The 144,179-nt window shown below is 37.0% G+C and overlaps 8 protein-coding genes and 1 non-coding gene across 13 annotated transcripts; 6 read left to right on the top strand and 3 right to left on the bottom strand.

The window, feature by feature from the left end:
* The first annotated feature begins 69,481 nt into the window (after positions 1-69,481).
* On the top strand, positions 69,482-72,886 carry LOC111914858 (probable protein phosphatase 2C 60). Of its 3 annotated transcripts, none has more exons than XM_042902382.2 (11): positions 69,482-69,712; positions 70,234-70,377; positions 70,588-70,651; positions 70,741-70,849; positions 70,940-71,093; positions 71,180-71,305; positions 71,403-71,526; positions 71,602-71,678; positions 71,840-71,892; positions 72,017-72,071; positions 72,410-72,886. In XM_042902382.2, the coding sequence occupies exons 2-11, from the start codon at positions 70,261-70,263 to the stop codon at positions 72,611-72,613; spliced, it is 1,083 nt and encodes a 360-aa protein (XP_042758316.2). In that variant the 5' UTR covers positions 69,482-69,712; positions 70,234-70,260; the 3' UTR covers positions 72,614-72,886. The 3 variants fall into 3 exon arrangements, with proteins under 3 accessions (XP_042758316.2, XP_023766337.2, XP_023766338.2); XM_023910569.3 differs by having other exon boundaries at positions 69,490-69,734; XM_023910570.3 differs by lacking the exon at positions 69,482-69,712 and adding an exon at positions 69,747-69,894.
* Positions 72,887-76,507: 3,621 nt separating this feature from the next.
* LOC111914860 (magnesium transporter MRS2-1) lies at positions 76,508-79,656 on the top strand. Of its 3 annotated transcripts, none has more exons than XM_052764136.1 (7): positions 76,508-76,655; positions 76,724-76,803; positions 77,495-78,089; positions 78,213-78,341; positions 78,485-78,838; positions 79,087-79,134; positions 79,215-79,656. In XM_052764136.1, exons 3-7 carry the CDS (start codon positions 77,508-77,510, stop codon positions 79,443-79,445), a joined length of 1,344 nt encoding a protein of 447 aa, XP_052620096.1. In that variant the 5' UTR covers positions 76,508-76,655; positions 76,724-76,803; positions 77,495-77,507; the 3' UTR covers positions 79,446-79,656. The 3 variants fall into 3 exon arrangements, with proteins under 3 accessions (XP_052620096.1, XP_052620097.1, XP_052620098.1); XM_052764137.1 differs by having other exon boundaries at positions 76,514-76,589; XM_052764138.1 differs by having other exon boundaries at positions 76,517-76,631.
* Positions 79,657-79,869: 213 nt separating this feature from the next.
* Positions 79,870-81,340, bottom strand: LOC111914859 (uncharacterized). The gene is made up of 2 exons (XM_023910571.3): positions 81,104-81,340; positions 79,870-80,111 (listed from the first exon to the last, which is right to left on the bottom strand). The coding sequence occupies exons 1-2, from the start codon at positions 81,240-81,242 to the stop codon at positions 80,026-80,028; spliced, it is 225 nt and encodes a 74-aa protein (XP_023766339.1). The 5' UTR covers positions 81,243-81,340; the 3' UTR covers positions 79,870-80,025.
* Positions 81,341-84,729: 3,389 nt separating this feature from the next.
* LOC111914861 (phosphatidyl-N-methylethanolamine N-methyltransferase) lies at positions 84,730-85,851 on the top strand. Its single transcript, XM_023910573.3, has 2 exons — positions 84,730-85,033; positions 85,405-85,851. The coding sequence occupies exons 1-2, from the start codon at positions 84,789-84,791 to the stop codon at positions 85,652-85,654; spliced, it is 495 nt and encodes a 164-aa protein (XP_023766341.1). The 5' UTR covers positions 84,730-84,788; the 3' UTR covers positions 85,655-85,851.
* Positions 85,852-86,238: 387 nt separating this feature from the next.
* Positions 86,239-88,870, bottom strand: LOC111914863 (photosynthetic NDH subunit of subcomplex B 1, chloroplastic). The gene is made up of 6 exons (XM_023910574.3): positions 88,126-88,870; positions 87,863-88,053; positions 87,496-87,753; positions 87,294-87,399; positions 86,787-86,872; positions 86,239-86,683 (listed from the first exon to the last, which is right to left on the bottom strand). The coding sequence occupies exons 1-6, from the start codon at positions 88,714-88,716 to the stop codon at positions 86,518-86,520; spliced, it is 1,398 nt and encodes a 465-aa protein (XP_023766342.1). The 5' UTR covers positions 88,717-88,870; the 3' UTR covers positions 86,239-86,517.
* An 8,520-nt stretch (positions 88,871-97,390) lies between these two features.
* Positions 97,391-100,911, top strand: LOC111914864 (uncharacterized). The gene is made up of 5 exons (XM_023910575.3): positions 97,391-98,292; positions 99,723-99,780; positions 99,878-99,961; positions 100,102-100,243; positions 100,374-100,911. The coding sequence occupies exons 1-5, from the start codon at positions 97,713-97,715 to the stop codon at positions 100,719-100,721; spliced, it is 1,212 nt and encodes a 403-aa protein (XP_023766343.1). The 5' UTR covers positions 97,391-97,712; the 3' UTR covers positions 100,722-100,911.
* A 3,487-nt stretch (positions 100,912-104,398) lies between these two features.
* On the top strand, positions 104,399-106,608 carry LOC111914865 (stromal cell-derived factor 2-like protein). The gene is made up of 6 exons (XM_023910576.2): positions 104,399-104,854; positions 105,503-105,643; positions 105,736-105,876; positions 105,958-106,007; positions 106,079-106,208; positions 106,314-106,608. The coding sequence occupies exons 1-6, from the start codon at positions 104,753-104,755 to the stop codon at positions 106,404-106,406; spliced, it is 657 nt and encodes a 218-aa protein (XP_023766344.1). The 5' UTR covers positions 104,399-104,752; the 3' UTR covers positions 106,407-106,608.
* Positions 106,609-107,807: 1,199 nt separating this feature from the next.
* LOC111914867 (40S ribosomal protein S12) lies at positions 107,808-109,469 on the bottom strand. Its single transcript, XM_023910577.3, has 5 exons — positions 109,354-109,469; positions 108,704-108,742; positions 108,271-108,571; positions 108,120-108,185; positions 107,808-108,013 (listed from the first exon to the last, which is right to left on the bottom strand). The coding sequence occupies exons 2-5, from the start codon at positions 108,709-108,711 to the stop codon at positions 107,954-107,956; spliced, it is 435 nt and encodes a 144-aa protein (XP_023766345.1). The 5' UTR covers positions 108,712-108,742; positions 109,354-109,469; the 3' UTR covers positions 107,808-107,953.
* Positions 109,470-117,900: 8,431 nt separating this feature from the next.
* On the top strand, positions 117,901-117,974 carry TRNAT-AGU (transfer RNA threonine (anticodon AGU)). The gene has a single exon. It is a non-coding gene; the product is annotated as a tRNA-Thr (tRNA).
* Positions 117,975-144,179: the final 26,205 nt, after the last annotated feature.

Genomic DNA, 144,179 nt, shown 5'->3' with positions numbered 1-144,179 from the left:
TCATTTTGCACAATTAAACGGCCCTCGCCCACAGGTCTCACCCAATCAAGTGTTGTACAGGCCTATCCTCGCCTTGGATCCAATGATCCTCATCCCAAACAAAGAGTAAGCCTCCGACAATATTGTCCGCCTCGACCCAAGCATATTGTTAAACACGCTGTCGCGCACGTATTAAACAAATAAATTTTTCACTGCTGGTTGCACTAAAAATATAGCAAAGGGAAGCAGGGTCGAATCCTCAGGGACACAGCCTAATGGTCAATGCCTTTTTGCATCAGGCACATCTAGTCAAGAAACAGAAAGTATAAAAGGGGATTTTAAATTTAACTAAAAATGTAGTGATATTAAACTAAATGAAAATCAATAATAAAAATGATTCAAGTTCTGCTGTGACTTTCCTATTCATGTAACTGATCCATATCTGATTATTAGAGATGCGTTCTATCTAAGCTGGTACTGAGAAATACTAACAAGCTCTAGTAATTTCTCTTTTACCTAATTAGTTAATCAAAACAAGCTCTTCAATTAACCCTAACTTTTTACTGTTCAATTAAACAAGCTCTTAATTAAATAAGAAAAATTGCTTTAAGTTCTTTGTAAAATTCCCAGCAATACCCAATACTTCTCACAAGCTCGGAAGCGTAAAGATATGATTTGTTAGTTTATACCAGAGTTAAATCCCAAAACAGAACCAATCTGATACTTGTTGCTTTTACCAATTTATTAGAACAATTACGGATTCTATTAACTGATTAACTAGAATGATAAAACCCTAGCTAGGTGATCAGACTAACAAGAATTCAAATCAAACATTCATTTAGCTCAAAACTGAAGAATCTAGACAGAAACACAAATCAAAAACCAGATCTAATGATCAATCACATGAAAAGTACTTGTCTTTTGCAGAACTGAAAACTAGGGTTTAGCCAGACATGATCAAAATCTGATGAAAACAGATGAAAAGAGACATCAAACAACTAATCTTACTAATATACTTGAAGGAGATGATCCACAGTCTTCAGATCTTCAGAAATTGATGAAATTGGAGAAGAAACACCTCCAAAATTATATTTTCGTCGTCTGGTACCTCTGGAATCGCCAACTTAGGTTACAGGAATGCTATCAGGGTCTATTTATACGTCTAACAGTAAAAATAGCGCACCTGTGATCGCATGAAAAGTACTTGTCTTTTGTAGAACTGAAAACTAGGGTTTAGCCAGATATGGCCAAAATCTGATGAAAACTGATGAAAAGAGACATCAAACAACTAATCTTACTAATATACTTGAAGGAGATGATTGTCACACCCCAAAACCATGAACGGCGGAAACATTCTGGGGCAGAGGACGTCATGTACAGTATCATAACAATAAATATTAGTAAACAAGCAACAACTTCATCCATTGCATTAATGATATAATTTTATACAAGTGTGTTCTATCAAGTTAAATAGAAACCAAAAATACATATCAAAATAAAATACGAGTCTTGAACGAACTCCATCTTCTCAAAAACCTGGCACCTGTACCTGTCTACTGGTGACCTGAGAATACAAGTTATTTTGAAAACGAGTATCAACTTTAAATCTGATGAGATCATAAGTATATTAGTGTCTGTATTTGTATGAAAGTATTTGTAAGATGTTTGTAATGTATAAGTTTTGTAAAGTTTGCATTTGTCTGAACTCTCCTAGAAAACCCTATGTTTCCTACTAATTGTAGCCTTCTACCAAGGCATCTAGTATCTGTGTGTGTGTCTCTTATAAGAATGTGTATTTTTCCCAAATCCGACTATCATTAACCAAAAATATAGTTTTTACATTACCGTGCATCATATGAATATTCACGAAGTGAATGTAATGGGAAAATATCATAGTACTGTAGTATTGTAATAAGTAACTACTGTTGTACTAACTACCTTAAACCGATTGTAATTTAAAGTAACATGTTATCGGCCTGTATCCTGCTACCGAATCTAGTAAAACGACGATGTAAGACGCCATAAGAAATGACATTTGGCACCCGTAGACTTGCAAGTCCCACTATAGCGAGCGGCAAGGTGTAGGATAGTCAATCCAATATAGATCTATACACAAACTCATACGCTCCCCAATTAGGAGATTCTGGATACAAAAACGGTCATGGCAGGTAGTTCCATGCCTCGTTTAATGGCTCACATAACTGCATGAATGTATATGTAATGTATGTGCTAGCTGTATTGCGTGTTTCTTTCTCTGTCGAGCCTGTATGTACTGTTATGTTCTGGATGTACTAGCTGTAATGGGTGTTCTCTCTCTATCTAGCATGTATTGACTCATGAATGAACTAACTCATTGTATATTTCATTGTTCTAGTAATAGTATTTGTAACTTCATAAACTACGCCTATCGTAGTTTACTAGTAATTTGACTTGTATGTATAATCATGAATGTATGCCCTTGCTACCCAAGGGTACTGAATTGGCTGATAGAACTTTTATGTTTATATATGTATACATAATATATAACTAATATTTAGACGACCTTCGGACGGATACCTGATGTCCGAAAGCCACATCCCAACGAGGAAAAGGAGATAAGGCGAGCTAGCCTTCCTAAGCCCTTTAAACATTTCTTATATAACTGTACATACATAGGCATGCATTTGACAATATAAAAGTATTTAAAAGAGTTTAAGTAAAAGTATTTGACAACAGAAGAGTTTGTAAAACAGTTTGAGGTAAAATAGTTTGGTAAACAGTTTGAACAGTAAGAAAACTACTGGTTTGGTAGTTATTAATCACATGTGATTGATATAATAACTATAAGTATTCAACTTGTATTCCCCCCCCCCCCCATAAAAGCATTTAAAAACATTAAAAGGTTAATTTAAGGGGTATGAACTCACCTGTAGTGAGTGATTTGGATGAACTGAAGATATAGGATTGCTAGGTGTCAAGTGAAGACTTGTACACACACAATGATCCTAGTTAACATATAATACATGTATATGTATCCAATTAGAATTTAAACAACTAATTTACAAAGATAAAATATCCTAAGACAAGTTAAACACTTTATATAAGTGTTATAAGTCCCAAGGATTGCATCTAAGTGTTGTAGGACAAAGCTATTGGGTTTAGGGTTCAAAGAAGCCCTTTCTTGAGTTTACGGTTTTATGACCTCAACTCATTGAGTTTACGGTCGTAAACCCATGATTTTACGGCCGTAAGCTCATACTCCTTTGACCATTTGTTGATTTGAAGGTTTATAAGTCCCTAGAAGCATTTCTACTTGATGTATAAGCCTAAGGAAGAAGTTAGGGCACCATTTCCCTCCTTTGAGTAGTTTACGGCCATAAGACCATTTCCCTTTGGATTTACGGTTGTAAACCCTCATGGATCATGGTATTTTGATGTTTTCAAGTCCTTAACATATCAATGAAGGGATCCATGATAGTTACCAAGGCATAGGAAGGGACTAGGGTAACTTTTTCCCCTTAAGAAAGGTTTACGGTTCAAGGAGTTCTTGGACCATAAACACCTTTGATCTTGGTGTTTCTTTGTGTTTTCTTGATGTAGGGAAGTATAATAAGCTCTATGATACTCTAGGATAGAAGTACTTACAATATAGAAGCTTGAAATGAGTCAAAAGTCCAAGAACACTAGTGTGTGTTCTTGGTGAAAGTTGAAGAATCAACCTTTTGGAACATTTTCACGGATGGATGTGTGATAAAACACTAGATTAGGTGATATACTAACTTGAAAGGGCTAGAAACACTTACTAGATTGAAGATCTTGAAGAAAACTTGGATGATACTTGAGAGAGTTCGAGGTTTGTTCTTGAAAAGGTGAAAAAATGATATAAATGACTAAGTGTCACTTATATACCCCCTTCCATGGGGTTTACGGCCGTAAACACCATTATTTAGGTCGTAAACTCCTATATTTTGATGTGGCGAGACATTATTGTTGCACAATAAACCCTAGGGCATCCTCTCTCCTGATATCTCCTAAAGTGTTAAATCCTAAAATACTCACAAACTTATTCTAAAAAGTCTGAAAATTAACAGTAACTATTTTGACTTCTATTGACTTGATATGTTGTACAGAATAGAAATTTCGGGTTGTCACAATGATCCACAATCTTCAAATCTTCAGAAATTGATGAAATTGGAGAAGAAATACCTCCAAAATCGTATTTTCGTCGTCTAGTACCTCTGGAATCGCCAACTTAGGTTATAGGAATGCTATCAGGGTCTATTTATACGTCCAACAGTAAAAACGGCGCACCTGTGATCGCATGTACACAACCTGCGATCGCAGGTTTTGAAATGAATGCGTCTCGGGCCTTTTTTTAATGAAGTAGGATGCTATTCTAACACTTTTTGGCCAACCTGCAATCGCATGTACATAACCTGCGATCGCAGGTTTTGAGTTTTCACTCCCGGATGAATTTTGGACACAAAAGAACCTCGAAGGCAACCTGCGACCAAACCTGCGATCGCAAAAAGGGTCACCTGCGATCAAAAGGATACAACCTACGATCACAAGGAGACAACCTGCGATCGCAGGTTAAGCCTATGACGTCCTAAATTTCGTCTACTTTTCAGATCATTTTGAATCGCGTCAATCGGAGTTACGATTCTCGAGATATGATCAAAATACTGACAGGGGGTCAAAGCTGCCAGCAACATCCTTTAACTTTTGATTGTGTATTCTATCTTCATGTGATCAATTCAATCGAATGTTTCTTGACCAAGGAATCTTCCAAACATTCCTCAACATACTCCATAAGTCCCAAGCTCCAAACACGCATCCAACTACTCCCAAAGCATTGCTCCACTCGAACTATTTGAAATTGACATAAAAACATAAGCAGTACGGGAATTCTAACGATAGACATGAGCTGAACATTATTTAAATAAATGACATGCAAATGTACGGAATATTATCATAAATGCTAATGAAAACTACCCTATAAGATGCATAAAATGGCATCTAACTAATCTCCCCAAGCTTGAACCTTAATTGCCCTCAAGTAAGAAAAAGGATTAAGACATTATAAACAAATGGAAAGATGTAGATAACCTAAAAAGGAACTTAGAATAAAAACTATAGAAAGATTAAGGAAACTAAAAATTTAAAATTTATCAAAACACTACACTCTTTTTTTTGTCACATGATCAGATTTCACAACGAGGAAGCTCCAATGAAATCACAACCTAGACAACAGTCTCAATACTTTATATTAACGATTCATAATTATATTTAATGAGTTAAACCAAACTTGAGCAAATAATTTTTACGCCAAATTAAATTTGTGAAAACAATGTATTTTTAAAAATAATTTCACGAAAAATTGTTTATAAAAACTTAGCTTGACCAACCCCTCCTTTTTTTCCGAACTCGTCCAGTAAACGCGGTAAGCTCCATTATGGACAGAAAATCCAAGCTTACCCCTATGATCCCGCTATCGAGGGATCAATCTCATTATAGCACACATCTTCTTTGTCTTGATCAACTCTTTAGATTTAACTTGCTTGCTTCTTGATTTCGACTTGAACGTGACTTGGATTTGACTTTGACTTGCAGATTTCTTCAAGTTGCTTGATGTACCATTTCTAACATATATATATTGACTGGGCGCGAATTTTACTTTGAGGCCCACCATATCTTCAATGCTTCAAAAATGATAGCTATTTTGTGGGTATAACGAGAGTTCCCTCCCAACCTCAAAAGGCGCAGAAACTATAGGGTTCAGTACTTCAAGGAATGATAAAGGTTATCCAATCTAGGTTCTTTTTAAGGCATTCAAGGAAATTATTTTCAAAACACTGTTCGTTTTTCCATCCTACACTTTCATTGTAAAAATTATCTGGCTCATATATTGGTTCATATTGAAAACATTTAAAGCACTTGAAAAGATAATTCTTATTATTGATTGTAATGAGACCGTCATTTTCGGTAACTATCACACTTCATCTTAACAGACCTATCAAATTTAAAAAGATATCCTCATTTCATGTAATATATTTCAAAAAAAAATTATATGCAAAAAATAAAAAAAGTAACCAGAAATAAAAATCTTTTTGGACTTTTTTTTGTTGTCTTATTTACGAATGCAGAAAAATAAAAAAAAATCTTTTTTATTTTTTTTTTTGAATTTTTTATATGCAAATGCAATGAAGAAAATAAAATGCAAAAAGAAAATTTTGAAAAATTTAACCTAACAAAAATGAAACTTTACACTAATCCCCTCCCCAACCTTAAAATGATGCATTGTCCTCAATGCTTAAAGGGGAATGAACAGCTCAATAAAGAATATAAGGGAAAAAAGGTGCAGCTAGGAATGAATGTACCTGATAAGTTTGTTGAAATCTGATTTTGACAACAATGTGGCGAAAAATCTGAATTTCAGCGACTTTGAAGATCCTCTGATTTCCCCAAGCTTGATTGGAACTCCGACCATCTCTTTATTGAAAGCATAAAATTAAAAACTACTCATCGGGTTGCCTCCCGGAAAGCCGCACATTTTTAAGGTCGTTGGCTCGACCAAGCCTAAAGACTAGATTACCTGAACGTAAAGATTTTGGCACAAAACAATTAGCAGTACCGTGTCCCCGGCAACGGCGCCAATTTGTTAACACGCTGCCGCGCACGTATTAAACAAATAAAATTTTCACTGCTGGTTGCACTAAAAATATAGCACAGGGAAGCAGGGTCGAATCCTCAGGGACACAGCCTAATGGTCAATGCCTTTTTGCATCAGGCACATATAGTCAAGAAACAGAAAGTATAAAAGGGGGATTTTAAATTTAACTAAAAACTAAAAATGCAGTGATATTAAACTAAATGAAAATCAATAATAAAAACGATTCAAGTTCTGCTGTGACTTTCCTAATCATGTAACTGATCCATATATGATTATTAGAGATGCGTTCTATCTAAGCTGGTACTGAGAAAAACTAACAAGCTCTAGTAATTTCTCTTTTACCTAAATTAGTTAATCAAAACAAGCTCTTCAATTAACCCTAAATTTTTATTGTTCAATTAAACAAGCTCTTAATTAAATCAGAAAAATTGCTTTAAGTTCTTTGTAAAATTCCCAGCAATACCCAATACTTCTCACAAGCTTGGAAGCGTAAAGATATGATTTGTTAGTTTATACCAGAGTTAAATCCCAAAACGGAACCAATCTGATACTTGTTGCTTTTACCAATTTATTAGAACAATTACGGATTCTATTAACTGATTAACTAGAATGATAAAACCCTAGCTAGGTGATCAGACTAACAAGAATTCAAACCAAACATTCATTAAGCTTAAAACTGAAGAATCTAGAAAGAAACACAAATCAAAAACCAGATCTAATGATCAATCACATGAAAAGTACTTGTCTTTTGCAGAACTGAAAACTAGGGTTTAGCCAGACATGGCCAAAATCTGATTGAAAACAGATGAAAAGAGACATCAAACAACTAATCTTACTAATATACTTGAAGGAGATGATCCACGGTCTTCAGATCTTCAGAAATTGATGAAATTGGAGAAGAAACACCTCCAAAATTGTATTTTCGTCGTCTGGTACCTCTGGAATCGCCAACTTAGGTTACAGGAATGCTATCAGGGTCTACTTATACGTCCAGTAGTAAAAACGGCGCACCTGTGACCCTGGGACCAAAGACCCAATCTTGGGACCAAAAAGTCTTTGGTGACTCTAAGGGAGGCAACCCTGGTCTTAGAAATGTGCTTGAGTCTCAAAGACCCAATCTTGGGACCAAAAAGTCCATAAACTTGAACTAAAGGAGATCTAAGAGATTAATCATCAAGCTCAAAATTTTTTACCTTGAAGAGGTCCGAAATGAAGCACTTAACCCAGATCTACAAGCTCTAGCTTCCACGGTCAAGATCTCACAAAATGAGGGTAGGGACGTTCTAGGGTCTCTTCTGAGGTTGGGGAGGCTAAAATGGGGCTAGGGTTGAAGCCAACATGTCCTTTATATAGTGCTCAACCCAAAATTAGGGTTTCATGACTTTTAGCGTATGCTGGGCGTACGCCTTGAACATCTGTGACCAAGTTGCCCCATTACGCTGGGCGTAACCCAGATTACGCTGGGTGTACCCACGCGTGTTCCAAACATGCATGCATGGCCTTTAATGCGAATCTTTCTCCATAAGGGCCATTATTGCCAAATCTTCAAAGTGTCATAATTCCATCATTCTAAATCCGTTACTGATGAACTTTATATCCACAGAAAGGTGGAGAGAAGCCCTACACTTCTAACAACACGCCGTGGCTCAGAACCTTCTCAAATAATACCTCTAAATTTCATAAAGGACTAAAACGCCTCTGTCCTTGGCCTCCGAACTCCATAAATGAATATTCTAGAACAGAGCGTTACAACTCTCCCCCACTTAAACTAGACTTTGTCCTCGAAGTCTACTACGGTTAACTATTTTGTACTCTGCTCACCACATGCCTTCTTGATGCAACTTTCTATAACCAACCACCTCCTTTATTTCCATGAAGGACATACCCCTCACGATATCCATTACTTCAGTCACTTCCCGTGCTGGTCACTACTGTCGGTACTCACTGAATACTTCATACTACTATAACTGAGTGCCGAGCACCCATCCTAGAGAATGGATCAGATAATCCTTTGAGTAAAAGATTCACCCCTGCAACAGATTAGACTTAGACGAGAGCTGCGCAACAGGGTCAAATCCTTCCCTCTGAAATTATCCAACCTGCTGCGATGTGCATAGCATCCCTCGATCAACTAACTGTATCCCACCATAGTTTGCTTACCATCACTGCCACTGACCGAAAATTTTTCCCGTCCCTTATCCGCCTTCTGGATGAACCGAGACCACCCTGGTCCCTACGGATCTATCAATATCTAGATTACCGGCTCCACCGGTCGCTAGCCCCAACACAAACTTGTAGTCGCACCCAACGACTTTCGAGGAAACTTAGGCTACCTAATATTGCCCCCTCTACTCTGCCAACCTGGCGCTACAAATCCTGGGATCCTCGATCCCCTAACTTGACCCTAAGGTCCTTACCAGGTCCCACCTATGCTACTAAAACTCACGGGCCACGCCCACGGGTCTCACCCGACTATACTACTGAGCAACCCTGCTTTCAGGTCTCACCTACTGAAATGATATGATCTTGCTGTGAGAGGCTTCCCATTTCCCAATCAACCAACTATTCTGCCTGCACTCGCAACCCAACTCAAATACTAATAACGACCATAACACTGAAACTATCTAAAACACTGAACTGCCTGGAGCACTGAACTGCCTGAAACATTGAACTGCTATATGGCTGCTTCCCAAAATATCTCGAGACCTTCCTGGTCTTCAATCATTCGTTGGTTATCTGCAGCACTGAGTTCCAACTCAATTGTGGAGTCCAAGGACTCCTTACTTAGTCGTTCCCACGATTTCCGAATGAAATCCTCCACTGGAACTAGTTGCCACCGGTTATCTTGTCACTGCGGCTTCTAACAACCTCCCGACCCAACCGATCGGGTCCATACATCGAATCCTGACAACATCAATTCCAAGACTAAAAGTGATGGCTCCCAGACTAACGGTAACCCTTAACATACACGAACCCAAGCGGTCCACTGCTTCCCTGGTCTCATGACTGTGGAGACGATCCGAATGTCGAATCGTCGGCTCAACTATAACTGAACCAATTGGGAGATCTGAAGTCTAACCCGTGGATTCCCATATCCTCACTGTTGCACCCGAACTGGTGGGTACTACTGCTTCCCCCGCGTCCAAACAACGCGCTCATGCTGCCTACCAACCCGATAAATGCTACAGCTAAACTCGCAGACTTACAACTCTCTAATACTATCTGGCTGCTAGTGAATGCTACGGCTACCCCTGCGGACCTTACAACACTCTACTACTATCTGACTGCTAGTGAATGCTATGGCTACACCCGCAGACTTACAACACTCTAATACTATCTGGCTGCTGCTGGAAAAATGTTGCGGCCTTCCCGCCGCTCTACCATGCTCTGCAGGTTGTCTCTGCCACTGACTACTAACACGAAAGCATCTCTTGCTAACCATTCTCAAAATCCTTATTCCGACTCACTAGAGTCCTACAAGCGGGCTTCCAACCCTAGATTCCCAACCAGCTACTAACCATCTCGATTACATGAACTAACTGTTAGGAAGTTCCTCAAACTCCCAATCCTGAACTCCTCAATCTATCAATCGATGTGCTACAATCTTTTCTTCTCAGAGGTCGCGTACTCATTCTGGATCTGCATGCTCTTACCCTTGTATACTCGGAGGATTCTCCCCCACTTGGATCCGGCTAACTCCTTACTGCTCGCTGGTCGAAAGGATTCCCCAACCTTCCTTCCATGAAAAGGGGCGATCCGCTGCCCGCCCACGTTTACCTCTGTTGGCGCTCCAACTAACCCTTACCAGATCCCAACCATTCCTGTTAACTAACCGAGCACTCTTCAATCCTTCACTGAATTTGCTATAGTGACTGCATCCCGAGAACTTGCATTCAGGGTAAACATCTCCAACTCACTTCCCTACTGTCCGCTAGCTACTTCACTAGAAGCTTTAAATCGTCACTACTGAGGATATAACTGATCAATACCCGAATGACACCTTCCGAAAGTAGTGAGGCACTACTAAATTTTACACATACATGCTACAGTCACCGCATCTGAAGTAACCTGATCTAGAGGGGACAACCTCCAATTTACCATTCTAATTCCAAGGTATGCAAATGGCATAAAACTCAGTCACAAGCAGGTAATATAATACCCCAGCACATATGCTTATTGATATCAATGCAGCAACATAACAATAATATCATGAATAATAATTGACAAGAAGGTAAAAGATACGTACCCCAACCTCCAGTGTTGCTCGAATCCTTGTTGAAATCAACCGGAATACTCTACTCCAAGCCGTGGGCGCCCTTGCCCGAACCTGATATCTGCTGGTGGCTCTCGAAGTCCCAGGGGCAGGAGCTGGCACCTGCCCTGCTGTATACAAACTCGGACAGTGGGCCTTCTTGTGGCCCCTCTGACTACAACATAAACATATCGGTTCAATCCCCTGAGCGATAGTAGTAGTGCAATCTCTGCTAAAATGACCAGTCTGGCCGCACTTGAAATAGCCAGGATCAACACCTCTACTACTCTTACATTCACCCATGTGCGTCTTGCCACACTTCCCGCATCGGCTATGGCCCTGGAAGTCTCTCGATCTCGAACTCGGCCCTTTGGTTCTTTTACCCGAACCTGTAGGCCACTGAACCTCATCTAGTTTCCTCTTCCTTTCTGACTCCCGGTAATTCTCTCTCTCTCTCCTGCGCTACCCTGTCGACCCCATCAATCTTCTGAACAACCGCTGTCTGATCATCAAGCTTCTCGGTCAACCTATCAGTGACCCTCTTGACGATGTCAGATAGCTCCTTGCGAATGACTCGTGAAACCTACGCAACGACCAAATCACACAGGGGACTCTCCTGGGGACAGGATGCCCCACTCACTCCCGACCGCTAATGACAAGAGCTAAAAATAGGATCCCCCTTCCTGACGGATTCCTGGGATCCATAAAAATCGGGCTCTAGACGAGCCCCAAACTGCCCTGAAACCAAGGTTCTAAAAGCCATGAGGCGTGGCGTGGCGGAAAGGCCAAGCCTCAAGCTTAACGAGTTATGGCGATCCATGTCGTTTTTCAAGGCGTGATGTAAGGCGACGATTTTGTATTAATATATAATTATATTACCGCATAAATATAAATTTATATAAAATATACCTAGTTTTTAGAAGTGTTATATCAACAACTAATACCAGAAAGTTAATAAAAAACACAATACTTGTATGTCCGATTAGAAAAGGTATAAAAAAGAGCAAAAAAACGTGTCTCAAACGAAAAAACACGCAACATAACATGCCATAACGCGCCATGGCACGCCATATCACGCCTTGCCACGCGCCACGCCTAACAGCAACGATATGAAGCTTTTTGTAACGGTGACGCCGCGCCTCACGCCATGGCGCGCCTTTTAGAACACTGCCTGAAACTATCCCGGCCCTAACGGCCTCACGACGACTGCCCAAAAGCCCCATGATGGCCTCCCTAACTGAACCAAATATCACAGGAGTCTGGTCAATGATGTTCCGCATAATCTCTGCGGAAATGACATCTCTCATCTGATCATCAATTTGTTCGGCTCTAGAGTCTGAGCCAGATCCCTCCCCGGCACATGAACTGCCAACTAATATCTCGCACAACATCACCATGCTGAAAACATATCACAATAACCATCAAAATACACAACACATCTGAGGGATCACACACACACTACAAGTTTTCCTGGTTTTATCTCGGCCCCTCTTGAATCGAATACGGATCCTCTACTTTCAGTAGTACGGGCCCATACTACCTTCCACATCTATCCGTACTTTCCTCAAGAAGTGCTTCGACTCCACCAGGTCCCTTTTTCTACTACTACTGCTCCCAGCATTATCTCATCCTAGGCTTACCCTAGGGAACCTCTAACTCCACCCAAACCGGTCCTCAGCTGCTGAAGCCCTCTTTGCGATGACAATTAGCCATCACCTGAATACCATCACATGTGACGAGGCTCAAATAATCCTTCGAGTAAAAGACTCGTCCCTACAACGGTTAGACTCAAACGAGAGCTGCGCAATAGGGCCAAATCCAACACTTTGAGATTATTCAACCCTGATCACATGTGACGTGATGTATTCACCTAATGGCTAACTCCCATCACTCAGAATCCCACAATGCACAAAGCAAGCAACATTCAGACAAGGGAAAGATCTAACCATAACATACTCAACAATCATAATTTCATATCAAAAATTTGCACTAGCATACAACATAAGCTCATAAACTCCGGCATAACCTAAACAGGCTATCCTACTACTGTCTAATTAGCACTAACATGCAGCTCAAAGCACATATAACAGGTACATAAGGCATCCTCCCTAGATCCTTAGTCCAAATCTAGCATGTTGTTCTACTAACTGATAATCATAACATAAACTTGTATGGGTATTTTGGGGTACTTACTTGAGCTCGACTGATTGCATGCACCACACCCTTTTCTCTTATCAAAGTTCTTTTTCTTTCTGAATTCCTTTTGCTTTTCTAAAACTGTTTCATTTCTAAAAACTCTTTTTACAAAACTGTCTTTTCATTTTGAAAACTGAGTTCAGACACACCCGAGAGTATGTCTGAATCCCTCAAACCAAGGCTCTGATACCAACTTGTAACGACCCAAAAATCATGACTAAAAATTTCCTTTTGAAACATTACTAAAATCATATTTATACAAACATATCATCGGTCATAACATAAATTCAGAGTATTAATTCAAACATATTCTTTTTATCAGAGTAAACAATCCCAGACTAACTGACTATGGTGTGTGCACTACAATCTCTCCGAGCTCCTCTTTCGAAAACTGAGTACCTGAAACCAAGAACTGAAACCGTAAGCACGAAGCTTAGTGAGCTCCCCCAAACTACCACATACCATACAATAACATATAAAGCACATACTGGGCCTTTCCCACTGCATCAGATCAAGGTCCGGACTAACTGGGGCCTTGCCCCCTACATCGGACCGAAGTTCGGAACTGGCTGGGACCTTGTCCCCTGCATCAGACCGAAGTCTGGACTAACTGGGGCCTTGCCCCCTGCATCGGACCGAAGTCCGGAACTAACTGGGACCTTGTCCCCTGCATCGGACCGAAGTCCGGACTAACTGCATCGGACTGAAGTCCGGAATTGACTGAACATAGCATAGCATAACATATCAACTAGAATGAACACATATACTGCATACTGCATCGGGTCGTAGCCCGAAACACATAACACATAAATCCTATTTGAGCTACAAAGGCATCAAACATACTAACTATTGCATTGGACCGAAGTCCGGAAACTACCGCTAACTTAAACGGGCCGACATTGTGGCCTTAGACCCGTTCCTACTGGAAGGAAACTCACCTCGGAATGCTGACTGCTGAAAACTCGAGTGAAAGATCCCTGACTGCTGTCCCGGCTGCTCTCCGGCTATCATGACAAGTCAAATACTAAATCAAAGGGGAATCTTTCGATGGGTAAAATGACTATTTTACCCCTACTATGGTGTGGGTCATAATCATTGCCCAAACCCTTTAATTCTTTCTAAGTGCTCCACTGGCCCATTAAAGGCCCACCAATAGCCCAGTTATACTAAATTGGGCCTACTTCACATATGGCCCTTCCTAAGCCCAAACTGCCCTTGGCCCATAATCTGACTCTTGTTGGCCCACTAAGGCCCTAGGTCCAAAATACAGCCCACACCGAGGCCCAATTCTCAAGGTCCAAACTGACTGTGTTACGCGGGACGTACTCCAGAGTACGCTTAGCGTACAGGCTTGACGATGTGTACGTTGGGCGTACTTGCATGTACGCTCAGCGTAATACCCTGATAAGCCAACTTTCTATTAAGTGCTTAATACCTCGATTCAGAAGCTACAAACTCAGATCCAAACCTCATTCCATGTCTTAATCCATAAAAGTCACTGACTTGGTGAGTTTATATGGCCCAAACCAACTCAAACTCCCAAAATAATCTTTTACTTCCATAAAGGGGACTAGATCTCGTGCATGGACTTAATAGGACTGTAAGTCCCTAATTTGCCTGTGTATCAATCAGATCTATTTGATGGTGCGGAATCCCAATCAAACGGATGATGTCAGATCAAATAGAAGAGAATAAGAAGAAGAATATGATGAATCTCAATGTATTGATTAATAGAATAATGATCCGGATACAAGAGATTCACACACACACACACACACACTAACACACAATAGTTCTTCTGTCTCTCTGGCCGTAAACTCCCTAGGGTTCATCAATCTGTTCCTCACACCCGAACACCTATATTTATACTTAGGAGTATGGGCTAACTGAACTTGGGCCGTAAACTCCAAAAATATTACAGAAAAATAAATTTGCCCAGAAAAGCAAAGTATAAACCATATTTTGACCCAACAATCTCCCCCTTGGTTTATAGCTTTCTTTTCTTAATGACCCAACAAGATCTCCCTAAAAAGTAGCTGGCTCTTCTTGTCAATCTTCAATGGGAGCTTGGCTTCAGCTTTAATCTTCGATGACTTCACAGCTTCAAGATGAACTTGATGAATCTTCAATAAATGACTTCATCTTGAGCAGTTGGGCTTTTCTTTAGAGTTTGGCTTTGAACGTACGTCGGGTGAGGAGGCTTGACGTACTGATTCTTGAAAGATAGCGCTTTCAGCTTGAAAATCTTTAGAGAGAACATCAGAGAGAAATAATCTTCTGGATCGCTTCAGCAGGTTCATAGATAGCAGCAGACTGATTGAGGAGGCTTCAATGCAATCTATCACATAATCTTCAATTTCTGCTTCACCTTGCTTCTGGGGTTGAAATATTGAATGTTGAAAGAATAATCTTCATTTCTTGCTCCTTCGAATGAGAATTCTTCGATGCTCACGGACGAAGCCTTTGGCTCAGAAATCTTCAACATAAACTCCATGAGTTTCATCTTCACCTGAAATCACTTTTCAAGTCAAAACAAAACTAAAAGAAAACTTAGAAGAAAAAGTAAAACAGAAATAACACATTTTTGATTTTGAATTTTTTTGATTTTTGTTTTTTTTGAATTTTATTTTTAGTTCTCCCCCTTATATTTAAATTAGAAGAACACTATGAACAAACTTAACAAAAACAAAAATAATAGCTAACTTTAAGAGTGATTTGAGATCAAAGTTGTTGGACAGCCTTATTCCACTTTTCGGTACCCTTATCTTCACATCTTCGTCTGATCGATCGACAGTATTGTGGTCCACTTAAACACGAAAAATTTGTGACAATTTTGGACAATTTACCAATGACATGATATATGCATATACCTAATTGTAACTTCATCATCATGATTGTCCCTAATTCTTAAATAACTTTTTCTTAAGACCATTTAACTGACTACAACCAGGGATATTGATGTCCACCTAAATCGAACAGCGAGATCTACAGACAATCTGTATGTGTTCAATTTTAAGTGTACTAGAACGTGTTTCCCGCTTCCTGATATGCCCCAGCCATCAAGAACTTCCAGAGTACTCCTTACACCGGGTGAGTAGACAACCATTCAGAGAGAGGATAGATTCAAAATTCTATTACTTATTGTTTCAGAGGGGGTTGAGAAGTAGAAGGTTGCATATGTTGTGTACCAGGTCGGATTGGAAGTCACGCAAAAGGAGACAACATATGGCTAACAGATAAGAGGAATTTCATATATATAACATGCAGAGAAATAGAGTTGCATATGTTGTGTACCAGGTCGGATTGAAAGTCACGCAAAGGAGACAACATATGACTAACAGACAGAAAGAAAGAAAACGATATTCTACAGACCTAATTTATCGGAATTTACCAGTCGCCCCATCCAACCGGAATTAAGGACAGAATCCGCACATCGAGGAAAAGTGAATCCACAGTTCTAGATACGGGTTATTTAATGTGACCGATAGATTCCCATGTATATCTCCCTGCTCAACCTATCCGAGCGTCGTGACATCAGGTTAAACGGATCTAACTAGGTCAAAATTTGTCAAGTCCTTAAATTCATTAGGTTCAACTATCCCTAGTCAAGTCCATTTAAAATCTTTCGTGCCTACCAGCGCATCGAGCACAGATCGTAGACGATTCAACTTAGGTACGTTACGCCGATTCAAATTGCCCGTTATCACTTGCTAATTTCATTTCCCAAAACATCTCCTGCAAACACATTCCATTAACACCATATTTTTGATTTTATGATTTTCTAATGTTTTTGAATTTTTTAAAATTTTCTAATTTTTGTTTTGTTTTTATTTCTCCCCCTAAATTTGTGCATAGGAGAGAAACGAAAGTAAATGCGCAAATTTAAACTATCCTAAAACAAAAATTAGTTTTTAAAGCGAATCAGCTTAAGAAAAATTCAGGAGTATAGAGAAGAAAATGCAAACCGTAATTCACCGATTGAATCTGCATTCAGAAGGTCTGAGAACAGCATGCGTAATCTCAGAACATATCCAAAAATTCTTTATGTCATTAAGCACTAACCCCATGAGTGATCCCTTCCTTTCTTCCCTTTCCCGCAAAGGACACATACTCCCAAACAATGTTCTGAGTCTTGTACAGTTGAGAGATGTCTCCTATCATGCGCCTAGAACAACCATTATCAACAAACTGAAATCTGATGATATGCCTCCATAGCTGCTCCGACATAGAGCAGGATCAGTTGGTCTTTGGAACCCAGTCCATTTTGAAACTGGGTCGACCTTTGTCATCAACGCACGATACTCTCTCCCATGACATATCCTGCTTATCACAAACAGAAGATGTAGAAACGTTAGAAGCATTAGGAGATTTGGGAGTTTTCACCTTCAGTACCTATCTATATTCGGGTTTAACCTATTTCTTGTTCGATCCGATGGGTGCCTCGACACTTGCTTTGGAACTTGAAGTCGATCTTTGAGATGAATTTGACTTAGTCGGTCTTTGTTTCACTGGAGCATCTCTTGGATTGGGCTTCTTGGCCGACACTCCCTTTTTGCCCTTGGCATTCGGATTCTTGGCCTTGTGGTTTTGATTCTTTGCCTTCTGTGCGTTCCAGTCAACATTGTCTGAACGTGAACTGGAAGGATTTCTTTTGAAGTATCTCCCACTTGGTGCGTTTTGCCATCTTTGTGCATAGTAGGGAACGTATGCACGATTAGGACAATTTCTGGCAATGTGTCCAGGTGTTCCACAGTGAAAACAAGTCCTTTTCTTCACTGTGAAGTTATTTATTTTTGCCCCTGGTGGCGTATCCTTGCCTTGTCTCTTGTTGTTCCCACATGCACACTTGCAACAAGAACTCTGTTGCGTTGGAATTGGTGGCCTGTAATTCTCAACGGCAGGTTGATTAGAAGCAGTTGAGTTCGAAGCAACAGATTCTGAGTTCAAAGAGTCATTGGTTTGTTTGGTAGTGTTCTCCTTGTTCTCATCTTCTGCCACTTTACCTGCACATGAAGTAGAAACATTAGTATTTTCTACCTGAATACCTCCTGACACAAACCCAGCTGGTTTGCCATATCGAAGACGTGCCTCCCTTTCAATTTCTTCCTGTGTCATAGGGATGGATGTGTAGTTATGATTGAAAGGTGGAGGAACACTATCAATCCCTAGACCCTTGTTTTGATTATCTTTGAATTTTAATTGGGTTTTAAACAAGGACTCGACTGTCTGACTTGATGCAGTATAATTTTTAAAACTAACGTCTGTTTTTCCACACTTAATTTTCAAAGAGTCAAGTTCTTCAGTTACACCAGCAAGTTGTCTCTTAATATAGTCATAATTTTCACACTTGTTGCTATACTCTTCCTGAAGTTTCCTAAAGTCCTTGGTTTTTGCTTCTAACTCAGCCTTCAGGGGTTTCTGTCCTTTCCTGAGTTGATATCCTTCATATCTCAGGTCCTCAACTTCTCTTTTTAATAAATCAATTTGTTCCCGAAGAAATTTAATCGTGGCTTCACAAGCTGGAGTACATGTAACTTCAGTGACCAGAATGTTTTCAGAACTCATTGTTTCTCTACACTTCAAAGCATCAAGTTCTTGAATTACATCAGCAAGACTAAGATGATTGAGATCTTTTGTCTTCTTGATGATAGCCACGTTCATATCCCACGATTTCGGAAGTGAATTCAATAGCTTTTTGTTTATCTCAGATTTGGACAAGAAGTTCCCAGCTATATTCATCTCAGTAGTAAGTGTAGTAAATCGCTGTAACTGAGTTTCGAGGGTTTCTCCAGGGATATAATCGAAAATGTTGAAATTTTGTCTTAACATATCCTGACGACTCTCTTTCTTGTTTTCAACTCCCTCGATGACCTTAAAATCAATTAAAAAGCACAACTAGAAACCAAAATCAAACTTAAAAGTCAAACCGAAAAGCTAAATTTGAAAATTTAAAAGTTAAACGAAAAAGTCAAAGCTTAAAGTCAAAGGTCAAACTTGAAAGTCAAAGTCAAAACTTAAGGTCAAAAGTTAAAAAATAAAGTCAAAAATAAATAATTTTATTATTATTATTATTATTATTTATTATTTTATTTTAATTTTTTTTATGTTGGATGAAAAAGGAATTTAAAATTAAAACGGAATTGAATTTTGGGTTAAAAGTGTCAAAATAGGAAAACTTGTTGCAAGAAAGATGGATTATAGTTTAAATTTCGAAGGAAAGGAACAAGATGCAAGCTGGTTCAAGTGGTAAGGCGTTGAAGAACGAGGAATGGGAGACCCGGGTTTGATCCCAGGCGTCGACAATTCGCTCCTCCCCTTCCCTTTTTTTAATGAAGCGCCGCTATCCCACCAAGCCGTGATTTCCTTAGCCGATCACCGAGCCTATCCCACCAAGTCGAACCGCAAGTCGCCGAACCTTAAACGCCGGCCGCAAACCTCCGGCGACCGTGAACAGTTTCTGGCCGCAAACTCCGGCCATGAACTCTGAAACCCTAGCCGCCGGCCGCAAACTCCTCGCTGATTACGACAAAAAAAAAACAACAATTTTTTCGACTTTGAAGCTCCAAAACTCGATCAAAAAGTTTTTTTATGAAAAACACAAAGAACAAACCCCCTTTATTTTTCAGAGATCTATCCAAAAACGCAAGAATATTTCGAAAATAAGATCAAATTATGCCCCAAATCTGACAAAAATGACTGATACAACTTGGCTCTAATACCAATTGTAAGTCCCTAATTTGCCTGTGTATCAATCAGATCCGTTTGATGGTGCGTAATCCTAATGTGTTGCATTAGGTAAAATCCTAATGTAACATGACTCTTCATTTCTCAATCCATGGGTTAACTCCATGGAGCATCCATGGAGCATCCTATGGGTGGAACCCAACTTGATAATCCATGGAGCCTCTAAGCCCACTATATAAGATATGGAATATTTACATAATCTACCCATATATTTAATTAGTTATCTTTTTGATCACTTAATTAATTCTAAATTAATTCTTGATTAAAACTAACTAAATAATATTATTAATATATTAGAACTTATAATATATTAATAAACCATATGTGTTATTTCTCTCATTTAGTTTATCCAATTGCATGGTGCCATGCAACCCAAATGGACCATGCCGGGTCGGGTCAAGTACATACCAGAAATAGTTATGGACTTAGACACCTTATACAACAGTCTCCCACTTGGATAAGTCTAATAACTATAACTGCAATACTTCAGGAACCGATCGGCAATCGTAGCTCTTTCAAGGTCTCTTGGAATTGAGAAGATGTTGATACGCCATTTAAGATAAGTGACCATATAATCCTCTGTTCTAGATATCAGCCGGACAATTACATGGAACAATGTCTTACTTATCGTCCAGCAGTTTGTTTCCCGATTTCTGATTTGTTTGACAAAGAACTAAATTGAACACATCAATTAGGTTCTGACCGGGCCCGGTACATAGGTCAAAAAAAATCATCGAGGGGCCCATATATCAGCTTCTAATCCAAGAAGGAACAGATAAACTTCGTCTCATATTTTTGTTCTACTACTAGTTGAATCATACACAAAAACACGTTTTATAACATCGAGTTACCAATGCGTTTTCGTACAATCAATGCATAACCAATTCATAGGCAACAAATCATATCTCTAGGTTTGAAGACTTATATGATATTACCATCTCACGATCACTCGAGATAAAATTCCATGAAGTGATTCCAGTGAGCGTGGGTTGACTCCAATACTCAGAACTTATGAGCACTCATGAAGTGTTGTCTTATATCTTGACACCTACAACCAACTTCATGACAGTCTTACTTCATATCAACTTCCAACATATGACTGACTGTGGAAAATTTGAATAAAATGTAAAACTGAACATAATATTCTAGAAGTCAAAACATGCAAAAGAAATTATAGTAAACGATTGACAAGAGATAGCAACACTTTACTCATAAATAAAAACAACTTTTATTCATCATCAAATGTCAATTACACTTTACAAATTTCATAATTATCTAACTACTAAAACTAATATCATCCTTCAGCCCTATGCTACGAGCATGCTGGAGATGCTTAACCCTACTCAGTCCCTTCGTGAGGGAATCTGTTGGGTTCTTATCTGATGATACCCTCTTTGCCACGAGGATTCCTTCTTCTCTGCGATGTCTGATAAAGTGATATTTTCTGTCGATGTGTCTGGATCTCCCGTGATCCCTTGGTTCCTTGGCTAAGGCAACAACACTTTCACTAACACATAAAATTTCCATAGGCTCCTTTATAGTTGGTACTACTCCAAGGTCTCCTATGAAGTTCTTCAACCAAATAGCCTCCTTTGTTGCCTCGCTTGCTGCTATATACTCTGATTCACAAGTAGAATCAGCCACTGCTCCTGCTTGGAACTCTTCCAAGTGATTGCTCCTCCGTTTAGGGTGAAGACCCAGCCCAAATGAGAGCGGAAATTATCCCTGTCAGTCTGGAAGCCAGCATCACAATACCCTTCAACTCTCAAGTCATCACTCCCACCGAGGATAAGGACCCAGTCCTTAGTCCTCTGTAGGTACTTGAGGATATTCTTTACCGCAGTCCAGTGAGCCTTGCCAGGGTTCCCCTGATACCTGCTAACCATGCTCAAGGCAAAGGCTACATTAGGTCGAGTACAAGTCATAACATACATGATCGAGCCTACTGCCGAAGCATAAGGTACTCGACTCATTTCTGCTATCTCAACCTCAGTACTAGGGCTTTGTGTCTTACTCAGTCTGGCGTTACTCTGGATAGGTAACTCTCCTTTCTTGGAGTTCTGCATGCTGAATCTCTTCAACACCTTGTCCAAGTAGGTCTTTGACTAAGTCCAATTAGTCTCTTACTCCGGTCTCTCAAGATCCTTATCCCTAGAATATAGGCAGCTTGTCCTAGGTCCTTCATAGAGAAACACTTCCCAAGCCAGGACTTAACTTCCTGCAGAGTTGGGATGTCATTTCCTATAAGTAGTATGTCATCCACATACAATACCAAAAAGCTAACTATACTCCCACTAGCCTTGACATAAACACAAGATTCATCTTCACTCCTAGAAAAGCCAAATTCCTTGACCTTTTCATCAAAGAAAAGATTCCATCTGCGAGGTGCTTGCTTTAATCCATAAATGGATTTCTCAAGCTTACACACTCTATTAGGGTACTCGTTGCTGACAAAACCTTCTGGCTGACTCATGTAAACATCTTCAGTCAACTTTCCATTAAGGAAAGCGGTTTTGACATCCATTTGCCAAATTTCATAGTCATGAAATGCATCTATGGCTAACATAACCCTAATAGACTTAATCTTGGCTACTAGAGAAAAGGTCTCATCATAATCCACTCCAGGAATTTGAGAGAAACCCTTTGCAACCAGTCGAGCCTGATAAGTGTGTACATTACCATCCATGTCGGTCTTCTTCTTGAAGATCCATTTGCACCCTACAGTCTTACGACCTGGTACATTCTCAACCAAGTTCCAAACTTGATTGTCATACATGGATTGTATCTCGCTATCCATAGCCTCTTTCCATTTCGCAGACTCGGGGCCTGCCATGGCTTCCGCGTAACTGTTAGGTTCATCCACACCTACTAGTGTCTCATCACTAATAAGTGTCTCACCTTCCGCAGTAATATGAAAACCATAGTAGTGCTTAGGTGCATTCCTAACTCTCGTGGAACGCCTCAAAGGTATAGACTCGTCAATTGGCTCAACAGGAGTTTCCTCCTCAAGTTGAGGGCTAGGGCTTGAAGTTCCTTCACCACTTGACTCTTGAAGTTTTTCAAGTTCAATTTGCCTCCCACTGTCTCCTTGGCTTATGAATTATCTCTTACAAAAGACTCATCTTCTTGCTACAAAGACCACATTATCACTAGGTCTGTAGAAGAGGTAACCAAAGGATCTTTGTGGGTAGCCGATGAAAATACACCTCTCACTTCGGGGTTCAAGCTTATCATGAGTCTCACGTCTCATGAAAGCTTCACAACCCCAAATCTTGATGTGGTCTAGTTTGGGTACTTTACCAGTCCACATCTCGTGAGGAGTTTTGGCAACTTTCTTTGTAGGGACTAGGTTAAGGATATGGGCGGCAGTCTCTAATGCATACCCCCAAAATGAGATTGGTAGCGAAGTTCGACTCATCATGGAACGAACCATATCCAACAAGGTTCGATTACGCCTCTCAACTACACCATTCAACTGTGGTGTCCTGGGAGGTGTCAACTGTGAGACAATCCCACTTCCCTAAGATAGTCGAGGAACTCTGAACTAAGATACTCACTACCTCGATCGGATCGAAGCATCTTAATGTTCCTGCCCAATTGATTCTCGACTTCCTGTTTAAATTCCTTAAACCTTTCGAAAGTCTCTGACTTATGCTTGATTACGTAGACATATCCATATCTACTGTAATCATCAGTAAAAGTCAAATAATAACGATTAGCATCCCTTGTGGCATGTTTGAATGGTCCATACACATCCGTGTGTACAAGGTCCAAAAAACCTTCACCCCTCTCACAAGAACCTGTGAAGGGTGACTTTGTCATTTTTCCAAGTAAGCATGATTCGCAACTATCATCTGACTTTAGGTCAAATGACTCCAAGACTCCATCCTTTTGGAGCTGGCATATGCGTTTCTTGCTTATATGTCCAAGATGACAATGCCATAATGATGCTTTATCCAGGTTATTATTATTATTAATAGAATCAATACACATCACATTATTTCCTAAGTTATCTACAACAGACACAACTTCATACACACCATCACAAGGTAATGCTTTAAAATAAAGAACATTATTAAAGAAAGCATCAATAGAACCAACTTCATTATTAAATGAAAAGGTAAAACCTTGTTTATACAATGCATGAAAGGAAATAATATTTCTTGCCATTCCTGGCGAGTAACAACATTTATTCAAATCTAAATTAAACCCACTACTTAGCGATAAAGTATAAACTCCAATCTTGGTGACAGGTGTAACTTTCCTATTCCCCATGATTAAGTTTATTCTTCCTTGCTCCACATTCTCACTTCTTCTTAGTCCCTGCAAATCACAACAAATATGAATACCACAACCAGTATCAAGGACCCATGAGTTAGAATGGGTGAGTTATTAGATAAGATAGTGTAAATACCTGCATGGTTGGGTTTAACTTTCCCATCCTTCACATCTTGCTGGTACTTTGGGCAGTTCCGCTTCCAATGTGCCTTTTCATGACAATAGAAGCATTCAGCCTCTTTTGGGTCAAAAGAAGGAGTGATGAAACCTTTCTTGGTTCCACTTGAAGAAGATCCATCAAGGGTCCTAGCCTTGGTACCCTTCGAAGAACTCTTTCTCTTCTTCCCTCTTCCTTTCCCGATTGCCAAGACAGAGGCGGAGTTGGTAGGAGTATGAGTAGTGACAACCGCCTTACCCTTAAGACTACTTTCCGCGGTCTTTAGGAGTCCTTGAAGTTTGCTGAGAGTGACCTCTTCCTTGTTCATGTGGTATGTCATCATAACATGAAGGTAAGGAGTGCAAAATGATATCTATTGCAAGCTCCTCAGGGACGTTCACATTAAGCTTCAGCAAACGGTCCACAAATCTTTGCATTTTCTGCATGTGGCCCGTGATGGGTTCACCATCCTTCATTCGGGTTGTTATCATGGAGGAGATGATTTCATACCTCTCTTGACGAGCACTTTGATGGTATCTTTCCATCAAGTCTTGGTGCATCTCAAAGGGGTAGAAATCTTCATAGGATTTTTGGAGATCGGCTGTCATAGTGGCCATCATGATGCATGCCACTTTGGTGGCATCCCTTTCATGTGCCCTAAAGTCAGCGATCTCTTGAGGAGTAGCAACTGTCTCATCAATCTCCTTAAGCTCCTTATCGAGGAAATATTCCTTGTCCTTGTAGCGAGTAATCATTCTGATGTTTCTGATCCATTCATTAAAGTTGGATCCATCAAAAGTGACTTTCCCACACAAATTCATAAGAGAAAAGGAGCCACTAGGATTAGAGCCAGAAGCAACGGTGTTGGCAGACATCTGAAAAGAGAAGAAAGAAAGGATTAGTTTAGATATAGAGATAGTCCTTAATAAAACACCCAAATGTAGTATTAAGGCTAGGACCCAATCACAATATATTATACTTAGAAGAGGTATGCCGTAATCTAAGTAATAACATATTTGAAAGGTAGGTGAATGACGATTCACCAATTTCCACCAAAGACGAAATATTAAAATATTTAATTTGGTTCTTAGAAACTCCTAGATTCTTTTGAGATTCAATGAACTTTTCAAAGGCATGTTTCAATCTCGAGTGTGCCCTCCAAGTTTTGTGACTGGGATGCCAAGGATCACAAAACGAGGTGTGAAGTAACCATGCAAATCACTTGGTACCCTTAATGTTTACCCCTCAATCGATGTGCCGGTTAATCACACACGCTCCATCGATACTATGATAAACATTAAGTCACCCTTTACCTACCTTGTAAAGATCAAGTTAGTGTTCCGGTTAACCACACACGCTCCACTAATGACTTAGACAAAGTGTAAAGTGTAATTTCATGGATTAGCACCTTATTCACATTTTTCCTAAAGTAACTAAGATTGGGAATTTAATAAAAGCATTTAGTTACTTTAATATATTCATCATACTTTTAATGAGAATTTATAAGTGCTTGTCCTACTCGTTCGGCTAACGACCCTCCACCAGTCAAGCAAGCGGTGGGTGAGAGTGGACACCCATTAAGTTGTCATTTTATAGACAACAACCTTATACCCACCTTATAGACCGGCTTCGTGAATGAGGCGTACTAGCGGTAAAACGACTTTGATCTTATACATATATATATATATATATATATATATATATATATATATATATATATATATATATATATATATATATATATTATTTTTTAACTTATAATATTATAAGTATAAGGGTTGAATTTTAACTTTTAAAATTCTAAGGGTTGGAACTAAAGTTTTAATGTGACTTTACTTGTTCCAAAACTTGAGGGAAAGTTTTGTAAACTTTCAAAACTTTTCATTTCTTGTAACTTATGAGTTAATTAGAGTATTAAAAATGAAGACTCTTCATTTTTATAACTCATGTGTTCTTTTAATGGTTTTTTAAACAAAGTGACTTTTGGCTTTCCATAACTTGAGGACAAGTTATGGACTCCATTAAAACACATAATGATCATGAATTAATCTACCACATAGGTTACAAATAATTCCTATGATCATCTAAATATCATAAGATCAATAACATGAATATGAACACTTACATGAATCAAAAATTACACTTAAAAACTTGTAATTTTGATAACTTGTTGTTGTAAATGGATTAGCATGAACATTACACCCACTAAAATAAGTTTTCAAGTACCAAAACAGTTTAGGGTAATGTTCCTAGTCCATTTCCAGCAACTAAAGTCGAAAAACTGCATTCTGAGCCTCCTACTCGCCGAGTGCATGAACCTACTCGGCGAGTAGGTTGAAGATTCACATGAACTCGGCGATTCCCCCCATGGACTCGGCGAGTTCATCAAGCAGATTGCACAAAATCGACTTTTTCCAACTATTTAGCACAAATAGCAAACACACAAGCCTAAGCTCCGATACCACTGATGGGTTTTGAGCATTCTAACACTTCCTAAGTGTACATGAAACCCTAATAACCTTGGATCTATGTTTGTCTAATAATCATGCAAAGTTGTTTTTCCAAGGTTATGAACCGATCTAGCATACATGGGGAACAATTTTTTTTGTATAAAAGATAGAACTACATACCTTGTTGATGAAAGTGTTTCTTGAAACCTTGTGAGCCTAGCACCTCAAGTGTGATGCCTCAAATGCTTCACACAACACCAAATGCAAAGTATAAAATTGAGAGAATACTCTAACACACTCAAAATCGGCCAAGCCCTCTTGTTTCACTTAGTGTGGCCATTTTTGGGGAGAGACATGGTCCTTATATAGTGTGTTGCATTAGGTAAAACCCTAATGTAACATTACTCTTCATTTCTCAATCCATGGGTTAACTCCATGGAGCATCCTATGGGTGGAACCCAACTTGATAATCCATGGAGCCTCTAAGCCCACTATATAAGATATGGAAGATTTGTTGGATTAGTGTCTAAGTCCATAACTATTTTGGTATGTACTTGACCCGATGGTGCATGGTCCTTTTGGGTTGCCTTCACCAAAGCAACTTGATAGGATGAATTATGGAGAGAAAGGATTAAATATGATTTATTAATATATTATGGGAATAATATATTAAAGGAGAAATCATATTGTTTAATTAATATTAGTCAATAATTAATTGGTAATTAGTTTTGTGACTAAAAGAGATTAGTTAAACTTAAGGGACTGGAATTGTAATTATAAGATAATTGCAATTTGGGCCATGGATTGCCTTTTATTATAAGGTGGACGAATTCTATGGGGGAAGCCCATATGAAATCGTCCAAGGCCTTGAGAAAAGGGCTCCATGGGTTACTTAGACTTAAGCATCCAAATTAGGGTTTCCTTGTTAGATAACCCTAATTGTCTCACTATATATAGATCCCTTAAGGACTAAAAACGTGGACAAGCTTCTTGCTAGGGTTTTCACATGGTTTTGGCAGCCTCCATCCTCTCTCCTCTTCATCCTCTTGCTTATGGTGTTTGTAAGCCATTAGAGGAGTGCACTTGTGACTCTAAGCCTTCCAAAGTCAATTCAAGGAGAAATTGGGATTGTTATTACTACATAACAATCAAGGTAACATCTTAAACCTAATTATATGTTAATATCGATTTCCATATGCTAGAATTAGGGTTTATAGTCTTGGATTCAAAGCATGTACAATAGAAAAACCTAGATCCAAGCATTAGGGTTTGTATGAGCACATAGGATGTTCTTAGGACTAAAACCCATCAGTGGTATCAGAGCCTAGACTGGTTTCTATTGTATTGATGCTTAATATGTTTGAAAAATTCGATTTTTTGGATTCTGGAGGCTGGACTCGCCGAGTCCATGCAGACTTGACGAGTCCAAGCTTGACTCGACAAGTCAACTCGTCAGATGGAGGGTATTTCGCGATTTCTTGCTGTTTTTGCTTATGGATAGTTACCTTATCACATTAGATCAAGATAAATCCAATTTTTTGATATACTTGACTATATTCTTGATCTAATTGAAGATATTTATCAATTAATAAGATAATTGTTTCCTTGTGTGATAATTGTTTAATTATTTTGACTAAATTGATAAATTGTTTTGCAAGAAATCATTAAATAAATCAAATATGGATAATTATGTGATTAATTGCTAATTTAGATTATTTGTTATTTGATCCTTATGTTATGAAATGTTTCATATTTTTCCCTTAGGTTTTATAGTTTAAATTTGAACCCAAAAGTTTTGTTGTTTTGAAATTTAAATGGTTAAAACCCTAATGTTTTGAAAAAAGGTTTCAAAACTTGCCCTCAAGTTTTGGAATTTAAATTTTGATTAAATGGTTTAATATTGATGTACATTTAAATTCTAAAACCTAATGTGTTGAAATGTTTCAAAACTTGCCCTCAAGTTTTGGAATTTAAAAGTTGATTAAAAGTTTAATTAGGAATGTTAAATTCAAAAACTCTAGTATTGTTTTGAAAAAGTTCAAATCACACCCTTATGGTTTTATTAATTAATTAAGGTGTATAATTAAAAGAGGTTTAATAAATCCATAAAAGTTTAGGTTTACAATTTAATTGAATTAAAAGTATAATTGTTAAATTTAACTACTTAATATTTTAAAAGTGTAAAATACACCCTATACTATATATAACATTAAAAGTCTAACATTATATATATGTATGAGTAAAAGTCAGTTTTACCGTTAGTAGGTCTCATTCACGAAGCTGGTCTATAAGGGATGTTTAAGGAAATTGCCTATAAAATGGCGATTGAATGGGTATCCACTCTTACCCACCGCACTCTTGACTAGTGGAGGGTCGTTAGCCGAACGAGTAGGATAGGACAAATCCTTCCATTATAAGTATAATGAAGTACAAAAGTAACTAAATGTTTTCATAAAATTCTCAATCTTAGTTACTTAGGCAAAAGTGAATTGATGCAATTCCATGAAATTACACTTTGTGCCCTTGCGAAGACGTTAGTGGAGCGTGTGTGGTTTACCGGCACACTAAATGGTTCTAAGCAAAGGTAGCAAAGGGTGACTCAATGTTTGTCATAGTTCGGTGGAGCGTGTATGGTTTACCGGCACATCGAATAGGTCACTGTAACATGTGAGGGAACCATGTAAGTTTGCATGGTTATTCACACCCGCTTTGTGATCCTCGGCATCCCAGTCACAAACAAGAGGGGCATATCAAGATTTAAACATGCCATTGAAATGTTCAATGAATCTCTAAGGATCTAGGAGTTTTCATAGAATTAAAACTTCAATTTCTTTTTAGTTTTTCGTGGTGGAAATTAGTGAATCGTCATTCACTTACCTTCAAATATTCTACAATTAGGGTTATGGCATCCCTCTCCCGAGTTGTAGAATATTGTGTTGGGTCCTAGCGTTAGTGTATCATTTGGGTGATTTACTAAGGACTCAATCAATCAACTAACTTGAATTCGTTTTCTCCCGTTTTGTAGATGTCAAAGTTCGACAACTATGGTCTTCCCGAATCCCGTGGAACAAGCTTTCCACATGAAGATGATATTCCACGATTCGATCAAGGAACAAGAAATCATGCTTCACTTCCTCCACCTCCTCCAATTATTCTCCCTAACCCACAAGTTCAAAGGCTTGAAAGGTCCAATATCACTCAAGCCCTTTTGGCAAGTAAACATAAAGAAGGAAAGCCGGTGTGTGCACACGTCCTAGGGATGAAGTCACACATTGATAGGTTAAGAATGTTGGGATCCGTTGTCTGTGAGGAAATAGCTGTTGATTGGGTTCTTCAGTCACTTCCTAACTCGTATAGTGAGTTCGTAAGAGAGTACTATACGATGAACCGCGATGTGACCCTTATAGATCTCACCTATATGCTTATTGCTGCTGAATCATAAATGGTTTAGCGCAATAGAAAAGCAATGTTGATTGGTGAATCTGCCTTCGAGAGCTCTATGGATGTAGACAATGGCAACGAAAGACATTCAATGATTGAAAAGTTTGATCATAAGAGAAAGGCGATGTCTGAAGTAGTTCCATGTCCTGTTCCGATAGAGTCAATTTGCTTTTATTGCCAATAGAAGGGGCATTAGAGACAAAGTTGCCCTATTTACCTAAGAGATCTAAGAGATGGGAGAGTCAAAACGTATGGCTTTGCTTTAGGTAAAATCCATTAACTAACTCTTTTAAGCTTCATTTTAGATTCCAAATACATAATGTGATCAGATTGCAATTGATGTTTTGTAGGATCGAAGAAAAGAAAGGAAGCTTAAGTGAAGAAGTGAGCAGAATCTAACCGTGAAGGAATGGATTTCGATCGCATTTCTCGAAGATTAGATTCTTGAGCTACTACTTAGAGTTAGAATTAGATTGCTAAGAAAGATGTATTAGCAAAGTTTTTCAATGAGTTGCATTGCAAAGACAAATTTTTCCGCAATAAAATAAATTTTGATTTTAAATTTTATTTATTTATCCTTACAATGGCGTGTATGAAAAATTGATGTTAAAATGTTTCTATTATTAGCAATAATGGATTTGGTTCTTATTATGTTATTTATGGAAAGTCGAGAATTTACCAAATAGGGAGAGTTTCTCATCGCCCAAGTTTCAATTGGACAGAAATTTGGAATCATGCAACTTGGTTGCACGATGAATGAGAAATTTCATATTTGGAAATTAGACTAATTCGTTGACAAGGTGTCAAGTGAAGGACTAGGAGATCGAGTACAAAAAGTTGCGTGTTGATCAAGTTCACCATAAGATTAACAAAGATATTCGTCATGATTTACTAAAGGTTTAGTAAATATGATTATACTCACAAGATTAAGTGTAATTCTGAATTGATTGAAAAAGTTTAAATCAATAGCAGAACGAATAAGAAGAATCAAGTAGGCAGAAAGATAAAAGTTTCTCCATTCTAAGAAGAAGGGAGAGTACCTTTTATGCTTTATGATAGGTCTTAATGATTAAGAACCATATCTCAATTGATCCTCTAAGTGAGTCTTAGTACAATTGTTTGTATAAGAAGAGAAATCAAGAGTTGAAGAAATGGTTAAATCAAGAAGTCAATCATACTTCATTCCAAAACAAGTCTTAGAGCTAAGATTGTGACATTGAGTGGAAAAGTATTAAGAAGGTTTATAACATTCATCAAATGTGGAAAGTTGTGATGTCTTGGATAAGACAAAGACCAACTAGGACCAATTTATGAAGTGTTTTGATAAAAACTACACTAAATCTTGAATATTTGTTTGTCAGTGGGAGTCTTAATGGTCTTGAAAGGTTTCAAGAACAAATCAAATAAACCTAATCGATCATCACTAGCACACGAGTTAAGGTTTACAACCTATCGTTCTGACATTATTTTGTTTCTGTGCCAATCCAATCGAGTTAATTATGCATGTGAGTTCTATAAGTTCTCATTTTGAACGCATAAAAGGCAAAGCACCTTAATCAATTAAAGGTACATTGACAGGAAAGGGTGAGCTGCTTAACTACTTGGAAGACATGGTGGGCAGCTGTGCTACCATAAGGCAAGAAAACAAGATTAAGAAAGTTCGGTCCATATGAGTTTGAATTTGTCGTAAACTTTGGTTTTAACAAATTCACATGGATAGGAACACATACACCGTTTAAATCTAAGTGTCATAAGATTTCCACCTTCATGAAAATGATTGTGAGGAAATGCTTTCACTAAGAAAGATTTTAAGAAGATAGTGATTGTAAAATTGCATTCTCGAATTCGATTATGGTTACGGTATCCCTTTCCATAATTTGAATTGTGAGGTTTGGCAACTAGTCTTAATTGTTTAGACACACATATGAACTATCGAAGGCAAAGCTGTATAAGTTCAAGAAGCCTTGATAAAAGATTATCAAAGCACTAAGTATTAGAAACATGAACTTAAGAAATTCAATAAGCATTGTTTTTCTGAAAGTTAAGATGTTTATGAATACATGTCGAAGCTAGTGGGAGCATAAGTGTTATGTTTTATAATAATCATCATGATAGTGGGAGCATAAATGTTATGATTGTATGATTATTAAGGCACGTATTGCAAGTTGGCAATACTAATTATAGAAAACAAGAGTCATACTTTGCAAAGTTGTAAGAGTTGAAAAGATGTTTTGCTATAATTAAGGGAGAGAATATTATGCTTCATTTCAAATCTAAAGGCTTGGGTTGAGAAATGTTAATAAATTTAGTCAAAGGTACATAGTGTGTTCTTAAAATTTCGATTATGATTACGGCATTCCTCTTCACAATTCGAATTTTGAGAACATAGCAAATAAAACATTATGCGTCGTGTCCCATACGCTTCGGGTATAGGATCGATTGCAAATGCTTTAATGTTTGACCATTCTAAAATTTTCCAAATGTCTAGCGCATTTAGAGGGAAAAAGGACTAGAATCGGTTTTGACTAAAATAATTAAACAACTATCAAAGGACAATCCAAAGTTCGACGAGGATTGGTCGCTTGTGAGTAGTTGGAAGTATAGTATTGGAAAATATGGAAATGTTTCCATAATGGATGGACCATATCAACATTATTATGAACAGATAAGATTCTATTAAGAATGAGTTGTCATATGGAAAATATGGAAGCGTGTCCATATTGGGAATTAAATATTGAAAATCTATGTCTAGATTAGAAACTTTTATGCAAAAGAATGTTCAAAGGAATGTACTTTGAGTGAGAGACATCATATCTAAGGAATTGTATTGTAACAATTTCCGATAGAGGACTTTGTAATATCAGTGGCAATAGTCTTTGTGACTTTGGTGCAGTGACATTACGAAAGGATATTTGCATAGAATGTTAGAATCTAGCATATTCTATAAGTAGAAAGAATTTGATATTCTTTAACTTATGGAAAAAGGATTTAGAGTTGTGAAATGAGAATGATGGGAAATGTGTTCAATGTGATCTATTTCACAAATTAAGAACCATAGGTAAACATTGTGTGCATGCTAGGAGCATGGGACAAGTGTTGTAATTCAAGTAAGAAGTTGATTACCCGAAACGACAAATAATGAGTAATCGATATGGTGATAAATAAAAGGTGTTTTATTTATGCTCAAGGGTTTGAGGCCATATGGGATTAGTATTATTCTTGTGTTTCACATTTGCATGTTTTGACTTCCTGAATAATTTAATTGGTTAAGAACAGTCAAATTATTCGAACGGGCCACAGTCGTTCATATGTTGGAAGTAAGTATGAATGAAGACTGTCGTGAATTGGTGTGTGGATTGTCTAAAAGAGTATTAGACATAAGCAAATGTTTGCTGCAACGTTCATGAGTGCTTATGAATATGATTTGAGCATTGGAATAAACCCACGCTCACTTGGATCGCTCCATGAATTGTATCACGAGTGATTAGTGAGACGATAACATCTTATATTCTTGAAACCGAGATGTGTGAGTTGTATCTTGTAAATCGGTTGCACGTTGATAATATGTAAACACACTAGTAACTTGGTGTTATAAAACATTTTGTTGTGTGTGATTCGGTGAGTGAGTGCAAGCAAGCATTGTATCAAATTTTATCCGTTCCTTTTATCCAAAGTAGGATAAAAGCGATATCTTTGGGCTCCTCGATGATTTAGTGATAACAAACGTAAATGTTCGGTCGGGCTAGGGCTAATTTGATTTGTTCAATTAGTCAGTCGTCATAAATCGGGAATCGAGATATAGTACAAAGAAAATGATTTGAAATTATATCTCATATGATATCTAGAATGGAGGAATATATGATCCCTTATCTAAGGACACGCGTATCTGATAGGATCAGAGTTGACAGCGGCTTTGGAAAGCTATGATTGCAGATGAGGATCTGAAGTCATACGCATAATAGTTATTAGACTTATCCAAGTGGGAGACTGTTGGATTAGTGTCTAAGTCCATAACTATGTACTTGACCCGATGGTGCATGGTCCTTTTGGGTTGCCTTCACCAAAGCAACTTGATAGGATGAATTATGGAGAGAAAGGATTAAATATGATTTATTAATATATTATGGGAATAATATATTAAAGGAGAAATCATATTGTTTAATTAATATTAGTCAATAATTAATTGGTAATTAGTTTTGTGACTAAAAGAGATTAATTAAACTTAAGGGACTGGAATTGTAATTATAAGATAATTGCAATTTGGGCCATGGATTGCCTTTTATTATAAGGTGGACGAATTCTATGGGGGAAGCCCATATGAAATCGTCCAAGGCCTTGAGAAAAGGGCTCCATGGGTTTCTTAGGGCTTAAGCATCCAAATTAGGGTTTCCTTGTTAGATAACCCTAATTGCCTCACTATATATAGATCCCTTAAGGACTAAAAACGTGGACAAGCTTCTTGCTAGGGTTTTCACGCGGTTTTGGCAGCCTCCATCCTCTCTCCTCTTCATCCTCTTGCTTATGGTGTTTGTAAGCCATTAGAGGAGTGCACTTGTGACTCTAAGCCTTCCAAAGTCAATTCAAGGAGAAATTGGGATTGTTATTACTACATAACAATCAAGGTAACATCTTAAACCTAATTATATGTTAATATCGATTTCCATATGCTAGAATTAGGGTTTATAGTCTTGGATTCAAAGCATGTACAATAGAGAAACCTAGATCCAAGCATTAGGGTTTGTATGAGCACATAGGATGTTCTTAGGACTAAAACCCATCAAGATTTACATAATCTACCCATATATTTAATTAGTTATCTTTTTGATCACTTAATTAATTCTAAATTAATTCTTGATCAAAACTAACTAAATAATATTATTAATATATTAGAACTTATAATATATTAATAAACCATATGTGTTATTTCTCTCATTTAGTTTATCCAATTGCATGGTGCCATTCAACCCAAATGGACCATGTCGGGTCAGGTCAAGTACATACCATAAATAGTTATGGACTTAGACACCTTCTCCAACACATCAATATGTTCCTCACACCCTAACACCTATATTTATACTTGGGAGTATGGGCTAACTGAACTTGGGCTGTAAATGGGTTTACGGCCGTAAACTCAACCGTGAACATGACCGTAAACTCCAAAAATATTACAGAAAAATACATTTTCCTAGAAAAGCAAAGTATAAACCATATTTTGACCCAACAAGGACCATAAAGGTTGGAACTTTACTGCTTATGGGACTCATATGACTCTAAGGGAGGCAACCCTGGTCTTAGAAACGTGCTTGAGTCTCAAAGACCCAATCTTGGGACCAAAAAGTCCATAAACTTGAACTAAAGGAGATCTAAGAGATTAATCATCAAGCTCAAAACTTTTTACCTTGAAGAGGTCCGATATGAAGCACTTAACCCAGATCTACAAGCTCTAGCTTCCAAGGTTTCTCCTTGTCAACCTTCTTCTTTTCTCTTCCAAGCTTTAAACCACCAAAAATGGGTTCTCCAAGGTCAAGATCTCACAAAATGAGGGTACGGACGTTCTAGGGTCTCTTATGAGGTTGGGGAGGCTAAAATAGGGCTAGGGTTGAAGCCAACATGTCGTTTATATAGTGCTCAACCCAAAATTAGAGTTTCATGACTTTTAGCGTATGCTGGGCGTACGCCTTGAAAATCCACGACCAAGTTGCCCCATTACGATGGGCGTAACCCAGATTACGTTGGGCGTACCCACGCGTGTTCCAAACATGCATGCATGGCCTTTCATGCGAACCTTTATATCCACGGGAAGGTGGAGAACTTTTTTCTCCATAAGGGCTATTATTGCCAAATCTTCAAAGTGTCATAACTCCATCATTCTAAATCTGTTACTGATGAACTTTATATCCACGGGAAGGTGGAGAGAAGCCCTACGCTTCTAACAACACGCCCCGACTCGGAACCTTCTCAAATAATACCTCTAAATTTCATAAAGGACTAAAACGCCTCTGGCCTTGGCCTCCGAACTCCATAAATGAATATTCTAGAACAAGGCGTTACAGTGAAACTTTTGTTTTTCTATAATTAATATTGCCAAGTTGCAATACTTAAACAATAATCATGCTCCCACTAACATGATGATTATATCCATTCCAGCATAACATTTATGCTCTCACTAGCTTTGACACGTATTTAGAAACCAGCTAAACTTCTAGAAAACAATACTTATTGACTTCTAAAGTTCATTGTTTCTAATACGATATGTTTTGATAAGCCTTTATCTAAGCTACTAAACCATATACACCTTCCCTTAGACTGCTCACATGTGTGTCTAAACCAATTCAGAACTTATATTACTAAGTCCCAAATGTTTAGACTAATTGCCAAATCTCACAATTCGAACTATGAAGAGGGATGTCGTAACCATAATCGAATTTGAGAATGCAATTTACATAATCGCTATCTCCTTAAAATCTCTCTTAGTGAAAGCGTTTCCTCACAATCATTTTCATGAAGGAGAATAACCTTATGACACTTAGATTTTATGGTGTATGTGTTCCTATCCATGTGAATTTGCCATAACCATAATCAAAAAATAATGTTTGTGACAAATTCAAACTCTTATGGACAGAACTTGTTCATTCTTAATTTCTTGCCATCAAGGGTCACATCATTGCTTCCAAGTTATCTACCGGGTCACCTATTCCAGTCAATGTACTTTCATTGAATAAGGTGCTTACCTTATGCATTCTATTGAGAACTCGTAGAACTCATATGCATAATCGCTCAACTGGATTGACATATAAATAGAATTTTGTCAAAACGATAGGTTACAATCCTCAAGTCGTGTGCTAGTGTTTAATAATAGGTTTACTCTTGATTAGTTCTTGAAACTTTTCAAGATCATTTAGACTCCCACTGACCTCTTTACATATAAGATTCTCTTATCAAGAAACATTTCTTGATAAACAAATATTCAAGAGTTAGTGCGGATTCTCATCAAGACAAATGTTACACACCAATTTCAAACGTGCAAGAGTAAGAATAACAAATTTTCTACTTCACATTTGATGAGTGTGTGTCACTCAATTCACAATCTTGGAGTACGATTCTAAGACTTTATTTTGGAACAAAGTATGACTCATCCTTTTGATTTGACCATTTCAACAATTTCCAATTCCTCTTCTTAGCCATACTAGTGCACTAAGATGTCCTTAGAAGATCAATTGTGATATGTTTCTTAATCATTAAGACGATCATAAAATTTTCTTAGGTTGGAGAAACTTTTATCTTTCTGCCTCATTGATTCTTCTTATTCATTCTGCCATTCATTGAAACTTTTCAATGATTCAGAATTCCACTTAATCTTGTAAGCATAACCACATTTACTAGACTTTTAGTAAATTGTGACGAATAGTCTTATTGTTATTTGTGATGGACTTCACTAGTGCACAACATTGTGTTCTATTCCTTTAGTCCTTCACTTGACTCACATACTTGTTTGATCAAGGAATTAGTCTTAATTTCCTAAGTACCAAGATTTCCATACATCACATGATTCAATTCATATGATTCCAAGTTTCTGTCCAATTGAAACATGGGCGATGGGAATCTTTCTTTATTTAGAAAATTCTGACACTACCATAAATAACAAAACTATGAATCAACATCCACTCAATATTGCTTATAATAGAAACATACAAACATCAATTTTTTTTTTACAATTGCCATTGCAAGGAGATATAAATAAGTCAAAATCAAAATTTATTGTATTACGGAAAAATATATCCTTACAATGCAAATGAAAACTATGTTGTTACATATTCCTAAGCAATCTATCATGACTCTAAGCAGCAGCTCAAAATCCGATCATCGAATCCATGCGATCGTAATCTATTTCTTCACGATCAGACTTAGCTTGCTTCTTCCTTTAAGCTTCCTGTCTTTTCATTGATCCTTCAAAAACACCAAATGTAATCTTATCACATTATGTTATTTAGAATCAATGAATAGGAACCTAATGGAGTTAGATAGTGGATTTTACCTAAATTAGATCCATACTTCTTGACTCTCCCATCTCTTAGATCTCTTAGGTAGTCATGGCAGCTTTGTCTCCAATGCCCTTTCTCTTGGCAATAAAAGCAAATTGACTCTTTTGGAACAGCACACGGAACTACTTCAGACTTTTCCCTTTTCTTATGATCAAACTTTTCGACCATGGGATGCCTTTCGTTTCCATTGCCTATGTCCATAGAGGTTTGGAAGGCAGATTCACCAATCAACTTTGCTTTTCCAGTATGCCAAATCATCGTTGATTCAACAGCAATAAGCAAATAGGTGAGATCGATGAGGGTCACGTCGTGGTCCTTCATATAGTACTCTCTTACGAACTCACTATATGAGTCAAGAAGAGACTGAAGAACCCAATCAACATCCAGTTCCTCACAGACAACGGATCCCAACATTCTTAACCTATCAATGTGTGACTTCATTTCTAGGACATGTGCACACACCGACTTTCCTTCTTCATGTTTACTTGCCAAAAGGGCTTGAGTGAGTTTGATTTTTTCAAGTCTTTGAACTTGTGGGTTAGGGAGAACAATAGGAGGAGGTGGAGGAAGTGAAGCATGATCTCGTGCTCCTCGATCGAATTGTGGAATATCATCTTCATGTGGAAAGCTTGTTCCACGACATTTGGGAAGACCATAGTTGTCATACTTTGACATTTACAAAACGGGAGAAAATTCAAGTTAGTTGATTGATTGAGTCCTTAATAAATCACTCAAATGAGATATTAAGGCTAGGACCCAACACAATATTCCACAACTTGGGAGAGGGATGTCGTAACCCAAATTACTGAATATTTCAAGGTAAGTGAATGACGATTCACTAATTTTCCACCATGAAAAACGAAAAGGAGATTAGGTTTTAAATGTATTGAAAAACTCCTAGATCCTTTGAGATTCATTGAACTTTTCAATGGCATGTTTAAATCTCGATATGCCCCTCGATTTGTGACTAGGATGCCGAGGATCACAAAACAAGGTGTGAATAACCATGCAAACTTACATGGTGCCCCCAATGTTACAGTCACCTATTCGATGTGCCGGTTAACCACACACGCTCCATCGAACTACGACAAACATGGAGTCACCCTTTTCTACCTTTACTTAAAACCATTTAGTGTGCCGGTTAACCACACACGCTCCACTAACGTCTTCGCAAGGGCATAAAGTGTAATTTTATGGAATTGCATCAATTCAGTTTTGCCTAAAGTAACTAAGATTGATAATTTTGTATAAAACATTTAGTTACTTTATACTTCATTATACTTTTAATGGAAAGGGTTTGCCCTATCCTACCCGTTCGGCTAATGACCCTCCACCAATCAAGGAAGCGGTGGGTGAGAGTGGACACCCAATAAACGACCATTTTATAGGCCTTAACCTTATACCCCCCTTATAGATCAGCTTCGTGAATGAGGCCTACTAACGGTAAGACTAGTAGTTTAAGTTATACATATATAATATTAGACTTTTAATGTTATATATAGTATAAGGGTGTATTTTACACTTTTAAAATACTAGGTGGTCTAATTTAATAAATTATACTTTTAATTTGATTAAATATAAACCATATCACTATGGATTTATTAACTCTCTTTTAATTATATACTTTATTAATTTAATAAAACCATAAGGGTGCAATTTGAACTTTTTCAAAACTTAGGGTTTTAGAATTTAACATTTTAAAAATTAAACTTTTTAATTAAATTTTAAATTCCAAAACTTGAGGGCAAGTTTTGAAACATTTCAAATCATTAGGGTTTAGAATTTAAATATTTCAAAATTAAACTTTTTAATCAAAAATTTAAATTCCAAAACTTGAGGACAAATTTTGAAACCTTTCAAAATATTAGGGTTTAACTATTTAAATTTCAAAAACTAAAACTTTTAAGTTCAAATTTAAACTATAAAACCTAAAGGGTGTAAATTGAAACTTTTCAATCTTATAGGTCAAAATTTTGACAAATAATAATCCTATATTATCCATATTTAACCAAATCCATTAATTTTGATAAGGATAATCATTCCAAACATTGAAAATCGATATTAGGCAATGAAAACGAGTTTTGGTAATTATCCTTGACAAAATCTGCTCAAAAAATCGAAAATCCCATCAACAGCACCCTGGACTCGCCGAGTTCAGCCTGCTCGCCGAGTCCACTAATGGACTCACCGAGTCGGGGCTACTCGCCGAGTCCACTGATGGACTCGCCGATTCGGCGGCGCAGACAACAAAAATTCAACTTTTTGATCCTTTGGCAGTTCACTTTTGCATCTATTCAACTAGAAAAACAACCTAGGCTCTGATACCACTGATGGGTTATGAGCATAACATCATTCTTATGGTGTTCATGCAACCCTAATTGCTTTGATCTAGGTTTTTCTAATTAAACATACAACATTGTGTACCAAAGCAATAAACCTTAATTGACTAGAATACAAATCTGAAATTGACATGTGATTAGTGTTAGAATCATTACCTTGATTGTTATGTAGCAATAGCAATCTCAAATCCTCCTTGTAATGGCTTTAGAAAGCTTAGAGTCACAAGTGTCACTCCTCTAATGGCTCACAAACACCAAGAGCAAGAGGATGAAGAAGGAGAAGAAGAGAGACACCCAAAAACGGCTGGAAACCCTAAGGAAACTCTTAGCCACGTTTTTGGTGTCATAGGGATCCTTAAATAGTGAGGCTATTAGGGTTATCTAACAAGGAAACCCTAAATTGACTGCTTAGGCCCTAAGCAGCCCATGGACTCCCTCCTTAGAGGCCTTGGACAATTTCTAATAGCTTTCCCCATAGAATTCGTCCACTCCATCCACTATGGAGTCCATTAGCCCAATATACAACTATCACACAATTGACAATTCTAGTCCCTTAAGTTTAATTAATATCTTTTAGCCACAAAATTAATTCTTAATTAATTATTGACTAATATTAAATAAACAATATGATTTCTCCTTTAATATATTATTCTCATAATATATTAATAAATCATAATTAATCCTCTCTCTCCATAATTCATCCTATCAAGTTGCTTTGGTAAAGGCAACCCAAAATGACCATGCACCATCGGGTCAAGTACATACCAAAATAGTTATGGACTTAGACACTAATCCAACACATCCCACTTACCAAAGGATCGATGCAATCCTAACCATCTTCAACCAATACAATTTCCAAATTTCTTGACACTTCCAATGTTTGAACAAGCCCACGTGCATGCCATCATCATCCACTTGCTACCGCTCCTTCCCTAGCAACGATACCGATCGGATCCAAAAGTCTTTCTATAGACGATCGTCATCCCTGCTGAGGGATGCAACACTTTTGAACTTTAACTTCGTTGTTGAATTAATCACGTTAATCTAACTACTGATCTTCCAAGAGATACCCCTGAATTGTTTCTACCAATGGCCCACAACAAACTGACTAACCATCTAAATCCAGCTCGACAAGATGTGCCCCACTCATAACTCTCAGCATGCAAAAATGGAATATATCAATCCTTGATAATATAGACCAAACAATAACAGAGAACTAAGCCAAAGATTATGCTTACACATACCAACACATGATTCTAAAGCGCATATATATATATATATATATATATATATATATATATATATATATATATATATATATATATATATATAAGGCATGAAGAAAATAAAGGATAACATACTCGCGATAACATCTGAGAAACTCTGGCCTCCCCCGACTGACACTATAATACTCGACTCCTTACTGTTGGGGCTCTTTCCCTACCCCCACGACCGTCACTGATCCTCAAAGTAACTGGAGCAGGTGCACTCACTGCTCCAACCCTCAACATCGTACCATCAGCCTTCTTGTGGCCCACCTGGTTGCAATGAAAACACATCGGAACCGACCCACAGGGGAAATCCCTAAGAAAATTACCCATCAGACCACAACTAAAACACCCATTCCTGTCTCCCGACAGCCACCCTTATGGGTCCTCCCACACTTGGCATAACGGCCCTGACCCTGATAGCCTCCGAAACACGAGTGTTGAGTCTTGGGCCTCTTTTACAAGCCTACTGCAATCTGAATTTGCTCTGGCTTCCTCTTCCCGTGGTGATTCAAATCAATCTCCCGCTCTCGAGCTCTAACTCTCATGTCCTCCAAGGTCTGACAAGCTGAAAAGCTAACAAACTCTTGGATATCGTCTCACAACATATCTGTTGGATTAGGTGTCTAAGCCCATAACTATAATTGGTATGTACTTGACCCGAGAGTAGCATGGTCCATTTGGGTTGCATATCACCAGGACAATTTGATAGGATGGACTTTTGAGAAAAGGTTATTTATGATTTGTTAATATATTAGAAATTCTAATATATTAATATGAAATCATATTATTTAACTAGTATTGATCAAGAATTAATTTGGAATTAATTTTGTGATCAAAAGAGACTAATTAAATATATGGGTATTGATTTGGTAAATTGTTCATTCTTAGGGTGTGGGTCATTGATCCATGATTCTTTAGGTTGGGCTAAACCAAGTGTGCATGCTTGGAGCATGGGACAACTATTGTTTTAATTCAAGTATTAAGTTGATTATTCGAAACATTATACAATGAATAAATGAGTACTCAATATGGCTCTCAAAAGTTTTGGGGCCATATAGGATTAGTATTATTCTTGTGTTTCACTTTGCATGTTTTGACTTCCCAAATAACTAGGTTATTCAAACCATCCACAGTCAATCATACTTTGGAAGTAGGTATTGAGGCAAGACTGTCATGAGTGGGTCTGTAGTTTGTCTAGGTGTTTTAGACATAGCTGCAGTGTTCATGAGTACTCCTGGAATAAGATTCGAGTACTGGATTTAACCCGCTCTCATCTGAATCACTTCATGGATTTTATCACGAGTGATTGTGAGATGATAATATCTTATATTCTTGAAACAGATACATTTGAGTTGTAGTTGCGAGTCGGTTGCACATTGACATATGTAAACGCACCAGTAACTTGGTGTTATAAAATATATTGTTGTGTGTAATTTGATGAGTAATTACAAGCAAGCATTTTGGGTCGAATTTTATCCATTCCTTTTACCCCATGTGGATAAAAGCGATATCTGTGGGCCCCTCGATGATTTAGTCGGTCGTCATAAATTGGAAATCGGGAAACAACAGATGGACAGAGAGAATGATTAGAATCCATGTATCATGTCCATATGATATCTATAATGGAGTAATGTATGACCCCTTATCTAATGGACATGTTATTGACTAGGTCAGAGTTCGACAACGGCTTTTAAGAGCTATGATTGCTAGTCGGGTTTTGGAGTCGTACTTGCAATAATAGTTATTAGACTTATCCAAGTGGGAGACTGTTGGATTAGGTGTCTAAGAGTATAACTATAATTGGTATGTACTTGACCTGAGAGTAACATGGTCCATTTGGGTTGCATATCACCAGGACAAGTTGATAGGATGGACTTTTGAGAAAATGTTATTTATGATTTGTTAATATATTATAAGTTCTATTATATTAATATGAAATCATATTATTTAATTAGTATTGATCAATAATTAATATGGAATTAATTTTGTGATCAAAAGAGACTAATTAAATATATAGGGATTGATTTGGTACATCGTTCATTCTTATGGTGTGGGCCAATGATCCATGATTCTTTAGGTTGGGCTAAACCAATGTTACAACCCATGGATGATCCATGGGAGTTTAAACCCATGGAGCCTAAGCAATATGGAAGGTCATGCACATTAGGGTTTACATGGTGTAACCCTAATCTTGCCACACTATATAAGAAGGCCCTTAGCATCCAAAATTGGTTACTACATACACTAGTGTTCTTGAAGAGCATGGAGCCGATTTTGGTGCAAGTATATTATCTCAAAAGTCGCCCTTTGTCCAAAGGTGTGTTGTGATTCCATTTGAGTCATTCATACTATTGGTGCTAAGTTCTTAAAAGGCCAAAACTACAAGCTACAACAAAGAGGTAATTCTACAACTCATTTATATGATGTTTATGCTAGTTGTAGGCTTAAAGCTTTGGAAACAATATTGCATGTATAATTACATAAAACATAGATCCAAAGCTTTTAGGATTGTATGTGAACCATAGGATGTTGTAGGATACTAAAACTCATCAATATCATGGTACCTTGTCTTCTTAATCTCCTCGTCTATGACATACTGCTGGACTAAAAGCGTCCTCTCCCAAAATTTGGCGGTGATCTCCTCCACAGTCTCAATCGTCTGGCGAATGTCCCGAAACTCCCCCACCAACTGCTTAACTGCAATGGTTGGGGAAAACTCCACCCTAAACCGGGTGACAAAATCATCCCAAGTCATCGTCTCAATGACTTCACTTCCTAAAGTGAAATCCACCTCCTCCCACCAATTTTGAGCCTTGCCTTTCCGAAGACAAGAAGCAAATATGGTCGTCGACCCCTCGGGGCAGAAATTCGTCCGGAATGCGTTCACCATATCCTCTAACCACCTCCTACTATAAATCGGGTCCTTCTCCTCAAAGAACTTGGGAGCCCCACAAGCATGAAACTCGTGGAAGGAAAGAGTGAGAGCTCCCGCAATGGCCATAATCTCAATGTGGCATGTGCCTAGATGCTCATCCAGAATGTCCATAATCCCCTCCTTAATTGTCTTGAAGATCACAAGAGTCTGCTCTAAAATACCGTGGGTGATCTCCGACGAGATGAAATCTCGCATCCGCTCATCAATCGGCTTAGTGTCAGCACCTGATCCCGAACCAGCTCCTCCGCCACAAGTGCTCATCACCCTACTAAAGACCAACCATACAATAATCAGAACATATCCAAGAATCCTCATCCACAGGCTTCCTAGACTCTCCATGACTCCCCTTGATTCGAGTATGGAGCATGTGCTTTTAGTAGTACGAGCCCAATACTACCTTCCACAATTATCTATACTTTCCTCAAGTGCTATCCTGAATCTTCTAAGTCACCTTCTCCATCCGGTACTCCAAGTACCTGTTAATCAGTGCAACCAAACCCACTAAATCACTTCTTAGGATCTCCTAGGTTCCAACCTCACCCTGCCATCAACTGCTGAAGAACTCCCACTCATATCAACTAACTACTTCATGAATATAATCACATGCCATAATGTAACATCCCAAAAAATATGACCCAAAAATTTCATTTTAAAATTAATAAAACGGTATTCCAAAACATTGTCATACAATCAAGAAAGACCAAAGTGTATCACTACATCATAAAATATCATAGTAAATCTCAAAACGCAGAATAAAGTGGTGTGTGCTCTGCAATCATCCCCGACTTTTCCACTTCAAACCAAAAGTACTTGAAACATAAATTGAAAACTGTAAGCACAACGCTTAGTGAGTTCCCCAAAATACCACATACCATACATAATAAACACATATTGGGCCCCCACCCGGCATCGATTCCCACCCGGCCTCGGGCCCCGCCCGACATTGAGCCTCACTCGGTTTACAAATCTGTCAATCACCAGGCCCCGCCTGACATCGGGCCCCACCCAATATACATATAATCATATAAACATGTAATCACACTAACACATGCGATAATCACAAAGATAACATCATACAATACAGTCATCGGGCCTCCCATCCACAAGTCTTACATTGTAAGGACCAAAATGCAATAAATCTCAATATAAGGGTCAAAAATAAAAGTACCTCAAAACACGATGTTACAATTGGGATTAGTGAAAGATATAGCTTTCATTACCATATTGTCATAAAGATTAATAAATTATAATATTATACCTTAATACTTGATAGAAACGTTACATGTCAGTTGCATCGCCAGTAGGATCGCCGAAATAACTGTCAGTCTTCTGAATAACTGTCCAAGTGAGTTATCTCGCTATACTATGTATTACAAGATATGTGACATCCCCGTTTTCATAGCCAGAAAAGACCGATTTTGTTTATGCTTTGTTTGAAAATCAGAGTAACATTTTAAATAAAAGTGTTGTGGAATTTATCCCAAAACAAAATATGATAAAGATTTATCAAAAGCATTTCCATAGAAATGTTTTTTGTTAAAAACACTCAGGATGTCATGTTCGATACAGATCATAAGCATAAACAATACAACATAGGCCTTACTACATTATTCCGTATTTACAGGCCTAAAATCCCTTAATCTCTCATCCCAAGACATCACATCTATGCTCATGTGCCACTACCTGTAATACAAGAAACTGGGTGGGTCAGGCTTGGGAGTCTGGTGAGCACATAAGGTTTTCAACCCACAATAAATAAGTTTATTAATTTCATCAACCAACAATAACCCGATTACCCGTTCCCGTTCCCGTTATCCTCACATTACGTCCCTAAAACACCTATCATAAGGGTCCTAGACTAAGGATCAACTTCGGGATGGACACTAATGCTAAGGGGATTCCTCAGCAATAAATGTCCTTAAGGCAACCATGAGGGGGATGGAGTACACCCGGTGAGCACACAGTTCAAATAAACACCTACAGGTTGCGAGCCTGCTAGCGTTCCACTGGACTGTCTAGAATAGTCCGTGGTCGTCATCTATACTCCGCTAGATGACTGGATCATCAATAACATCTATAACTAGGCCTCTCATCATTTTATTTTTTCACACAGCAACTATTACATCTACCCATGTTTTACCCAACACATTTTGTAGATATAAAATACATATAAATTTTAAATCATTTAAAACATGTACAAAATCGTTCATCCAGCATAAATAGCAAGTATACACATAATATGCACACACGACACGTAATTTATATAAAATACTTCATATCTATGTGTAAGCTGAAAGTAACTATGCACTCACCTAATTAGGTGGTGACTCTGCACTTGAACAACGCTTCGTTATCTCAAAACAATTAACCCTCGACAAAACCTAGTATCAATACCACTAGGGTTTATTCTAACGTTAACCGCGACTAATTAATAGTCTAGCCATTATTATGATTATATAAGCGTTAAACAACACTCTATATAACTCATAATAATAGCCCAAATAATTATTTTAAGGACCTAATAACATTACTATAATTATTTAAAAGCTATATTAAAAATCGCGTAGGCGTAGCTCACTTACAGCGGATTTTAAAGAAAATCGGGCTTCGCTTGGAGCAGCGTTTCCGAAACCGAAAGACCCTTTTTTCTCAGGACTCCAGGAGTCTCGGGGCTTCCCTCGGGTGCTAGGGGTTGACCTAGACTTTAGGGAGGGTTTAAAACCCTAGAGAGAGAAAGATTGTGGAGAGAGAAACAGATTTGGTGTGAAAAATCCGGAAAAGTTCGCATCTATTTATAGGGGGCGAAGCCTCTCGGAATGCTGGACGTTCAGCAGCTACGCGCCGCGTAGCTTGGGATAACGTTGTCACGTGGATCCAACTGGCTCGCACTCGGAAGGGGATAAGGACCGAAGGAACGTTGGGCGTTCCCACTTCGGACACAGGGCGCAGGGCGAAGCGAGGCGATGTGGCGCGATTCGATGGGTGCTCTGCGATCAACGATGGACGGCTGAGATGAGGCCACGTCATCCCTCTCGCAATAGACTTCGTGATTTCGATTCCAAACTTCAAAAATTTGTATATTCCTCATACGAGCTCCGTTTTTTACGTTCTTTATATCCATGCAAATGCAGGAACGTACTCTACAACTTTCGTTTAGACTCCGACGGCTAATTTTGAATATATTTTAAAAGTTATATTATTAACAGGCCGGGACAGGATTGGTCCGTTAAAATTTCATAACTTCTTCATCCGACACCCATTTTCATCCATCTTTTTATCGTTACGCTACTATTAACGAGATCTTCGATTCTCGTTTAGGTTGTGTCGGCTAAAAACCGCTCGATCTAATATTCTAATTTTAGGTTGTACACCGCTAAGCCGAAACTTCGAAAAATCATAACTTTCTCATACGAAGTCAGATTTGGGCGTTCTTTTTATGGACGCTCTTGGTTTAATGTATTCTAAGACTTTCATTTAGATCGCTAAGGATTAAACTCGCTCTATCGTAAATTCACTATTTACGCTTCCTGGTATCATGTCGTTTCCGTCGCGAAACTCTGACGGGTCATAACTTCTTCGTTATAACTCGGATTTCGGCGTTCTTTATATCTCTGGAATCCTTATTTCGACCACTACAACTTTATGTAGAGATATCGGGCTTATCTCACACTTTAATTTTGATGCTTATTTTTATTATTTACTTATTATACATTTATAAATAAGTAATAAGCACATAAATACACTGATGCGACATCGACCTCCGGCGAGTCTGGTCTTCTGTTGCGGCGGAGATCTGCTAGTCACAATCAGAGAGATGAGTTAGAGCCGTCCCAGGGACTGTGCCCCGGGAGCGGACTCCGACGGTCAAGTTAGATCAGCTGATAGATCTGAGATGGTCCTCCATTGCTGGAGAAAACCATCTTGGTGCTGGTGGTGGTGGCTGACGGAGGCGGGTGGCGGCGGAGCCACCCGGCCGGAGTATAGGGCGGCGGCTAAGCCAAGGGGAAGATCCCTATCCATGGAGGAGATAATGTTCATTATATAGGGGACAATTAGGTCAAGGGGAATTAGGTCAGGCCTTGGGCCAGCCCAATTCAGGCCCAGCTAGCAAGGAGTTGGGTGAGGCCACCCGGAGGCGTCGGGCGAGGCTGGCGGGCGCGCACCAGGCAAGGCTGGTGGGCACGCACCAGGAAAGGCTGGAAAGGGAGCGCCAAGCTAGGGAGCACCAGGCTAGGCCGGCAGGAGAGTCCCCATCAGGGCTAGCAAGGGAGATCTAGGCCGGGCCGGCGGGAGAGTCCCCAGCAAGGCTGGCAAGGGAGTCCCCAGCAAGGCTGGCAAGGGAGCGCCAGGCGAGGCTGGTGCACCGGAGCTGTCTAGGCCATGCCAATGGACCATATATCATCAAATCCCCCAGTCTGGTGTTATTGGTATGCGGCCAATGACATATGACTAGAACTAGTCATATAAACTAACAAGAGAGTCACCAACGAGGCTGGCAAGGGAGTCCCCGACAAGCTTGGTAAGGAAGCGCCAAGCAAGGCTGGCGCGCCAGAGCTGTCTAGGCCATGTTAGTGGATCATATATCATCAAGTCCCCCCATTCTAATGTTATTGGTACGCGGCCAATGACATCGGACTGGACTTAGTCATATAAACTGTGCGTTGTCAAGTCCCCCTAATCTGATGCGATTGGGTTGCTGGCAATCGAATCGGACTAGATAAAGCACCAATACATTAAATAATAGAGAGAATGACCGAACCTCGCCCACGATAGTCATGGGGTTGTGTGATGGACCAAACATTGCTTATGCAACTTGAGCTGGCTTGGTACTCCTTCACTGAGAGGAGTGTGATCCGTCGGTGAGATTCGGCAGAATTGTTGCTGGCAATGTTATGCACAGCGGGGCTGCTAAAGAGTGTTGTGTGACACTGATTTCGATAAAATGTCGAACCGGGGTAGCTAAGAAGCGTAACCTCGCCATTCAGTCTTTGAGACTGTTATTCGACACGATTGTTGTGTTAGTCATGCGCAGATGGAATGTCACCGATAACCATCTACATAGTTTGCATTAATAACCGTCTTGGAGGTATTTCTTGCTTGGGCTACACCTAGCTGGATTCCCCCCAGTCTGATGTGGGTAGCGTAGGTAGCCGCATCAGACTATGTTGTCAAACTAATAAACCGTAACGTTGCTGACCATAATATAAGTGGTAGAGATCATGAGAGTTGGGCGATTAGGTTGCTAGCGAGGGTCATGTAGTGAGACTATTTTCGATAGCCAGACAGCAGAATTCTTGAGGAACAGGCAATGAGCCTATAGGTAGGAAATATGCAGTAAGACTATTATCGAGAGCCAGACAGCAGAGGTGCTAAGGCATAAGTGGTGAGGCCAGAGGTATGGGTTGCACAACAAGACCGTTTCTGAGGGCCAGGCAACAGTGATGTTGAGGAATACGCAGCGACGCTACTACTTGGTTTACATGGCAAGACCGTTTCCAAGAGCCAGGAAACAGAGATGTTGTGGGAAACGCAGCGAGGCTAGGGGTAAGGTTTCATAGCAAGACCGTTTCCGAGAGCCAGGAAACAAAGATGCTGAAAGGTAGTAGGTAGCAGGGCCGCTGTCGGGATTACGTTCTTGCTGTAGAGTAACCTCACTATAGCAGGTTGTAGTGTGGATAACACTTCATCGATCATCCGAGCACAAGAGAACCATGATGATTGTGAGAGAGGAAGCACCAAGATCATGGTGTTAGTCATGGAATAAGCTTGTGATGCACGACTTACAGTGCGCGGCGATGCGCGACGTATGTTGCGCAACTTAGGAGAATAGCTTGGGCTTAGCAGCCAACGACCATGGAGATGTTACGTGGGAGAGCATCGTGCGGAATGGATCGGGCTTGGCTGCCAGTGATCGTAGATACATCACATAGGAAAGCATCGAGTGGAATGGATCGAGCTTGGCTGCCAACGATCGTAAGTACATCACGCGAGAAAGCATCGCGTGGAATGGATCGGGCTTGGCTGCCAACGATCGTAAGTACATCATGTGGGAAGGCATCGCGTGGAATGGATCGGGCCTAGCTGCCAGTGATCGTAGATACTGATGGGTTTTAGCCAAAAGACATCCTATGTGCTCATGCAAACCCTAAAGCTTGGATCTAGGTTTCTCTATTGTACATGCAAGTTATCCAAGACTTAAAACCCTAGATCTAATCAATATAACATATGAATAAGGGTTTAGATCATACCTTGATTGTTATATAGCAATAACAATCACAATTCCTTCTTGTAATGACTTTAGAAAGCTTAGAGTCACAAATGTCACTCCTCTAATGGTTCACAAACACCAAGAGCAAGAGGATGAAGAGGAGAAGAGAAGGAGGCTGCCCAAAACGTGTGGAAACCCTAGAAGAAGTCTTGTCCACGTTTTTAGGGCATAAGGGTTCCTTAAATAGTGAGGCTATTAGGGTTATCTAACAAGGAAACCCTAATTTGGATGCTTAAGCCCTAAGCAACCCATGGGCTCCTCCCTTAAAGGCCTAGGGACGATTTCTAATGGGTTTCCCCATAGAATTCGTCCACTCCTTTAATATGGAGTCCATTAGCTCAATATGCAACTATCATACAATTGACAGTTCTAGTCCCTTAAGTTTAATTAATCTCTTTTAGTCACAAAACTAATTTCTAATTAATTCTTGATTAATATTAATTAAACAATATGATTTCTCCTTTAATATATTATTCTCATAATATATTAATAAATCATATTAAATCCTTTCTCTCCATTATTCATCCTATCAAGTTGCTTTGGTGAAGGCAACCCAAAAGGACCATGCACCATCGGGTCAAGTACATACCAAAATAGTTATGGACCTAGACACTAATCCAACAGTCTCCCACTTGGATAAGTCTAATAACTATTCTACGTATGACTTCAGATCCTCATCTGCAATCGTAGCTTTCCAAAGCCGCTGTCAACTCTGATCCTATCAGATACGCGTGTCCTTAAGATAAGGGATCATATATTCCTCCATTCTAGATATCGTATAGACTGAGACATGGATCTAAATCATTCTCTCTGTCTATGTGCTGTTTCCCGAATTCAGATTTATGACGACTGACAACAGAATACAATTTGAACATATCAAATTAGTCCCGGCTTGGCCAAGCTCTTAGGTGCCATCACTAAATCATCGAGGGGCCCACAGATATCGCTTTTATCCTACTTTGAATAAAAGGAACGGATAAACTTTGATTCAATGCTCGCTTGCACTTACTCACCATATCACACACAACAATATGTTTTATAACACCAAGTTACTGGTGCGCTTACATATTATCAATGTGTAACCGACTCGCAAGATACAACTCACACATCTCGGTTTTAAGAATATAAGATGTTATCATCTCACCAATCACTCGTGATACAAATCCATGAAGTGATCCAAGTGAGTGTGGGTTTAATCCAATGCTCAAATCATATTCATAAGCACTCATGAACGTTGTAGCAAACATTTGCTTATGTCTAATGCCATTTAGACAATCCACACACCAATTCATGACAGTCTTCATTCATATCTACTTCCAACATATGAATGACTGCGGTCCATTCAAATAATTTGATTGTTCTGAACCAATTAAATTATTCAGGAAGTCAAAACATGCAAGGTGAAACACAAGGATAATACTAATCCCATATGGCCTCAAACCTTTGAGTATAAATAAAACACCTTTTATTTATCACCATATCGATTACTCATGATTTGTTCTTTCGGGTCATCAACTTCTTACTTGAATTACAACACTTGTCCCATACTCTTAGCATGCACACAATGTTTACCTACGGTTCTTACTTTGTGAAATAGATCAAATGAACACATTTCCAATCATACTCATTTCACAACTCCTAATCCATTCCACAAGTGAAAGAATATCAAATTCTTGCTACTTATAGAATATGTTAGATTCTAACATTTTATGCATTGACCCTTTTGTAATGTCACTGCACTAAGGTCACGAGGACTATTGCCAATGAAATTACAAAACTCTCTATCGGAAATTGTTACAAGACAATTCCATAGATGTGATGTCTCTCACTCAAAGTACATTTCTTTGAACATCCTTTTGCATAAAAGTTTCTAATCTTAGACATAAATTCTCAATATCTAACTCCCACTATGGAAACCTCCATACTTACCATATGACTATTCATTCTTAATAGAATCTTATCTATTCATAATAATGTCGATATGCTCCATTCGATATCATACTTCCAACTACTCACAAGCGACCAATCCTTAGCAAGCTTTGGATCGTTCTTTGATAGTTGTTTAATTATCTTAGTCAAAACCAATTCTAGTCCTTTTTCCCTCTAAATGCGCTAGACATTTGGAAAATTTTAGAATGGTCAAATATTACAGAATTCGCAATCGATCCTATACCCGAAGCGTATTGGACACGATGCATAATGTCTTACATGAAGATTTAATACTTTATCAATCTTCTGCCATAATATTTTATGTGCTACGTTCTTATAATTCGAAATATGAAGAGGAATGTCGTAATCATAATCGAGATTTAAGAACGCACTATGTATCCTTTGACTATATTTATTAAAATTTCTCAATCTAAGCTTTAGATTTTGAAACGAAGTACAATATTCTCTCCCTTAATTATAGCAAAACAACTTTACACCCTTACTACTTTGCAAAGTATAACTCTTGTTTTCTATAATTAATATTGCTAACTTGCAATACTTGCCTTAATAATCATACAATCATAACATTTATGCTCCCACTATCATGATGATTATTATAAACATAACATTTATGCTCCCACTAGCTTTGACATGTATTTAGAAAACAACTCAACTTACAGAAAAAGAATACTTATTGAATTTCTTAAGTTCATGTTTCTAATACCTAATGCTTTGATAATCCTTTATCAAGGCTTCTTAATCTCATACACCTTTATCCAAGATAACTCATATGTGTGTCTTAAACAATTCAGACTAATTGTCAAATCTCACAATTTGAATTATGGAAAGGGATACCGTAACCATAATCGAATTTGAGAATACAATTTTACAATCGCTATCTTCTTAAAATCTTCCTTAGTGAAAGCATTTTCTCACAATCATTTTCATGAAGGAGAAAATCTTATGACACTTAGATTTTAATGGTGTATGTGTTCCTATCCATGCGAATTTGTCAAAAACAAGTTTACGACAAATTCAAACTCTTATGGACCAATCTTTCTCAATCTTGATCTCTTGCCTTATGGTAACACGGCTGCCCACCATGTCTTCCAAGTAGTTAAACAACTCACCCTATCTTATAAATGTACTTTTCATTGATTAAGGTGCTTGCCTTTTATGCATTCAATGAGAACTCATAGGACTCATATGCATAATACTCGATTGGAAACGCATAGAAACAAGATAATGTCAACACGATAGGTTGTAAACCTCAATTCGTGTGCTAGTGATGTTATATAAGGTTTATTCTTGGTAAGTTCTTGAAACCTTTCAAGACCATTAAGACTCCCACTGACTCTTTGACATATAAGATTCTCTTGTCAATAAAACATTTCTTCACAACCCAATATTCAAGAGTTAGTGTAGCTTTTACCAAGACAAAACACTTCATAAAATTTGGTCCTAGTTGGTCTTTGTCTTATCCAAAACATCACAACTTGCCAATTTCAAATGTGCAAGAATAAGAATACCTTTTTCCAAATTCTACATTTGATGAGTGTTATAAACCTTCTTAAGACTTGTCACTCAATGTCACAATCTTAACTTTAAGACTTGTTTTGGAACGGATTTTGATTTGCTTCTTGATTTAACCATTTCTTCAATTCTCGATTCCTCTTCTTAGACATACAATTGCACTAAGACTCACTTAGAGGATCAATTGAGATATGGTTCTTAATCATTAAGACATATCATAAAGTATAAAAGGTACTCTCCCTTCTTCTTAGAACAGAGAAACTTTTATTTTTCTGCCTACTTGATTCTTTTATTCGTTCTGCTATCGATTTAAACCCTTTTCAATCAATTCAGAATTACAATTAATCTTATAAGTATAATCATATTTACTAAACCTTTAGTAAATCATGACGAATATCTTTGTTACTCTTGTGGTGGATTTTATCAACACACAACTTTGTGTACTCGATCTCCTAGTCTTTCACTTGACACTTTGTCAATGAATCAGTCTAATTTCCAAATATGAAATTTCTCATTCATCATTCAACCAAGTTGCATGATTCCAAGTTTCTGTCCAATTGAAACTTGGGTGATGAGAAACTTTCCCTATTTGGTAAATTCTTGACATTTCCACTATTAACATAATTAAGAATCACATCCATTTGTTGTAGAAATATGCAAACATCAATTTTTTCATAACGATTTCATTGCAAGGAAATAAATAAATAAATAAATGAGTCAAATCAAAATTTTATTTTATTCATAAAATCAGCGGAAAACATTTGTCCTTACAATGCAAAATCAACTGAAAACTATGTAGTAAAATATTCCTAACAATTCTATCATAACTTTCTAAGCTCAAAATCTAATCTTCAAATCCATGCGATCGAGATCCATTTCTTCGTGATTAGATTCATCTTGCTCTCTCATCAAGCTTCCTCTCCTTTCACTGATCCTGCAAAATATTCAAATGCAATCTTATCACATCATGTATTAAGAATCAACTAATAGGAACTTAATGGAAATAGATAGTGGATTTTACCTGAAGCACAGCCATACTCTTTGACTCTCCCATCTTCTGGACTCTTCAGGCTCTTACGGCAGACTTGTATCCAACGCCCTTTCTCTTAGCAGCAAACGCAGGTGGCTTCTCCTAGAACTTCCTCGGAAGCATGGTTGGTTGACTTTCTCAACACATATGCTCCATTGCTTTTCCGAATCATTTCTGATTCAGCAGCAATGAGCATGTAAGTTAGGTCAATGAGGTTTGCGTCATGATCCATCATATAATACTTTCTTTTGAACTCATTATATGATTCTGGGAGTGACTGTAGAACCCAGCCTATAGCCAACTCATCAGGGAATGATGCACCCAACATTATCAACCTATCGATGTGTGATTTCATTCCTAGAAGGTGGTCACACACGGGTTTACCATCTTCGTGTTTCATTTCTAATAGGGCTTTAGTGACATTGAACCTTTCAATTATTCGATCTTGTGGGTTAGGGAGAATACTTGGAGGAGGAGGAGGAAGTGAAGCATGATCTCTTGTTCCTCGATCGAATCGTGGAATATCATCTTCGTGTGGAATGCTTGTTCCACGGGATTTAGGAAGACCATAGTTGTCGAACTTTGACATCTACAAAACGGGAGAAAAATAAATTCAAGTTAGTTGATTGATTGAGTCCTTAATAAATCACCCAAATGAGATATTAAGGCTAGGACCCAACACAATACGCTACAACCTAGAAAAGGGATGTCGTAATCTAGTTGCAGAATATTTGAAGGTAAGTGAATGACGATTCACTAATTTCCACCATGAAAAACGAAAAAGAAATTTAAGTTTTAAATCTATGAAAACTCCTAGATCCTTTGAGATTCATTGAACATTTCAACGGCATGTTTAAATCTCGATATGCCCCTCTAGTTTGTGACTGGGATGCCGAGGATCACAAAGCGGGTGTGAATAACCATGCAAATCTACATGGTGCCCCCACATGTTACAGTCACCTATTCGATATGCCGGTAAACCACACACGCTCCACCGAACTATGACAAACATTGAGTCACCCTTTGCTACCTTTGCTTAGAACCATTTAGTGTGCCGGTTAACCACACGCGCTCCACTAACGTCTTCACAAGGGCACAAAGTGTAATTTCATGGAATTGCATCAATTCACTTTTGCCTAATGTAACTAAGATTGGGAATTTGTAAAACATTTAGTTACTTTTGTATTTCATTATACTTATAATGGAAAGTTCTGTCCTATCCTACCCGTTCGGCTAACGACCCTCCACTAGTCAAGAGTGCGGTGGGTAAGAGTGGATACCCATTCAATCACCATTTTATAGGCAGTTTCCTTAAACACCCCTTATAGACTAGTTTCGTGAATGAGGCCTACTAACGGTAAGACTGACTTTTACTCATACATATATATAATGTTATACTTCTAATGTTATATATAGTATAGGGTGTATTTTATACTTTTAAAATACTAGGTGGTCAAATTTAACAATTATACTATTAATTCAATTAAATTGTAAACCAAGACTTTATGGATTTATTAAACCTCTTTTAATTATACACCTTAATTAATTAATAAAACCATAAGGGTGTGATTTGAACTTTTCAAAACAATACTAGGGTTTTAGAATTTAACATTCCTAAATTAAACTTTTAATCAACTTTTAAATTCCAAAACTTGAGGGCAAGTTTTGAAACATTTCAAAACATTAGAGTTTAGAATTTAAATATACATCAAAATTAAACTTTTAATCAAAATTTAAATTCCAAAACTTGAGGGCAAGTTTTGAAACCTTTTTCAAAACATTAGGGTTTAGAATTTAAATATTTCAAAATCAAACTTTTCAATCAAAATTTTAAATTCCAAGACTTGAGGGCAAGTTTTGAAACTATTCAAAACATTAGGGTTTTAACTATTTAAATTTCAAAACAAAACTATTAAGTTCAAATTTAAACTATAAAACCTAAAGGGTAAAAATTGAAACCTTTCACAAGATAATTCAAATCTAAATTACAAATAATCAAATTTTATCTAATAAAACAAGTGATTATCTAAATTTTGACAATTATCTTCTATTTAGGTAAGGATATTCACCAAATATTGATAAAATTCGGATTTTATAACAAAAACATATTTAAGGTAGTTATCCAAACCCAAAACAGGAACAAAATCGCGAAAATTAGTTGTCAGACGTTTCGACTCGTCGAGTCTGGACTTGGACTCGTCGAGTACACCTGACTCGGCGAGTCAAACCCTCAGAACCCAAAAAAAATCGATTTTCAGTGCTAATTTCGATCAAATATGCATCAATACAATAGAAACCAATCTAGGCTTTGATACCACTGATGGGTTTTAGCCAAAAGACATCCTATGTGCTCATGCAAACCCTAAAGCTTGGATCTAGGTTTCTCTATTGTACATGCAAGTTATCCAAGACTTAAAACCCTAGATCTAATCAATATAGCATATGAATAAGGGTTTAGATCATACCTTGATTGTTATATAGCAATAACAATCACAATTTCCTTCTTGTAATGACTTTAGAAAGCTTAGAGTCACAAATGTCACTCCTCTAATGGTTCACAAACACCAAGAGCAAGAGGATGAAGAGGAGAAGAGAAGGAGGCTGCCCAAAACGTGTGGAAACCCTAGAAGAAGTCTTGTCCACATTTTTGGGGCATAAGGGTTCCTTAAATAGTGAGGCTATTAGGGTTATCTAACAAGGAAACCCTAATTTGGATTCTTAAGCCCTAAGCAACCCATGGGCTCCTCCCTTAAAGGCCTAGGGAGGATTTCTAATGGGTTTCCCCATAGAATTCGTCCACTCCTTTAATATGGAGTCCATTAGCTCAATATTCAACTATCATACAATTGACAGTTCTAGTCCCTTAAGTTTAATTAATCTCTTTTAGTCACAAAACTAATTTCTAATTAATTCTTGACTAATATTAATTAAACAATATGATTTCTCCTTTAATATATTATTCTCATAATATATTAATAAATCATATTTAATCCTTTCTCTCCATTATTCATCCTATCAAGTTGCTTTGGTGAAGGCAACCCAAAAGGACCATGCACCATCGGGTCAAGTGCATACCAAAATAGTTATGGACTTAGACACTAATCCAACAGATACATCACGCAGGAGAGCATCGCATGGAATCATATAGGCTAAGATTGCAAGCCTTTGAGCCTCGTTGGCGTAGCATGCCGCTGATGGATTCGGGTTGAGACGCCAAGCGACTCAAGGCAAGGGTACTGAACCTCGCATGCGGAGCTTGCCGCTATAATGGAGTCGGGTTGAGAAGCCAGGCGAATCGAGGCAAAGGTACTGAACTTTGCCGGCGGAGCTTGCCGCTATAATGGAGTCAGGCTGAGATGCTAGGCAACTCGAGGCGAGGGTACTGAACCTCACATGCGGAGCTTGCCGCTATAATGGAGTCGGGATAAGAAGCCAGGCAACTCGAGGCGAGGGTACTGAACCTCGCATGCGGAGCTTGCCACTATAATGGAGTCGGGCTGAGAAGCCAGGCGACTCGAGCTGAGGGTGTTGAACCTCGCATGTGGAGCTTGCCGCTATAATGGAGTCGGGCTGAGAAGCCAGGCGACTCAAGCCGAGGGTGCTGAACCTTGCATGCAGAGCTTGCCGCAATAATGGAGTTGGGTTGAGAAGCCAGGCAACTCGAGGCGAGGCTACTAAACCTCGCATGCGGAGCTTGCTGCTATAATGGAGTCGGGCTGAGAAGCCAGGTGACTCGAGGAGAGGGTGTTGAACCTCGCATGCGGAGCTTGCCGCTATAACGGAGTCGGGCTGAGAAGCCAGGCGACTCGAGATGAGGGTGCTAAACCTCGCATGCGGAGCTTGCCACTATAATGGAGTCGGGTTGAGAAGCAAGGCGACTCGAGGCGAGGGTGCTGAACCTCTCATGCGGAGCTTGCCGCTATAATGGATTCGGGCTGAGAAGCCAGGCGACTCGATGCGAGGGTACCGAACCTCACATGATTGGGCGTAGCACCCCACAATCTATGCGTCTAGCTCTTGTGATGAGTCTGGGTTAAAATGGAATGGTACCTGATGCTTTGTTGCATCGATAGTTGTACTAATAATTGATGCCTCGGTGTCTTGACTGTTTGTCGAGGGCTATGCGTGGATGCTACTTAGAGGTGGATAATGTAGCTACTGTCAAGTGGTGCGTAGCGATTCCGCCATTGAGAGTTGGTCATCAGGGCCGTTGAGAACTGAGCATCGAGCTGCTAGCGATAGATGAGCAGTGATATGTGTATTTATATATATATATACATTATATCTTAATATTTTGGCCTTTATTATTCTCTTTTAGAACTAAAAAGTGCTCATAATGCTTTGAATTATGATTTACAGCTATTCGTTGACGATAAAGCACAAAAGAAAAGACTGAAGCGGAAATCGGGCTTAGAAGCTAAAAGAAAGGAAAATGTTGGAGGAGCCATTTACGCCCCGTGTAAGTTGCAAGTACGCTAAGCGTAATGGCTATAGTCGAGTTACGCCTAGCGTAAATATGATTACGCCCCGCATAATGGTTGGCATCAGATAACTCCAATCGCGTATAAATCTTTACTACGCCCAGCGTAATCCGACTTACGCCCAGCATACATAAGTCGGTTACAAGGGTTATAAAAGTCGATTATCAGCTAACCAAAAAGGGGGATTCGACTTCCAACCTAATTTAGTCGATATTAAACTTCTGTTAAGCCGTTTTGAGGGTCTAGAAGGAGGCCGGAAGGCCGTTAAGCTAACGGGAGCGGAGATCAGAAGGATTGGAGAGCGGATACATGTTGGTAATCATATGGGTTGTTAGCGTGACCATGTTTAGCATTCCATTGTGTTACTATTCTGTATTTAGTTTCTGATTTAGGTGTAAAAACCTTTTACTTTGCGTTTATGATTGAATGAAACTTTGATTATTAGACTAATTGCTATATTGAATTGTTTGCTTATGTTTAATTTATCTTGCCAAGCTTGTTAAAAGATCCTTACGTGTTAATGATAATTATTTGCTGTTAATTATTAAGTAAATTGAGTTGTATGAACATCTGCTTGATTGCTTGTCGTTTATGATTTTGATGACCATCGAGATTATAAGTCTAGGAATAACGAATGTGAAACTAGGATTAACTTGGGAATAAGTAAGTTAATGTGTGAGCCTTGTTTGATGACCATCAACAAGAGGTTAATTGAACGACCAATTTTATTAACTATATTTACAAGTCTTGCTTGATACGAGCTGAACACTAGAAAGCATGTTAGTTTAATCAATTGATCACTGTTTGAATTGACTTGGTTGCTAAAGGATTAGTTATAGTGAACGCGAATCTAATCATTTTAGGAATCGGTGAACATGAATAAATGAATTTGTGTATGCAATTGTCTATGTTTTTAAGGTGTAATTTATCTAAACCAAAGTACCTGAAGAGATTTGCTTTCCTGTTAGTTTATCGAAAGTTGTTAATTGAGATTTATTAAACTATTTCCTTATTCTTTTCGTGTGACCTGTAACCTATAATCAAACATTCTAAATTAATTCACCACCATTCCCTATGATCGACACCCGACTTACCTAAGCTATACTGTAATCTGACTAGGTACACAGCCTATAAGTGCATAGTTAGTCTAAGTTTGTTAGGTTATAAATATTAAAATTAGTGGGTACTTTTGTGCACATCAAGCAGCACGACCACTGAGAGCTGGGCAACGAGACTACCGAGGGTTGAACGACAGGGCTGATCTTCTGACTCGGAATATTAATGTCACGTCGGGAGTGCACTATCATGTATAGCATCAACTCTTCATCTACTTTAACTCTGCCTCTTCAGGATATTGTCGTACCAACCCTCCCCCCCCCCCTTTTTTTCTTAGAGGATGCGAGGAATGGAAAACGATGGGTGTATAGTTGCAAGAAATTGGGCGACACAGCTACTAAGAAAGGCTAAGCGACCCAAGTACTAACAAAACTGGGTGGCGTGGCTGGTGAGAGCTGGGCATCGTGACTGCTGAGAGTTGAGCAGCGAGACTAGCAGGATTCAGTCAACATGAATGGTGAAGGCTGGATAGCGAGACTGCATGGACCTGATCAACGCGACTTCTAATAGTCGGGTAGCACAGTTGCTGAAGGTTATTTTGAAATGTGTCACGAGCAGTAGTCGCGCACTACGCTTCTCCCTCTCCCCTTCCTCTTTTTTTTTTGAGATGTCGAGTGTTCTTGAATGCAACTCGTCTTCTGAAGTCGAGTTTTCTTCCGGGATTGTAGCAAGTGAACCTTGAGCGGCTGTCTAAATTTGATTAAAGGAATAGTCCATTTTAATTAATGTTGATGTAGCCCAATGTAATGTAGAAGCTCAACATAAGGAGCCCACTTGCACCATGAGCCCAATTTCCTTTTCCCTTTTCTTTTATGGGTCGTGTACCAGGTTGTGGACCACACGTCTCTCATTTTCTTTGAGTCCCATTCCGGGTATCCTACGATTTCATGATGTCCAAAGAGGGAAATACCGAAAATCGTTGATTGTAGCAAGATCGTCGATTGACTTAGAGCCATTGGAAGTCGTTGGAGGAGTTCGTTGGTGCCGGCTGTGATGATTTTGGTGGTTCCCTGCCGGAGTCTAAAGGAATACCAGGGTGTGATCTTTGTTGGTGAAGACAGGAGTTGCAGTTGACGCTATTTCTTCGGCACTGGAGGCAATCAGCTATGGTTGGCTGGCGATTCGAGATCGTTCGGTGATTAGAGCTCCTGGTGATTACTTGCCAGGGTTCGACGAGTGCAGAAGATTAATCAAACACAGGGGCTGGCGATCGAACTGGTTAGGGTAGCGGTGGTCGACTGGATATGGCGGAGCGATTGGAAATCGCCTGGTGGGTTTGGTTCCTCACAGGGACTCGTGACTTGTAGGTAGAGGCTAGAGCAACGACAAATAAGGGAACTGTGGTGAAGGAGCAGTGGTGCTGGGTTGCACCGGTTGTCGCCGGACCAATAAAGAAGAAGAGTCACGTGAGGCTCGGCTCCCCCCTTGCTGATATATCGGTCGACAGTGGCAGAGTAGTGATGGAGCCGTCTACTATGCTTGTGGTCGTTGGTGATGGAGTAACGACAGTCGACCGGTGATGGACTGATTAAAATCATCAGCTGGGTGTTCCATGGAAGGGATGGATGAGGTGGGCTCCACCTCTTGACTTTCTACCAGCTTTCTTGACCGTGTGGGGTCCGCACGCCTTTTTATATTTGGAGAATAGCAACAAATGTCGGGCAAAGCTATAGTTTTGACTTTGTGTGTATCAAGAATTGGACCTGGGTCCTGACACTTTTGTTTTTTTTACATAGGATATTAGACCAGATGGATCCAACTTTGTTTTTTACTATTGACAGCTCTGTCATTTGTAGGGATGAGCATATGACCCGTTGGACCGGACCGGACCGGAAAAAAACCGGGACCGGACCCGGACCGGACCAGATATACATATTAATGGGCCGGTTTTTGGGTTTTGTTTTTACCACTAATCGGGTTTCGGGTTTGGACCGGACCGTACCCAGAATACGGGATTTAACCCGGACCGGACCGAATATTTTTTTCTCCTTAAAATATATAGATAAGGATATTGAATTATTAGTTAATGTTATATATAACATTATGTATAAAACTTGATGTTTTTATTGTAACATTATTTATAAATCTTGATCAACGTTTGTTCCTTTCACTTTACAAGAAAGAGAGTATTTAGCATGCTATTTTTTGTTCAAACATGTAAATTTTTTATATAAAATCATGCAGTTTTTTTATAAATAATTCTGTTTTTTGTTGTTTTTTATACAAAAAAGCTGTTAAAATGCAGTTTTTTATTAACAATGTTGTTTCTTTTTTGTTAAAACATGCATTTTTTTATAAAAAGTGTAGTTTTTGTGCTAAATAGTGTAATTTTTATTTGTTCCAAATGTTAATAAAGTTTGTATTTTTTTTTGTAGACACCTCATTTGCACGTGATCTAACTAAAGTCCCACATTGTACCAATTTCAAAGCCTAGTTCGGTCCAAAACCCGAAACCCGGTTTAGTACCCGAGACCGGACCGGACCGAACCCGAACCCGATACATCCAAAAACGGTCCGGTTTTCGGGTAAGAAAATTCACGATTTTCGGTCTTCGGGTTTTCGGTCTTCGGGCCGGTCTGGTCCGGGTTTGGCCCGTTGCTCATCCCTAGTCATTTGTTCGGTGCACTATGCACCCTTTCCCCTTTCTCTTTTTTCATTATATTTCGAGACGGTGACAACAAGTAGTGTAAAAGAGAGCTGTAAAAATTTTACATTGTGGATATACATTTACTTTTTATATGCATATATTTTTTGAAAACCATTAATTAAAATGGTATACTGATGTGAAATGCAACCTTTATCAATATTAACTTAGACGTTTTTGAATGTACAAATTAAACAAACTTGTACACATAAACTCATTACTAAAGAATACATAGACTGAAAGTGGGTTAATACCCATCAAAGCTTCTCTTTTTCCCTTTGTTTTTTTTAACATTCTGTAAGATGTACAAGCCATATGGCTATGTGTACAAATAGTTGTTGCAGTGGGAGTGAAGAAAATCTTTACTAAAAACGATTTTCTGATAATATATTGACTGAAATGGGGTAAAAACTCACAAAAATTTCTTTTCTACTCAACTTTCTGGAAAGACACCAAAACATAGACAAAAAACGAATCTGAAAGGTTTTTTTTTATTATTAACTTCCTTTTCTTTTTCGGGTTGTTCAACAAGCTTTCAGAAAATGAACAAGAACTGATCTGGAAAATTTTCATTTTCCTTCTTTAAACTTCTAAAGAAAAACACCCAAAAATATGAACAAAAAGTGGTGTAAAAACTTGATTTTCCCTCCTGATTTTATGAACTGGAAAATATGAGTAAGAACTCATAAATCTTCTCTTATTCTCAATCTCGCTGAAGAAAACCCAAAGATGTAACTTAAAAACGGATATGATAGGGTTTTGTGTAAGCTTGAAAGATGCTTGAATGAACAAAAACAAGAGCAAATTTATAGATCTGAAAAAATTCGTTTTCCTTCTGTAAGCTTTGAAGGAAACACAATATAGACAGCTTCAACAGTGTTTTGCCAAGAAAATCATAAACCAAAGAGGATTTCTTTTAGGAAAACAACTCGAGATAAGCTAAAACACCACTTAAAATTCCATTTCTTCTCATGTTGCTTGATAAAACACAAAAATAAAAACGAAAATGGGTTAAGAACTCATAAGAGATTCTTTCTCCCTACTTGCTGAAGAACACATCAAAACATAGACGAAAATGAGATCTAATAAAGTCTTTTAAGACTTGAGAGTTGCTCAGGTCAACTAAAACAAAACATATCTATACATCTGAGCAAAAACAAGGCAGATTTGAAGATGTAAGCGAGAAAACTTAAACAAATCAAAAGATCTGAGCGAAAAAACAAGCAAATCAAAAGATCTATGCATAAAACTAAGCAAATAAAGAGATCTGAACAATGGTTAGACAGATCTGAAAAGATATTGACAAAACTCAAGTGGATCTGAACAGATCTTGGTAGAATCCAAATGGGTCTGAACCAAATGGTGCTAGAAATGAACAGATCTGAGGAAAATCTTAGCCGAAACCACAGATCTGAGCAGATCTAGACAAGAACGAGATGATTTATGCTCATTCGAGTCCGGGATGGCGCCAAATGATGCAACATCGACCTCCGGCGAGTCTGGTCTTCTGTTGCGGCGGAGATCTGCTAGTCACAATTAGAGAGATGTGTTAGAGTCGTCCCAGGGATTGTGCCCCGGGAGCGGACTCCGACGGTCAAGTTAGATCAGCTGATAAATATGAGATGGTCCTCCATAGTTGGAGAGAACCATCTTGGTGCTGGTGGTAGTGGCTGACGCCGGCGGGTGGCGGCGGAGCCACCCGGCCGGAGTATAGGGCGGCGACTAAGCCAAGGGGAAAATCCCTATCCATGGAGGAGATATTGTTCATTATATAGGAGACAATTAGGTCAAGGGGAATTAGGTCAGGCCTTGGGCCAGCCCAATTCAAGCCCAGCTAGCAAGGAGTTGGGTGAAGCCACCCGGAGGCGCCGGACAAGGCTGGCGGGCACGCACCAGGAAAGGTCGGCAAGGGAGCGCCAAGCCAGGGAGTGCCAGGCTAGGTCGACAAGAGAGTCCTCATCAGGGATGTCAAGGGAGAGCCAGGCCGGGCCGGTGGGAGAGTCCCCAGCAAGGCTGGCAAGGGAGCGCCAGGTGAGGCTGGCGCACCGGAGCTGTTTAGACCATGCCAATGGACCATATATCATCATACACATAATTCACATAGTATTCAAATATATCATCTTTATTACTTCAAAAGAGTTACAATAGTTAACCTAGAATATTATATTGTCTAAAAGTGCTTAGCCTTGAAACCCGGGCCTTACTATATAGGTTCATGTAAGTTAGGATAAAGAGCTAGTAGTTGATAGTATAATCTCTAGGTGCGCAAGTCTAAACTGGTAGAGTATAAAGTATAAATGTATATGTAGTAGTAGAGTCTGAAGTGCAATCTCTAAGCTCACGTATACCCGTGTTGAAGACGAAATGGTTGGGCCGTAAATTTAAAATACACATATTATTGGCAAATAGTGATCCATTGTATGTATACATATATATGTATTGTGGTATATGGTTTTTGGGCAACTCACTAAGCTTCGCGCTTACCAATTTGATTGTAAATGTTTTTCAGATACTTCATTGATTCGTAATAATGACAAGGTTTGACTGTAGACATGCACATTCAAACCATGTTTCCACATGGTGTAATTATACTATGATATATTTTGATAAATAAAAATGAAAAAAAAATCTGATTGAAAATCAGGACGTCATAATATCTCTCTTTTTAGTAAAGGTCAGTGCACCAAAGAAAGTTTTTTATGCATTTGCTTGCATAAACGTTTGAGGTATGATTTATGAATTGTTGTGCAAATATACAACAGATTGGGTGAATCGTTCTTTTTGGTGGTGCTTTTTTAGTTAATGGGAATACTTGTGCTACGGTAGAAGAAACCTAAAAAATGGATGGAAACATTTCATCAAGCAAAACAATACGCAGAAAGAATTGCAATCTTTATTACTTAATTCGATTACATATTTTTCTTTTTTCGTAATATTGGGTTTTTTAGTTTACATGTACTTTTTTGTAATATTAGGTGTTATATTTATATTTAGCATCCTACTTTGATGAAAAAAAGTTCACATGTATGGTGTTCATTTCTATCATCTTACTTTCATGGATTTTTTTCAAAGGTTTAATGTTGTAATTTAAAGAAATGATAAAAGAAGGGTAAAATAATAATTGTTATTATCCAGTCTAACAATTTAGAGGTTCTAACCAAACAACATGTTAAAGTTCAGATCTTAAAAATTCAAACCTCTTAAAAATTCATATCCCGTTAAACGACCCCTTAGTCTTTAAAATCAATATCTCTCTCTCTCTCTCTCTCACACACACACACACACTCGAAGATTGCAATCAAGGTGGAAGGAGTCATTCCCTCATAACCTACTCAACACACTTCCACATTAGTTTTTTTTCTCTTTTTTTTCTTCATCTTTCTCAACCCACAACACATGTTAATCCTATCTTTTTCAACCAACTCAATTAAAAAATACAAAACAACTAAGGTACAAGTCTTAAAACACATGTTATAAGAGAAAAGGAGAGAGAGATAAACTAGAGAGAAATGATGAGGCGGGTTAGTGAAACCAAGTAAACAACCCACTACTCCCAGCCCACCGAAGAGGGAGTGATATTTTGGAGGTACGAGCGGTAATTCTATTGCTAATTAAGACTTGTACCTTACTTTTTTTTTTGTATTTTTGTAATTGAGTGGGTTGAAAAATATAGGGTTGCCGTATGTCGTGGGTTGGAAAAGATGAAAAAAAATTTAATTGTGATAATGGATTGAGTGGGTTGGGAGGGAATGACTCATTCCTCCCTCGTAGGACGCATCCTCATTTAAAATGTTGTCATTTGAGGAGACACAATAACCAGTTACCCTATTAATTTTATTTTATACAAAAATGGTCCTTTTATCTTTCTAAATACGATAAGTTAGGACCCTTTGACTAGTGAATTAAATAAGGGTTAATGTCATAAAAATCTTCAGGTTTTTAAAGCTTTGTCGGTTTTGCTCAAAGTTGAATTTTATGTCCGTTTTTACCCTCATATTTTCCAAAAAATGTTCGGTTTTACCCTTTAACGGTGATAACAGGTTTTTCAGGTTACCATTATATTATCTTCGCAAAAAGAACCCTTAAGTTTACAGTTTTTTTTACGTTTTTACCCTTGAGTTTATAATTTTTTTATACTTTTACCCTAAGTATTTTTTTTTTCATATTATACGTATTCATGCAGAAAAAATCGTATTTATATAGGAAAAAAAGTTTAATTAAATATTGTATTTACATTTTTTTAAATGTTATATCTTTATGTGTGTGTGTGTGTGTGTATATATATATATATATATATATATATATATATATATATATATATATATATATATATATATATATGGGTCTTTTTTCCCTGGATAAACCGTTTAAAATGTAATAAAAAATAATGTAATACGTTTTTAGAACTACAAATACATATTTTTATGTATTTAAAAATATACATATCAATAACAAAACTTGTTCAACCATAAACATGTTTATATATAATATTAAAAAACTATAAATACAACATTTAATTAAACATTTTTTTTGTACATAAACACGATTTTTTTGCATGAATACGTATATTATGAAAAAAATACTTAGGGTAAAAGTGTAAAAAAATTATATACTTAAGGGTAAAAACGTAAAAAACTGTGAATTTAAGGGTTTTTTGCGAAGTTAATATAATGGTAACCTAGAAAACTTATTATCACCGGTAAAAGGGTAAAACTAAACATTTTTTGAAAAATATGAGGGTAAAAACGAACATAAAATCCAACTTGGGATAAACCGACAAAACCCTGAAAAATTGAAGGTTTTTATGACATGAACCCATTAAAAATAAACAATGAAGTTTTATAACTAAGACTTTTGCCATTTTTTACTAATTTCCTAACAAGTAGGTTGTAGATTGTTGGTCCAATTATTTTTAAATCCAACCCCAAGTTTGACTAGCTTGTCAATTTTAACCCTTTATTGTTTATTTTCTAATTTCAAACCTAAATTGATTGTTTTCTTTTATATTTAATATGATTCATTTACTTATAACTTTCTTTTATTATTTATGTTTTATTTTCTAAATTTTCTTTTACTAATTTCGCTCAAAACTTCTACATCTTATATGAAAATATTATATAAGGCAGGTTTAGTCCTAAAAACAACAAAAACAAAGGAAAGATGATGTCAAAGGACAACACTCGTTGGGAGTCCAATATGCAGAATTTTAGACTTGGAAGATAGTGGAAAACATTATTGGCATAACAAAATATCACATAAGAAACAAACATAGTTTGAATATGCTCCAAGCTAGCTCACAACCCCACTTTTGGATAAACGAGTATATACGTTTATATTTCGTCTATCTAGAAATAGCTTACAAAACTAAATTATTTGTATATTGAACGTTACTTTATGTTTTATGCTTGAAACACAAATCGTTTTCATATAATATCTCACATTTAATTTATATAATATCTCACATTTGATTTTTATTGTTGACCCAAATATGAATTTAATTTATATAATATCTCACATTTGATTTTTATTGTTGACCCAAATATGAACGATAAATATCAATATGAATCTACATGATTCAAAGATATTCAAATTCATTGATTACAAATCCTTTATTTATCTTTTTTCTTTCATACATGTATTACTTAACTATGTTTGCCCATAATAAACCTTCGTCTTTCTTGAAGAAATTGAAATACCAAACTCCAAAAAAAACTATATTTCGTGTTGTGTGAATAAATCAAAATAAGATTGTATAAGAGAATCTTGGAATTGTAGAATTTTAATGTTTGATATTTTGAGCCCAATCAAAAACCCCAAAATTGACAATTATCAATATTTTTTTTATGTAACCCAATAAGTGTATTCCACCTGGCCGATAAATAATCCATCCAAAATTCAATCCCCCTTTTTTACCCGGGCTAATTCAGTAACCCAAGTACTCTGGGGACTGGGGGGTTCGCCACTGGAACAAAACTGTACGGACAATTCCAATAACTCGTAAGTTTCGTTAATTTGAATATTTGATTTGTTGTGATGCGGCTTAGATCTTAATTACACTCGGATGCTCGCTTAGAAATAGATATATTTTACAATTCGATTCACCCTTAATCTGTCATTTCGTTTTTGAAATCATTGATCCATCGTGATTGGGCTTTATGTGAGCATCTTCGTTTTCTAGATTTGAACTTTGTGGAATATCTAATATTACGTTAGATTTGCCATTGATTCGATAATTGTTTGAAATTTCAATTAGGCTTAGCATTTTAGGGCATGACCGTTTGGAATCTGTGTTTCTGTTTGGTGTTTTGGTTTCGTTGCCTTTATTTGTTTCGTGTTTTCATGATGCATCTGAACTGTACTGGTTTTAGGTGTCTGATAATATACTGTACATATGAAGTGATATAGCTGTATTTTTCTTTAGCATGCCAGATGTGGCGTCTAATTTTATATCTAACTGTAACTTTTGTAATTGTGATTGATGATTTTGGGATTTTAGGCTTACCATCCGGGTTGATTACTAGATATGGGGGTTTACCTAAGCACACCTAAAACTGATAAAACATCCGACGATGGTGAGAATGAGAAACTGAGATATGGAGTCTCATCCATGCAAGGATGGCGCACATCAATGGAAGATGCTGTAAGTCCCTAGTATAGGCTACTTGTTAGTTATATAAGCTATTGTTCCTGTTTGGATTTTCTATATTCTAAAAAGGTATGATAGTTTAATGCTCTTGTAATCTTGTTGAATTTTCTCTATCTCTCTATGATACAACTTTCAGTCAGCCCAAACATTGATCACTATAGTAATTAACCAAGATTTTATGTGTCAATATGAGGTGTTTGGTAGCATGCTGCTTTACTTGACTTGGACAACTCCACATCTTTCTTTGGCGTTTATGATGGCCATGGAGGTAAGCATATGGATATAGATTATATACACACATGTTTGTTTCTTCATATATAAGGTGTCCTCACTAAGCTTTTTTTTTTTATCTTTCAGGTCAGGCAGTCTCTAAGTTCTGTGCCAAGTATCTTCACCAGCAAGTCCTGAAGCAGGAAGCTTATGCTGCTGGTGATATTGGAACTGCTGCCCAGAAATCTTTTCTCAGGTTACTCTTCTATGTTATCTATTCACACTAACCAAATACATGGCTGTTTTGTCTTGTCTGTTATCCGAAGAAATTGGTATCATTATGCAGAATGGATGAGATGATGTGTGGACAACGTGGCTGGAGAGAGTTGGCTATATTGGGAAATAAAATGGATCAATTCAGTGGCATGATAGAGGGACTAATTTGGTCACCAAAGGGTAACGATTTAAAAGGTCTAAATGATAATTGGTCTACTGAGGAGGTACTTTCTTTCTTCCTTCATACACACCAAATATACTGATGTCTGGATGAAATGAGTTGTTTCAATGAATTGATGTATGTATGTAGGGACCACATTCTAATTATGAGGGACCCGCATGTGGCAGCACAGCTTGTGTGGCAATCATCCATAATAATCAACTTGTTGTAGCAAATGCTGGTGACTCTCGTTGTGTCATATCCCGCAAGGGTCAGGTAATAAATGTTGTTTTTGTCACTATGATAACTTGTATATGTTTTTCCATTTTCATTCATGAATCATGAATATGCATTCAACTTTTTATACATACAGGCGTATAATTTATCAAAAGACCATAAGCCTGATCTTGAAGTTGAGAGAGAAAGGATATATAAAGCTGGTGGTTATATTCATTATGGTCGAGTTAATGGGAGTCTAAACTTGGCTAGAGCTATCGGTACTTCTCTCTCTCTCTTTTTTTTTTCAATTTCTTAGAAAACCTTTCTTATTATTACCATTATATCACGTTCAGGTGATATGGAGCTGAAAAAAGATAAAACACTTCCCCCTGAAAAACAAATTCTAACTGCAAATCCTGATATAAACACGGTATGTTGAAGCATTGACATTATGATTTTTCAGGCCATATGTAGGTAGCATTAGCAATTAGCATCATAAGTTGCTTAAAAACATAAAATTTGCTAATAAAATGCTTATTATTGTGGGTCCAGATAACATGACTTGCTTTTTCCCATTCTTCCTCCAACTAGGTTGAGCTTTGTGATGATGATGATTTTCTTGTTCTTGCCTGCGATGGAATATGGTAAGCTTTTTCTATTTTACTTCATTCATTTTTATATTTTAGCTTACAATATTATTACACAAAATTTTGTCAACATTCGTCTATTATAAAATACATGTTTTACTTAAAGTTTATTATTATACAGGGACTGCATGTCAAGCCAGCAACTTGTAGACTTTGTTCATGAACAACTAAAAACTGTAAGCCCATCAACACAACATTATATACTTATACGCCGCCTTGTTAGCTTCCTTTTATTACACATGACCACACCGGACAAACTCTTTAGAGTAAATTACAAGTTTAGTCCCTGTGGTATGTCAAAAGTTATTGGTTTTGTTGCAAAGTTCATCCCTGGTATACACTGTTAGTGTCAGGGACTTAATTTGCAACAAAACCAAACTTTAGCAGCTACCAATGCAACAAATGAAACAATTGGACTAAATCTATAAACCACAGGGATTAAAGTTGTAATTTACACTATTTTCTAACTTGTATGATGAGAATATGACCATTAGCCATAAATGAAATGATGCAGGAAAGTAAGCTGTCAGTGGTGTGTGAGAAGGTATTTGATAGGTGTTTAGCACCGACTTCTGGTGGGGAAGGGTGTGATAATATGACCATGATTTTGGTCCAGTTCAAGAAACCCCAATCTCAATCTGGCCCATCTACTTCTACTTCACATTCACATCCACCATCTGATTCATCTAACGATCAGGAAGTGCCTGGATCAGATTAGTTGGGTAATCCTGTCCGTTGGTTCGGTTCTTCTCAACATGATTTTTGTAAATGTTGATTTTTTGTTTTTGTTTTTGTTTTTGTTTTGTTGTGTTCATGGGTGGTAACATACAGATACAGTACAGATTATTACTGAATGCTGTTTTGTATAGCATCAAATACACAAATCTGGGATTCATACCTGGATTTGACTCTGACTTGTATTGTATGCTGTAAGAGTCCGTACATTGGCTTTCGTTTTGAACCATACCTGATAATCTACTTTCTTAGAGAATGAAGTGCTTGTATACACAATTTTTTTTTTTTTTTTTTTTTGTATTGAACTAGTTAAGTTGTCACTATGTGCATATGGGAATGCTAGGGTCCCACAAATGGGGCATCATGCATCATCACTTGTACAATATAACACCATTTTTGTTGCAATAGACCTCTTGCATTTCAAGTTAAATAAAAAGGTTGAAGTTGAACTCAACCAACCAGCTTTTTGCATTTTTTTTTCATAATTTTCCCACTCTTTTAATGGACGATTTTGACACAATTCTTACCAGAGGGTTTTAGGATTGTAGTTTCTTCTTGTTGTGTACAAAAAACGTTCATTGAGATAGCACTTAATTGATGGACGATCATCTTGCATGTGTGTGAATATTGACTGAGGGAATATATTTTGCTTCTTTTGCATATGGTTGTTTGTTTATTGCTCATACAGTCCCCTGTTAATCTTTTGTCGGATAGCTTGTATTAGTTCCTAATGTGTTTGTCATGTTTTGGTAATTATGAATCCCAACACTCACTTTGAAGGAATTGTGGGAGCTCAACTCATACGATCTCTTGCATAATCAGATACATGTTCATGATCCTAACCAACATAACAATGAAAACCTAAATAGGTCAAAAAGAATTCTATTTGAAGTATGTTGATTGTCTACACAAACAAAAGGAACAATTTAAGGACATCACATTTATTGGTCCACTAGTAAAATAAATCTCTCTTAAATGAGTGTTCGAAAGGTATCACTTACGTATCCTATATATGATTTAATTGTTAGACTAATAGACTTTATCTTAGTAGCTTAAGTTTTCTTGATCAATTTTTATTCATATAAAGTATTGTTGGAAAAAATGGGCTTTAACCCTATTTAGACCATAAAATCCTTGTCTTGTCTAATCTTAACTCTCAAGGGGTTTATATTATCCTATTTTATGCCTTTATTTCTTTTTTATATTGAATGTCCAAAACAGATGAATGATCGTTAATCACTTAAGTATGGTGCCGAGAATTTGCTTTGTGCTCAAACTGCATGGTGCTGAAAAATGGTAGATGCTGAATTTGTTATCTTAAAAGAGAATTAGGCACATTTTCAAGTTTAGTTTGTTGTGTTTAAAATAAATTAAACACAATTATCGAGTTACAATTGTTGTGTTTAAATACTGTCTTCCGGTACATAGAATGAATTATATACAATGAACGCTATTCTGCATCTCTTTGCTCTGCTAGCTAATGCAGAAAACTCAAGATTTTACACTCATGTAAAGTTTTGTAATAGCGACGCTGGATGGTTCTGAAAAAAACTTCTTTGTTTGTTGTATCATGGGGAAACAAACATCTAATTTGTTTAAAAATTTTATATCCAACACATGCCTCACTTGTAATATCATTTAAAATTGAGAAAATTCATGAAATGACCAAATTATAGGGAGTGTATGAAGAGTTTGACCATAAAAAACTAAGATTTGTAAAATGACCATGACTTCCGCATAGACAGTCTCTGCATAAGCCTTATTACTCTGAGGAATGTGAACAACAATGAGGAAATGAGGAAAGACAAAATAAATAAATGATGGGGTACATACTTCCGCAGAAGATGGCTCTGCGGAAATGCGGTATGCTCTGCAGAACATTAATATCTCTAAGGAAATGGTAGCTGAAAGAATATAAATGATTCTGACAGTTCCGTAGAGACACCTATATGGAACGCATCAACACCTCTGCGAATTTGTTCTTCATCCACACACCTCTGAGGAACTGTTCTTTGGCTAACCATGGCAAAAATCGGGATTTCCTAACTGTTCTTATCAAATCGGGATTATTCGTGTTCCGGCCTTCGTTCCACAACAACGTCCCCCCAAACGGCCTAAGCCATTCGCACTTCCGCAGCCAAGCAAGTAGGAACCAGATTTTTTTGTGTGATTTCACAATATTACCCCTGCAACCTCAATTCCTCAAAGATAGTACCATTCCTCATAGGTTTAAGGCTTCCGCAGAGCCCTTCTCTGCGGAAGTCATGGTCATTTTACAAAACATGATTTTTCATGGTTAAAATCTTCTACCAACCCCTTTCCTATGGTCATTTAATGAATTTTTTCTTTAAAATTTCATTTATATTTTTTTTATCTATTATCTAAGAGATATGACTCAATGTTTTCATGATGACTTATATATGAAAAACATGCTTATCTGTAAATATCTTCGATATTTTTGTAAATTTCAATATTTTTTTATACAAAGAAAATTGCAAAATGGCTATTGTGGGTTGTTTATTTGGTCATGTCAAACTTGAAAAGACTAACTTGTCCCTAAGCTATTTATTTTTCAATTTTATTTATTTATTTAAATTAATATGTTTCTATAAAGTAATAAATGGCCTCACACCCACACCTCATCCCTTTCACTCCCACCTTCTTAAAGAGAAAGTCATTCACTCCTATCTCAACCCCTTTCATCGGTGACTCCATACCCTATCACAAGAGGAAAGTTAAACATAGAGACATAGACTACACCCCCACACATTAACCCTTCATCTTCTGCTTATTATTGGTGCCACTTCTCCCTCTTACTTATCCACATATCTTATTATGTATCAATCACACAAACCTACCCATCTCATGGTTACATCGAGTTCCTATGTAGAATTAAAAAAAAAAATAAAGAAAATAGGTGTGTGTACCCAGTAGGATAAGCATTTTGGTTGACTTTACTACATGTAAAAATCGATCAGATAGTCACAAGTCTATAAATCAAAAGAAATTGATCTTGAAGATTCCAAATCGTTATCTACCTTGATACAATTAGAGGAAAATGACATAGATATTGTTTTAGCGACGTCTGATGATTCTTTATCAATCGGAAACTATGGGGTGTTTTTAGTGTCAGGATTTTCGGTGTGGGGATGAGGGTAGCCGGGTAGATGTGTGTTTTTTTATTATTAATAATAATAAAACTAATGTCGGACATCGTAGCACAAATTCCTCAAAAACAAAAACCAAGCGAAGGTTGTGGAGTCTAATAATAAAGCTTTTGATTAGCAAGCTCATTAAAAAAGTTGGCTTTGAATTTTTTCTATAACTTGTTAAAATGTTGAGTGCTTTTGTTTCTAAAAAAATATTTTGGATACTAAAATAGGGTGATATTACCCTCCTTTGCCGGGCGTAATATGCAAAATTTCTATTAGATAAAAGATCATTTTTATAAATTTTTAAACGTATAATTGTTTCTAAAAATAACCTGCATATAAACCTTTTCTAGTAAACTATGGGGTCAGTTTTTGTAATTTTTTTTTATATGAAGACCAAATTTGTCAATATACGAAAGTTTTAATTATATGAACCATTTCTATAAAATAAATCTGCATAACAACATTTGTTGTAAATTGCAGAAACAGTTTTATTATTTTTTTTCAATATAAATACTAAACCTGCTGAGATATCGAAGTTTTGTACCAAGTATCACCCTAAAATATAAATTTCTCAATTGAAATTAATATATGTATATAATAATATAAGAATGAAAAAGAAAAATAAATATTTTTTAATAGATTTCAAGCCGATCGAAAGACCCACCGTTTGTTTTGGATGGGCCCGGGTTTTCTTATTGGAGTTCGAACTTGAAGAATATGACTCCAAATTTGATTGCGTCAGATTCCAACCGAGCAACGGCAACCACGTGTGTCGTATGCATTTTATGCAAATCATAGACGGCGGTACACCTCGTCACTTCTCAATTTCTCATTCATCACGAAGATGTAGACAATTCATGCATCTATAAGGTTATATACGCTTCCGAATTCTAATTGAATTGTTTGATTCTAAATTTTCCATATGTTGTTTGTCGCAGGTTATTTGATCGCGTCTTGAACTGTTGCAATTCAATTTTGGTTGAGTGAAACCCTAATTCTTCGAAATCGGATGAAGGAAGTAAGTGATTCTTCATATAATTCACTGATTGTGTCCCGAGACTGTAATCGCGTGAATTAATAAGTAAAGTTGATGGAAGATGAGCCCAACCCTCAAAAAAATCGATTTTGTGCAAATTTAACGATAGTGTCTGAGGAGTGTACTATGTTTACATTACAATCACTAGTATTTGTCAGTAGAGTTTGTAATCCTCTTGATCGTTTCTGACTTGCTATTTGCAAATGAAGTAATCAGGTGCATAATCATGTTTGACTAGACAACAATAATCTGTTAAAAGGAAGCTTTAATGCCCATAGACCATCGTCATTCCAACACATAAAGTTTTTAATACCTAAATATTGTCGTAGTTCATTGATAGAATTGTAGAAATTTAGGCAATAATAGCCATCTTTTGCTACATTACAACACAGATACTTCCCACCAGTTCTGAGATTATCACACTAGACTGAATCGTCTTAGGTTTTATGTAATTTGTTTCTTTTGGAAGGACCTAAATTTAGAGGTCTACTTGTTGTTTGGTGTCAAAAAAGCTAATAATATATTGTATTTGGAACTTTGCACGAATATGTAATGTGCATATCAAATAACTAGGTAGAATGAAAAGCAAATTTGCATATGAAAAATCCGTAATCAATTGAATTGAGATTATTATGAAAGTTTGTTTTAAGTATATCGATACATGTATCTGCAGTTAGAGGTCTCTAATGGAAGACCTAAAAGAACGTCTCCTCCCATCAAAACCTGCATCTGGTATAAACCCTAGAGATGCATCTTACAGGCGGCAGCCCTTTCAAGGAGTAGATGTTCTGGGCCTAAAAAAGCGTGGGCAAGGGCTTCGATCATGGATCCGTGTTGATGCTGCATCTGGTGAAGCCCAAGTTATTGAAGTTGACAAATTTACTATGATGCGTCGCTGTGATCTTCCTGCACGTGATCTTCGTCTTCTTGATCCATTATTCGTGTACCCCTCAACAATTCTTGGGAGAGAGAAGGCAATAGTTGTGAATTTGGAGCAGATTCGGTGTATTATAACATCGGATGAAGTTCTTCTTTTGAATTCACTCGACAGTTATGTGTTACAGTATGTGGTGGAGTTACAACGAAGGTTAAAAGCTGCAGGGGATGCAGGTGATGTTTGGCAATCAGAAAGCTCTGATTTTAGCAGATGGAAAGGAGTCAGGACTTTTCGGGATATGTTTGGAAGCCCTTCACCCGATTATCTGCCCTTTGAGTTCAAGGCTTTAGAAGTTGCTCTTGAGGCTGCTTGTACATTTCTGGACACTCAGGTTTTGTTTAATTGCTCTTACTTTCTATTTATTAGGATTTAATGATGACTAAATTGTGATCGATCTGACCCTACATCATTTGCTTCTTTATAATAAAAAAAAAATGTTGTTTAATTTGATCAGGCATCAGAATTAGAAATTGAAGCATATCCGTTGCTTGATGAACTTACATCAAAGATCAGTACTTCAAATTTGGAGCGTGTTCGTAGACTGAAAAGCAGACTAGTTGCTTTGACTCGGAGGGTTCAGAAGGTCTTATAATATCCTCCATCTCTTCATGCTTTATTAAATTTTTTACACATGCAAAATTTATAGAGCACATTACAAGATTGGTCTTTGAGTTTCTTGATATTTTATAATTTTCATTTTGGTCCGGATTGTTTATTTTCCTATAGGTAAGAGATGAAATAGAGCAACTGATGGATGATGATGGAGATATGGCTGAAATGTATTTGACTGAAAAGAAAGGGGGAAATGAGTCATTATTCTACAGTGGTGGTGGAGATGGATCTATGGCGGGATACAGATCAACAGATGGAACGCAATCTGTTTCTGCTCCTGTGTCTCCGGTTTCTTCACCAAGAGATGGAAATGGGAAAAGGCTTGAAAAGAATCTAAGCCTTGCAAGGAGCAGCAGGCATGATAGCATAAGGAGTTCAGATACTGCAACTGGAAATATTGATGAGCTGGAGATGCTTCTTGAAGCTTATTTTATTGTCACTGATAGCACTCTCAATAAGCTCACATCGGTATCTTCTTTGTTTCTACTTTATTTATATCAACTCATAACTATATTACAGTTTTGGTCCCCTAGCCCTAGCCCTAGCCCTAGCGAGTATACCTGATTCTTCTCTTGAGATAGAGCAGCTGAGGGACCAAAATTGTAATTTACTCTGTCTGTTGTAATATTGGGTTGTGTCTAGTGGATTTGTGTTTTGATTTAGTTAAAACGTTTATTGATGGTTTCCTTTTGGTGTTGTGGGTGTAAATGTAATAGCTGAAGGAATACATTGATGATACTGAAGACTTCATCAATATTCAATTGGTATGTATGCTACTGTTTGTATTGAAAAGAAAAGTAACATGACGAATGTGGATATATAAATTAAATGCACTGCACTGCAGGATAATGTTCGGAACCAGCTGATACAGTTTGAGTTGTTGCTGACAACAGCGACGTTTATTGTGGCGATATTTGGGGTGGTGGCTGGGATTTTTGGGATGAATTTTGAGATCGGGTTGTTTACTAGCCAGTCTGCATTTAAATGGGTACTGCTTGTTACAGGGATTTTTGGACTCTTTTTGTTTGCTTCCTTTCTCTGGTTTTTCAAGTACAGAAGACTCATGCCATTGTAGTACATCCTTCAATGGCATTGGATAGCAGGAGTCTTATTATTTCTTCAATGCAAATGAAAAAACACCCTATGGAGATTATTTGATAAAAGGGTTGAATCTGAATGAAACCTTCCCTCCCCTCATTTCCTTTTTACTTTTTTGTAATTACTTTATGGATGTTTAAAATTATGCAAACTCACATAATTAAGTTCAGTGACAACCTTAGATTTTACCATTCTTACCAAAAATACTCTCATTATATTATATATATGAACACAGATACTATTTAAATATAAATAAAATCAATAGAACCAAAACTATTTAAATATAAATAAACTTTTTTTTTTTTAACAATTATCATCATTTATGTTCTAGTTCCTTTCTTCTTTTGACATAAAGCATTCTGCCAACTAAATGCCCCTTCAAAACGTCGTCAATTTAAAGATATAATAACTTGAGCTGCCAATTATTTCTATCTTTCAAAATCCAAATACAAAACACAAGAAATCATTCACTTAACAAAATAATGAAAAAAACCAAAAGCAGTACTAGGTTGCCCGAGTATTCTATAAAAGAAAACACCATGGTATATGTTTATCATTTATTTTGATGGTGCAGAATGTAGACGTGCATTTCGAGCTCTATCAGCTTTCTCCAAGTAGTCTTGATGGGATTGATGTTTTGTACCTTTAATTGAACAACAAACATCATCGGTTAGATCTCCAAAAAAAAATTTAATCAGCAAATATGTAAAAATTAGGACTTTATAGTGACTTTTTAGTTTTTAGTTAAGTTGTCCTTTATGCATCAAGTCAAAAAAATAATAATAATAATAATACCGGATTAAGTTTTGTCCCCATTAAAGTCCCACTAAGGGGATGTTTTGTTTAGAATCATTGGGGTTAATGGGTTAAGCACTTAATGTCGACAGCTATACATGGCTAATGTATTAAGACACCTACTCTTTACATATTTGCCTTTTCTTTTCCTCCTAACTCATCTCACATTAAAAGCTTGATTAATATTGTGAAATTTGCTTTTGGGAATATAAGGGAAAAATGTTCATTTACTCACACTCAACCACTTTATTCAGTCTAGAAAAGAATAAAACCTTATGCATACAACACTTTGTCACAACATGCAACAAAACTCTTCCCAACATTAACCTAACTTGACTATTCTTTTAACCTTACAGATAATCCAATAAGATGGTGCCTGGATACGTTATATAATGCTGAATAATCACATATAATAAACGCTTGCATGAGGCAGTGTATGAGTTGCTTATGCTACTTGAAGATGTAATAATCACCTTTGGTAACAAGTGCAAACTGATTATGTGACCCTTAATAACCTTATGATACCCAAACAATGAAATCCAATTATTGAATAACCACTTCCAAATTTGAAGTCCACACACGCCCTAGAATTAGAAATCCATTATATGACCCTTAATAACCTTACCCTTACTATTGCTAATCTTTACTAATATCTAACCCTGATCATGGGAGGCATTTTTTTGCATCTTGGTGTATAATTTATGCTAGCAAAAACAGAAAAGATAAATCGAATGATCCTAGATGCAATCAATCAAAGCGTGAATAAAAACCCTAATGTTGAGATTAAAAAGATGCAATCTAAGTGACCAGTAACGACGAATTGATGGATAGAGAGAGTACCTCGGTTCATGAGGTACCATGGAACGCCAAAGAGGACGCCGATGATGGCCATGCCGGCCGCGACATGCTTCTTTTCACCACTGTAAAGGTAGTGCTCCATTTTTGCCCTAAATCCTCCATGATTCGCCTGGCTTCCCATTTCTGATTTCCGCTCCACGGCCTAAACCCTCTGATTTCTTTCCCACTGCCTTTTTCGTGCGAAGCAAATAAACCCTTCCGTTTACTTCTAGGATCCGATATAGTTAACAAATGAGGAATCATCGGGTCAATAACGATGGACCAAATAATAAAAATGGTAAATTACACAAATGGTCTATCTGGTTTGGTGGTAATGTGTGATTTCTAATTTCCTTTATTGTTTCCTCTTATTTCACCGATTATTTTACATTTTTACTCTTAATGTTATTTTTAATTTCTTTTATAATTCAATTTTAATTATTATATAAATTAAAACATTAAATAAACTTACCCCACCCCTAATTAGACGCCACCCCCACACCCTCCTTTTAACCTTTCTCGTATTTGTGTTTCCTCCTCCCTGAAAACAATCTCTGGTCTCCTACACCCCCACCCTACCTATCGTCCGAGTTAAAGTTAATACATCTCTACCAGGTAGTCGAACCCTAGCCCTTATCCCTTCCCACTTCCACCCCCAATGGTCTCGTCGGAAAAAAAAATCATTGACGACGGCTATGGAATCACAAACCATATCCACAACTGGTTGCGTTTGGTGGTCAGAGCGTTACTGACATCTGTAGAAAGAAAAAGTGTGTAACATTCAGATCCTTGAGGTATGAAAAATGTAAAGTAAATATGAGTTTTGGGAGGGTCACGCCATGAAGGAAGCACTGTCATGTCGTGACATGACCGCATTCTTCGGGATGAATCATTTATGTGTCATGACGTGACACTCTATGGGTCGCGATGTGACACCTACTCAAATGTAAAAACCTAATTTCAGACTTAGACCCTAGTTAAAGGAAGTGAGGGGCTATGGTTTCCTTCACCCTCATCATCAATCACCTTCAAACGACCCTTTGGTCAAACCCTAGCTCTCTTGAAGCTTTTGAGCTCATTTTTGCAAGCTTTGGTGGTTTTGAAGGAAGGAGAAGAAGTTTTGGTGCCTAGATCCTCCAAGTAATCCCTCATCATCGTTGTATGTGGCTTCTGGACTTTTTGTAAGTCCGCAAACTCTCATCTTTTTGTCGTATGCCTCTTAGATCTAAATTTTATGCCATATCTTAACCCACTTGTGAAGATGGGATGAGTACAAAAGATAAAGTTTGCAACTTTAAGACTCCTCTGAGTCCCGAGAGCTTTATATCTCATAGATCTAGGATGTGGTTGTGATTTGGGGACCTTGAATGAATTTTTTTTGTTATATTGCATCTTTTGACCTAGGTTTGGGAAAGGACATGCATAGGGCATGCATGTCCATAAAGTTTAGATTTTTAGGGATCATTAGGTCCCTAAAACCCTTCTAGAAATTTTAAATTGAAGACTTTATGAATTAAGTGCTTAATGGTTGATTCAATGCATTAGAGTTTCCATTAGGGACCTTAGACTTAAGATATTGGCTTAGAGGGATTTCTTGATGGATAAAGTTGGAAACTTTATCCATTAAGATCTTGGGAAGAATCAGATATGAGCTTCGGAGCTCATGGAATTGATGGAAAATGGTTAAATCTATTAAGCTAAGATAACCAATTTTCACGATGTGACATCCCTGTTGTCACGACGTGACGACTGGGGGTTTCCTCGATCAACTTAGATTGATTTCGGCATGACTTAATGACCTATACATCACGACGTGACGATAGTTTGGATCGAGATTGAGTTGAGCTGGCTAAGTTGAATCGTGACTGAGTGGGACCGGGTTGAGTTTGTTTCCCACAATGTGGCCATGAGTTGGTCATGACGTGAGGATCAACTAATGGAAGTGCTTGTTGGATTAGGTGTCTAAGCTATTAACTAAATTATTATAAACTTCAATTATTAGCAAAGTCATTTTAGATTGCCCTCAAACCTAGTAATTGACTGGAACGTTTTTTGGTGAGAAATGATGATTTTTTAATTTATTATATAATTAATAAATTAATTAGAAATCAAAATAAATAATTCATTAATATGTTTTGAAAAAAATATATTAATTAGAAGTTATATTATTTAATTAAGAATTAATAAGAAACTAATTAGAATTAATTGGATTAATTAAAAATAGAATGAATAAAAGTGTCAATGTCCAAAAGTTGAACATTGACTGATTCTAGAACCTCCTTAGGAGAGGGGACGGTTCTAGAGGGGTTTATGGAGCTTTTCTAGGAGTTCTAGGAAGCTTAAGGTTATTTTAGGGGAAAAGAAAAGCTTAGGGTTGCTTGGGGGGGAAAGCTTAGGTAACAAATTTTTTAGAATTTTTTAGGAAAAGAAGGTAACGAACTTTCCACTTGGTTCACATTTAGTCCCTGAATTTTTTTTCATGCATGATTCGCCCCGAAATTATTTGAAATTATTCACATTTTAAATAATTCATGGGTAAATCAAACACGAAAAAAAATTCAATAACTAAATATGAACTAATTGAAAGTTTGTTATCCTTTCAAGTCATTATCTTTTTTTTATAATCACCCCTTAGTTTATTTTTCTTATTGGTAGCAATTACTTTGATTTCAGTCACTATGATTTGTTTTATGTTGTGTTTGTAAGGAATATTACAGAATATAATGCATATCACATAACCATGTTTTAGTTCATTACTTTAATCCTAGTCAATGAGATAAACTTTTAACTAGAGTTTCTTTATTCACGTATGAGTGAAATATCAACCCACAAAGAAGAAATAAATCAGTAGAGTTCCACAAAGGCAAAATGACATATATACGAGCAATAAAACGAAAAGTGGATTGGAAATCAAAAAGAGCATAGCGAGCATGTACATATAGAACTAACATACAAATAGAAAAGGTAATCAAGTAATAACTATGAAGAAAAGTATCGTCAAAACAAGTTGAAAGTAAAAATAGTGAAAACTAGGCAAAATGCACAAATAACATAAAGGCAACTAGCACCTAGACTACTCATGTACTACTCCACAACATTGAACTTATGCATCAACACTCTTTAATCAAAACTTGTGTGCTAAAGAGAAAAACCTCATTCAAAGTTAACATTGCATTATCTTCACACTTCTTTATCATATGTTTTCTCTTCCTCGCACAATTTGCACCATTTGGATTGAAAATCGTTGTCTATGTCCTAAGTACATGTCTGAAACCACCACAATCTTTGTTTCTTCAATTTCTATGTGATTAAAGTCACTTTTATTGTATTTTTAACTATAAAGGTATATCACACGATTGCTATAACATCCTTATTTTTGTGACCTTCATATTTAGTGTGTGCTCATTCTTAATAATATTTAGAATCATTTTCAGGATAATGACTTGAAAAGGTAAAAAACTTTAATTTTATTCACATTTAATTAATAAACTTTTTCATACACATAAAAAATAAAATATGAACAATTTCAAATAATTTAGGATTAAAAAAAAAAAAGAATTTAATGACTCAAAGTAAACAGAGTTGTGTTATATCATTATCCCAAGATATAAAAGGGGTTTTGCATTGCAAACTGCAAAACGATATTCAAAGTTGAAACGCTCAGTTGAGAGCAACTCGATTTTAGGGGATGGGGATATTGGCATGCTTCGGAGTTATGGTGCCCTTTCCGTTCTACTATTGGCTATGGAATCACCCACAAACATGGGTGAATCTCTGCGGAAAAGGTCGAGACCCTTCCAAAATCATGGCTATGGTTTCTCATTTTCTCAAGCTGGTTCAGTTCGCGTCGCTCTTCTCCGTTTCAACCTTCTCATGGCCTCCTCCTCTCTACTTCTGGCCCCTCTTCTTACTCGGCCAGTTTCTTAACTTCAGGTCGGTACACTTATGCTCTGAACCTCTAGCTAATACGAAATAGCAGTTAGGGTGAAGTTTTGGGATGATTTTTGACTTTATTGGTAATTAAATTGCAACTTAGGTTTAGTTTAGGGTTTGCTAAGATCTTATAGACGCTCTACAATTGATGATTATAAGACTTCTACAATAACGTTTGTGTGCATAAGCTGTGTGTTCATTGTAAGACAAACATGAGTGTGAATGTGATTCTTTTCATAACAAAGTTTAACATTGATTCATGATTCATGATTCATCCAATTGTAACTGTGTTATCATTTAATTTAATATTTGAAACATCAACTAATTACTCGGATTCTAAGGTCTTTTTTCGGATGATGAATTAATTACAGGGTATATCAGTTGCTTGGTGAGTCAGGCACTTACTATGGTGTACGCTTTGGGAAGAATATACCTTGGGTCACTGAATTCCCTTTTGGGACAATAAATGATCCTCAGTATGTAGGTAGCATTATGAGCCTTGTAGCTTGCATACCATGGGTTCCCTTCTTGTATATCTTCCTCTGGGTTTTAGGCTACATTTTCATGATCCATGTTGAATCAAAGGAGGATCCAGCTTCTCGTGCCAACCCACTTTCTTGAATTTTGACCGGTCAACACCTTTCAGTTTTCTGACTGATTTCAAGAACACGGATTCAAATTTGTTATTCCAGATAGATTCATGTTTTGTTTTTCATTGTCCTCCGATTTTGATGTTGTTGTATGCATTAAATAAATTTTCTCTAGTGTTTAACTGTTTAAGTTTTGACTCATGAATGCAACTTAGAGAAATTCATGCCTTTCTCCTTTTCTTTTTTCAAAATGAGACTCTGGTATGGTCAAGGAAGTAGTACTTATCTTTATGAAGTTGAATTTGTTAGAGGTTTATATCTCATAAGGACTAAAATCTAAATGCAATAAAAAGGAATGTATGTTCGTGACTTTCTATTTTTAGCTTTTTCTCTTATAGCATTGTACTTTCATTATTTTCTTATTAAGGAATTGTACTTGGAGAAATCTGCCACATTGCTTTTTTTTTTTTTTTTATCTTATTAAGACACCATACTTTGAGAATCTATTCAATTATGGCATTAAAAATGGTACCCAATTATAGCTATGATAATTGCTTTGTATATGGATATGACATTGCTATGATTGGTTTGTTTTTTCAAAGTACAAAGCTAAAGTAAGAAGAAATGAAAATAGGATACATAATACACAAATGAATGAAAGGTACATTGTCATTTTTTGCATTTGACCCTATATTAAACAAACAAATCAAAGTATGTGTTCTATTCTTTTGCATCTGCCCCTCTCATAAAAACTAAGAATGAACATGTAAATTTAGTCACTACACATATGAGAAAACAGATGCTATATATGCAATTGTAGCAACAAATTTTGATATCAAATATACAGTTAAATGACAGAAGTATTTAAACAAAAGAAAAAGTATGCTGTTGATTCTAGGCAATAGCGAGTGGCATCTCAAATATCTGGGCTGCATTTTTGACAGCATTAGTGTCAATATCTACCAACTTCCCCGTCTTTGATGAAGCTACAATGCATTTATTGTCTTTTATGTTTGGAAGAAACAGTTTTGCTTTCTCTTCAGACCCAAACAATGCCACACTGCAACAGATTTAAAGTCAAAAAAGTTTGACCAGTAAGTCATTACCATTACTGTTCTTTGATTCATCATAAAGTTGACTTTTTTTTTAATGGAGAAACTCACCAGGGTTTTTCACGTGCGACTGCTAGTTGTATTGCTGCTGTGTTTGTAGATATAACCCCAGCAGAGTCATTAATAAAAGCAGCCAACTGCAAGAAATAGCATCTTACATTCATATTTCCTATTACAACACTGTACTTTGAAAAATCTACCTAATTATTTATAGTAATGTCTTCTAAATACAAAGCAATTTTTAGTGTTATAATTGGATATATTTTTCAAAATATATTGTCTTAATACGAAAAAAAAATCAAACTAAAAGGCTGTATTTTGGATAAGAAAAAAGTTCAAATACAATCTGTTATACAAAGAAATGAGAGTAGTCAGCTATAGTAAATGAAAGTATGTTATTATTTCTTGCATTTAGGCCTAAAATGTTGTTTGGATAAAAAAAAAAAAGATTTAGTGTGACACAATCCATTAAATCAAATAGAAACAACTCCTACATCTTGTCCTGAATTTAGTGTGTATTAAGTATTAAGTCAAAAGGGTGGAGAGAGAAATTGAAACCTGTCCTGGTGTGGTGATGAATATTATATTGGCATCATCTCCTACAATTTCCTCCACATTCTCTCTTTCTTTCTCATGAGGGATGACATAGACCGGTTTGACTCCCCTATAATATATATAACAACATTACAGATCAAACAAGAAACCATCATATATATATATAAAAAAAAAAAAAAAAAAATTATGCTGACACTCTGATGACCTGATTGAATTTGTTATCTGGGCCCATATATTTAAGGGTAGTAAGCTATCGGCATCCCCCCTCGATTGCATAGAGGCTTTTGAATCGGATTGTATCCCGTGTATGACAATATATTTCCCTTTCTCAACACCAATTTTATTGTATTTGTCAGCCACTACGTCCTTCAGCTTTCTGGAAATGGATACTTTAAGTGGTGGAATTATTTGCCTTGGTACACTCCTCCCTGGCCTCGCTAACCAATCAGTCATCTGATGGTACCTGTTGGATAACAAAATTAAATAAATCCTTTATCCTATAATCAATTAATCATATATCATTGTTGGGTTGTAAAATACTAAAATTTAAGTTTGGTAAGCAAGCAACTGACATGTTATATCCAGCCTCGGAGAGATTCAAGTGATCCGGTGTGAATGTTTGGGATAGAAGTAATCCAGCTCCTGCGGAATTCACATTTGGATATATGTAACTCACCCGCTCCGTAGCTGCTGACATGAACAGAAACGACGCATGTCCTAAACCTGCTAGTTTCGTTGAAAGCATCATATCATAGTACCTATTCTGCAAAACTACCACAACATATATAATCACTCGTAAAAATTATTTGTTAAATCACCATTTTGCCAATCTAACCTTGAGTAGTCCGAGTAAATCAAGGTATTCTGCAGGCTCAGGGAAATCATCTTCTGGATCAAAAACATCCGCCCATCTCACATTTTTGTTCAGCTCAAAAGCTTGTTTCCCTCTGGCCGAGCTCAGGACATCCACCTGAACACCAGGGTATCGATCCTTAATCAGTTGGATGGTTGGGAAAAACAACAGGTTTTCATAAACCCCACCAGAAATCACAACACAGCATCTCCTAACATCACCCCTTATTTTCAACCCTAACGACATAACTTCTGGCATGAACCCTGGTGGAAACTTGAGAAACCCATACGGGTTGTCTGGATTCTCGGGTGGTCTTGGGTCCTCGGATTGCTTACCCTCAGAATACTGCGATCCATACTCCATGTCCGGGTCCTCACCTGTATCGAATGGGTCCAGCCACTCGTTTTTCTTTTTCGCATTTGCTCGAATAGTTGCTGTTCGTACTGGACAATGTGGTTGACGATCTGCTGGATTGCTTAGAAAAGGAAGAGTACCGAATCGAGTGGAGGAAATTGAAGTGGGGTTTGTGAAAATTGGTGGAATGGATTTGGGTAATAGCGAAGTGGTAGCCATTGATGAATAGTGATCAGAATTCCAAGCTTGGAGGTTGTGATTATGTCATCTGCAGATGACTGGGAAGAGAAAGCTGAAGAGGTATATTGGGATTTGAATGTGTGGAAGATGGTTGGATAAGGGGCTTGAGAGCTCTATCATTTTAGAACAGACTTAAAACAGGACAAAACGTTGCATTTAGTTGTCAAAAATAAATTTTTTTCCCTCCTTTTCTTTTTTCTCTACATATTTTCTTTTCCTTTTCTTTTCTCTACATATTTCCTTTTCCTTTTTTCTTCTTTACTTAACCCAAAGCTAGATGTTAATGTTACAAACAAAATAATAGTTAAGGTGCCTATCATCGATCACTTTAGCTTTTCATTAAAATTCATTAAATAGATACTATCTGTCTATCACCTTAAATTTTTTCCAATCAATTATGAAATGTTTTAAGATACTTATGGATTTTAAATCATGATCATGTACATCTATGTTTTTGATGAGTTGAGAATTGTATGGCCCTGATATTTTAGATAACTTAGATATCCAAATGGAGAGAGTCGAGAATGTTCAAAAAAGTGTGAAAATGTTTGAGAAATACCGAAAATATTCAAGAAAGTTTGAGAATGATTAGTTTGTTGGAAAAGTTTGAGTATTGTAGCCACATGCATTTTGTGCTAACTTGGCTAGAACCGATAGGGGGTCGACTTGGCTTGGGTTCGGTTTCAACCTATTTATTAAATGTGTTTGGAATCTCAATCTAAGCCAACACATTAAATAAAAGGGGTTGAGATTTTCAACAAAACTCAACTTATTAAATAAATGGGTTAGATGGTTTTTAAATCTGAAATCCAAATAAGATAGAAAAAGAATACACCTATTTAAAATAAGTTATAAGATCCAATAATTTTTTAAAGTTTAAAAAATACAAGCATAAATGCAAATAAATTATTTAAATAAAAACTGAGTCCAAACAATTTGATTCCAAAAGTATGTTTCTATTTAGCACAATACAAACAATTTCATTCCAAAAATATGTTGTTATTTATCACATATATACACAACAATATTATATCAACTAACACATATGTATACATACATTTAACATGCATACACATAGCTGATACACACAACACACATACATGTACTCTTGAATGGAAACAACTTAACTTGGAAACAAGTTGAAGAACTTATTAATTTATATGAAATTATCAATAAAAGCATCTTAACTTAAAGAATTTAACTTAGAAACAACTTAAATGTAATAAATCAAATGAAACAACTTAAAGAGACTACTTAAATGAGTTGACGAGTTGAAAACATCTTGAGAATTTCAATCTAACATAAACCTTATAATTAAATGGGTCAGACGGATTGATCCATTTAATTAAAAAGATTGTAAATTTCAACCAACCCACTAATTTTAGATCATGTTACTTTTTGTTGGGTCTAACTTCACTATTGACTCTACCCTGTCACCGGTCTAATGAGAATGTGGAGTATGGGGTTACGAGATGATTAAAACGACTTAAGGTTTTGGCACTTTGTTTTATTTCATATTTTGCGTTTATATGCAACGTTTGATTTTCATAATGATTTGTTTAAAGATTTTATGTTGTTAATACTATACTTTGAATTATGAAATTTTCACCTTAAAATTGAGTTTTGAAAATTTTAATATATATATATATATATATATATATATATATATATATATATATATATATATATATATATATATATATATATATATATATATATATATATATATATATATATATGTTCAGTTATATATCATCCATATAATATATAGATATGGTAATTACTCATTAGACTTCCAAAGTCTAAACCCGCTCACGGATGTAACATTCAAAATACCAAGTATAATTTTATAACATCCATTAAAAAAGCATGATACATTTAAACTTTTTAAAACCAACCCAATTCACTAATTGTTTACAACATAGTTTTCAAAAACATTTCAACATCAGAGTTTCCCAAATCATAAGTCAAAACATGAGGATGTGTATAATTACGCTTTCGCCTTCCTGCAGCCATCTGAGGTACTGAAACATAACCAGAAATTGTAAGTCAACGCTTAGTGAGATCCCCCAAGGTACCAACACACAAACAAACAACATATACAATAACAATATGTCGGGTCCAATCAACCATCGGGTTGGAATCCCGCCACCTGCTACACCTCAATTGTTGGAGCAAACTCTACCCGGAACCTGGTCGAGAAGTGTGATTATGAGTTTTCCACACAAAGAGGCATGAGGGTTACCTCATATATATATATATATATATATATATATATATATATATATAGTCAATAAAAATACATATACACCCCTCAAGTATACAACAAATTATGACAATACAAATAAATAGCTAGACTAATATCCCCCCTCAAGCGAGAGGAGGTGGACCGAGACGAAGCATGCGACGGAACTGCTGAAACTGTGGGCGAGGTAGACTCTTAGTGAAGATGTCAACAACTTGAAGCTTGGTAGGAACAAACATAGTGACCAGTTTGCCTGAAGCGACGAGCTCCCGAACAAAATGATAGTCAAGATCAATATGCTTAGCACGCTTATGAACCACCGGGTTCTGGGTGAGAAATAATGCACTTTGATTGTCATAGAGAAGCGTGGGGCGATCGGTGGGAAAAGCATGCAACTCATGCAACAGATGAGTGATCCAAATGATCTATGTAGCCGTATTAGCCATGGCTCAATATTCAGACTCAGAGTCAGACCTAGAGGTGGGAACCGAAGTTGAATCAGTGGACGGTTCAGAGTCAGAATCGGAAGGCGACTCGGTCTCGGGTCCCAGCGAGGCATCGGTAGGGATTTCAGAAGCAGGAGTCAGGATCGAGGGAGCCGGCGAATCCGGTTCAACACACACAGTACAAGGAGCGGGGGTAGCGGGTCCTGATGGAGCACTTGGAAAGACCGGGACAACATTGTCATGGACGGGACCGGCAGGGAGCTGATCACCAAGGAATGTGTGCAAGGGTAAAGACCCAATAGGAGCAGTTGTATAGGTGTCATGAAACAGGAAGCACTCTTCATCAAACCAGGCATGGCGAGTAACAAAAACCCGTGTTGAAATCGGATCGAGACACAAGTAACCTTTATATTGAGTGTGATAACCCACAAAAACACAAGGTATGCTCCGCGGAGAAAGCTTATGATCCGCATAGTCACGTAAATATGGATAGACCCGACACCCAAAAATGCAAAAATTCTCATAAGATGGCACCCGTCCGAACAAAACCTCAAAAGGTGATTTCATGGATAACACCTTTGTAGGGAGACGATTAATAACATGCACGGCGGAGCTGAAAGCATGAGTCCAGTAAGAAAAATGGAAGGTGAGCATGAAACATCATAGCAAGGCCCGTCTCCACAATGTGACGATGTTTGCGTTCAGCCCACCCATTTTGTTGGGGGGTATACGGGCATGAGATGCGATGAAATATGTCATGTTTATGTAACAGTGCCGTTACTTTATTATTAAGAAATTTCGTACCCCCGTCACTTTGAAAAATTTTAATTTTGGTAGAGAATTGAGTCTCTACAAAGGTGATAAAAACCTCAAAAATGCTAAAAAATCTTATTTAGACTTGAGCGGGTAAAGCCATGTGAAGCGAGAGAAATCGTCCACAAAAGTTACATAATATCGGTAGGATGCAACCGAATCAACCGGGGAAGGACCCCAAAGATCACAATGGATTAAATCTAGAACATGAGCGGATCGTTGGTCATTAATTTCAAAAGGCAACCGATGAGACTTAGCAAGTTGGCAAGGAGAACACGTAACCGGTTTAGGTAAAATAGAAGAAACCATTACATGACCAAGTTTATTTAATATTGAAATAACATCAAAGGACACATTAATGTGTGAGCCTTGTGTGACGAACCATCAACAAGAGGTTAATTGGATTAGTAATTTGATTAGCTAATTACAAGTCTAGGAAACTCATTAGTTTAACCAATTGGCCAATGTTTGAATTAATTTGTTTTCTAAGGATTAGTAATAGCGAACGTGAACCTAATCACACTAATTGGTAGCCAATAACGAATAATTCATTGCACTTACCATAAAATCAACCATAGGAGTAAATGAGTCGAACCTAAACAGAAGTCTTCTCCATTATTGAATTTAGTGATTGTTTATTTGCTTTAGCTGTTAGTTGCTTAGTTTGAGTTTTATTTCATTGTTAAGTTTCTAGTCTTGCAAAACTAGAGAAACCCCCATTTCTATTACTTGTTTTATTTAGATAATATTATCATTTATTTTAATTGTTTACCGTTCCCTGTGTTCGATACCCTACTTGCTTGAACTATATTACTAATTGATAGGTACACTGCCTTTCGTGTGTTTATTTTGTGTCTAAGTTAGTAGGATTAAAACTAGTTTGTTTCACACATATCAAGGTGTATTTTAAACTTTTAAAATACTAGGGTTCTAGAATTTAAGATTTCAAAATTAAACTTTTAATTCTAAATTTTAAATTCTGAAACCAAATGGGTATTTTTAAAACATAAAAAAATACTAGATCAAATTTTAAATAATTAAATCAATCAATAATTTTGTCTTTATCTTAAAATTTGACCAAATCTCTTAATTTGATATGGATATATATATATATTTACCTTTCTTGAAAATTCAATTTTAGACATTAAAAATGAATTTGGTAATTATCCTAATCAAACAAATATATCAAAATTGAAAAATCAGGGATCTGACAGCCCCGACTCGTCGAGTTATTGCAATAAGAACTTGTCGAGTCCCATGAGGAACTCGTAGAGTCTGATGAACAGATTGCCGAATTTGTTCCCTCATCCTTTGGACAATTCAGATATGCATCAAATTCAATTGAAAAACATCCTAGGATCTGATACCACTGATGAGTTTTGAGCATAACTACATCATATGTGATCATACAACCCTAATTGCTTTGGATCTAAGTTTTTTACTAGTTGAACATGCAAATTGAATACCAAATCAAAACCATAGATCTTGATAATTTCGAAAATTACATAATAAAAGGGTTTTGATGTTTACCTTGCTTGTTATGTAGTAATAACAAGAACTCCTTGTAGATCCCTGACTCTTGAAAGCTTAGTGCCTCAAATGTTGCACCTCTAATGGTTCACAAACACCACTAGCAAAATGATGGGAGGAGAGATGAGGAATACACTTATAATTTCGGCTAGGGTTCTCTTAGAAAGCATGGGGCCAAAAATCATAAGCCAAGGATTCCTTATATAGTTGAGAGCTGCTAGGGTTTCTGGAGGAAACCCTAATTTCCTGCTTAAGGCTTAAGCAACCCATGGACTCCTACTAAGAAGCCTCGGACGAAATCTATAGGGCCTCCCAATAGAATTTTGTCCACTCCATTCTAAGGAGTCAACCAGCCCAGTTTCACAACTATCAATGATTTGCAAAACAACTCATGTTCTTTTAATCAGGTCCTTTAATCCAAAAATTAATTCCAAATTAATTTCGGATTAAATACTAATTAAATAACATGATTTCTAATTAATATATTATTTTCATAATACATTAATAAATCAATTTATTGTTTCAAATAATAAATTCAACCTCTCTCTCTCTCCAAAAGTCATCTTGTCAAGTTGCTAGGGTAAAGGCAACCCAAAAGGACCATGCTACTATCAAATCAAGTACATACCAATTATAGTTATGGGCTTAGACACCTAATTCAACATACATGTCCATAAATTTTACATTTTTAGGGATCATTAGGGTCCCTAAAACCATTCTGGAAGTTTTGGACTGACGACTTTAAGGATTAAGTGCTTATTGAGTGACTTCATGCCTTAAGTGACATTAAGGGACCTAGGATTTGAGATCTTGGCTTATTGGGACGTCTTAGTAGATAAAATTGGAAACTTTATCCATCGAGACCTTGGAAAGGAACATATTTGAGCTTTGGAGCTCATGGAATGGATGGAAAACAACTTAATTCGTTATATTGTTTCTGCCTATTTCCCACGACGTGGCAACTTACTCGCCATGACGTGGTGGTTGGTGTCTTCGTGACTATTTTGTCCTTATTATGTCACGGCGTGGCCAATAGGAGTTCACGGCGTGACGGTTTTCTGAAGTTGACTTGGATAGTTGACATTGACCGTTGACTTTTTGACCTGGATTGACTTTTGGTCAAAGTGCTAGTTCTAGAGTATAAACTAAGGTTGTACCTTGTTTGATTGATAGGTGTGTCGTAACACCGGTTACGTGACAGTTAGTTATGGTCTATCCGACTTCGTGAGACAAGTGAGTATTCTCACTATAATGTGTATGATGTTAGTTGTCTTTGTGATACTTGCATGGAAGGTCCCAGGGGTATCCCATGGCATTTTTATGAAAGACCATGGTGGTAGCCCATGACACTTGTATATAAGACCATAGGGTTGCCATGACAATACGAGGAAAGACCATGGAGGTAGTCAATGACAGTCGCATGAAGATAGCCCATGACCCTAGTATGCAAGATCATGGGGGTAGCTTATGGTAACATGTATGAAATGTGATATTTTGGGGAACTCACTAAGCTTTGTGTTTACGGTTTTGTGGTTTGAACATTTTTCAGGTACTTATAGTTCCAAATGGAAGGGCCCAGTTTGACAGCATAACATTTCCCTCTGATGATTTTCCGCATTGATGATTGCTACTGTACTATGATGATTATGAAACATTTTTGCTATGATGGATTTTTAGGACAAATACTATGTGATTTGATGAATAAAAAATAAATATTTTTATTCATGTTTTTCGGATGTTACAATTGATATATTTTCAGGTTAGTGGGAGTTTATTAGAAGCATTAAAAAAATAAGTTTAAAGACATTTAGAGGATCATTTATTTGTGTATGAGATATTGTTTACTTAAATTGGTGTTTATTATGTTACATAATTATATGACTTCCCTTGAATATTTTAAATGTTAATTACTTGACCTTATGAAACCTATATTAAAAAAATGCTTTATTAAATGTTGTTCTTTTGTAAAATATTTTGAAAAATTGATGCCCTTTAAAAGACAATTTCAGTTGACCATGCAAGCAGTGTTTTATTATTTGTCTTTAAATGACTATTTCAATCAACCATATCATGTTTTATTATTGATCTATAAATTTTTTACCCCACTTATAAAAAATATAATATCCTTTTATCATTTTATCAATTTATGTGGCAAGTTTTGCTTAGTTATTCAATATATAAACAATTATTATTCTAATTATTTTATGGAACAGTTTTATCATATCCTATGTAATTTTTTTTACCATTTATCTTAATTTACATAATTTATCTAAATTTACATAAGATGGTAATAAGTTTGTTAAATCTATGTTCCTTTTGCAATAAGCACGAAGTTATACTATTGTTTATAGGTTTATAATATTTTTAACTGAAAAAAATTGTTCACTATAGTAGGTTCATATGAGAAAAAGTATACCATGTTTTAGATTTTATTTTTCATGTTTTCAAATTTGAGGCAAGAGTAAGATAAAGCTAGCGATTTTAGGCTGGAGAGAGTGGTGCTACATTCTTTCTTTTTGCCACACTTTCTTACAACACTTAAGGAGTGGTATTCCATAAAAAGATAAAAGAGAAAGAAGAGAGAGATAGAGAGAGAGGGAGGAAGAGTGAGAGAGAAAGGAGCACGCCCATTTTGGCCGCACACCGAACCCACATAGGGGGCGGAGTTCACTGTGGTTTCACATGCCACATAGGTTGAAACCGCACTCCACTCCTTTTGGTATTATATGTAAAATTTAGTTGTGTAAAATATTTGTTTAGGTCAATGATAGTTTAATATCCATTATAATATCTTTAAATTTTTATTTTATTCTTCTTCATATATTCAGATATTTAAAACTAGAAATTTATTGAGAAAAATTTAATGATAAGAGAAAAACGAGAACATGAGCTTATTTTTAGCTAGCTACTTTCATTTCTACAAATGATGCCATTTCTTTCCAAGAGCACAATATAAGAGTCATGTGTATTAAATTGGGATCCATTGATTGTTCTGAACCAAAACTACATAAAATAATCTTATAGCCTACACCTGTAGATTAATATATTAGTTCAAGGACGAAATCTATCGTTTATTCTGTTTAATATCATATATACTTCTAATATTTGATAAAATATGGATATATTTTATTGAGCATTAATCACAAACAATCAAATTTAATATATATCTTCAAGAATGTGACACGTCACCAAAAAACTACAATGGAGATGCAAGATTCTTCAATCGAATCAATCCATAGTCATCGAGTAGTACAATCCTAGAAAATGTCTCTTCCAACACTGTCGCATAGTACGATAAACAAATAAACTGTAATACATTATATTGAATATGAATAATTTTAATAACATATAAGTTTTATCTGTTATTTCTCAAAATAATAAAACAAATAGTTATCTAACCATTATAATTTTACACTGCATGAACAAATTCATAAATTGTCTTATACATTGTATTTTACATCTCATTAAATCGTGATTTTCAAAACACTTGTCAAAACATCTTTTAAACACTCGAGTCAACTTGAAAGGGCATTCTTGTCATTTTGATGGCAAAATACGCACAGAAGGCGTGGACCATATAACAAACGTTTCCAGTCTGGTCGTTTCAACAGATGACACGACGCAGTTTTTATTTTTGTTTGATTTCAAATTTAAATTTAAACAAGTCCAATTTGGACTTTAGAGCAGGTCATAACTCCGGTCCTTCTAGAAACATCTCAGCCGTCCTTGCTCCTTTCCTCCCCTAACTACCGAGCTCCGCCTAGCCGTCGTCGGCGCCGTGAAGTCGCTGGTTGATCTGTGCTCATGCTAGGGTTTCGATTGATGCATTTTCGTTATATGTGCACATGAACTTTTAAATCTATGTGAAATCTCTCGAATCGTCAATTTTCGTGCCCTAGCAGGTTTTTTGCTTAAATAAACTCTTGCATTTTGAATTTTGAATGTCGGAGCCGCCGAGAGTTGTGCAATTGACGATGGATGGTGCTGATTCAGAACCACGACCGGTTCTGGGGCCCGCGGGAAACAAGACGAGATCGGTAGTGGAATTGCGTAAACCGGCTGCGAAACCTAAGAGTAAAGTCGGAAAACCGGAGGAAATTAAGAAATCGCCGTCGACAGTCACTGTTATTGTCAATTCTCCTCTGCATTCTAAATCAATAACACCTCCGCCTCCGTTAATTTTGAAGCATAAGGATTCTAAGTTGTTGAAGTCGAACTTATCGATGAATGCGTCATGCTCATCGGACGCCTCTTCCGATTCTTCACACAGTCGAGCGTCTACTGGGAAGGTTAGAAGACGGTGTGTGACACCTACATCGATTCGGGGGAAGCAATCTGTTGTTCCGAAAACAGGAAAGCTTGATAATGCTTTGAAAGCAGTTTCAAAAACTGGAAAAGTTGAGAGTGCTGCAAGAGGTGAAAAACTTGAAAATGTTGTTGTGGAGACTGATAGTTCTTTGGAATCTTCAGCTGATGCTTCATTGGGACGGAAGAGATGTGCTTGGGTTACTGCTAATACGGGTATGGCTCTCACTCTTAATACCTGAGCTCTCTAACTAGCTCTGTATGTATTGCTATTTTGCATTGGAATGTGTAGATTGTTACGAATTACTGAATGAAACACTAGGGTACAAGGAACTCCCTATAAGAATATGTTATCAAATTGCTTATGACATTTTAATTAGCTTAAAACTATAGTTGAAGTATTTGTTTTGAAATGTTACAATGGATTAAATTCGTGTTCATAAGCATGTGAAGATCCCTTAGATTTCTTATTGTTGCTTATGTTTCAGTTGTTTATTCTCAAACATAGTTTATTACTTGAAATAGATAAGTGTATATTTTATGACTCTTAAAAAGTCTTACATTTTTAGGGTTATCAGCTAAGGGTGTTGGTCTTCCTTGCGCTATTACATATCTAGCCCTCTACCTTTAAGTCATAGACCCCACTGACTGAACGTCCTGAATTTCCTGAAGTGGATTACAATTGAGGGCTTAGGTGTCTGGTTCTGTATTATTGGATGATGCCTCCTACTTCTCTCATAAGTCGAATAGTACACACGAAGTAAAATCAGGATTCAGGCAAAATGTAGCTAGAGATTAATCTATGCTCTCTGATATAGTGATAGTAAAACTTTTATATTAGCATACATATGCTAACTCATTTAAGATTTAGGGTGTAGATTACTCTCTTATTATTGGGAGGTTGTAGAACTAAACTACTAAAGGCTTGAGTGAAGTCAATGGAGATCAACTTTAAGTAACTATAACTACCACAACATCCAGCAGCTTCATTTACTGATGTTGGAGTCCTTAGTAATACCTTTGTTACCTTCTTTGGATAAAATTTGATCTTTCACCTTCTTTGCTATATAGCAATGACCATGTGGCATTGTGACTAGGATAATATAGTCGACATGTGTAAGAAAGTTAAGACTAGCTTCTGGGAAACATCATGTTACTTATATTGTTTTCTTGTTAATGGTGTATGTTAAAATGCATGCTACCTAAAGATCATAAACAGTAAATGCCTACAATCAACTATAAAGAGAATGCTGAAAAGAGCTGTTGAAGTCATTTTGTTTTAGCCTTTCAAAAATTGTATCTTTAAAGAAATAAATTACAATATACGAGGGAAGCATCTTTTTTGTGTAATTTGTATATTAATGGTGTCTGTTTCTGTTGCTGTTGCTCTATCTATCCCTCAAATTTTCCTAAAACACAGCTGCTCATGAAAATATTCATCTGTATGACAATAAAACAGAAATATAGCATCATTCGTTATTTCAGTTGATCTAACAAATCAAGAATTGTAATTCCCCTCTCCTAAAATATATATATATATATATATATATATATATATATATATATATATATATATATATATATATATATATATTTACAATTTTACTTTATAACAACTCCTAATTTGTATGTTTCCTTTTTTGAAGATCCTTGTTATACTGCTTTTCATGATGAAGAATGGGGAGTCCCAGTACACGACGACAAGTATGCACCTCAAGATTCAGTTTTCAGTTTCTTATCAAAATTTCAATGAAATTCTGGAACATTCCTCTAAGCGCTCATATTGTATGACATCTTTCAGGAAACTGTTTGAATTACTCAGTTTATCGACTGCATTGGCTGAACTCACGTGGCCCACTATTCTCAGCAAAAGGCATTTATTTAGGTATGCAGTATGCACATTATTTCATATGTATGTATTTTTTTGGCAAGAGAAAACTCCCAACATATGAGTTGAGTTCCATAATCGATAATACCTTCTTGTCTAATTTGAAATGAAACATGGGTATATATGTATATATACAGAGATGTGTTTCATGGATTTGACCCAACTGCTGTCTCAAAGTTGAATGATAAGAAAATAGCAGCTCCAGGGAGCCCTGCTGCTTCTCTTCTCTCAGAAGTAAAATTACGAGGAATTATTGAAAATGCACGCCAAATTTGCAAGGTATCTCTTGTTGTTTTTTATTCGTAATCTACAAATTAATTTCACCAAATTTGCATAACTTCCATTCTACTATTATCGTGAAAAATGAGTGTTTTTTTTTTTTTTTTTTGGTGAAAAATGGTGTGCACAGATAGCGGATGAGTTGGGGTCGTTTGACAAGTACATATGGGGGTTTGTGAACCATAAACCCATCGTGAACAAATTCCGATACCCACGTCAAGTCCCAATCAAGACATCAAAAGCAGACTCAATAAGCAAAGACCTGGTCAAACGGGGCTTACGTGGCGTGGGCCCCACAGTCGTTTACTCCTTTCTACAAGTGGCTGGCCTTACAAACGACCATCTCGTTAGTTGCTTCAGGTTCCATGAATGTGCACTAGTAGATGTCGTGGGCCCGGGGACCACAAATGATGGGTTGGGGTTGGGGGGGTTAACCATAACCAGGGTTATGGATGACTTGACTTTATCGGGTGAGTGACTTGTGGCTAGTTAGTTATTGGCATTGCTACAAATTGTTGATGTGGGAACAAGTAAGTAATTGCCTTTGCAAGAATGTATGTGTAGAAATTGTTGTATTAATGCCATGCTGTTTGTAGATTGTAGAGTAAATGACATATACATATGAGAATATGATGATGATGATGATGATTGTGAGATGTTATTCTTTACACCCTTTTGCTTGTCTCTTATTTTTCTCAGTGTTGGCTTCTTGCAAATCGATTATATCAACATGAAACAAGTTGAGAGACATGTTTTTTAATTAACTTTTAGAATATGTTACTACAATAATCTATTCGCAACTATGACCAACGAATTTGTAATTTAGAAGTACGAAAATGAAACACACACACACACACAAGTTAATAGTAATTTTGCTTGAACTATGAAATTACTGTTCATCCGTGAAAATTTTAGGTTTCTGGTAAAAAAAGTGTTTTTTGTCCTAGGATTTTTCATAGACTATTTGTACTATAAAAAGAACTTTATATTGGTAAAATGAAATCTTAGATTGTGAGAGATTTACCAAAATATATGTTTTAAAAGTTAAGAAGATAATATAAATAAATGTCTTATATAATAAAGACTATTGGCAGATTAGTGCTAAAAAATATAAAACCAATTAACCAGTAATTAAGTTAAATGAAATATATAAAATGACATGTAGAAGTTTGAGTTTTTTTAATTGTATATTTTAGAGAACTAAAAAAACTTAAAAAGCTCGTTAAAAAACGCTATAGTTGGTATCTTTTAAAAAAAGGTATCTTATAAATATATTTTTTTTTCAAACACAAAAACATAAAAAAAAAAAAAAAAGTTGAAAATAAGTTATCTTATAACCGCACCAGCGGTGATATGCCCATACATAATGTAAAAAGCCATTTTGCAAAGCCAAAGCCAAAAGACTATTTTGTAGCAAGGACTTAGGAAATTAATAGTTATATGGACTAATTTTTATATTAATCCTGGGAAAATCTTATTTATTTAGTTTGATTTATATTATTCCTATAAAACAAAGAAAATTATGTGAATGGTTCATGTGGTTTGGGTAACTATTCCTTTAGTCCTTAACTTTTTGAGTAAATTACTGAAATCGTCCTTGTGGTTTGGTCAAAATTGCACGTTTGGTCCATAACTTTTTTTTTTGCACTCAGATCGTTCCTGTGGTTTAATTTTGTTGCGTTCTTCGTCCCTATGGTTTGGTAAAAGTTGCCTGTTTGGTCCCTAACTTTATGTATGTAAGGGACGAAAAATGCAACAAAATCAAACCACAGAGACGAAAAACACAACAAAATCAAACCACAGGAACGATCCGAGTGCAAAAAAAAAAGTTAGGGACCAAACGTGTAATTTTAACCAAACCACAGGGACGATTTCAGTAATTTACTCTAATTTTTTTAACCCCAGACCACCCTACATACTCTGACTTTTTTGTTTTAGATCTATTTTTTTCCTTTTAAGAAAATACTTAGTTTTTATCTATTATTTGTTATTTCAGACTCAAGCCGGTTACCAACAGTTAAATTAAGTTTTTTTAATAAAAAAACCTCCTACATTTTACATTTTTTTTTCTGTTTTAAACTTTTTTTCAAGAATAAACTCGACTTTAAACTATTCATTTTTATTTTATTAATGTTGGAAGTTACAAAGGTGAAAAAATAGCTAATGTTGGAGGCTACAAAATAAATAAATAAATAAATAATAGCTAATGTATGAGATGCTCCATACATAGAACGCTAAATAAATTTAGTACTCCATGTAAAATATTGATAAATACTTGAGACAAATGTGTTTAAAGGTAAAAATAACAATTTACTTGAAAGCTATCTTAGTTAAAATAAACATACCATCACAGCTTGTGAAAGTAGCATTGGGACGACATTTGAAACCAGAATCAATTTTGTAAAAACAACCTTCGGACATGAGAGAAGCTTCATCCTCATAATAACATAATTTTATTTCAGCATTTCTTACTAAGTTTATGTTCCTAGCTTGAAGAAGAAGCATAAACATGACCTAGGGTTTTAGAATCGATTATTATTTTAGTTGATTAATAATTTGGCACACGTGAGTTAGGGGATCTAGGGTTACATGTTGGTAACGGACTTCATTAATGAATTAACAATGAATATATTAAAAGTAGGGTTTATTTTGAAAAAAAAAACTTTAGGTCTAAACCAGGGAAAAATGCAAAATATAGGGCATTTTATGAAAAATAAAACTTCAATTTACATGTCGGTAACCGACTCAAATGCTGAGATAACAAGTAAAAGGTAAAAGTTGAGTCTTTTCTTGAAAAAAAAAAGTCTAAACGAAGAAAAAAAATCAAAATGGAGGGTTTTATGGGAAAAAACCTGATAATTTTTATACGCTTAGTCTCTGATAGACATAAAAAAGACTGATTTGCCCTTATTATGTTTTTATTGTTTATTTTGGATCCATCACACCTAATCTCCGCTTTGAAACGTGATATATGAATGTGTCATTCATCATCTCTTTTTATGTATCGTAAAGGACCACCTCCATACTCTAATCACCTCGCCATACCACCGCCACCGATGATTCTGATGGACTGCCGTCGCTTATCTTCGCCACTCACCCCACCCTATTTGTTAAAATCATCTACTACCGACTTCAAAGCCGACGTCCATCTCCTATCATCTTCTTAATCGATAAACGTTCCCCATCTCCATCGAGGATTATATCCCGTTTCTTTACTCCATCATATAACTTATATTTGGGTTTTTTGTTCATTATTAATCAATCCACAAAAAATATGAAAATCTGTAATTTTAAAAGTATATATAAGAGATATTTAGGTGGAGAGCTTCTAGCAATAAATTAGCTACCAAAGATAACCTATAGAAAATGGGTGTAGATGTTGAGAGTCGGACCATATTCTAGTTAATTGTAAATTTTCCAAAGTTGTTTGGTTTAAAGTTTCCCGTTGGTTGGTTTTATAAAAGATGTTGAAAGTATATAATCGATCAGTAAATATGAATATCTAAACGCTACTTTGTTGTTATGCCTTTATAATTTTGGTTCCATGTTAGTCTCTTGATATGCTAATCTAGATTCTTTTGTAGGTTTTTTTAAGCCTGCTAAGAAGATGCTAAGATATTTTTTCTTTTGCACATTTGGTTAAGCCTTCTTTGAAGGCTAGATCCATCACATGAAAAAAATTTGTTTAATTTTTACCAAAACATATAGATACATAGTTTCTCCGATGGCAAGCCCTGAATATTCGGTGGTGGTTATCGAAATCGTTGGAGTTGAAAGAAAGAAACGGAAGAATAAGGGTGAGTAAGAAACGAAGAGAGAGGAATAATGTGAGACCATTTTAATTTTAACAAATAATAAATAAAAAAACAATAAAGAAATTAGTAAGGGAAAAATAGTTTCTACGCAACAAAAACATATTCGGAAGACTGTTCGTGTTTAAAAAAAATGTTAAAGGACCAAACTTGCAGAATGCCATGAATCAAATGGACCATCAGTATAATTTACTCTAAAATAGAGGTTCGGATGTAATTTATGCATTTAAAAGACGAAACTGCCCTCCAAATGATCCGAACACCCAGTCCCAAGTGGCTTTAAATCTGACATGGAACGGTGCCATTGGTTGAACGACTGTAACCTACGTGGTACCGCCATTGAAGCATCCATAGTCAAAAACCACAAGACTTCTATATGTTCTCTCAAGACATCACAAAGCAAGCAAGAGCATACAACACGTTCTCTCTAAGGACCGTTGTATTCTCCATCGGCATTTTGGATCCCCGGCCGCAAGCCCCGACCTGAGAAAAACCGACAGTCGTGGCTTCCCCTTCACCGTCAGGGCAACAGCAACAGAGCAGGAGCAATCTTTCGCGAAGAAGAACCGCATCGTCTAGTTCATCGGAACCTACGCAGATCATCTACAAAGAAACGCTAGGCCGGTCGTTTTCTTCTGAATCCGATCTTGACTTACCGATTTGGCAACGAACTTGGTTCATCCTACTTCTACTCGTAATGGCATTTTCTTTCTTCGGTCTTGCTCTCTTTCTCGTCCTAACTCTAGACTCAGATTATGCCTCATCTTCTGTCTATGCTGCTACTTCTGAAGGCGTCGAGGTAATTAGCTTATTTATGATCTAATTACAAATTGATAACATGAGGTTGTATACGTTTCCTGCTTTACTTGGCTCCTATAATCACACTTGTTTGAAATTTGACATGGATCCTGAAATTTTGAGGAAGATGCTAACTACATCTGGCCTTTATCAACTAAATTGAAAGAATGTTGGGATAAACCAAAAAATTGTAACATAATCTAATATCAATCTCAAATTGAGGAAGCAACAGGTTTGGCCTCAGAGTTTAAGTGACTTTTTCTCATTCCTGTATCAAATTTAATTGTTAATCCAGATATTATTGCTGTTAGGCAATTTAGTAACACTTGTTTGCGTGGATATCAGTCAATCTGTAGGTGAATGTACTCTGTTCATAGGAAAGAAGAAAAATAATTAACAATATGACCTTTTAGGGTCAGTCAAATGGACCAACTTTAGGTTCAAAAACTGATTCAGGTACATTAAGAACTTTAGAAGATGACATGACAGTATCTAAGATGGAATAACTGGATATTGCATAGCAGTTTAAAATGAATCATTAGCCCTCCAGTAAGTTACAATGATTGAAAACATGCTTTCTATATCTTTTCAATTGTAAGTAATATATTTGCAATCAGGCTCATTTTTTGGAAGTGATTATATATGATAGATTACTTACGGGTCAGTGATCAAGTTGATGCATGAAAAGACAAAGTTCAGACTACACTCACATGATGTGCCATATGGATCTGGCAGTGGGCAGCAATCTGTAACTGGTTTTCCAAATGTAGATGATGCCAATAGCTATTGGGTATGCTCATTCTTTTTTAATATCTATTTTATATGTTTGATTTCATTTCAAAGCCTTATTCTGATTCTTTGGTTTATATAAATATTGTTTAGATTGTTAGACCTGAACCAGATACATCTGTGAAATTGGGGGACAGTATAAAAACTGGAACCATCATTCGGTTGCAACACTTGAAAACTAGGAAGTGGCTTCATAGTCACTTACATGCTTCACCAATATCTGGCAATCTAGAGGTTAGTGGATTGGATTAGATTTTTTTTCTTCTTAATATCATGTTAAAAAACTTCAACTTAAGTAATTGAGGTTTTGTGTAGGTGAGTTGTTTTGGAGATGATGGTAATTCAGATACAGGGGATTATTGGAGGTGAGGTCTAGTTTTGTTGGTTATTATAAATTTATGTTGTGAAGTTAAAATGTTTTGTTTATTTTGTGAAGAGTTGAAATTGAGGGAAGTGGGAAAACATGGAGACAGGATCAAAGAATAAGGCTTCTCCATGTAGACACAAACGGATTTCTACACAGCCATAATAAGAAATACAGTCGCATTGCTGGTGGTCAGCAAGAGGTAATCATTAATCAATCATATTGCTCTTATCAAATTAAATTTGTTTTTTAAACGTCATTTATCTATGGAAAAAATGAAAAAATAAATAACATTGCTTTTATGTAGGTTTGTGGTGTAAGGGAGAAACGAGCTGATAATGTTTGGTTGGCTGCAGAAGGCATATACCTCCCAACAACTGAAAGCAAAGCGACCATGTAGTTTTCCCCTCTCTCTTTTTTTTTTCATGAATTTTGTAGCTTGTTTCAGGGCATACTTTGTAAGCTGATTATATCCACAACACTAGTTAAAATGTTGAATCTCCTTATTAACAATCTGGGTAAAATCAAAATATATCTAGATAATATGGAAACGTGTTGAAACTCTTCATAAATATATTTCTAGTGCATATTTTTTTGCTAAATCTTCAATTATTATTTTGGCAATGTAGCTATTTAGTTATTTTTATGAAAAAAAAAAAAAATCCCCAGTTAACCAAACATAAACGGATTCATCACAACATATACCAAAAATTAAATTGTCACACGTATCTCTCTTTGTGTGTTTATGTATGAAGGGTGCAAACTGGCAACTGCCATAGTTTTTCCCTGTTTGAAATAGGCAAGTTGTCCGAAATAATCAAGTATTTTGTTCTTTTTATTAAATATGTACTCTTTATCCATTAATCGTAACGTATGACATCAACATATTTACATACATTCATAAATATAACAAATACAACAATAAGTAACATATAAGGTTTACACAGCCAAAAGTGTTGTTATTATGCATAAAAATTACTAGCTATTAGGCTAAAGGGTGTGGTGCCTAACATTGTCTCCAACAATTGGGGTCATATATGTAGGATTCCACCAATCAATGTCTAACAATCCATATATAATGGTGACATGGTGTGGTGCCTAACAATTAAGAAAAAAACATTTAAATAATAATAATCATAGCATTAAAATTAAAATTAAAAAAAAGTACTTTAACATTGAAAACCATGAGTTGTCGTAACTCCCAATTAAGACAATCTAAACTTTCAATTCGATGACATGTTCCATCGATATCAAAATAGTCGACCCCATGCTAATCAACCAACCATTTCTTCAAGATGGATCCAACATTTTTTTTTGTGAGTTTGGTTTGTACAAAGTGGGAGAAATAAGAGAAATTTGAAAGAGTTTGAGTGAGGTTGGTATAAAAATATGATAGTTTAAATATTTATAGTTGAAAAAAATGAATTAAATGTTTATTTAAGTGTCTAATATCACCGTTGGGTAGGATAGGATAGCATAGCATATTGCCGTTCAAATTTGAGCCACACAAAAATGCAGCCCTACATTGCCATTTCAAAAATGCCTGCAAAGAGAGACAATGCTTGCCATGCATTCCATATTAAATGAAACATTAAAATGACAAGCCGTTTATAGTATATTTATTTTTATTTCTATATCTAAAAAATGATAAATTTGATCGATTTGTTTTCAACATTGCATTAGCTTACACATTAGTTAATTAAACAAAATTTCAAATTTTCAATTTTTTTGGTTAAAAAAAAAAAGCCATTTCTTAATCCATATGATTCAACAAGCAGCGTCACATAAATAAAGCAAAAACTAAAACTTGAAACTCTCGATGATTGGAATCTAATGTTTATAAAACCATTCAAAATTTTCTAAAACAAAGTTCCAAACAGACAAAAGTCGAAAAATAAAACAAAGTTTTGGATTCCCACCAACTAGTTTCGATCCATTCTCAAATACTTAATGGGATTTCACATACTCCTGAACAATGTGGAGTCCTTCAGACTCCTCCCCATAATCCTGAAAAACAAAAAAAAACATTCAAAAAAATAAATTCACAAAATCAATAAAAAAAAATCCCATTGATTTACAACAACATATCTTCCAAACAAATGTGTAAACATACCCTCACAACAAGGCATGAACAACCCACAACCTTTCTTGCCTTTCCTTCCGAATCAATCTTGCACAGCTGCAGATAAATAAAAAAAAAATCTTACAACATCTGTAGCATAAAAAGACGAAAATGTCCTTTCACATAGAAAGAAATAACTTACGCCAGCCCATTCGCCAAGAGTCTTTGCAGCTGGAACAGTTACTAAACTGACATTATGGTCAGCACAAAGTGCTTTGACCAATTTTTGGTAGTCAGGCTGATTACAATCCTCTGCCAATACACAAAGAAGAGCAGCATGTTTCTCAATAACTTTTGCAGCCTCATGAAGACCCCTCACAAGGCCTCCATGAGCAAGTGACTTTCTTAGAACAAGCTGCAAAGCTGTCATGATGTCCATTGGCTCCCCAAGAGCTGCTGCTGGAGCTGCAGGTGCCTCCACTGGTACCACAACAGCCTCTTCACTGCAAAAAGTAATATAATTTGAGCAAAAAAGTTTTAAAACTGTAAGATCTTCATTGATAGAATTCAATTATATGGAAAAACAGATTTATATCTTGTTCTAAAGAAGAAGAATTGGTAACATCTTATCATACCCTGCCATTTTGTTCTGTTTGATTGAATCTTCTGTCAAACTGTTTCAAAATAAAAGCTAAGTCAGAGATATTATAAACACAACTAATCCCATATCACATTCATGAAAAGCAATTGAAGTAGAACATCAAACACATTCATGAAAAGCAATTGAAGTAGAACATCAAACACATTCATGAAAATCAACTGAAGTAGAATATCAAATAAAAAAATGAAAACATATTTGATAATGGGGAAAAGAATGCCGATCAGAAGCATATACATCAGCCTCAATTCCTACCTTCTGAGCTATGCCAAGCTATTCTCATAAAGAAAACCTAAAACGTTCAACGTCTTTAACGTTTTAACGTCGCCTACCAAGTGTTCAGTGAATGCATAAATGACCAGTAGTTTACTCAAAACGAATATAAAACGACTAATCGAATGAAAGTTTTTCCTTGATTTTCAAATTAATGTCAAAATCGAAATTAAAACAATCTAGAGTGTCTTCATCTCTACACATGTTTCCTATCAACCATATAGATTTACAGGGTAGTAGTATCCAAAATTAAACAAAATATATGTTCAGATTAACGAACAATTAAGCAGGAATACCAAATGTCATCGCATCAATTCATAATATATTCAATCAGCCTGAGATCGAGAGATATACCTGCAGCTGCTGCTATGGAGAGATTAGAGAGACGCAAGGAACTGGTAGGGTGCGGGAGCCAAAACCCTAGCTGTATATAAAGTCCGATTAGTTTTAAGTTACTCCCTTGTACTTTATATTGCTCACTATATACCCCTCTAAGTTCTATCTATTTTAAAATAGTCGTGCATAATCTTCTTGCAATGTACCGTAAACTCATATTCATTAAATTGGAAAACTTGTAATTTGTTGAGTAAAGTACTAAACCATATAAATCATCTTTGTGGTATGCATTTTTGTTTGGGTAAAAAAAAATTAGTCTTTTATATATTTGGTCCTTATTGCATTGTGATTGTTTTGTTTTTAGCCCCTAAATCTAACCCTTGAACATTTTATCATTGAGGACAAGCATGTGGTCCAAACAAGATGGTACTTCGGTCTAAGAATGTAAGAGCATCTACAATCCATTGAGCTCTAGGAAGTTCAATGGATTGTCACATCACTGCCACATCAACGTTTCACTTTTTATTCAACTATACTCTTTAACATCCACACTCCATTAAAACCTTCAAATGTTGATGGATTTCTATATTTGGTTTGAAATTTAATTGAAAAAGGAAATATTAAATCCATTGAACCACTCAATGATCATGCAACTCTCTCATTCAACTCTCCTTTATGTCATCACTCACATTATATTAAACTTCTATTCAATCATAGTCATCATCTATTCAACTCTTATTAAACCCCCATTGTGGATGCTCTAAGTATTGTAATCACAATATTTTCTCGTAACCCTTATCTCATTCATTAAACAACATAAGTAGTAAAACAATACAAGAGGCCACATAATACAAGAATGAGCCTAAACAATTAAAGAGCCTAAACAACAAGCATAAGACTAACAATAAAGTCCATTAACAGTCCCCCGCGGTGTGAACGGTAGGGCATCGAACGTTCAAATTGTTACGAAAATCAAGAAAAAATGGATAAGACAAGCTTTTAGTAAAAGTATTTGCATATTGAGCCGAAGATGGAACATGCAAGACCCGAACTTGACCCAAAGCAACTTGGTCTCGAACAAAATGTATATCAATATCAATATGCTTGGTTCGTTGATGTTGAACTGGATTGGAAGCAAGATAAACAACGTTGATGTTGTCACAACAAACAATAGTAGCATTTTGAGGAGAATGAGACAACTCGCGAAGGAGATTGCGTAACCAACATGTTTTAACAATAGTATTAGCAACACCTTTATAATCAGCTTCAACACTCGATCAGGAGGTGGTCCCTTAACGTTTTGAGGACCACGATAATAAGTTATTACCGAGAAACACACAGTATCTAGAGGTAGAACGCCTAGTAGAAGGGCAACCAATCTAGTCTACATCAAAGTAGGCAGTAAGATTTGTGGATGAGTGGGAGTACAGTTGAAGACCATAAGACGTACCTCGAACGTAGTGCAACACTCTTTTAAGGGCGGCCAAATGAGGTTCCCTAGGATCATGTATAAATAAACATAACTTTTGAACTGCATAGGTAAGATCCGGACGAGTAAAGGTAAGATACTGGAGAGCTCCAACAAGACTGCGCTTTGAAGTTGGGTCTTGCACTCTAGGTCTTGTACCATCGAGTTTGGTGGATAAGTCTGCAGGTGTAGTGGCGGGTTTATAGTGCAGCATGCCAGTTCGGTTAAGAATTTATGAAGCATACTTTTGTTGAGACAAAAAAACAAACCCTTGGAGTCACGAACGGAAGAAATACCCATAAAATAATGAAGATCCCCCAAGTCAGACATAGAAAACTCAGCACTTAAAGTGGTGATGATCTGTGAGATAAGAGCTTGAGATAAACCTGTCAAAATAATATCATCTACATAGAAAAGCAGATAAGCAATATGAGAATCATGTCGATATATAAACAACGAAGAGTCTGAGCGACTGTGAACAAGACCCATGCAAGCGATGAACATAACAAATCTGTGAAACCATGCCCGGGGTGGTTGTTTGAGACCATAAAGAGAGCATTGCAAGAGACACACATGATTCGGTTTGGCAGGATTTTTAAAAATCGGGAGGTTGATTCATGTAAAGAGTTTCTTCAAGATTATCGTGTAAGAATACATTATTGACAATACAAAATGCCACATTCATTAAACAGTATAAATAGTAAAACAATACAAGAGGCCACATAATACACCAATGAGCCTGAATAATTAAAGAGCCTAAACAACAAGAATGAGACTAACAATAAAGTCCACTAACAAGTATGAAATCATTATGTTGTTCTTTTTCTATTAAACTTTTGAGTTTTTATCTAAGAACAACCGGCCATGTTTTCAAATTAAGGGTGACTTAATGTTTAGCTTTATTAGATGGGTTGATCCATTCAGGGTCGTGCCAATGGTAAGACGGTTTGAGCAATGGTTTATGACCTCCAAATTTTAAGGGTCCTATTTTTTATATACCTTATTTTGTAAGTATATAAAAAAAAACTAATATATCGTGTACAATGAGCAACTGAGTGAAAAAATAAATGAAAATGAAGTCAAAACAAAATCAACAAAGAACACTACGGGACGTGCAATTCGTTTGGTATAATCATCGTGTTAGGTTTCTTCCTACCATCGATCGAAAGACTTTATGGATCAAGTCTAACTTTCAGCGGTAACAAAAAAGATCAATCCATAATAAAATTTATTTTGGTTTTTTATGTATCCTCCGGATTTCTAATTTCAATTTCACTAAAGTGGCAATTTCAATGGGTAACAATTTAATATAGCATACATATTCTTTGCAATGATTGATCCAAAATGATCTGAAATGTTCAACAATCAACATAAAAAATGTACAACCAAATACATAATTCAACAAACATTTTAAATCATTTATTAAGCCAAATAAACTACATTAACAAACGCATAATAGTAAGCAAAAGTTCCCCTAACAACTAAACACACGATACATAAAAATCAACATCTAAAAGAAATATAATTTTAAAAACATACAACTAAAACACAAAAGTTGTAGGTTCCTTAAACAAATAGAATATCTTGCCAACATTCATAAAAGAAAACGAATATGAAGTTTCTTCAAAGAATATGTCATTTCATTTTTTCAACTTCTCGTTGGTCTTTGTAGGTTTTGGATGTGCCATTTATTCTTGAATTAGGTGTAAGACACATATATTATATGGGTTAATTAAAATAAATAAATATAAAAGTCTAAATATTTAAGAACTTTGGATTTATAAGAAAATAAGAAAAATAATGAATTATTAAAATTGAATTTTCTTTTAAATTTAAATAAATAAACAAAATAAACCAATAAACATTAATTTAAGAATTTTGAAATAAAAATGTAAGTCCATTAATGAAATTTATATTCATTTATTACCACATTTATTGTAATTATTACATTAAAATATTATGCAAAATTTAATAAAATAGAAAAACCCATAAAATGATATATGAAAACGAAATTAATTCAAAATAATCACAAAATTATATTTGGTAAATTGAATGAGAGTGTGACATTTGACAAAAAGAAACCTTCATTTATTAGATTAGATTTGACACATATAACCTATATACCCAAGATAATGCAAGTTTACCTAAATAAAAAAAATCACATTTAGCCAATACTAAAACAAATAAATCGAATCAATTAAACTAAAAATCGATGAAACCAAACATCTCTCGATTCAATCTTGGTTAATATTTTTGACGTAAAAAACCCGATTAAATCGAACCAAAGAAGGTGGCCATTAAATGATTGTCAAGAAGGTTGAGACCCTTATGTTATCTCTAACTTGCTCCAAGAAAGTTTTCCTCGGATCTTAACCCTCTTAACTATTATAAAAATATATATATATTATTATCTTAGTGGTTAGGCCTCACACTCTCGTAACCCCACCTACTATGAATCAATGTTTTAAAAACCGATTTTTTAGTTGACCCGGTATGGTGACCGGTTCCCGGTTCATCCGCCGACTGAACCAATTTCTATATTTTTTCATGTTTTTTTTTTCTATTTTCCTACACATACATACATATATAAATTATGAATTTGATATTTACAATTTCAAACATTAAAAATACACATAAAAATAAGTTGTAAATGAATCCAAATACATTAAAATAACATATAACTATAAGTTTTAGTGTTTTACATCAATCCATATACGCCAAAAAGAAAATAAAATATAATACCGAAACGAAATATAGTTTTAGATTAATACAACCACATAAAAAAACTTTATAAAATTTATCATATGTTTTTATTTAGAGAAAACTAAATAGATTTGAAAAAAAAAATCATCAAAGTTTAATATGTAAATGGTTCATTTTCATGTGTTTTTATTCGGGTTAACCGGTTTATTTTGATCGGTTCAACTGAGTTTTTTCTAAAAACCGACCGGTTCAGTCTGTTTCAGAAATCAATGTAAAACCGGTACTAATTGAACCGCTCCCTCCCCCCGTTCCCGGTTCAAACAGGTTTTTAAAACATTGTTATGAATTCATATATTCATGGTATAGAACCCTTTATCAAATCATTAAAAATCAATGAATGCCCAAACGGATACATGATAAATTGTTCCTTCTTCCATTAAATTATATATTATAAAATTTTAAATGACATTCTATTAATTTCTTATCATACATTATGAAAATAATAATACACCATAGACATGAATCACACAAGGTCAAACCCTTATTCACATATGAGAGTGTTTAGAGTTGTTTATTTAAAATGTTTATTGACTTATTGTGGTTTGACAATAATAATAAAAATATTTAAATGTTTGGATAGAAAGTTTTCATAAGCATTTACTAACTTAAATAAAAAGTTTTGATAAAAACATTTTTTTTAAACAGCTAACACACATCATTTAAATTTAACTCCTAAACTATTTTTATGCTCATGTCCATATTTGAACCTTCAACCCTTTAAGGGTTTAGCATGTTTGGTCAAACCTTCAACCTAGGGGTTTAGCATGTTTGGTCAAACCCTTATTCACATGTAAGAGTGTTTAGAGTTGTTTATTTAAAAAAGTTTTTGATATGTTATTACCTTATTACACGCATAAGCATATTTTTCTCAAAAACTATAAATAACGTATCAATGTATTATATTTTGGTACCGAATATATTAATCCAACATTTATTTTAAACTATATTTTTTCACCGGATAAACTAATTAACATTTCTACTAAAAACATAAGTTGTTACAAATTAACACTTCTACTAAAAACATATTTTGTTTAAAATAAAACAATCCTAAACATTCGTAAATAATATGGAGTCATTTTTTATGATTTTATCTATACGTACTAACCCATAAGCTTTTGATTATAGTTTGATGAAATTCATCTTTACATCACTAGTTATATGTTTCTCAGTATAAAGGAAAAGAAAACAACAGACAAAACCAAAACCCCAACAAACAAAAGAACACTACCCACAACACACACAAAACAACAACACTAACTAGTAACACATCACCAGGAAACAAAGACACAAAACTAGACGAGCAGAAAAAAAAACTTTTGGAAGAAAAGTAGTCCCAAATGCAGCAGAAAACTATTGAAGCACCACCAAGACTAGCAATGAACGTAAACAATAGCCATCAATCCAAACAAAAAAAAACTAGAAGACAACAGTTGCATCAAAAACAGAGAAAAAAGAAGAGCCACCATCAGCCAGAGGAAAAACGCCAAGGATCGAAACAAAGAGCACCATAACAACACAACAACAAAACAAAGCGCAACCCAATAACTGAACACATCCACCAACAACCTCAAAGTCCAAAATCATAAGACCCCAACAAAACACCAAAAAAGCAGCATCAAAAGAACTCATCCAAGCAGAGAACAACAAATCACCTGCAAGACCGACACAATCAAAGAAAATAAAGACACACACCCACCAAATCAAAGAATACCCTCTCTCACTAGAACACGAAAAGGGAGCACATAAAAGAATATCTAGCCATAGCAACAAGCCTATCAGAAATCTACCCAAAGGAATGAAACAAACACCAAACCTCCACATGCTTTGGCAAGATATGACACCAAAAAAATCCAAAGAACAGTCCACCCACAATAAACACATACATACAATATTAGAAAATACAATTTGATAGCCACACATGAGACGGACCACATACTCCAGTTGAGCTAGTCAATCCTACCCAACTTGGCCATGTTCTTAATCCAATTAAATGTGCACAAATTAATATCATCCACCAACAACATAATAACCCTTCTCTCGTTTCTGTAGACATTTTCATTTCTAGCTTTCCAAATCACCCATATAGTTGAGTACACAAGAAACAATTTCACATTGTGCATTCTTCTATCAACCCCTTTCGGTTTTAACATATCCATTAAGTCAATACAAAAGGAAAGCGCATTTTGAATAGTAGCAGACCACTCAACCAGCCAACACCACACTTTCGAAGCCACACAACAGGAAAAGAAAAGATGATCAAGGCTCTCTTCATTGGATCGACATAAAGGACAAAGACTTGAGACCACATTAATCTCACGCTTTACCAAATTCACAAATGTCAGAATCCTATTCCTAATCATTCTCCACATACAACAATTGATTTTAAGAGGAATCCAATTTACCCAATTGAAAGAATTCTCAGATACCTCCTTACCCTTATTAATAAGAAGTCTAATTGCCTTTATCGAGAAATTAGCTCCTCCATCACCAATCCACAACCATTTGTCCAGCCCTCCAGTAGGCTTAAAATAATTAATCAAGTTTAATAAATCCAAAGTTTGATTTGATTCGATACCTCTCCTTAACTGTCTTGAGCAACTCCACAACCATCTCACATCCTCCTTAGTGGAATTTTCCACTTTATCAACGAGTAAACAATCTTTATTTAACTCCACCACGTACAAATTTGGGAATAAGTCTTTTAGGGGCACATTACTACACCATGTATATTTCCAGAAAAAAGTTTTATCACCTTTTCCAACCACCATGTTAAATAAGTCCGACATATAAATGCCTCTTTCTTCTAAATCCATCTAATTAAATTTGAGAAATGCTCAACCAAACACCCTTTATATATTTCTTGGCAATAGGATTATCATCAAAAAGCTTTAATTTATGAATGACTTTAATGCAAGAGAACAAAAAAGAGTTGCTTCCATTTTTCAAACGCTAGCACCATTTGACAAACAAAGATAAGTTAGCGGACTCGAGACAACCAACACCAAGGCCACCCGCTTTTTTAGGCATGACAACCACCTCCCAAGCAATCCAATTTATCTTTTTCTTCTCATCATATCCACCCCAAAGAGATCTTCTCCTTATACCTTCAAGCAAATTAATAATCTTTCTTGGAGCTCTAAAAAGAGAAATAATACAAGGGCAAACTATTAAGAACCGAATTAACTAGGGCAAGACGACCGCTGAAAGATAAGATTTTTGCCTTCCATTTAGACAACCGCTTTTTAAATTTATCCACCATTAGAGCCCAATTTTAGCCAACTTCATATTTGCCCCAACCGGAAGCCCAAGATAAATAAACGGAAAGGAAGTGGGCTGACAATTAAGAATGTTAGCAAGCCTATGAACCTCCAAACCATCAACACCCACTCCAAAACTTTGCTTTTATTCAGATTCATTTTGAACCCTGAAGCAAGAAAAAAACATCTCAGTAACCTATTGAGATTTACAAAGTTAATTTCCGACCATTCACCCACAAAAACTACATCGTCATCATACATAAGATGAGAGATGGGTACGTCATTGCTATCAAAAGAGAGACCACAAAAGTAATGAAGCTCACAATCCACTTCCATAGAAACATGGAGCTCTTCCATTGCAATTATAAAAAGAAAGGGGGCTAACATATCTCCTTATCTTACCCTTATACTAATATCGAACTCCTTAGTAGGTGCCCCATTAACCAAAATCGACGCCCTGCTAGAGGAAAGACAACCCCTAATTCATTTTCTCCACTTTCACCCAAAGTTCATTTGCTCCATAACCGAATCTAAAAACTCCCAACTCAATGAATCAAAAACCTTATTGAAATCAACTTTAAAGATTAAAACTTTTTTTTTCCACCTATTGGACCACAAGCAAATTTTATTAAGTAAAAGAGGTTCATCAAGAATACTCCTACTACCAACGTAAGCCGATTGCTCCGCACTAATGATCTTGTCCAAAATATTTTTAAGTCTATTGGCAAGAACCTTGGAGATAATCTTATACAAACAACCCACAAGATTCACCTGGTTAATAGTCTTTTAAATAAATGATCATTTATCTTAGAAATTAAAGATATAAATGAAGAATTAAAATTTCTCTCCAAAAAACTTGAAGCTTCAAAATCGTTAACAAACATAACAACATCACCTTTAATTAGATCCCAAAAATGTTTCAAAAATTTGAAAGTAATTAGATCCCAAGGTCTATACTTAATGGGCGAAATTATTGATACCTCGTAAAAAAAACAACAACATCATCATCGTTTAGAAATGCATAGAGATGGAATAACCAATGATTTTATATAAATAATGAGAAAAAGATAACACAAAGCTTTCATAGCTCAGTTGGTTAGAGCACCCGTTTAGTAAGCGGGAGGTCTTGAGTTCGACTCTCAATGAAAGCACTTTTTGTTCAATTCTTATAAGTGATCCCTAAATACACATGTAATCATGACGTGTAGGTTACAGGTTACTACCTTTTTTCATTTGAATCAAACAACATGTTTTGAATTTCTATACATAACCAATACATTAATCATGTTAGACCAATTTTAACCTTAAGTATATCATCAAATACTTTGTCATGTAACCAAAATAACCTTTGAACCTAGATTATTTAGGTCATAATGTTATATACGTATTACCATAGTATCAAGCCACACACTTTAGCCTATATTATGCCTCATACTCCAATTTGTTATTGACATGAACAATTATGTCTAGTTTTGAACATACTTAAAAAAACCATAAAAAAGTTAGGAAGCGTAAGAATTTACCATTCAAAATATATATTAAACTATATATAGCAGATGATGACGTTGAAGACAGGGTGTTAGGGGTGGATTTCACCATTTGAGAGATAGTGAAAGTGTATTCACAGATCATATGGGGTAGGGAAATTTGAAGTGCACCCTCAGTTGTTTCTTTTGTGTTATTGTGATGCTAGAGGGTAGAAAATGACTCAATGACTCAATGGCATTGCGGATGACTCAATGATTCAATGCTTCTTATTATTCATTCTAATATTTAAGTTAATTTAAAATGTGCTTTCTCTTTAAGCATTATATGGGGAATTTTTCCAATAAGCCTAGGACGACGACTAGTTGTCGTAGAGAGTTGTTATGAAAAAAAAAACATTTGAATTTTTCAATCAAGCTCTTTATTTAAATGATAAATTAGTAATTAAAATTATTTACTTTTTCAAAAGCAAGATGTGTATACAAAAACACCATGTCGCCGTGGTGTTGTTTTTATAAACCGGAGCGAAAAAAATTGATGGGAAAAATTCTCATCTACCTACAATAACACGACATGTCTACGTTGAAAATTGAATTTTCAAAATTTATATAAAAAATTTAAACGATCAGTACAATTAGTTTCTTGTAATATTTCGCCATAACCATAAAATTGTAAAAAGTAAAAAGTGATAAGCAAACTATATCAAATTCCCGTCTGGACATCTTTTTTCTAACATGACACATAGCGAACTTACCTCACATAACAAGAGTGATGAGCGAGGACCTATTAGTGGACACACGGATACCCATGGGTAGCGTTTGCCCTTGAAGATATGTATGCACATATCTAATCCTTCCTTGTTTTAATAAAAGAATGGTTTTAATCTCCATTTGACATGTGTTACTTTAATACAACTCCTCATTAATATTATACCACATGTCAAAGAGATATATTAGGCAACACTTCAAAATTCAAATTATTTTTTCTACTTATATGTTATGTTTGAAGTTATAATAACTTTAAAAATTTTGTATATCTCTGATTTATTTAAAATAATTGACAAATAGTTTTTGAATTTTTACTATGAAAATTTAATTTTTTTTATAACAGTGGTTCCCACAGGTTATAAACTAGTTAATGAATATATACTTAAAGCTTTTCTGTTTTTGTGCTATTCATTGTTCTTTTAATCCGTCATAAAAACAAATATATTATAATTGCATATACTGTAATAAAAAAGCTAAATTAAAAAAAAACACATAAAATTATAGTAGAAAACTATAGATTGCGTAGCCCCGTTCCGCAGGGGACGCAAGCAACGGTTGATGTGTTTTTGTTGTTCTTTTGAAACTTTCATGATTCTACAAATCGTCCAGATGGGGATGAAAAAAAGAAGAGGTCCAATAGAGAAGGAAACGCATGTCTAAGGAAGCACTAAAAATTTAAAAAAAAAAAAGAGAGAGAAAAAAAAGATAGACAGCATTATCAACACACAAACTAAAAATATTAAAATGTGATGGTAAAATCGTGAACTTCCTAAACAATATTGTTGTTAAGAACTTTTTCATTTAATATATATAATAATGTGATGTGATTTGGTGTATGTCACAACAAAACATGTAATCCCATCATAAGCAGGTGGTTTTGGATCCATCCCTTTGGTTCTTTAGGTTTTGCATGTGCAATGAATTAGGGCTATACATTCCAATCTATTGTTACTATACTAAAGTACCGAAATGACATCTCAAGCATCTCATTTCCTTGCCATCCATCCTAATATATAATTAGAAATTATTCACATCAATTTTCGACATTTATTTTACATCATACTCTTTACGCTTTCTTTAAATCTTAACCTCTGATTAGAATCTTCACAAGAACGCAAGCATTTAAAGTAGTGTATGGTTTACGACATTATCTTGTCTCATATAATTTAATACACAAAAGACCACCTTCAACCTGTTATTTCATTAAAAGCAACCGTGAGTAGCTTGGGCTCAGATTCGGCAAGACTTTATTCTACAAACAATTAAACATCTTTCGTACACATCGATTCCTTAAAATAATTCCCATTTCTATCTCATCCAAAGGACTAGAACTTTAATATTTTTACTTAATGTATTTAGGTAAATTATATTTGAGTATTTTTTATTTTTATTTTGTAACTTACATAATAGATAAATTAGTAGAGAAACTCAGAAAATGATGTTTTCCACAATAAATTCTTATATTTTAAAACTTTGCTCTCGTTTTTTTCTTCTATTTTGCGAGAGTGACATCATTTTATCAAATATTTTTTGAAAATTTAGTATCCAAATAACATTTTATCTAGATAATACTAATTAATAAAGAAAAAAAACTAGATGAAGTTTGGCCGTATGATTAAAATTCACATGTCTATGTTATGGTTGCTAGGTTTAAACACTAATGTGCTAGGGTTTCCATTAGAAAAATGCATAGTTGACACAAAATTCATTTGGACAACATTTCAAATGTTTACACAATCAATATAGTCTTCATCTCATGATGCTTGACCTTAGATTATTTTTGTTTGAGAAATAGGATCACAATATCAAAATAACTTGGGTACGTGTATTGAAAATATTTTTCAAAATTGGAAATTTCAACGCTATTTTCTAAGGTATCATGGATTCATATTTGAGATAATCCAATAAACACTTTCAAAAAGCTAATTTGTGACAAGTAACTTTGTATATGAGAAGAAAGAGAAGAAATATACAAAACTAAAAAATTAAGAATATATACATCATAAATTATTTTTGCTTTTTAGTGATGAAAATTGGTATCTATTGGGAATAAGCACAATAGTTTGGTTTTGGTAGGACCGTCGTCGGGGGCTCTTCCCCTTAGACATCGTCAGAGGAAATGTCCCTTAGAGTATTGCAAATGATGGTCCCATTGGAACCCTACAAAGGGATTGCCCCCACACATCCATGTTCTTGATGCCACTTTGTTTATCCGAATGTGCATTATGTACCTTCTGGCCCATATTATTGCTAAAGTTGTACCCGACTTGTCTAGCGTCGTTGATTTGTAACACCTATTTTTCGCGTATGTTTTTAATTGCTAATTTATAGATTTTAAGGAAAAAGGAAGGATGGTTTTGGGCGGGAAAAGACTTAACAGCACGACCAGATGTGTTGTATGTGACGCGAAGGGAGCATTTTTTACGGCGCGACCAAGTGTGCTTCGTGGCGTGTCGCTGCAATATTGTATAACCCTAAATCTTGGGTTTTGGACACTATTTAAAGGCACTAACCCCTATGATTTTCTCTCATGTTGATTACAAACTTCCAAAAACCCTAGAAGCATGAAACCCTAGTCTCCTTTCATTAATTCAAGTGTCTTGATGCCATTATAGTGAAAGCTCGAAGGAGAAACAAATGTTCTTGGTGCAAAGGAAGAAAGATCCATATAGAATTGACCTTCTTGTTAATAAATCTTTCTCTATAAGTGATAAAGCTTGCATCTTTATGGACTTTTAGTTCAAGATTTTTTGTTTTGGTCATTGTTCATCCCTTTCATTATGTTATTCAATGGAGTTTGTAAATTCCGGGTTTGTGAGTTGTTTGGATGACTTTGTTGGAATTATCGAGATTAAAATAGTGCAAGCTTAAGATCTCTTTGATCCGTGCAAGAAAGTCCTATGCTCTTTGAGGATGACTTTGGTCCTTTTTACTATGTTATTCGGGGTTTTCTACTCCAAGACTATCAAATAAGGATCAACAGGTGAAAGTATCGGAGGGTAGGACCATTTTGGCGTATAGTCGTTCTGAAATCCAGCAACCCAAGCTATAGTTCAACTAGACACATAGCTCGTAAGTAGTCGAGAAGTAGTGTAATTAATAATAATACTTTTTAGGCCTATGGGTTAAGCCTAATTAGAGTGTAGCTCTATATTAAAGTTGTATTTCCTAAGAAATTACTAGTTCGCTATAATCTGAAGCTCTGATACCAATCTATCACACCCCCAGCCGGTGGCAGAAACGTCGGGTTGTGCGACGTTAGAATGTTGGATTTCAGGCCACAAACATACATTGAATAACACAATGATATATCATACAATGTCAATTTTTATTTATCAAATAAAATAGGTTACAAAGTTGTTCAAGGTACATATAGTTCACTAAGGCAAAGTACAAAAGTAAAGCATATAGACTTCGAGTTGTATCACTGAGGTTACCTCTCTCCTCCTCCAGGTTCATTCTCCTGATACTACATGTGGTTTTGAAAGGTCAACATAATGTTGGTGAGTTCACAGGTTTTATTGTTATAAAATGTGTTGCAATTGGTTGGTTATCTTGAACTTGTTTCTTCAAGTTTGGGTTTACTATCACTACTTGTTTTAGGGAGTTTCCTAATAGTGGTTTATGATAATTAGTTTATCTTAGTTATTCTTGTAACAACCCGACTCCCAGGTACAAGTTTTAAGCATTATACGACATATTTATGGACCTACTCGACGAGTTGGTTGCCCCCAACTCATCGTATAGAGGAGGGCTAGCCCGCGTGGATTTCTTATGCAGCTGATGGCGGAGATGTTGGATTAGGTGTTTAAGCCCATAACTATATTTGGTATGTACTTGACCCAGCTATAGCATGGTCCTTTTGGGTTGCCTTCTCCAGAGCAACTTGACTGGATGAATAATGGAGAAAGAGTAATTATGGTTTATTAATATATTATTTGAATAATATATTAAAGAAGAAATCATATTGTTTAATTAACATTGGTCAAGAATTAAGTTTGTGGTCAAAAGAGGTTAACTGAATTAAAGGGACTGAACTTGTAATTATAAGATAATTGCATAATGGGCTGAGGAACCCTTGGAAAGGGGTTGAACGAAATCTTATGGGAGCCCATAAGGATTTCGTCCAAGGGCTAGGTTCTGGAAGATTATTGTGGGCTGTTAGAGCCTAAATAACCAGATGAGGTCTTTGACTGAAACCCTAATTCTTCAGCTATATAAGGACACCCTTGACATCCAATTTTCGGCTACCACAACCCTAGAAGGATTCAAGAGCCAAAAATTACCTCTCTCCTCTCTCTCTAAGATTCTCCAATTGTTTTGGTGTTTGTGATTCATTAGAGGCATCGCATTTAAGGCGGTAGGTTCTCAAAAGCTCAAGATCTTCAAGCTACAATCAAAGGTAACAATCTTACTAGTTTGTTATGTTGATTTCGATTTTGATATGCTAGATCTAGGGTTTGAGAGCTTTGGATGATTATTGCGTGCACAAATAGAAAAACCTAGATCCAAAGCTTTAGGGTTTGGATGTGCACCATAGGATTGATGTTTTGCTAATAACCCAATAGTGGTATCAAAGCCTAGGTCGTTTTTCTTTTGTATTTGATGCATTGTTAAAATTATTCAAAGCTGAAAATCGAAAAATCTTGCTTCTGTTTGATGAACCCGTCGAGTCACCTGATGAACTCGACGAGTCAGTACAACTCGATGAGTCCATTCTTTGACTTAGCGAGTCAGGCAATATGGTGATTGATTTTTCGGGATTTTGACTGACATTGAATTAGGATAATTACCAAAAATATTTTTGGCTGTTAAAATCCAATTTTTTCAATAAGGTATGGATTATCCTAATGCAATTCAAAGATAATTGTCATAAATAAGATAATTACTTGTTTTATATGATAAAGATTAATTATTTGTATTTTGATTTGAATGATCTTGTCAAGAAAATAGATTAGGTCAAATTATGTGATAAATATTAATAATATGATTAATTAATTGTTTTTCAAATTTGTTCTAAAAGATGTTTTGAAAAATTTCAAAACTTGCCCTCAAGTTTTGGGATTTAAATTTTAATTAAAATTTTTAATTTTGAAATATTTAAATTCCAAACCCTAGAATTTTACAAGTTTAAAATTCAACCCTTATATTATTATAATATTATAAGATTAATAATTATATATATATATATATATATATATATATATATATATATATATATATATATATATATATATATAAGACAAAGCTAGTCTTACCGTTAGTAGGCCTCATTCACGAAGCCGATCTATAAGGGGGTATAAAGTTGCTGCCTATAAAATGACAGTTTAATGGGTGTCCACTCTCACCCACCGCTTCCTTGGTTGGTGGAGGGTCGTTAGCCGAACGGGTAGGATATGGTAACTAATTACTCATTAAAAGTATAATGATTAATAAAGTTACTAAATGTTTTTATAAAAAATTCTCAATCTTAGTTACTTTAGGAAAAATGTGAAATGATGCTATTCCATGAAATTACACTTTGCACCCTGCCAAGTCGTTAGTGGAGCGTGCATGGATAACCGACACACTAATTTGGGACTAGCAATGGTGGCAAAGAGTGGCTCGATGTTTATCATAGATCAATGGAGCGTGTGTGGTTAACCGACACATTAATTAGGTGATAAATGACATCGATAGCACCAAGTACATTTGCATGGTTATCCACACCTTGTTTGTGATCATTGGTATCCCAGTCACAAACTTCAAGGACATATCGAGATTTAAACATGTCATTGAAAAGTTCAATGAATCTCAAAAGATATAGGAATTTCAAAAACATTTAAAACTTAATTATCTTTTTCGTTTTTCATGGTGGAAATTGGTAAATCGTCATTTACCTACCTTCAAATTATTTTGCAATTAGATTACGACATCCCTCTTCTGAATTGTAAATAATTGTGTTGGGTCCTAGCCCTAATTTCTCATTTGGGTGTTTAATTGGGGATTCTTATCTAATCTAAACTTTGTTCCTTTTCTATTTTAGATGTCTACTTCGAACAACAACAACGCTTCGGGCTCGACCCCTTCCGGCTCATTCTCACTCATGAACTTGTGTGAGAGGGTGATATTCGATGGGTCCAACTTTAATGATTGGATCTGCAACATTCGCATGGTCACCCGTTACGAGGACAAAGAGTATGTTCTCGACAAGGAGCTGAAGGAGGTCAATGTGAACACTGCCACTCCCGAAGAAATTGTTGCTTACGAAACTCATGAGCGAGATGTTACGAAGGTTCATTGCATCATTCTCGCAACAATGACTACTGAACTCCAAAGGTCTTACGAGGACTACTATTCCTACGAGATGCACCAATATTTGATGGAAAGGTACCATCAAAGTGCTAGGCAGGAACGGTATGAGATCATTGTTGTGATGATCACTACAAAAATGAAGGATGGAGAGTCCATCATGGCCCACTTGCAGAAAATGCATAGATACGTGGATCACTTGCTGAAGTTAAATGTTAACTTCGATGAGGAGCTGGCCATAGATATTATTCTACACTCCTTACCTCCTTGCTACGACCAATTTCGTATGACCTACCACATGAACAAGGAGGAGGCCACTCTAAGCAAGCTTCAAGGCCTACTAAGGACTGTTGAGAGTAGTCTGAAAGGAAAATCTATCGCATCTACTCCTAGCACTGCTACCCCTGTCTTGGTTATTGGGAAAGGAAAAGGAAAGAAGAAGAAGGCTCCTTTTAAGAGCCACAAGGGAAAGTCTCATGATGGTACCTCTTCTAGTGGAAACAAAGTTGGTCCTGCTGCTTCCTTTTCCAACCTAAAGGAAGCAAAGTGCTACTACTGCCACGAGAAAAGGGCATTAGAAACGAAGTTTCCCGAAGTACCTGCATGACATCAAGGATGAGAAGATAAAGCCCACCTTTGCAGGTATTTATACTATTCAATCTAATAACTCATCACATGTTATGTCTTGGGTCCTCGATACAGGATGTGGTTTTCACATTTGTTCTGATTTGCAGGGTCTAAGAAGAAGTATGGATGTGGAGCATGGGAAGATAAACTTGATTGTGGGTAATAGGAAAGCGTCGCCTATCACCAAGTTGGAGTTTAGTCTTTAGTGCTTAGTAGTGGGTTAGGTCTAGATTTGAATAATTGTTGCTATTCGTCAGAAATGACACGAAACATTATTTTTTTTCATGGTTTGTATAAACAATGTTTTATATTTTCGTTTAATAATGAAAATGTTTCTATTAATGCTTTCTTTAATGGTACTTTCTATTTTGAAGCATTGCCTTGTAATGGTATATACGAAATTGTGATGGTTGTAGACAACTTAGGAAACGATGTATTGCATATTGATTCTTTCAATGGTTTGGATAAAGCATGCTTGTGGCATTGTCGTCTTCGACATGTCAACAAGAAGCGCATAGACCAACTCCAAAAGGATGGAGTGTTGGAGTCATTGGACCTTAGGGATGATGACACGTGCGAGTCTTGTTTACTTAGAAAGATGACCATGTCACCCTTCACTGGTAATTGTGAAAGGGGTGAGGGTTTATTGGATCTCATATATACCGATGTATGTGGGCCCTTTAGATCCACCCCAAGGGATGCGAACCGCTTCTATGTGACTTTCACCGATGATTATAGCAGATATGGGTATATCTACTTAATCAAGCACAAGTCAGAAACCTTTGAAAAATTCAAAGGGTTTAAGCAAGAAGTGGAGAATCATTTGGGCAGGAAAATTAAGATGCTCTGATACGATCGAGGTGGTGAGTACCTTAGTATTGAATTCCATGACTACCTCAAGGAATGCAAAATTGTTTCGCAATTGACACTACACAGGACACCACAGTTAAATGGTGTAGCTGAGCGGCACAATCGAATCTTGGTGGACATGGTTCGTTCTATGATGAGCCGGGCTTCGTTACCTATCTCATTCTAGGGGTATGCCTTAGAGACTACAACCCATATCCTTAATCTAGTTCCGACTAAGAAGGTTGCCAAAACACCTCACGAGATGTGGACAAGGAAAGCTCCCTCGTTGGCACACATCAAGGTTTGGGGTTGCAAGGCTTTCGTAAGACGAGAGACTCACGACAATCTCGAGCCTCATAGTGAGCGGTGTATTTTCATCGGCTATCTGTAGAAGTCATTTGGATATCTCTTCTATATACCGAGTGACAATGTTGTCTTCGTTGCGAGGAGATGGGTTTTCTGAGAGCGAGAACTCATATGCCAAGAGGACAGTGGGAGGCAAATTGATCTTGAAGAGTTTCAAGAATAAAGCGATGAAGGAACCTCTAACACTGGCTCAGCCCGAGGAGGAAACTCCTGTTGAACCGATTTACGAATCCTTACCTCTTAGACGTTCCAGTAGAGTTAGTGTTCCACCCGTATTATATGGATTCTATATAATTGTTGAGGGTGATACGTTTATTAGTGATAGTACACTAATAAATTTGGATGAACCTAATAACTACAAGGAAGCCATGGCAGACCCAGAGTCTGCGAAATGGAAAGAAGCTATGGACAACGAGATTCAGTCCATGTATGACAATCAAGTTTGGAACTTGGCTGACAATGTACCGGGTCATAAGATGGTCGGGTGCAAATGGATCTTCAAGAAGAAGACCGATATAGATGGGAAAGTACACATGTATAAGGCATGATTGGTTGCGAAGGGCTTTACTCAAACTCCCGGAGTTGACTATGATGAGACCTTCTCACCAGTTGCGAAGATTAAATCTATAAGGGTTGTGCTAGCCATAGTTACGTTTCATGATTATGAAATATGGCAGATGGATGTCAAAACCGCTTTACTTAATGGGAAGTTGGCTGAGGATGTTTACATGAGTCAGCCAGAGGGTTTTGTCACTGCAGAGCACCCTAATAGAGTGTGTAAGCTTGAGAAATCCATTTATGGATTGAAACAAGCGTCTCGCAGATTGAATCTTTGTTTCGATGAGAAAGTCAAGGAGTTTGGTTTCTTAAGAAGCGAGGATGATTCTTGTGTATATGTCAAAGCCAGTTAGAGTATAGTTAGCTTTCTCTTTTTGTATGTGGACGACATACTGCTCATAGGAAACGACGTCTCAACCTTGCAGGAGGTTAAGTCCTGGATTGGGAAATGCTTCGCTATGAAGGACCTCATAGAAGCTGCTAATATTCTTGGGATAAGAATATTGAGAAATATGAGTAAAAGACTAATAGGACTTAGTCAAAGTACTTACTTGGACAAAGTGTCAAAATATTTTAGCATGGAGAATTCCAAGAAAGGGGAGTTACCAATCCAAAGCAATACCAAGTTGAGTAAGATTCAAAGCCCGAGTACTGATGCCGAGATAGCAGAGATGAGCAGAGTACCTTATGCTTCCGCAGTTGGCTCAATCATGTATGCCATGACATGTACTTGCCCTGATGTGGCCTTCGCTTTGAGCATGGTCAACAGATATCAAGGAACCCTAGTAGAGCACACTGGACCGCAGTGAAGAATATTCTCAAGTACCTTCTGAGGACTAAGGAATGGTTTCTTATCCTTGGTGAGAGTGATGACTTGTGAATGCGAGGGTGTAGTGACGCTAGTTTTCAGAATGACATGGATAATTTCTGCTCGCAATCGGGATGGGTCTTTACCCTAAATGGAGGAGCAGTGACTTGGAAAAGTTTCAAGCAGGAGACCGTAGCTGATTCAACGTGCGAATCAGAGTATATAGAAGTGAGCGAAGCGTCAAAGGAGGTGATATGGCTAAAGAACTTCATCGGAGACCTTGGACTTGTACCGACTATAAAGGAGCCTCTAGAGATTTTCTGCGATAATGAAGGTGCGGTTGGCTTAACCTAGGAACCGAGGGATCATGGCAGATCCAAACATATCGACAGGAAATATCATTTCATTAGACATCGGGTAGAAGAGGGACTCCTCGTGGTAAAGAAGGTATCATCAGAAGAGAACCCAGCAAATCCCCTTACGAAGGGACCGAGTAGGGTTAAGCACTTGCAGCACGCTCGAAGCATTGGGCTGAAGGACGATATTAGTTTTAGTGATTAGATAGCCTTAGAAAATTGTAATAGATAAATTGTAATTGACATTTTGATGATTAAATAAAGGTGCTTTGTTATAAGTAATGCTACTTTCTTATGTCAATTATTTACTATTGTTTCACTTTGCATGTTTTGACTTCCTAAATAATAATATTATTTAAACTATCCACAGTCGATCATACGTTGGAAGTAAGTATGAAAGCAGACTGTCATGAATTGGCTTGTAGATTGTCTAAGTGTTTAGACATAGCAAAAGTTTGCAGCAACGTTCATGAGTGCTTATGAAATATGAATTGAGTATTGGATTAAACCCACACTCGCATGAATCTCTTCATTGAATTTAATCACGAGTGATTGTGAGATGATAATATCCTATAGTATTTAAACCTAGATATATAAGTTGTTGTTTACGAGTCGGTGGTGCATTGATAATACGTAAACGCATCAGTAACTTGATGTTATAAAACGCATTGTTGTGTACGATTTGATGAGTAAATAGTACAAGCATATAAGTCGAAGTTTATCTGTTCCTTTTATCCTACGAGGCTAAAATCGATATCTTGGGCCCCTCGATGATTTGGATTGACTTATGTGTCGAGCCCGGTCAGGACTAAATTGACGTGTTCAATTAAGTTCTATGTCAGACAAATCAAAGATCGAGAAACAAACTGTTTGACAATAAGTATGAATATGTTCCATGTAATTGTCCACACGATATCTTGAGAACGGATGACTATACGATCCCTTATCTAAAGGACGTGTTAGAGTTTGACAACGAATTTTGAGAGCTACGATTGCTAATCAGATTTTGAAGTCGCACTTGCATTGATAGTTATTAGACTTATCCAAGTGGGAGACTGTTGGATTAAGTGTCTAAGCCCATAACTATATTTAGTATGTAGTTGACCCGGTTGTAACATGGTCCTTTTGGGTTGCCTTCACCAGAGCAACTTGACTGGATGAATAATGGAGAAAGAGGTTATTATGGTTTATTAATATATTATTTGGATAATATTAAAGGATAAATCATATTATTTAATTAACATTGGTCAAGAATTAATTTTGTGGTCAAAAGAGGTTAATTGAATTAAAGGGACTTAACTTGTAATTATAAGAAAATTGCATAATGGGTTGAGTAACCCTTAGAAAGGGGTTGGACGAAATCTTATAGGAGCCTATAAGGATTTTGTCCAAGGGCTAGGTTCTGGAAGATACTTGTGGGCTGCTTAGAGCCTAAGCAACCGGATGAGGTCTTTGACTGAAACCCTAATTCTTAAGCTATATAAGGACACCCTTGGCATCCAATTTTCGGTTACCGTAACCCTAGAAGGATTCAAGAGTCGAAAATTACCTATCCCATCTCTCTCTCTCTCTAAGATTCTCCAAGTGTTTTGGTGTTTGTGATTCATTAGAGGCATCACATTTGAGGTGCTAGGTTCTCAAAAACTCAAGATCTTCAAGCTACAATGAAAGGTAACATTCTTACTAGTTTATTTATGTTGATTTAGATTTTGATATGCTAGATCTAGGGTTTGAGTGCTTTGGATGATTATTTCATGTACAAATAGAAAATCTAGATCCAAAGCTTTAGGGTTTGCATGTGCATCGTACGATTAATGTTTTACTAATAACCCAACATGAGAGTAGGTAGGAGAGTTACCCTAGGGTAAGCCTAGGATAAGATTAATGCAGCGAGTAGTAGTAGTGAAAGGGACTTGGTGAAGTCAAGGTAATCCTTGAGGAAAGTACAGATAGATGTGGAAGGTAGTATGAACCCGTACTACTGAAAGCAGAGGATCCGTACTCGAGTCAAGGAGGGCTGAGATAGAACCAGGGAACTTGTAGAGTGTGTGATACCTCTCAGAGTTATGTATGACCTTGACGATTATGTGTTTAGTTTCAGAATGGTGGTGACACGTCACCGAGCAGGAGGTTCAGGGTCTGAGTCAGGATCAGGTTCAGGTTCGGGTGCAGGTTCCGAGTCGGTTGATGACGAACTATGCAAGTTAATTGCGTCCGATATTACGAGAGGCATCCTTGAGGCGATCCCTGTGATTTTCGAGTCGATAAAGGAAGGGATCATCGAGTTGATGGAGGAGCGTCTCAGGGCATTCAGGAATGACATGGCATTTGGCCAGACAGGGACGTGCACACTCTCCTTCAAGGATTTCAGGGGATGTGGTGCGTCAGACTTTCACGGGGTGAAGGACCCCATTGTGTCGAGGATATGGATTGCAGACATCGAGTCTGCACAGTTGACGAGATTTTACCCTGAGGGGTCGAAGGTCTGGTATGTTGCAGGGTGTTTGTGTTGGATTTTGAGCATTCTAACACTCCTATGGTGTACATGCAACCCTATAAACCTTGGATCTATGTTTTCTCTATTATACATGCAAATATTAAATATTCCAAGGTTTCATCCTAACTAGCATATTATGAAGCACCTATACTACAAAGTTCTAGTTAGACGACATACCTTTTGAGGTACCTTGAGGTCTTCAAGCTTTAAGAGCTTAGCCCCAATAGTGTGGAAGCCTCAAGTGGAATCACAAATCACCAAAACACCTTGGAACAACTTGAGCGAATATGTATGCACACTAAAATCGGCCCACTCTTATGTCCTCACACACTAGTGCCATTTCTTGTGCCAAAGGCCTCTTTATATAGTATGGAGGATTAGGGTTACACCTTAATACCCATGACCTTTCATTTCATAGGATCCATGGGTTAAAACTCCATGGACTATCCATGATAGCTTAGCCCAACCTAAATGAACTTGGCCCATTCCATATATATATATATATATATATATATATATATATAAGAGTCCATATTTAATTAGTTCCTTTTTGATCACTTAATTAATTCTAAATTAATTCTTATTCAATACTAATTAAATAATATGATTCCATATTAATATATTAGAACTTATAATATATTAATATAATCATAAATATACTATTCTCAAAAGACTATCCATATAAATTGTGCCGGTGAAGTGCAACCCAAATGGACCATGTCGGGTCGGGTCAAATACATACCAAATATAGTTATGGACTTAGACATTAATCCAACAGTCTCCCACTTGGATAAGTCTAAAACTATTATTGAGTATGAATTCAAACCTAACTGGCAATCGTAGCTCTTAAAGTCGCTGTCGAACTCTGACTTTGTCAATGAACTATGACCTTTTTCAATGACTTGTCCATTAGATAAGGGATCATATATTCCTCCATTCTAGATATCATATGGACTGAGACATGGATTATAATCATTCTCTCAGTCTATTTGTTGTTTCCCGATTTACAATTTATGACGACGGACTGATTGAACAAATCAAATCAGTCCTGGCTTGGCCAAGCACTCACATGTGTCATCGCTAAATCATCGAGGGGCCCACAGATATCGCTTTTACCCCAAAGGTAAAAGGAATGGATAAAATTTGACTCATATGGCTTGTTCTACTACCTGTTGAATCATACACAAAGACACGTTTTATAACATCGAGTTACCGAATGCGTTTTCATGCAATTAATGTACAACCAACTCATAGTAACAACTCATATCTCTAGGTTCGAAGAATATAAGATATTATCGTCTCTTGATCACTCGTGATAAAATCCATGAAGTGATTCAAACGAGCGCAGGTTGAATCCAATACTCAGAACTTATGAGCACTCATGAGTGTTGTAGCACAACTTTGTCCACCAACTTGGACCTCTACAAGTCAACCCATGACAGTCTTGATTCATATCTACTTCCAACATATGACCGACTGTGGATGGTTTGAATAACTTAGTCATTTCGGAAAAATAACCTAGTTATTATGGAAGTCAAAACATGCAAAGTGAAACACAAGAATAAATGAATCAAATATGGTATCAAACCCTATGAATATAAATAGAACACTTTTATTTATCACCATACTGATTACTCATTATTCACTGTTTTGGTTTTATCAACTTTATACTTGAATTAAAAACACTAGTTGTCCCATGCTCCAAGCATGTACACTATGTTTTTCTAAACAATAGCTTTGCCATACACCAAGTATGCACTCTATGTTTATCTATAATCCTTACTTTGTGAACTAGATCGATTGAACATAATTTCAACGATTCTCTTTTTACACTTCCAAATCCTTGTCTTAAATGTAAGAATTCCTAACATTTATCGAAATCTGTTTAGATTTTAAACTTATATGCATTGTTCCTCTTGTAATGATTATGCACAAAGCCACAAAGACTTGGCAACAATCATTACAGAGTATTCCAATGGAGAGCAATTCCATGGAATCAATGTCTCAAATTTAAAGCGCATTTCTTTGAACATGTGTCTTGCATTAAGTTTCTTTAACCTTACACAAATTGCTTCCACCTATGAAGACAACTCTATATTCCCATTTTGACTACCACTTCTGAACAAGAGTTGCCTCTTTTTAGACTATGTCAATATGGTCCTTCTAATATTAACAATATACTTCCAAATGTCCTTGAGCAACCAATATTTGGTAAACCTTAGATTGTCCCCGAAAATTGCTTAATCACTTTAGTCATATCCAATTCTAGACATTTTCCCCCTTAATGCCCCAAGGCATTTGGAAAATTCAGAAAGGATAAATATTATAGCACATGTAATCGATCTTGTACCCAAAGTAAATTGGACACAATTCATGATGTTTCACATAAAGACATGGTTCTAGACCAGTCTTTTTCCATAATAATTTTGTTTGCCATATTCTCAAAATTTGACTATGAAAAGGGATGTCGTAATCATAATCGAATTTTGAGAACACAATATATAGAATTTTCTTAAGTTGAACCAATCCAACATGAAATTCATATATATATTCTTGACTAAAGGTGATTAAAATCTCAATATAAGCTCTTTAGAATGATTATAAACTCAATCTAAGCTTTTTAGAATTGAAATGAAGTATAATTTCCTCTCCCTTAATTATAGCAAAAAAACTTTTTCACCCCCTGCAACCGCACGAATTGAAACTTTTGTTTTCTATAATTAACATTGCTAACTTGCAATACTTACCATAATTATCATGTCCCACTAGCTTTGACATGTATCCAGAAAACAGCTGGACCTCTAGAAGTCAATACTTTATTGACATTCTTACCAAAGTTTAGATTTCTGATACTAGATTGCTTTGATATGACTTTATAAAAATCATACACCTTATCTTAGATAGATCACAGGTGTGTCTAAACAATTTCAGAACTATGAAAAGGGATGCCGTAATCATAGTCTCAATTGTTTAGACCTTTGCCATTTCTCATAAGTCCATGTTAGTGTGCCCGTTAACCACGCACGCTCCACTAACGACTTTGAGAACTGCAAATATCACAATTACTATCTACTTAAAATCTACTTAGTGAAAGAATTTCCTCACCATCATTTTCATGAATTGGAGAGAAACCTTATGACACTTAGATTTTATGGTGTATGTGTTCTTATCCATGTGAATTTGTCAAACCATAATCACAAGACTAGGTTAGTGATAAATCCTAACTCATATGGATTGAACTTGTGCAATCTTAACTTCTTGCCACCTGGCAGCTCAAGGGCTTGCCAATGCTTCCAAGTATCTATGCAAACAATTGAGAACATGTAGAACTCAAATGTATAGCCAACTTAACTGGAATGGGTACTTAAATGTCAGCACGATAGGTTACAAACCTCTAGTCGTGTGCTAGTGTCATACTACAGGTTTTTATTCTTGATTAGATCTTGAAATACTTTTAAGGATCTTTAAGACTCCTACTGTGTGACATCCCCATTTTTCATGGCCAGAAAAGACCGATTTTGTTTATGATTTTTTTTTTAAAATCAGAGTACTTCTTTTAATAAAAATGTTGGTGAATTTGTTCCCAGAAAAACATGATCAAATACGTTATTAAAACATTTTCGAAGGAACGTATTTTATTCATTTTAAAACGTTTGGGATGTCATCGTTAATATAGAAACATAAGCATAAACAGAACTTACATTTATTTACACTAGTGATCTACATCTCTTTAAATCTCTCAGTGTAATGTGACTTCATATCAACACCCATGATATAAATAAAATGAGTGGGTCAGGTTGGGAAACCTGGTGAGCACATAGGGTTTTCAACCCACAATAATATAATTATTGTTTTTAAACATCAAACAATCAACCCAATTACTCATTCCCGTTATCCTCACATTACGTCCCTAAAACATCTAACACAAGGGACCTAGTCTAAGGACTATCATTGGGATGGACACTACTGCTAAGGGGATTACTTGGAAATGAAAGTCCTAAAGGCAACCATGTGGGGGATGGAGTACACCTGGTGAGCACACAGTTCACACAGTTCGAATAAACACACAGTTCGAATAAACACACAGTTCGAATAAACACCTACAGGTTGCGAGCCTGCTAGTGTTCCACTGGACTGTCTAGAATCGTCCGTGGTCGTCATCTATACTCCGCTATATGACTGGATCATCAATAACATCTATAACGAGGCCTCTCATTATTTTATTTTATCACACAACAACTATTACATCTAACCATGTTTTACCCAACACATTTTGTAGATAGAAAATAAATATACAGTTTAAATCATTAAAAACGTGTATGAAATCATTCATCCAGCATAGATAGCAAGTATACAGATAATATGCACACACAACATGTAATTTATATAAAATACTTCATATCTATGTGTAAGCTGAAAGTAACTATGCACTCACCTGAAAGGTGGTGACTCAGCACTCGAGCAGCGCTTCGATACTCTCAAAACAACTTTCCTTCGATAAAACCTAGTACCAATACCCCTAGGGTTTAGTCTAACTGTAACATCCCGGAATATCAAGAGTAAAGTTGAAGGGCTAAAAGAGTAAATTGGGAAGGGGAACTCGGCGAGTCCATGGGTGGACTCGGCGAGTAGGGTCGCGACTTTGGTCGCGTGTTAAGTGGCCGACTCGGCGACTCAGCGGATGGACTCGACGGGTAGGCGCTGAGTGGAGAAAACCCTATTTCTCGGGGTTGAGCCTTATATAAAGAACATAACATCCTTTCCCCCAGCCTCTCTACTCTCTCTTTAGTCTAGAAACCCTAGTTGTCGTGTGTGAGAGGATCAAAGTGCATTTGGAGGCTTGAAGAAGTGATTGTTGAGGAAATCTTGAAGGTTAGGAGGCTTGGAGCAAGGGGCTTTGCTTAGATTCGGGTTTCATTGCTGTTGGGGCTTCCTTTTGAGGTATTATCTCGTTCTTGGGCTGTTATTCATATAGATGCATCATTTTGGGGTTTATGGGTAAACATATCTTGTGATGTTTTGAGTTTGGAGGTTAGATCTGAGGTTGCTACCTCATATTTGGAATGGAGAAGGGTTAGAGTGCATAAAAGTCCCTGTCCTTGAGTGATTAGTGAAGCCATCATGTCCCAAACCCTAGCCCTAAAGTGTAAAATGCCTAGATCTCTTTGGATTTACGTAAAGTTTGCCACTTTATGTGATGGATGGGTTGTAGGAGGGCAGATCTACGTTTTGGATCAATTGCATGGCCTGGAATGCTTCTGTATGGAATGAGATCGAGAGGCACTCGGCGAGTCACAAAGGTGAACTCGGCGAGTTGCTTGAAGATAGGCTGGAACTCGGCGAGTTGGAAGAACAACTCGGCGAGTAGGTTGAAGATAGCCTTGAACTCGGCGAGTTGGAAGAACAACTCGGCGAGTAGGTTGAAGATAGCCTTAGACACGGCGAGTCTGTTCTTGGACTCGGCGAGTCTGGTCGTGAGGTCCGAGTTTCTTCTGGTTGAGCGGTGACTCGGTGAGTCAAGGGACGACTCGGTGAGTTGTGTGCGAGTGGACTCAGAGTTGTTGTACTCGGTGAGTCTCGGGGTGACTCGGCGAGTTGGTTCGCGGATTGAAGGAAATTATGAGCATGGGGACTCGGCGAGTCATCGGGTTGACTCGGCGAGTAGAGTCAGTTAGGGGTTGACTTTGACTTCGACCAAGGGTTGACTAGTTGTCTTCTAGGGGTATTTTGGTAATTATTGAGTTCAATGCCTTGGTGTTGTTCAATGGAGGAGTTCGTGTCGGAGTTGGAGCAGCAGGATCTTATCTTTTCAGCTGGCAGTTTCGAGGTGAGTTATCCTCACTATATCAACAGGGTCTAAGGCACCAAGGCCGACCCTTTATCGGATTGAGATCCGGGTATTTGTTATTATGTTATTTCTTTGATATGTTTGCATCCTGGTAGCTAGGATGGTATATGTTAGAGACCTGGTTAAGGTCGGTTCCCTGATATGTAGGGTGATGCTATGCTAGTGACCGGTTAGGTCGGTATCCTGGTTAGGATGATGGTATGTTATGTGATCCGTTTGATCGGCTTGATGACTGTGAATTGTTATATGATTGTATGTTTATGTGCACATGGTTGTTTAGACTGGAGTTGGGTTGAGGCGGGTCCTGCTTTGTGCTGTAGGCCAAGATACCCAGGGCGGACCGGTTGTCCCAAAGGTCCAGCGAGTGGTCCGGATAGACTGTAGGCCCCAAGAGGGCGGACCAGACGTGCCGAGGCTCGGAGAGTGGACCAGGCCGACTGAAGGCCCAACGCGGGCGGACCAGTCATACTGTAGACTCAGAGAGTGGACCGGGTGGATTGAAGGCCCGGTGCGGGCGGACCAATCACACTGTAGACTCGATGTATATGGCTAGACTCGGAGGGTGGACCAGGTGGACTGTTGGCCGGTGCGGCGGACCAGTCATACAGTAGACCCGAAGTGCATGGCTGTTCTGTGATCGGATATGTTATGGCATGTTATGCGTGTATGGTATATGTGGTTTGTATTTTGGGGATATCTCACTAAGCTTTCGGGCTTACAGTTGTGGTTTAATGTTTTTCAGGTTCTTCAGGAGACCGTGGCAAGGCGAAGGCATGATCGTACCGCTCCTCATGTTTATGTTGTGATTCTGGGAATAACTTAATTTAATTGTATTGAAAACCTTTTTGTAATGATTTAATGAAATCGAGCGGTTTTTGAAAAGTTTAAATTGGTTGAAATTTTTCGGTCGTTACAAGTTGGTATCAGAGCCTTGGTTTGAGTGAATTGGAGGAACACTCGTGTGACTCCAGTCTCAAATCGAGGAGAGTTTTCAAAAGAGAATTTAAAATGGTTTTCAAAATGAGTAAAGGAGGACGCGGAGGTACGATCAGCCGGAGCCAGTAAGTAACCCCAAAATACCATACATGATAATTGTTTTTGAGCTTTGATAGAACAACATGTTAGTGCTAGGCTAGGGATCTTCAGGATTTCATGATAATGCTGCCTGATTTGTGATGCCTGTAGCCTAGGGTTTCCTTGTGGGAGATTTCCAGTGTTCCTCCAGTGGTGAGGGTTGAGCGCTTGTTTGTATGTTTTCACTAGGGTGTTGTGGTAGTACTTCATATAAATATGGGTAGGTGTGGAAGGTGGTATGGGCCCGTACTACTGAAAGCACAGGAACCATACGTGTATCAGGGAAACCATGACCTCTAGGGCTGGGTTGAGAGTTGGTTCCCGGGTTAGTGGGAAGTGTCTGAGATTTTGTGGTGTTATTTCAGTATGGAGATTCCGAGACATGCTGGGAGTGGATTCGGATCAGGATCGGGAGCAGGAGAGGGAGTTCCGGGCGGGTCAGTACCGCCTGAGGTTATTGGTCAGATGAGCACGTGCGAGTTGGATGCAAGGATTCATGAGATCCTGCATGATGAGGTTGCCGCATTGTTCCGGGCTGAGTTGCCGGAACTGTTTGGGTCGATCAAGACCGCCATGGTTGAGTATTTTGATGAGCGCTATGCGTCTCTCACAGAGACGGCTGCCGCGGCGGCCACAACGGCTGTAGCAGCGACAGGGGGAGGAGCTGGTCGGGGTTTTCAGTATCGGGACTTCGATAATACGAAGCCTCCCACCTTTGATGGAGTTCAGGACCCGATTGTTGCTATGAGATGGTTATCGGACGTGGAAGGGTGTTTCTTCACGTGTTCATGCCCTGCTGATCAGAGGGTGAGATGTGCTCTGAACCTATTGAGGCTCGGGGCGAAGGATTGGTGGAGATTGACCACAGGGTCATATTCGGATGCGCAGAGGGCTGCAGTTTCATGGGATCAGTTTAGAGAGATGTTCGTCACTCGTTGTGTTCCGCGGGTTGAGAGAGAGAGAGATTGGCTCAGGAGTTCCTGGAGCTGAAGCAGGGTTCGGAGTCGGTGACTGAGATCACCAGGATGTTCACAAAGAGGGCGATGTTCTACCCTGAGTTCGCTTCGGAGTAGGCTCAGATGTCCCGATATCTGAGCATGCTCAAGAGAGATATCAGACAGTTTGTGTCTATGCAGAGGTGCGAGATTTGTTGGAGTTGCAGGAGGCCGCCAGGCGGCGTGAGTTAGAGATTGAATTGCAGATGCGCGAGCTGAGGCAGGCTCCGGTGTAGTCGCAGCCGGCGCCGAAACGGTCCAAGACCGTTGATTCTAGGGTGGGGGATCTGAGCAGCCACACTTGTGGGAAGTGTGGGAGGGGTCACACCGGAGTTTGCAGGTCCGGTGGTGCATGCCGCAAGTGCGGAAAGGAGGGGCACTATGCGAGGGATTGTCGACAGCCAACGCCGGTTCGAGATTTGAGGATTTGTTACCATTGTCATCAGGTTGGGCACATGAGGGCCAGTTGTCCGCAGCTTGTTGCAGGATCAGTGCAGGCTCCAGCACCGGCCACTTTGAGGATCACGGGTGGAGGTCAGGGTGGAGCGGAGCCCCCAAGGGCTCAAGGTTGTGCTTTTCAGCTTACAACAGAGGAGGTCAGAGCAGTGTCGGATGCAGCCACGGGTATGTTTCTTTCTTGATGTCCTGTTTATCTTGTGATTCTGTGGAGTATTGTTTATCTGCTAGTCTTATTATGTGGTTTTCGGTGTGGTATTTGTTGTTATTTGAGGGTTATGGTTTGGTTATGGATCAGTGTTGGGAATTTCGTTGGTTATCATTCATGAGGGTTATTAGTGGAAATCTGGCATTGGTTGGAATGCCTGGTAGCATCTGCTTTTCTGAGGAGTGGTTTGCTGCAGATTGAGTTTTTTTCGAGTGGGATGATCAATGTGGAAATGTGATTTTTTGTGTAGGTTGCTAGTGCTAGTGGGAATCAGTCCGCGTGTAAGTGTTGGTTTTGTGCAGGGTCGTTTTGGGAGGTCGGTGATAGCGACCGGTGGTTGATAGTCAGTGCCCTAAGTGGGGGAGAATTGGAAAATTCCCCGGAAGAACGATGAGTTTGTGAGATTGTTGAGCTGTCTGGGATTCAGCAGTGTTCTGTCAGCCAAGAGCGTAGGCTGGTATGAGTAAGTGGCAGGCATGCAGGGCGGGATACAGACCTAGGGCATTCGATTGTGGAAGGCCTGGGATCGGGCCGAGATCGAGTATGTATGATGGAGATAGAGTTCGGAACCCCTAGAGGGCTAGAACGGTATGCATGGGAGGATTTCCCAGAGAGATATCTCGGAATGATGAATGTTAGTTGAGCGGTCCGGATAGACTGAAGGCCAATAGGCGTACCAGTCAGGCCGAAGGCTTGGAGAACGGTCTAACCAGACTGAAGGCACTGGAGGGCGGTCCAGATTGGCTGAAGGCCTGTTAAGGCGGTCCAGTCATGCTGAAGACTCTGCAGGTATTGTTAGATCGGTTCGAGGATATGGATTGTGTATGTTGTGGTGTGATAGAATTAGAAGGTCTGGCCCCGGGTAGTGATTTTGATCAGTGAAGATAGTGCATGGACTCGAGAGTCCCGGCGAGCAGATTCAGAGCATGTGTGTTGCATGGATAGCGATTATGCTATAAAGGAGGGGTGTAGCGTGGGGCGAACACCGTGGCACTTGTCGTAGTGACAAGGCGGCCAAGTGGATTTCGTTGGTAAGGGAAAGAGAGAGGAATGTAACTTCAAGAGGGAGTGCAAATTCACGGAAGTGAAAGCAGCAGCGCAGAGTTATGTTTGGAGTAATCCAAGTATGGTCATTGAGCAGCGTGTTTGCGGCAGTGGAATGGAATCACATCCGGTTTGGGATGTCTGCTGAGGTCGCGGAAGGAATTCCGCGGGTGTAGAGCCAAGAGGCTCGGAAGGGATGCAGGGAGGGAGTCTTGGGCTCTCAGTGTGATTCTGATCAGGGAATTGTGTATGTATTAGTGGTTCATCCTGGGGGATGTTTAGAGATGTCGTCAGTGTAACGGGTTTTCCCAACCCGAGGGTGCTAGAGCTAGTTCATCATCGGTATGTGATTGCAAGAGGAGAACTCATGGGAGTTGCTCTGAAGAATGTGTCTTTCTGTCAGCGGAATGGATAGAGTTGGACTCGGATCGGGAATCCGGTGGTGCATGGTTATTTCTAGCTCATATGGGTCGAGTGATGGTTGTGATTTGGAGCAGTGTTGTATCATGAGTAGTACTCAGTTGTTAAATGGGGTTATCAGAGGGTGAAGTCGGTGGCCGGCTTGAGACGATGGTCAGGGCACCGTAAAAAGGAGAAAGTGAGTTCGAGTTTCGATGGTTGTGCCTTGAGGAACCTGGTCTGATTAATGCCAGGTGGCGCATTGCGGGAGTATTTCTAGAGTTGAGTTGCCGCAGGCTTCGAGGGCGAAGCCTAATTTAAGTGGGGGTGAATTGTAACATCCCAGAATATCAAGAGTAAAGTTGAAGGGCTAAAAGAGTAAATTGGGAAGGGGAACTCGGCGAGTCCATGGTGGACTCGGCGAGTAGGGTCGCGACTTTGGTCGCGTGTTAAGTGTCCGACTCGGCGAGTCAGCGAATGGACTCGGTGAGTAGGCGCTGAGTGGAGACAACCCTATTTCTTGGGGTTGAGCCTTATATAAAGAACATAACATCCTTTCCCCCAGCCTCTCTACTCTCTCTTAAGTCCAGAAACCCTAGTTGTCTTGTGTGAGAGGATCAAAGTGCATTTGGAGGCTTGAAGAAGTGATTGTTAAGGAAATCTTGAAGGTTAGGAGGCTTGGAGCAAGGGGATTTGCTTAGATTCGGGTTTCATTGCTATTGGGGCTTCCTTTTGAGGTATTATCTCGTTCTTGGGCTGTTATTCATATAGATACATCATTTTGGGGTTTATGGGGAAACATATTTTGTGATGTTTTGAGTTTGGAGGTTAGATCTGAGGTTGCTACCTCAGATCTGGAATGGAGAAGGGTTATAGTGCATGAAAGTCCCTGTCCTTGAGTGATTAGTGAAGCCATCATGTCCCAAACCCTAGCCCTAAAGTGTAAAATGCCTAGATCTCTTTGGATTCACGTAAAGTTTGCCACTTTACATGATGGATGGGATTAGGAGGGCAGATCTACGTTTTGGATCAATTGCATGGCCTGGAATGCTTCTGTATGGAATGAGATCGAGAGGCACTCGGCTAGTCACAAAGGTGAACTCGGCGAGTTGCTTGAAGATAGGCTGGAACTCGGCGAGTTGGAAGAACAACTCGGCGAGTAGGTTGAAGATAGCCTTAGACACGGCGAGTCTGTTCTTGGACTCAACGAGTCTGGTCGTGAGGTCCGAGTTTCTTCTGGTTGAGCGGTGACTCGGTGAATTGTGTGCGAGTGGACTCAGAGTTGTTGGACTCGGCGAGTCTCGGGGTGACTCGGCGAGTTGGGTCGCGGATTGAAGGAAATTCTGAGCATGGGGACTCGGCGAGTCATCGGGTTGACTCAGTGAGTAGAGTCAGTCAGGGGTTGACTTTGACTTCGACCAAGGGTTGACTAGTTGTCTTCTAGGGGTATTTTGGTAATTATTGAGTTCAGTGCCTTGGTGTTGTTCAGTGGAGGAGTTCGTGTCGGAGTTGGAGCAGCGAGATCTTATCTTTTCAGCCGACAGTTTCGAGGTGAGTTATCCTCACTATATCAACAGGGTCTAAGGCACCAAGGCCGGCCCTTTATCGGATTAAGATCCGGGTATTTGTTATTATGTTATTGCTTTGATACGTTTGCATCCTGGTAGCTAGGATGGTATATGTTAGAGACCTGGTTAAGGTCGGTTCCCTGATATGTAGGGTGATGCTATGCTAGTGACCGGTTAGGTCGGTATCCTGGTTAGGATGATGGTATGTTATGTGATCCGTTTGATCGGCTTGATGACTGTGAATTGTTATATGATTGTATGTTTATGTGCACATCGTTGTTTGGACTGGAGTTGGGTTGAGGCGGGTCCTGCTTTGTGCTGTAGGCCAAGATACCCAGGGCGGACCGGTTGTCCCGAAGGCCCAGCGAGCGGTCCAGATAGGTTGTAGGCCCCAAGAGGGCGGACCAGACGTGCCGAGGCTCGGAGAGTGGACCAGGCCGACTGAAGGCCCGACGCGGGCGGACTAGTCATACTGTAGACTCAGAGAGTGGACCGGGTGGATTGAAGGCCCGGTGCGGGCGGACCAATCACACTATAGACTCGATGTATATGGCTAGACTCGGAGGGTGGACTAGGTGGACTGTTGGCCGGTGCGGCGGACCAGTCACACAGTAGACCCGAAGTGCATGGCTGTTCTGTGATAGGATATGTTATGTCATGTTATGCGTGTATGGTATATGTGGTTGGTATTTTGGGGATATCTCACTAAGCTTTCGGGCTTATAGTTGTGGTTTAATGTTTTTCAGGTTCTTCAGGAGACCGTGGCAAGGCGAAGGCGTGATCGTACCGGTCCTCATGTTTATGTTATGATTCTGGGAATAACTTAATTTAATTGTATTGAAAACCTTTATGTAATGATTTAATGAAATCGAGCGGTTTTTGAAAAGTTTAAATTGGTTGAAATTTTTCGGTCGTTACACTAACGATAACCGCGACAAATTAATTAGTCCGACTATTATTATTATTATATAAGCATTAATAACACTCAATATAACTCATAAAAATAGCCAAAATAATTATTTTAAGGAGCTAATAACATTCCTATAATTATTTGGAAGCTATATTAAAAATTGCGTAAGCGTAGCTCACTTACAGAGAATTTTATCGAAAACCGGAACTTTATTGGAGCAGCGTTTCGAAACCGAAAGAATCCTTTTCTC

The sequence above is a fragment of the Lactuca sativa genome, chromosome 5 (genome assembly GCF_002870075.4).
Source record: "Lactuca sativa cultivar Salinas chromosome 5, Lsat_Salinas_v11, whole genome shotgun sequence".
In the NCBI taxonomy this organism is placed as follows: Eukaryota; Viridiplantae; Streptophyta; class Magnoliopsida; order Asterales; family Asteraceae; genus Lactuca; species Lactuca sativa.
Note: the sequence above shows the minus strand (reverse complement) of the source record. Positions and strands in the feature narration are given on the sequence as shown.

What these genes read in the sequence shown, in the direction of transcription:
- LOC111914861 (XM_023910573.3), top strand. Translation starts at nt 84,789, where the DNA reads ATGGGGATATTGGCATGCTTCGGAGTTATGGTGCCCTTTCCGTTCTAC. An exon ending in GGCCAGTTTCTTAACTTCAG is followed by an intron (nt 85,034 to 85,404) that starts GTCGGTACACTT and finishes AATTAATTACAG; the next exon opens with GGTATATCAGTTGCTTGGTG.
- LOC111914859 (XM_023910571.3), bottom strand. Translation starts at nt 81,242, where the DNA reads ATGGGAAGCCAGGCGAATCATGGAGGATTTAGGGCAAAAATGGAGCAC. An exon ending in ATGGTACCTCATGAACCGAG is followed by an intron (nt 80,112 to 81,103) that starts GTACTCTCTCTA and finishes GTTCAATTAAAG; the next exon opens with GTACAAAACATCAATCCCAT.
- LOC111914864 (XM_023910575.3), top strand. Translation starts at nt 97,713, where the DNA reads ATGTCGGAGCCGCCGAGAGTTGTGCAATTGACGATGGATGGTGCTGAT. An exon ending in TTGGGTTACTGCTAATACGG is followed by an intron (nt 98,293 to 99,722) that starts GTATGGCTCTCA and finishes CCTTTTTTGAAG; the next exon opens with ATCCTTGTTATACTGCTTTT. An exon ending in GTCCCAGTACACGACGACAA is followed by an intron (nt 99,781 to 99,877) that starts GTATGCACCTCA and finishes GACATCTTTCAG; the next exon opens with GAAACTGTTTGAATTACTCA.
- LOC111914860 (XM_052764136.1), top strand. Translation starts at nt 77,508, where the DNA reads ATGGAAGACCTAAAAGAACGTCTCCTCCCATCAAAACCTGCATCTGGT. An exon ending in GTACATTTCTGGACACTCAG is followed by an intron (nt 78,090 to 78,212) that starts GTTTTGTTTAAT and finishes TAATTTGATCAG; the next exon opens with GCATCAGAATTAGAAATTGA. An exon ending in ACTTCATCAATATTCAATTG is followed by an intron (nt 79,135 to 79,214) that starts GTATGTATGCTA and finishes ACTGCACTGCAG; the next exon opens with GATAATGTTCGGAACCAGCT.
- LOC111914867 (XM_023910577.3), bottom strand. An exon ending in CTCTTGGCGAATGGGCTGGC is followed by an intron (nt 108,186 to 108,270) that starts GTAAGTTATTTC and finishes ATTTATCTGCAG; the next exon opens with CTGTGCAAGATTGATTCGGA. An exon ending in GTTCATGCCTTGTTGTGAGG is followed by an intron (nt 108,014 to 108,119) that starts GTATGTTTACAC and finishes TTTGTTTTTCAG; the next exon opens with GATTATGGGGAGGAGTCTGA.
- LOC111914863 (XM_023910574.3), bottom strand. Translation starts at nt 88,716, where the DNA reads ATGGCTACCACTTCGCTATTACCCAAATCCATTCCACCAATTTTCACA. An exon ending in TCCGAGGCTGGATATAACAT is followed by an intron (nt 87,754 to 87,862) that starts GTCAGTTGCTTG and finishes GTTATCCAACAG; the next exon opens with GTACCATCAGATGACTGATT. An exon ending in CAGATAACAAATTCAATCAG is followed by an intron (nt 87,400 to 87,495) that starts GTCATCAGAGTG and finishes TATATATTATAG; the next exon opens with GGGAGTCAAACCGGTCTATG.
- LOC111914858 (XM_042902382.2), top strand. Translation starts at nt 70,261, where the DNA reads ATGGGGGTTTACCTAAGCACACCTAAAACTGATAAAACATCCGACGAT. An exon ending in CAAATCCTGATATAAACACG is followed by an intron (nt 71,679 to 71,839) that starts GTATGTTGAAGC and finishes TCCTCCAACTAG; the next exon opens with GTTGAGCTTTGTGATGATGA. An exon ending in CTTGCCTGCGATGGAATATG is followed by an intron (nt 71,893 to 72,016) that starts GTAAGCTTTTTC and finishes ATTATTATACAG; the next exon opens with GGACTGCATGTCAAGCCAGC.
- LOC111914865 (XM_023910576.2), top strand. Translation starts at nt 104,753, where the DNA reads ATGGCATTTTCTTTCTTCGGTCTTGCTCTCTTTCTCGTCCTAACTCTA. An exon ending in GATACAGGGGATTATTGGAG is followed by an intron (nt 106,008 to 106,078) that starts GTGAGGTCTAGT and finishes TATTTTGTGAAG; the next exon opens with AGTTGAAATTGAGGGAAGTG. An exon ending in TTGCTGGTGGTCAGCAAGAG is followed by an intron (nt 106,209 to 106,313) that starts GTAATCATTAAT and finishes GCTTTTATGTAG; the next exon opens with GTTTGTGGTGTAAGGGAGAA.